We start from the raw sequence: 143,412 nt of genomic DNA on the forward strand, positions 1-143,412 counted from the left end.
AGCACTCTACCACTAAGCCACATTCCCAGCCCCTCAGTTCATGGGCTTCTGGCTCCAGGTTCCTGGACAGACACGAGTGTGGCAGGAGGCTTTTCATGGTAACCAGGATGCAGACAAGGCCAGGGACTGGAGAGCAGTTACGACCTTCACGCCGCACACCTCCCTCCCAGTGACCCAGGACTCCTAAATTTCCACTGCCTCCCAGAAGAGCACCACCAGCTGGATTCCAAGTATTCCGCGCGTGAGGACATTTCTCATTCCAGCCACCATCCCCCTCAGTCTTTCCCTGCCTTCTATTCTAGATTCCGTCTCTGCATCTGTGTCCCTGACTATATCCCTCTCCGGAAGCCGTATGCACAGGTTCAGAGGGACAGGTGTGGACAGGTGAGAGACAAGGAGAAACTGGTCATATAAAAAATTTTAAGTTGTTTGCCATACCAGATAATAGCATTCCATTTCCCCGGACATTAAAGAACAGGAATCATGTCCATTTAATTTTTTCCTAGTAAACTGGCAGACTAGAGACAGCTTCAATGTCACCTTTGTGCTTTGGCATAGATTCTGATTCTTTCCCTATTTGACAGTCTCAAGAAGAAACCACAGTGTTGAGTTCAGAAGAGGAAGGGATGACAGCAGGAGGCACTGGAAGAGAGAGATATGGATATATGGCCATTTTATAATATACAGTATATCATATGTATTATCTATGGTATAAGATTATACATGTGCACTTTCTCAAGACTGATTAATATTGGGGCTTGGTATAGCTCAGTGCTATAGCTCAGCCTCCTTCCCAAGCACGTTGAAAGTCCTGGATTAAATACTCAGCACTGGCTATTAATAATAAGTGACAAGCCCAAGCTAGGTGCTGGTGGCTCATGCCTATAAATCTAGCTACTCCGGAGGCTAACATCTGAAGATCACGACTTAAAGCCAGCTCAGGCAGAAAAGACTGAGACTCCTATCTCCAATAAATTACCCAGAAACAGCCAGATGTGACGCTGTGGCTCAAGTAGAGTGCTAGCTTTGAGCACAAAGAAGCTCAGGGACAGTACCCAGGCACTGAGTTCAAGTTTCAGGACCGGCAAAAAAAAAAAAAGATCAGGCCCATGCATCTAATTTTGCCACTTGAAAAACAGGCAGAAAGATGAGTTTCAGACCAGCCCAAGATACATAGTAAGTTCTAGTCCAGTCTGGGCTATAGCAAAATCTTGTTCCAAACAAAACAGAAGGAAAAGAAAGGAAGGAAGGAAGAAAAATAAAAAGCTTGCCAGTTTTGGGTCATACCTGTAATTCTAACTACACAAGAAGCTAGGCGATCATAGCTCAAAGCCAGCCAGGGCAGAAAAGTCTGTCAAACTCCATCGCCACCACAGCAACAGAACAAGAACAAAGCCCTGAGTTAAGACCCTAGGGCCAGTGTGGGGGGTGGGGGGAATAGAGAAATGAAAACAGAGTGGCTAATGACTTCAGTGACATGAACAGTATTTGTGAGGACTATGATAACATTTAAAAAACAAGGCAGTATGAGGGAGACCTATACATGAGTCCAAATGAAAACAAAACTGGTTGTCAGGTCAGGCATAATTCAGAAAAATAAACAATGATGTGACAATACTATTAGTAGTAGCCATACAACAGTGGTATTGGCAAGGACATACACACCACCTGATGGAACCTGTTTAAATTGGCAGGCCCCCTGTAGCTGGAAACAAATAGCCCTTAAAAATACACACACACACACACACACACACACACACACACACACACACCACACACACACATCTGCCAGTCCCAGCCTTGAACTCAGGGCCTAGACACTGTCCCTGAGCTTCGTTTGCTCAAGGCTAGCGCTCTACCACTTGAGCCACAGCGCCACTTCCGGCCTTTTCTGTTTATGTGGTGCTGAGGATTCAAAACCAGGGCTTCACGCATGCTAGGCAAGCACTCTGCTGCTAAGCCACATTCCCAGCCCCATGAGAACACTTCTTTTTGAACAGTATCACCTCTTCCCTTGGTTAGGGCATTGGTTTTATTTTAAAGCATTTATATTCGGATACTAGTTTACTTCTCATGGATTTGGACAGGCAGCATTTATTACTTATGTTATTCATTTAATTTATAGTGCTGAGACCTGAACCTAGCTAGGGCCTTGTACATACTAAGCATGAGCACTACCAGGAAGCCATACCCCAAGTCCTTTATTTAAAATGCAGTACTCATTTTTGTTTTTTTTTTGTTTTTTTGTGTTTTTTTTTTTTTGCCAGTCCTGGGGCTTGAACTCAGGGCCTGAGCACTGTCCCTGGCTTCCTTTTGTTCAAGGATAGCACTCTACCACTTGAGCCACAACTCCACTTCTGGTTTTCTGGTGGTGAATCGGAGATAAGAGTTTCAAGGACTTTCCTGCTTCTGCTGGCTTGGAACCGCAGTCTGAGTAGCTAGGATTTACAGGTGTGAGCCACAGTGCCCTGCAAAAAGCAGTATTAAAGCTTTTAACATCTCCTGTTTCCCTGTTAGCATAATGGCAAGTCAACTACTTTGGCCATCCTCATCTGTAGTCACCTTCTGTGTTTTGCTGTCCCTTCCTCCCTGGTACCCGTCCCACCAACTGAGCCTGTTCAGTGTCATGTTTTTCATCTTTTTTGAGTGTGTAGTAATTGTACCAAGTGGTTTCGCCATATGATTCAGTTAACTTTTAACCTCACTAAATTATATGTTGTGTGGCAGACAGAAAAGAACGCTGGAATGGCAATGTGTAGCACCCTCCTCTTGCCACACACATTAGCAGCTCTTGCACAATTACCCGTGGAATATTCCCATCTTGGACTTTCTCCACACTCTAAATTTAGCAAGCTAGAATTATCTTTTAAGCACCACTTTAAGCAGCCATTTTTGAAAGGAAGAATGCCAACCAGAGGGAAATCTTCATTTCCTCATGGCTGAGTGTAAAAGCCCGGACTTCATCCTACAGCCAAGACCCCGTCTTATTTCGTGCTGTTGATGGTGCAGCCAAGACTAGAATCCAGCAATTCGCTTCAGATATGTAAGAGGAAAAACTTGTACACGTAGCTTGAGAAACATGAGAAATACGGTTGCCACGGCCAGGCAGTAAATTACAGACATTCCTGCTTTGTGTGTTCTCAAAATTGTGCACATTGAGTTGAATAATTGCCTTCAGTTGGCCAGGGAGATTTCATTAGTGACAGGAATTCTTTTGGGGAGACCGTAAGGGAGGTGCTGAGTTTGAGCTCAGCAGGTATTATACCTGCTGAGCTACATCCGCAACCCTTTTATTTGAAGAAATTCTGTTTCAGTCTTTTAATCCTAAAAGCAAGCACTCTACCACTGAGCTACACCCTCAGCCCAGGGAAACTGACCTGTTTATTGACCTGAAAAATCAGGATTAGAGAGATAATCGCCAAATTTCCCAAACTAGCCAGTTTAAATTGGCCTGATAATGACATTCCCACTGCTTTCATGGGTACACAAAAGAAAGTAACCTAAAGTAACCTGACGTTAACCAATCGGCTCTTTCTGTTGTTCTGATTCCACATTTCCAGGAAAGTAACTTTGAAATGGGCAATACACTTTTTGTTCTTTTGCTTCTTCCTCCAACCTGCCTCTGTCCATGTCATTAATCTCTTCTGCTCAGCCCAGGAAAGTGCCCTTCTCTTTTATAAAATGTTGCTTGACTCCAAAGTGTATGAAGCCAAGCAATATAACTAAAAGGGGAAGGTACAAGGAGAAGGCTGTGTGCAGGCATGAATAATGATCAAAAGTACTTCATATACACATGTGCAAATAGAGTAAACATATTTAAAGAATTGTTCCAGAAAGCTGGGCAGGGGGTTGGGAATGTGGCTTGCCTAGCATGCATGAAGCCCTGGGTTCGATTCCTCAGTACCACAGACACAGAAAAAACCAGAAGTGGTGCTGTGGCTCAAGTGGTAGAGTGCTAGCCTTAAACAAAAAAAAGTTCAGGATCAGTGCTTAGGCCCCCAGTTCAAACCCCCAGGACTGGCAATCAACCAATCAATCGTCAATCAAAAAAATATTTATGGAAATGAACTCCAGGAAATGGAAATTAGGCTTTTTTCTTCATTGCTGTTTTTGTTTTCTTTTCTTTTTGTCTTGTCTACCCGTCTTTAGGAGGATAAGGCCGGGCATGGAAATGGGAGGGCAAAGGATGAACCAACGTAGCAGTGGTACTGATAGACACTATGTGGAAAAGAACTGTACAGCTTGTGAGTGGGGATGGGAGGGGAAAAGTGGGCAAGAGCAAGGAAGGGGAGACATTGTCCAAAAAGAAATGTACTTTTTACCTGACTGTGATTCCTCTGTACATCATATTTATAACAATCAACATATAAAAAGTGTAAAAAAGATATGAGGGGATTTTTTTTTTTTTTGCCAGTCCTGGGGCTTGAACTCAGGGCCTGAGCACTGTCCCTGGTTTCCTCTTGATCAAGGCTAGTGCTCAACCACTTGAGCCACAGCACCTCGTCTGGCTTTTTCTATATGTGTGGTGCTGAGGAATCGAACCCAGGGCAAGTACTCTACCACTTAGGCCATATTCCCAGCCCAAGAGGGGATTTTTATTATTAGAATTGGCTTACATACTTATCGAAGCTGAGAAATGCTTATGATTGTGGCCTGGAAGCTGGCTATCCCTGGAACTAGGCAGTCTAATTCAGCCGTAAGTGCAGGTCCCACTGAAAGGCTTAGAAATCAGTTCCGATATCCAAGAACAGGCAGGAGAGGACAAGTATCTCAGTTCCAGAAAATTCCCCTTTCCTCTACCTTGATGTTCTGTTCTACGTCTGGATTAATTAGGCAGTGCCTTCTCACACTATGATCCAGATGCCAATCTATTCCAGATGTTCGTAGAAAAAATTACTTTACCAGCTGTCTGGGGATACCGGAACCTAATCAAGTGGACACCTGGACACCAAAAATTAACCATCACTGACATCGCAAACAAAAATTACTTCACATGACTTGAGACATAGTGTTTGTCACTCATGACTGCATATATCTTCCTTAAGACAAAAATGAGCAGAAAAGAAATATTAAATGATGGGACTCAGTGTAAGGTGTATTAAAGTAGGTAGCTGATGAACGAGAGCACCACGAGGTATTCAGGCAGCAGAGAAAAGCTTATTCCCGAACTGTCAGCCTCTGGCTGAGCTCAAACACTTCCTGGAACAGAGAGGGGGGTGGGGGGGAAGGGGGGCATGCCTTATACAGGGCAGAGGCGGGAGGTGTGGCCAGGTGGATTCCAACGTGGCCTCAGAGAAAGCAGAGGTAACTATCTCCAGGTGGGCCAGTTATGTAGGCAACACAGGTACTGAGCAGAGCCTTAAACAGGGCGGGGGGGGGGGGGTGGAATCTGCATGAAGCCCTCCCAGGGGGGACCTTACACTGAGGGATACAGGGGTACAATTCTGTGGCAGCGCGGTATGGGTAAGATCAGTACTGCAACCAAGAAATCCTAAATTCTGATTGATAATTGTATTTTTACTAATAACACTGTTGCAATGTTTAGTAATAACATTGTATATTTAGGGTAAAGAAAATAAGGAATTTTGTGAGTGTTTAATAAGACCCAAGATTTTTAAGGCAGGCACCCATGGGAACTCAGGGCCTGAGCACTGCCCCTGGCTTCTTCCCGCTCAAGGCTAGCACTCTGCCACCTGAGCCACAGCGCCCCTTCTGGCCGTTTTCCATATATGTGGTGCTGGGGAATCAAACCTAGAGCTTCAAGTGTAGGAGGCAAGCACTCTTGCCACTAGGCCATATTCCCAGCCCCTTTGTTTCAATGTTTTATTGGTGTGGATCATGATTTTCTAATGCTACCAGTCCTGCTGCATTTACCAACCCACACACTATGTAGGTGCCCTGAAATATGTAGCAGAACAAATGCTTAGTTTCTCTATTTGAATTCACCAATTTTCAAGGCAAGCACTCTTGCCACTAGGCCATATCCCCAGCCCAATAAATAAGATCCCATGTTTCTTTTTTTTTTTTTTTTTTGGCCAGTCCTGGGGCTTGGACTCAGGGCCTGAGCACTGTCCCTGGCCTCTTTTTGCTCAAGGCTAGCACTCTGCTACTTGAGCCACAGCGCCACCTCTCGCTTTTTCTATATATGTGGTACTGAAGAATCGAACCCAGGGCTTCATGTATATGAGACAAGCACTTTTACCACTAGGCCATATTCCCAGCCCTGAATTCACCAATTTTCAAAATAAGAAATGATTCCTTAGGCGACTGGAATGATGAGGTATATTTCTCTTTAGTATCACTGAATTCACTGTTTTGCACGTAATTATGTTTCCATTGTGACAGGTAATAGTCCTTTCGTGCTCTGATTGTCTTTGGCCAGTGGGTCCATCTTCATAATGGCTCTTGGGTCTTTTCCAACATAGCCACAGCAGTATTTGACAGCAATCCAAATGCCACAGGCAATCCTCTACACTGCTAGCCTCAGTTCAGAAATCAGTCACTCTCTCGGTGATTACTGGCCCTTTTTAGTGAAAAAGAACATTTAGATTGTAGATGGGATCTTAGTGTGTTTGTTTGTTTTCCAGGCCTGGGGCTTGGACTCAGGGCCTGAGCACTCTCCCTGGCTTCTTTTTGCTCAAGGCTAGCGCTCTACCACTTGAGCCACAGCGCCACTTCTGGCTGTTTTTTATCTATGTGGTGCTGAGGAATCGAACCCAGGGCTTCATGTACAGGAGGCGAGCACTCTTGCCACTAGGTCATATTCCCAGATGTGATGTTCCTTGCAAGCAAGGCAACAACTGTGCTTCGTGGCTGAGGTTGTGCTCTTTTTTCACTTAAGCCTATATCCTGGAGTCCACAGAATGGCCCTTCACAGAGCTGCACTGTGTGAATGGACGGTGTTTTACACAGCCATCCTCTGTGGATGGGCACGTGTGAATTCAGTAAGCATCCATTGCACGACTACATGGTGCCAGGCACTAAGGATAAAGACACGGTGGGTGGCTTCAGGAGACACAGTGCAGAGGAGAGGGTGTCTACAACACAAGTACTTTCTTCCCCTGGAAGCAGAGCTGGAATCCATGCAGCACCAGGAATACACGGAAGAAGCCCTCACCCACAGGACAGATGCAATAAGCGCGTATTATTGCTTGGTGTCTGGTTTCACTTGAGCCTTGGGAGAAAATGGTCATCAGTAGTTGGGATTGCTAGGAGAATCGTGAGTGCCACCAATCGGTCAAGGGAGGGAAGGCTGAATGAAAGAGGAATAGATGGGGACCCGAGGACAAAACTCCCCAGGACAGAGGAGATAAAACTGAGCTCCGGGGGCTGGGAATGTGGCCTAGCGGTACAGTGCTCGCCTACCAAGCACGAAGCCCTGGGTTCGAGTCCTCAGCACCACATAGGCACGAAAAGCTGCAAGGGGAGCCGTGGCTCAAGAGCAAAAAAAAAAAAACCTGAAGCCTCAGGACCGGCAAAAACAAAAGCAACACAGTGAACTTCAACAATTTCACGCTTTAATAATTCTAACAGGTGTGCGGATTTTTGTTGTTCTTTTCTGTTCTTCTCCAGTCCCGGGCCTTGGACTCAGGGCCTAAGCACTGTCCCTGGCTTCTTTTTGCTCAAGGCTAGCACTCTGCCACTTGAGCCACAGCGCCGCTTCTGGCTTTTTCTTCTGTGTATGTGGTGCTGGGGAATCGAACCCAGGGCTTCATGCCTGCTAGGCAAGCACTCTGATGGGGGATTGAGGGGGGAAGGAGAGAGAGAGACGAGAGACAGGAAGGCTCGCAGACAGGCATCCTGGACAGGCAGCTTGCTAGGCACCCCCAATAAGAGCACCATGCTCTTTGGGACGGGGACCACGCCTCCCTCCCCCGCGGCGGCCACCGCCCCCCGTGCAGAGCTCCGAGGTCTCCAGCGCACGGGGCGCCGCTCGCAGACCCCAAACCCGGCCTAAAGCCACAACTGACACTGAACAGCACAACACACCAAGGGACCCCCAGTTCACGTCAGAAGGGTAATGTGCCCAGAGCGTAACAAGGTGTGGAGGGAGGCACATGTCACGCAAGCGCATGAGAACCCAATCATCACGCTCATGAACCGAAAAGGATCAGCGCGCGCGCAGTGCGGAGGAGCCCTAGGTAAGTGTCACTCATTTTTCAGAAAGGGTGAGTAAGAGAGTCCAGATGGACACACTATTCATTCATAATTTACCATAGCCCTTAAACCACACTCCTGATATTTTGTGACCATTCATTTCTTTCTACTCTAACGAATGAAAATTGAAACCAAGTCAGCGGGGGGGGGGGGGGGGGGGGAAATGGGTCTCTATGCAAATTACCCGCCGTAGCTCCACCTTTCTTGCGCTTCTTGCCCTCAGCCCAGCTCATAACTGCTTTACGACCACTAGTCGTGCAGCGGAGCGTCGCGGCGGTGCCGGCGGAAGTTAGCTTTGTGCTTTCCGGTAACCGCGCGCTAGCCGGGACTGGCTGCTGCTAAAGGTGGTGTTTGGTGTGCGGGATATACAGGTAGAGAGTGTGGGGGGGGCGGGGGGGTGTCTGTCTGTCTGTCGAGCATGTGGGTGATCCATGGTTGGTAACAGTCTCGGGGACTTTGCTGCTTGGGACAGCTTCGAACCTCAGTCCGGAGGACCGGGGCCTCCCGAGCAGCCGCGAACGCGGGCACCGACCCGGCTCCGGTCCCCGGTCCCCCGACCCCGCCCCCCGGACCCCGCCCCCGCCCCCCGGACCCCGCCCCCGCCGATGTCTGGAGCTCACTCTCCTTGCCTTTGAGTCCGCAGGAGCAGTTCCTCCGCTCGCTCCGCGTCCTCCCGCCGCCGCCGCGCGTGGGTTCGGTTCTCCACCTGGGGCGGATCGCCGCTCCCCGCCCCCCGCCACCTCCTCGTCCCGTCGGGGGCCCAGCCCCGCCTCGCTGCGGGCGGGGGGGCGAGCCATGGAGCCGCCGGGCGCCCTGGGGCCGGCCTGGGCCTCGCTGGCGCGCCGCCTCTCCGGCCCGGAGCCTCGGCGGCCCGCGGCGGGCGCGGCCGCCCTCGAGGACCTCGGCGCCCTCGTGGACGCCGCGGAGTGGGGCCGCCTGTGGGCGGGGAGCGGCGCGTCGGTCCGCGGCACGCTCGAGATGCTGGCGCCGGTGGCCCAGGCCCTGGAGAAGCACGCGGCCCCACCCGAGGAGGAGGCGGCGGCGGCGGCGGCCGGGGGCGCGGGCCGCGGGCCCCCCGAGGTGGCCGAGAAGGCGGAGCAGGTGGGATCGCTGTACCTGAAGCTGCTGGGCAAAGTGGCGGCTGCCAAGAGCTGCGCCGACCGCGCCGCCTGGAAGACGGACGTCAGTCACCTAGCGGGACCCGTCTACATCTTCGCCGTCTCGCACCGCGTGAAGCAACCCTGGACCAGCCCGAGATCGCGGGACGTGGCGGGGAGAGTGCTCGCCTCCCTCCTGGACGTTACCGAATGCAGCTCGGTGGCAGGATTCCTGCGTGGAGAAAATGAGGAAGAGAGAGGGAGATTCCCTGTGGTCCTTGGACTTCTCAAGCCTGATTTGAATAAGTGAGTGCGGATCTTTTATTAACGTTTTGTCACAACTCAAAATAACACAGGTTTCTCCATCGGATAAAGAAAGGTGGTGAAATAGGTCTGTTAAAGCACTGGACGGTGTGGCTGTCAACGGTGTAACAAACTTGAGTGTGGAATTGAGGTCTTCACCCTCCAGCTTAGTCCGGTGCTTCTTTTCTTCCGGCCTTGGGAAATTATGAATTCTGACAGCTAACTTGTGAAAATGGGAATTCTGCTCCACTTATCTGCAGTTAGAATAAATAAAGACATGGGAAGGATTTTATCTTAACAGTTTTAAAATTTAGGATTGTGTGTGTGTGCATGCCGGCGCACGTGTGTGTGTGTGTGTGCTTGCGTGCATGCGTGTTTGGGGGTGTGTGTTGGGGGCTTGAACTTAGGGCTTGTTTGGCCTTTTTGTTTGCAGCTAGTGCTGTGCCACAAGAGCCATCCCTCCAGATCCTAAATCTGGGGATCTTTAATTTAGAGAGCACGCTTTGGGATGGAAAAGTAGAAAACTTTAGATTACTATTAGCTGAAGTGTTTTCTGTGAAAGTTTCCACTTTATACTTTGTTAGTATTTGTAGGGCTAGAGTGAGGAGAAAAGAAGTCCATGATGTCATTTTACAACAGAACTTGGGAGTTAAAAGGTTTAGTTTTGAAGCTAGTGTCTGTTTTTATTTCTCTTACTAGGACCAGGTAGGTAGGTCCTACTAAGAATCTGTTTCATTATTTGTAATATAAAGATAATATTGGGCCTGGCACTGGTGGCTCATGCCTGTAATCCTAGCTACCCAGGAGGCTAAGATCTGAGGATCAAGGTTCAAAGTCAGCCCAGCTAAAAAGTCCCTGTGAAACTTTTGTCTCCAATTAACCACCAGAAAACCAGAAGTAGACCTGCGGCTCAAAGTGGTAGAGTGCTGGTCTTGAGCCAAAGAGCCAGGGACAGTGCCCAGGCCCTGAGTGCACCCCCCACCCCCAGCTGACCAAAAAAATATATATATGTGTACACGTATATATATATATGTGTGTGTGTGTGTGTGTGTATATATGATGGTTATTGGTGCTATCTCTGAGCTTCATTTGCTCAAAGCTAGCACTCTACCACTTGAGCCACGTCCAGCTTTTTGGGTTGTTAATAAGAGATAAGCATCTCAAGGACTTTCTTGCCTGAGCTGGCTTTGAACTGCAATCATCACATCTCAGCCTCTTGAGTAGTTGGATTATAGGTGTGAGCCCCTGGTGCCTGGCCTAGATAAGCTTTAGCTAATGGTTAGATATATGTATTTAGGGTCTCTGGTATAAGTTGTTTTAATTCAAATCATTAAATGTATGTTATGAAATTAATTTATCCGGAAAGCACTATTTTTCCCCTATGAACAAGAAAATACTCTAACCCACACTAGTTACTTTTCTTTGCTAATAATTAGCACCATGCCACTTTACCCCTTTGGTTTCATCTGTCCTTTTAGGGAATCCTGGAAGAAGAACCCTGCAGTCAAACATGTTTTTTCATGGACTTTGCAACAGATCACCCGGCCCTGGCTGAGCCAACATCTGGAAAGGGTACTTCCTCCGTCTTTGCTCATTTCAGATGATTACCAAACTGAGAACAAGGTCCTGGGCGTGCAGTGCCTTCATCACATTGTGCTCAACGTGGTAAGCTCCCCGGGCAGTCACCTGTTACTCACTCACCGTCTGTGTTTCCTTCCATTTATATATTTTACTGAACTAGCTTCCTAGTACCATAAAGTCATTAAGTTCACTTATTTGTATTTTTCTCCATACATTGGTAGAAATTGTATTTCATCCGTAATATAACAACTGAAAGGGTAATCTTAGAAGAAACGGAAAGATAACTCATTATTAATCAATACCCACACCTTCAGTGATTAACAGGTGACTTTCAAAAAGAAAGAAAAAACCACAGCCTGAAAGGAACCTTATTTGTTTGTTTGTTTGTTTATTTATTTATTGCCAATCCTGGGGGTTGGGACTCAGGGCCTGAGCACTGTCCCTGGCTTCTTTTGCTCAAAGCTAGCACTCTATCTCTTGAGCCACAGCACCACTTCTGGCTTTTTCTGTTTATGTGGTATTGAGGAATTGAACCCAGGGTTTTGTGCATGCTAGGCAAGCACTAAGCCACATTCCTATCCTAGGAACCATGTTTAAATATGCAGATTATTACTAAAGGAACCTTTTTATGTTTTACCTTTGTATTATGGAGCTTTTAGGATATATCCAGAAGTAAAGATGCTAGTATAATGAATCACCATGTACGCATAGTCCAATTTCAGAAACTATCCACTCGATGTTGTGGGTGAGGTTTTGGGTTAGATCCCTAGCACTAGGGGAGAAATATTTTTTCATCCTTGGGAAATTTTCCTCTTAATTGTGTAATTTGTCTGATTGCAGCCAGCTGCTGATTTGCTCCAGTACAACAGGGCCCAGGTCCTCTACCACGCCATTTTCAATCACTTGTACATACCAGAGCACCACCTTGTGCAGGTAATTGTCAAGTTCATTCACAGATCTCTGGGTTCTTGAGAAGAGAGAGTAGGCCAGAAAGAGTTGAGAGGCATTTTCCCGCCTTGAGAAATGAAGATGCAAACTAAAAGCACTTGCCAAGCTGAAAGTATCGCACCATCAAGCGGCCCTACGTTCCTGAGTCTCTGCAGAAAAGCCAGTTTTACCTTCATGTGGCTCAGCATTGTGTCCAAAGTTGTACTTCCATTCATTTTAATGTTTTTGTCCTGCTTTATATCAACACTTGCACTTTACATGCTGTGTATGTAGATATTTTGGTGTCAGTTCATTCAATGAAGACTACACTTTTGAAACATTGCAATTATTGCAACTTATTCCAAGAATTAAGTGAATTAAACAGGGTTTGTTGCTTTAAGAATAGCTTAATAATAGGATAGGTATTTCAGTGTGACTATGTACACTTATATCCAAAACTGTGTACAGCAGTACTAAGAATGCTAAGAGGTTTGCATAAAGTGCAGTAGGTAGCCACCAATAAGCAGCTTGCTACCAGCCAGGTTTGGGTGGTGTTGAGGTGGTTTTAGAAGGCATTGGGAATGAAGTGATAATTAGGAAGGGTGTGTTCACTTCTCTTAAGAGTTGCTTGGGAAGGAAGAGAACATTCTAAAGACTGAAGAAGCAAATTGAATAAAATGCAAAGCATAAATAACCTTTTCTTTCTGTTTTTGAAGTAGAGGTGCTGGGATTAAACCCAGGCCCTTGAAAATGATAGGCTAGTGCTCTACCACCAAGGTGAACCCCACTCTCTTCTTTTTTTATGCCTTCTCTGCTATCCTCTCACTGCTATCTTGTTTCTTTTCACGTTTTTGTCCCCCTTTCCTTTTAAATAGTATTTTGGTAGTAGGAATGTAGTTACTAACAAGTGCAACATTTATTTCTGTTTGTTTATTTATTTTTGGCCAGTCCTGGGAACTTAGACTCAGGGCCTGAGCACTGTCCCTGGCTTCTTTTTGCTCAAGGCTAGCACTCTGCCACTTGAGCCACAGCGCCACTTCTGGCTTTTTCTGTACGTGTGTTGCTGAGGAATCAAACCCAGGGCTTCATGTATATGAGGCAAGCACTCTACCACTAGGCCATATTCCCAGCCCATTTATATCTTTTTAATGTGGTGAAAAAGGATTTTTTAATGCTAGTACAGGGGCTTATACTTGGTCTCATGCTCTCATGTGGCTGTTTTGCTTAGAGCTGATGGTCTGTCATTTGAGCCATAGCTCTCTGTCTGGCTTTTGCTGGTTAGTTGGAGATGAGTCTCATGAAATCTTCTTTTTTTCCTCCCAGTGCTGGGGCTTGAACTCAGAGCCTGGGCACTGTCTTTGAGTCTCTGGGCTCAAGGCTAGCACTCTACCACTTGAGCCACAGTACCACTTCTAGCCTTTTCTGTTTATGTGGTAATGACTTGCATGGTAGGCAAGTACTCTACCAAGTCCCATTGCCAGGCATCCAGTCACTCTTATTCTAAAAAATTAGTATGCAAGTCTTAAAGAGGAAGTACTAATTTGTGATTGTCAGGTGGAGATATTGTGAGGAGTTTTGCATGGTGGCTCACGCCTGTAATCACAGCTACTTCAGAAGCTGGGATTTTTTTCCAGTCCAGGAACGAAGTTAGCAAACTTAGAAACACTCCCGGTGAGTCAATAAGCTGGCCATGGTGGCTCACACCTGTCATCCCGTCTCTGGGTGGCACAAATAGTATTGTCCTTTAGGCTAGCCCAGCAAAAACTTGAGGTGTTATCTTTTTTTTTTTTTTTTGCCAGTCCTGGGCCTTGGGCTCAGGGCCTGAGCACTGTCCCTGGCTTCTTTTTGCTCAAGGCTAGCACTCTACCACTTGAGCCCCAGCGCCACTTCCGGCTTTTTCTGTGTATGTGGTGCTGAGGAATTGAACCCAGGGCTTCATGCAAACTAGGCGAGCACTGTACCACTAAGCCACATTCCTGGCCCCTATTATTGGTATTTTTTAGGATTCTATGACATATTCCCACAGTCAACAAAGGCCTTAGAAAACTTGGAGTGGGCGTGCGGTCCCAGCTCCCGAGTCTGGGCTGCGGCCCTGGCTGGCCAGCCTGCTTTTTACGGTTGCGGTCCCAGCTCCCGAGTCTGGGCTGCGACCTGGGTCGGTCAGTATACTTTTTACTTCCCCAATAAATCCATCTTTGTGCTTGGGAAAAAAAAATAGAAAACTTGGGAGTGGTGTGAGTGCAAATAGGTGAACTATGGTTCCTTTCCTCTTCTCCCAGGCTGTGCTCCTGTGTTTGTTGGACTTGTTTCCCATTCTGGAGAAATCCCTGCACTGGAAGGGAGGTGCAGCTCGTCCCACCACGCACTGCGACGAGGTCCTGCAGCTGATCCTCACTCACATGGAGCCCGAGCACCGCCTTCCCTTACGCAGAACCTATGCCAGACACCTACCAGCTTTTGTCGGGAGGCAAGGACTTGGGCTGCTCGTCAGGCCATCTGTCCTCAGTCTAGGACGCGCGTGCGTGTGTGCGTGTGTCCTGGAGCTTGAACTGAGGCTCAAGGTGCTGTCCCTGAGCAATTTTGCTCAAGGTTGGCGCTCTTTCACTTGAGCCTCAGCACTACTTCTGGCTTTATTTTTCTGGTTGCGGGTCTTGAACTCAGGGCCTGGACGCTGTCTCTGAAGTTTTTCAGTCAAGGCTGGTGCTCTACCACTTTGAGCCATAGCACCACTGCTGGTTTTCTAGTGGTTAATTGAACAGTCTCATGGAGCCAGGCGTTGGTGGCTCACGCCTGTCATCCTAGCTATTCAGGAGGCTGAGATCTGAGGGTCATGGTTCAAAGTCAGCCTGGGCAGGAGAGTCCATGAGTCTCATATCTCCAATTAACCACCAGAAAACTGGAAGTGGCACTGTGGCTCAAAATGGTAGAGTGCTAGCCTTGAGCTGAGGAGCTCAGGAACAGCACCTAGGCCCTGAGTTCCAACCCCACCACCACCACCACCACCACCACCAACAACAAAAAAGTCCCATGGACTTTCCTGCCTGGACTGGCTTCAAACCTTGATCCTCAGATCTCAGCCTCCTGAGCAGCGAGGATTACAGGTGTCAGCTACCAGTACCCAGCTTACTTCTGGGTTATTTTTGTTGGTTAACTGTAAATAATCTCATAGACTTTCTGCTCGGGATTGAACTGCATTCCTAAAATGTCGGCCTCCTGAGTAGCTAGGATGATGGGCATGAGCCGCCAGCGCCCAGCCTAGTCCACCTCTGTCATCACAGTCCCTTTCCACTTTCAGATTGGGGATCCTAACTGTCCGGCACATGAAGAGGCTGGAACGAGTCATCATTGCTTATCTGGAAGTTTATGATGGACCACAAGAGGAGGCTAGGTTGAAGATACTGGAAACGCTGAAACTTCTCATACAGTATACTTGGCCTAGGTCTGTAGCACCCAGACACATAATAGGCGTGCTAAAAGGGGTACACCTCAACTTTCTCTTTAGAACATGCCAAGATAAGTGTGCTCAGTACAAAGGATTCAGGACATGTGATGTATGTGCATTTTTCATTTGCACCCACCTAGTAGCATTTAATTGAGGAAATACTATTAGAAGCTATATTGAGTCAGCAAAAGGCTTTCTTACACAAACTAATTAAAAGTTGAAAGACCACCAGCTAAGGGCTGGGAATGTGGCCTAGTAGTAGAGTACTTGCCTCGCATACATGAAGCTCTGGCTTCGATTCCTCAGCACTACATATATAGAAAAAAGCCAGATGTGGCACTGTGGTTCAAATAGTGGAGTGCCAGCCTTGAGCAAAAAGAAGCCAGGGATAGTGCTCGGGCCCAAAGAAGACCACCAGCTAAGTAGTCTTAACTCTTTTAACTTACTATGCCAATTTAGACTATGACCATTTTTCTTCCCAATTCCAGAATTTCCTGCAGACTTGTGGTCCTATTGAAGGCTCTTTTGAAACTGGTATGTGATGTAGCAAGGGATACAAACCTTACACCCGAGCCTGTTAAGGATGCCTTACTCCAAGAGGCCACAGACTGCCTCATCCTCCTGGACCGCTGCTCCCAAGGGCAGGTAAAGGTAAGGCAGTCTGCATCTCCGTTTCTGTGCATCTCATTGTCCTTAGGTAATCTTGATTGTAATTTCAATTTCAGTATTTATGTGCCCAGTCAAGTCTGGAAATCAACATGGAGTGTTTTAGATCCTCAGAATTTGAACAACCGGTGGTTGAACCTGGGACCTGGCACATGGTTAAATGTAAATACTGACATTGAGCTATACTCTGCCCCTCCTATTCTTTAAAGCTATTCAGACCATTTAGAGCAGAGGGGTTCAGATGGTAGGGATTAAGGATAAAAAGATGGGCAAAAGCCTTACAAGCATGTGAGATTTAAATTCTGTTCTAGCCTTTTGAGTTAGAAAGAATTCTCGCTGGTTGACAGTGGCTCATGTCTCTAGTCCTAGATATTTTGTAGGCTGAGATGTTCAAAACCAGTACAGGGAGGAAAGTCTGAGACTAATCTCCAGTTAACTACCAGAAAACCGGAAGTGGCACTGTGGCTCAAGTGGTGGAGTACTAGCCTTGAGCTGACGAGCTCTGGGACAGCACTCAGGCTCAGAGTTCAAGCTCCAAGATCAACCACAAAAGAATACTCAAAACAAGCCATGACTATTGACATGCTTACATGTGTTCAATAATGTCTCATTTCTTGCTTCATTTAGAAATCTGACAGAATGAAGGAAGCATGACAAGAAATTCCAATCCTAAAAATATTTAGTGACAATGCCTTTTGTTTCATTCAGACCATTTTGTTTTAGCTCTTTAATATTGGGGAGTTATTGCGACTTAGTTCTAATGCTATTTGCCAAGGCTAGAAATAAGCAGCTGTTTGGCAGGCCAGCAGGACACTTGCAAGCATTCTAACAGTTGATTACCTGTTCTGACCAGTAAACTCTCCCTTGAGGTCACCCATTTTGTCTTTTGAGTATAGTAGGAATAAAGGTTAAAAAACAGCTGAGTGTTGGTGGCTCACACCTATAATCCCAACTGTGCAGAAGGCTGAGATCTGACAATCACAGTTCAGAAGCTAGCCCTAGCAGGGAAGTCCATGACTCTTACCTCCAGTTAACCAGCAAAAAGCTAGAAGCGGATGGGCAGCAATGGCTCTCGCCTGTCATCCTAGCTACTCTGAGAGCTGAGACCTGACGATCCTGGTTCAAAACTAGCCTGGGAAGGAAAGTCCTTGAGACTCTTATCTCCAGTTAACCACCAGAAACTGGAAGTAGCACTGTGGCTCAAAGTGGTACAGTGCTAGGGACAGCACCCAGGCCCTAAATTCAAGCTCCATGTCTGACCCCAAAACAACAAAAAGGCACAAGTGGAGTTGGGGCTCAAGTTGTGACTCAAAAAACGTCATGGACAATACTCAGAGGCCCTAAGTACAAGCCCAGTCTTCTCACCACCTTCCCACCCAAATAAAAAACAAAACCAAAAATCGCGTTTTGTTCATTGTTTCAGGGTCTTCTAGCCAGAGTTGTCTTAAACTGCAAAGACAGCACAGTGGTGAGCTGGATTAGAAAAGTGCAGCAGAACTCTGTGGACACTTCCATCCTTGGAACTTAAGATTACTTCCCAAGAAGAACTGTATGAATGGAGCTATAACAAAAGGTATTTTTACACTAAACATTGGAAGTTCGAGTTTCATTATCTTTTATTCTTTCCTTTTGCTCTCATAGAAGTAGGGAAAGAAATACAACAATAAAATAAAAACTTGGAAGTTTCACCAGTTGGAGGAGAAAAGAAAAAAATATCAAGGAATTTGCTGCTTGAAATTGAGAAGTATTTACACCCTCAGTCTCATTCCAGCTTCAGGAACACATCTTCAGCTCCTTGGCTTTCAGCTGGCACTTAAAAAACATGTTATAAAAATAGTCTTCACATTAAGGCTCTCTCCATTCACTCCAGACTTCTTGCTCCTCTAAAGTTACATAAAATTATGAACACAAATATTGTGTGAAATACAGCTCAGAGCCAAAACTGGAGGGGGAGATGTGTCTGAGAAGTTCATTCATGTTTAGTCTTGATAGTAAATGAAGGAGATCACGTGGTTGTGGTTTTGGCCTTGGCCATGGGCTCTGTCTCCTGTTCATACTCTATTTCTACATAGGCTCGTTTTCGCCGCAATGGTCCTTTCACGGGTGCTTTGCCTTTGTGTTTCACACCAACAGCCTTTTCTTTCTCCTCCTCCTCACTGGAGGATTCCTCATCTTGGTCTTCGTCCTCACTGGCATCTAGTTTATCCATATCCTAAGAAGTGGAGAAAAAAAGTCAAATAGGGAAAGGGCTACATTTTTCCAACCCCCCTTTGCTGTTCTCTCAAGTATAGAGCAAACTAGAGAATTCATTTTCTTGTGTGTACGTTTAGAAGTCCCCATACAGTGCTTCAGACCAAAGGTCAATTCTTTTTTAATTATTTTTTTCTTTTGTTAGTCCTGGGGCTTGAACTCAGCCTAGGCACTGTCCCTGAACTTCTTTTGCTCAACACCATTTCCAGCCTTTTCTGTTAATGTAGTACTGAGCAATCAAAACCAGGGCTTCATGCATGCTAGACAAGCACTCTACCACTCAACCACATTCCCAGCCCTGGGACAATTCTTTTTTACCCACAGCTCACCTCAAAATCACTTAGGTCACTCTCATCTACCTCGTCATCTTCCACAAATTCTCTCTTTCCCATACCCTAAAATAAGACAATTATTAAGTTGCAAATACATAATGAAAATACAGTTCAGACTTCATAAATAAGTTCATAAGAATCAGAATCAATATATTAAGCAACTGAAATTTACTCATTTCTAAATTTAATGTGGACATTAGATAACATGCCTAGTTTAAATTAATAAGGGGCACATCTTCAAAAGGAGCAGATTGTTAATTTATAAAACAGTTCATTGGCTGAAAACAAAAGTATCTACTGCTAAACCAAAATTAATCTCATAGTAGGTAAATGATTAATGGTTCTGTTTAGGGTGCTAGAGATTATTTGTGTATCATAAACAATTCTGTAGGTTATTAAAACTTACTTCTTCCTCCTCTTCCTCATCATCTTTCTCCTCAACATCTGAAGAGTCACTTTCTGCCTCCTGTTGTTCCAGAGCCTTGTCGAAGGCATGGATGGGGAAGTTGTAGATGTCGCCATACTGGAGAACAAAAGGACTGCCTTTAACAACTACATTTGGGTATTACACTTGAAGTTCTACTGTCCTACGAGCATAATAGTGCCCTAGGAAGCAATTAATGAAGATATTTTAACTTTAATGAGAAGATGAGTTTTCAACGCTGGAGCCAGAAGTATAACCTAGTTTTGCTTTTTTTTTTTTTGGTCAGTTGTGGGGCTTGAACTCAGGGCCTGGGCTTCTTTTTGTTCATGGCTTGTGCTCTACCACTTGAGCCACAGAGTCACTTCCAGGTTTTTAGTGGTTTATTAGAGATAGGAGTCTCACAGGAACTTTTCTGCTTCAAAATGCAAAATGGGATCCTATCAGACTCCTGAGTAGCTAGGATTACAGGCACGAGCCACAAGTGCCCAGCTATAGCCCAGTTTGCCATTTAAATAATCAATGGTTAATGTCAAATAGGTAGCTTCTGTGAAGGACCGAACCCGGTCACTTGAAAGTATGAAACCCTTGCATTGGGATAAAAGTAATTTTGCTGAAAGGGAAACAAAAAAAGTATTCATGTTGACTACGTAAATGTTAACCTTAAAAGAAATGTTGAAACTCATGTCAAACTCATCCTAAAATCTGACTACACTCTAGTATCTGGAATTGCTGAGTATGAGAATCGGAATTGGAAATAACAGAATACAAAGGAAAGTCTTTGGTAGATTATTAAAGGTCAGCAAAGTATTCTATGTGCTTACATAAATTAACAAAAAGGAAGGATAAAAATTTAAATTCCAAGGATAAAATCAGGATAGGGCATCTTTCTAGCACTTTATTTGGTGGTATGATACTACCCCACTTACAATGTATGCTCCAAAGATATTTCCTTACCGTGTCTTGTTTCAGTCTCTCCAGCAATTCCTTTTCAATGGCATTATCTAGCTGAGCAGCAATTAATGCTTTTTCCTATAAGAGAAAGACACTAATTCACTTCATTAGTACTTTTTTTCAGCCTACAGAAGTGGAAATTGTCTAATTTTATTTTTTAATTTGTTTTGTTTTTGTTGCCAGTCCTGGGGTGTGGACTCAGGGCCTGAGCACTGTCCCTGGCTTCTTTTTGCTCAAGGCTAGCACTCTACCTCTTGAGCTACAGTGCCACTTCCGACTTTTTTCTATACATGTGGTGCTGAGGAATCGAACTCAGGGCTTTATGTATATGAGGCGAGCACTTTACCACTAGGCCATATTCCCAGCCCTCTAATTTTATTTTTGTCTATCTGTTATTTATTTTCTGTGCCTGTCCTGGGGTGTAAACTCCAAGCCTGAGCTACCTTAAGCCTTTATGCTTAACATTCTACCACTTAAACAGCTTCACTGCCAGCTTTTTTGGGCGGTTAACTGGAGTTTCATGAACTTGCCTACCCTAACTGGCTTCAAACTGTCATCCTCAGATCTTAGCCTCCTGAGTAGCTAGGATCATAAGCATGAGCTTCCCAGCTTTATTGCTATTTTTAAGGAGTTGTACAAAGGGTTTATAATTCCATAAGTGAGGTTGCAAGTACAACGCATTTGGGTCAATGTCACCCCTTCCTTTGTAACAAAGGAAGATCTCATGGCTTTAGAAATAGCACTTCTTGATACATTCATAAGGTGAGCCAAACTGTAAATGCCACTAAAGTAAAGTTTGTGGGATAAATTACAAGGTGGGGCGTTTGGGCATGTGTAGTTAAGAGGGTGCATTACACATTAGTGTTCATGTTCTCTGAAGCGAGGTACTCACACCCCAAGGGTGACCCATTGATAAACGTACAAAAATTTCTGTAATTTTTTTCTTTAAAGCCTTACGCATCATTAGTACTTTTCACATATACTAACATTGGGGCATTGATTACATCATTCTATTATATGACAGTGAGCAACTAATCTCCAGGGAAGAATGAAACACACACGGACTCTGGAAGTGGTAGCTTCACTGATTCAGATTTACTGATTGTTTCTTTGGCTGGCTAAGTGGACTTATTTATAGATCCCATTGAACATTTTACAAAAGATACAGAGTAATTCAAATGGCTGTCAGTAGTAAGAGCTTAGCAGAACTTGAGCACACTTAACAGGAAACTTTCTTTTTTGGTGCTCATCTTAGTTTGAACTCAGGGCCTGGGTGCTGTCTCTGAACTTCGGCTGGTGCTCTACCACCTGAGCCAGAGCTCCACTTACAGCTTTTTGGTGGTTAATTGGAGTGTAACAGACTCATGATGCTTACTGACTTCCTTATGCACCCTATGCATAGCCCTTTCCCTATGAAAACAAGCGAGCTATCAAAGTATCAGGTAAGTTACCTCTCTTCGTTTTTCCCTTCGTTCCACCTTCTTACTCAAAGGAACAAGTTTTTTCCTAGGGAAATAGAATACATTATTTAAAAATTCAAGTTTGTATCCTGTGTGCACTTCTTGAAAAACAGGATTGGAATTCGTTTTGTAAGGCTCAGCTCAATACAGCAAGAAATACTTCATAAAAGTAGTATTAAAAATACTGCTAGTGGCTGGGAATGTGGCCTAGTGGTAGAGTGCTTGCCTTGCATACATGAAGTCCTGGGTTCAATTCCTTAGCACCACATATATAGAAAAAGCCAGAAGTGGCGCTGTGGCTCAAGTGGTAGAATGTTAGCTTTGAGCAAAAAGAAGTCAGGGACAGGGGCACTGGCCCACTGCCAATGACATTACTGTCATTGTCCTTTCCCTCCTGCCCAGGGGTACAGATGGAGCAGCTCTCCATCCCTACTCCTAGGCTTGCTGGACAAGGAAGAGATCCAGGCCCTATGCAAAACTCACCAACCACTTGGTACAGTTGAGTGCTGCCAAGATGCTATTCATGCAATATTAGTGCACAGTCCAATTATAGAAGAACTTCTGAAGCATAAAAAAGTTCATTGAGGAGTCACTTTTCAGTACTTTGCAACACAGGAGCTTGTTATGCCTGCAAAGGATTACTGGGAAAGGCAGTCAAAACTGAACTGAAGGGGCTAGGCATACGGCCTAGTGGCAAGAATGCTTGCCTCATATACATGAAGCCCTGGGTTTGATTCCTCAGCAACACATATGTGGCAGAGTGCTAGCCTTGAGCAAAAAGAAACCAGGGACAGTGCTCAGGACCTGAGTCCAAGGCCCAGGACTGGCAAAACACAAAAACAACAAAACTGAACTGAAGGGAAATACCAGAGCAAGTTATAAAGAGCAAGAATGTCCAACTCTTTCAACAGACAAAAGAAGATAGCTAAGCCAGTTGATTTTCATGACCTTGGAGAATTCTGTCACTGATTCTTTCAAACTTAATTTTGGAATCCTTTTCTCGAACCACCTCAAGATGAATGGGGTCATAACATTTCTGGTATGATCTAATACTTAGGTCTTATTATAATACTTTAAAACAAAATGTGATAAGACTACTATGTGAGCCTTCGTTGGCTGTCACTTTACTGTAAGAAGAACTTCTTCTCAGCTACAACCTAGATTCCCACAGACTGAAGTGTGCTTCTCCCTGTGTGGTAAGTTTTGGTTGGAGTTGCAGGGACTGTCCAATGAGAATATGGCTGTGTGGGCATTTCTGAACAAATGTTTGAACTTATTCAGTGCCATTTTGTGGCTCATGCCTATAATCCTAACTACTCAGGAGGATGAGATCTGAAGATCACAGTTCAAAGCCAATCAAAACCTGCTCAGGAAGGCAACAGTCCATGAGACTCCTTTCTCCAATTAACCACAAGTATACTGGAAGTGGAGCTGTGGCTCAAAAGTGGTACAGCATTAATCTTGAGTGAGAAAGCTCAAAGAGAGTGCCCAGACCCTGAGTTCAAGCCCCATGACTGACAAGAAAAAAAAAAGTTTCAAGGACTTTGCTGCTTGGGCTGGCTTTTTTTGTTTGTTTTGCCAGTCCTGGGCCTTGGACTCAGGGCCTGAGCACTGTCCCTGGCTTCTTTTTGCTCAAGGCTAGCACTCTGCCACTTGAGCCACAGCGCTACTTCTGCCCATTTTCTATATATGTGGCACTGGGGAATCGAACCCAGGGCTGCATGTATACAAGGCAAGCACTCTTGCCAGTAGGCCATATTCCAAGCCCCCTTGGGCTGGCTTTGAACTGTGATCTTTTCATCTCAGCCTTCTGAGCAGCTAGAATTACAAGGTCTGAGCCACTGGCACCTAGCTGTTTCATCAAAAATTATTATTATACTAGAAAAAGGAAATATTGAAAATTTAAAGGAATGCCCAATTTCCACTTTCATTCTTCCCCTTGACTGATTTGGCAGATCATTCTCCCATTCGCAAAAACAAAACCCCATAAATATGGTGTACATACAGTATATTCTTTGTATTTATATACCCCACACTAACAAAACTTTCACTTCTAATTTGTATTATGAAGATTTCGATACAAAACTGAGTTGCCAAATTAATTACATAGTAGTTTTGAAGTTTAATTTTTTTTTTTTTGCCAGTCCTGGGGCTTGGACTCAGGGCCTGAGCACTGTCCCTGGCTTCTTAAAAGGCTAGCACTCTGCCATTTGAGCCACAGCGCCACTTCTGGCCATTTTCTGTATATGTGGTGCTGGGGAATCGAACCCAGGGCCTCATGTATACGAGGCAAGCACTCTTGCCACTAGGCCATATCCCCAGCCCTGAAGTTTAAATTTATTGCAACTAGCAACAATTTGCTGATTCTGGGTCTAATTAGGATTTTTAATTTATAAAAATACCACTTGGACAAAAAAAAGCATTAAAACTTAACACTCCCAAAGCTACTGTATAATATATCTTGATTGCTGTCACCCCTCCATCATTTGTTTTGTGCCCTTATTGGAGCTTGAATTCAGGGACTCCTGCTCTCACTTGGCTTTCACTTTGCTCAAAGCTGGCACTTTACCACCTGAGCCACACTTCTACTTCTCATCCTTTATTTTGCTAGTCCTGGGGCTTGCCTGGGCACTGTCTGTTCTCAAGGTGAGCACTCTACCACTTGAGCCACAGCACCACTTCTGGCTCTTTCTCTTCATGTGATACTGAGGAATCAAATCCAGGCTTCATGGATGCTAGGCAAGTACACTACTACTAAGCCACATTCTCAGCCCTGTATTTTGTTTTTTGATTCCAGCACTACTTCTCATACTTTTAAAAGTAGTGTTCAATGCTTCCAGAGTAAACTTTTTCTTTTTCCTTTTTTGCCAATCTTGGAGCCTGAATTCAGGGCCTGAGCACAGTCCCTAGCTTTTTTTTGCTCAAGACCACTTGAGCCACAGCGCCACTTCTGGCCATTTTCTATAAATGTGGTGCTGAGGAATCGAAATCAGGGCTTCATGTATAGGAGGCAAGCACTCTACCACTATGCTATATTCCCAACCCCCCCCCCTCCGAGTAAACTTCTTAACAGTTAATGGTTACATTTTTTACATAATTTCCAAATTGCTCGTGTTAAGATTCTTTCAGGCAACAATAAAGAAAATGTTATGAATGAGATGCTTTGATAAAGAGGGAGAGACAATTACTAGACATCCTGCAAAATCAGAGTACACTTCTGAAGTTTCTTCTCCAAATAAGGAAGGTAAGACATTTCAAAGATGAATTTGTCAAAAGTTTTACAACCTCAGCTTCATAACATGATCCATGGAAAGAAAGATTTTAAAATAAATGATTCAAATACTTACTGTCGCTTTAGTGTAAGCTTCCGGATGCGTATTAGGTACTGGGTTATCTTGGTAAACCTCTGCTTACATTTGTGTCGAATGAAACGGGGCCAGTAAATTAGGTTTTCATCGATTTGTTCTAGTGCCTTCTCATAGTTTTTATTAAGCCGGACCTACCAAACATAATGAGAACTTGAGGAGTAGGGAAAATAGTAAATCTTCACTGTCAATAACTATGGGTCCTAAGGAGAAAGCCTTTAAAAGTCTATAGATGATTAAGGGAGAAGGGAAATGCATGCTATTTTTGCTCTTTATCTGTGTTCATTAAAGTTTTGTCATTAAGTCTTACCCGTTCCCAGAGACGCCTAGGAAAAGCTGCTCGTTCTATAACCTTCATATACAGATAGCACTGTCCTGAAGGATGAAGTAAAACAAATTTAAAATTATTTAGACAAACTGAAGAACATCTTGCTAATAAGGCTGTTGAGTAGTTCTCATGGAAGGTGAACTTGGGGAGTTACCTTTCTCTTCTTTAATAGTAGCATACTGACTATTTGCCAGGGGACAGGATGACCGATTACACAGTCCAGTAAGGCTGTATTCATTTCTGCAAAAGCCCTGAGTCTTGGTCCTTAAATGAGGGAAAGTAAACAAAAATTATATGATGATTAATTACCAGGAAGGCAATTAGAAGAATTTTATTTCAGGTTACAAATCTAGGCTCACCTTATTTTGAAGGAACAAAACTGCTTGTTTCCTAGTGTATCCCAGATAACCTGTGACACAAAATGAAATTAAGAAAAAATTATTGTGCCCTAAGTGGTACCTTGTTGATTAAAACAGACAACATCACAAGGGCTAGGGATGTAGTTCAAGGGTAGGATGCTTTCTTAGCATGAGGAAGGCCTCGGGTTGGGTTCAGTGTTATTTATTTATTGATTGATTGATTGCCAGTCCTGGGGCTTGGACTCAGGGCCTGAGCACTGTCCCTGGCTTCTATTTGCTCAAGGCTAGCACCACTAGCGCCACTTCTGGCTTTTTCTATATATATGGTGCTGAGGAATCGAACCCAGGGCTTCATGTATACAAGATGAGCACTTTACCACTAGGCCATATTCCCAGTCCCAGGTTCAATCTTATTCCTAATACGGCTCCCACAACTGCAAACCAACAAAACAAACCAACAAAAAACCCTCACAACATGAGGCATCAGAACTTATTATATAAGACAGGATCTGCTTTACTGTGGTTTTTGTTTTGTTTTTTAAATGTCTTGTTTTCCCCTAGGAATCTTAAAGGAAAAAAAAATTCAAAACCTGGTATTACATTAAGCAGGTGATAGATTCTTATGAGAAAAAAAACAAACAACTAGATAAAATTGCATTAATCTGTAGATATTTTTCCAAACTGTTTTTATGTGTATATTCAACAGTGTGTGTGTTTTGCTGGTGTTGGGATGTGAACTACAGCACCTCAAGCTTGATGTTTCTTTGCTCATGGCTGGCACTCTACCACTTCAGCCACACTTCTAGCCCAGCTTTTTTTTTGGCCAGTCCTGGGCCTTGGACTCAGGGCCTGAGCACTGTCCCTGGCCTCTTCTTGCTCAAGGCTAGCACTCTGCCACTTGAGCTACAGCGCCCCCTCTGGCCGTTTTCCATATATGTGGTGCTGGGGAATCGAACTGAGAGCTTCATGTGTAGGAGGCAAACACTCTTGCCACTAGGCCACCCAGCTTTTTGCTGGTTCATTGGAGATGGAGACTCACTAACTTTCTGTCCAGACTGGCTTTGAGCCACGATCCTCCAGGCCTCAGCTAGGATTACAGGCTGGAACCACTGGCAGCTCATGGCATATATGGTGATGAGTACATTTCTTTTTGAACAGCGTCGCTTCTTTCCCAGGTTCCCCCCCCCCGCCCCGTTTTTTTCCTCATGACCCTCCTACCCCTCATCGGTATATTTTCAATAAAAAGATTGTATTATATACACTTTGTCACATTCTTATTTTATACCTGTTCATTATCAGTGTTAAATGCACATTAGACAGGCACTGTGATCCAGCTACTCTGGAGGCTGAGATCTGAGGACCATTGTTTGAAGCAAGCCAGGGCAGCAGAGTCTGAGTCTCTTATCTCCAATTAATGACCAAAAAGCCAGAAGTGGACCAGTGACTCAAGTGGTAGAATACTAGCCTTGAGCACAAAAACTCAGAGACCATGCACAGCAGAGTTCAAGATTCAGGACAGGATCACACTCACACACACACACGCACACACGCACGCACACACACAGCACTAAATTTTTAGGTTTATGTACCAGCTCAGCTCATCATGTACTCATCATTTACTTTTTTAAAAATTGGTTGTGGGGCTTGAACTCAGGGCCTGGGTGCTGTCTCTGTGCTCAAGACTACCACTTGAGTCACAGCTGGACTTCTGTTTTTTCTAGTGGTTAATTGGAGACAAGAGTCTAAAAAATTTCCTGCCCAAACTATCCAACACCATCTTCAAATCTCAATCTCCAGAATAGCTACGATTACAGGTCTGAGCCACAGGTGTGCAGTCCACCTCTGCTCTTGAATCCTCGAATCACAAGTGTGCACCATAACACTTGGATATGAATGTTCTTCATTTGTTACATACCTAACATGTAAAGGCATTGATAGACTGGGAATGTGGCTTAGTGGTAGTGCTTGCCTAGCAAGCATGAAGCTCTGAGTTCAATTCCTCAGTACCACATAAAGCCAGAAGTGGCATTGTGGCTCAAATAGTAGAGTGCTAGCCTTGAGGACAGAGCAACTTAGAGACAGTGCCCAGGCTCTTAGTTCAAGCCACAGGACCAGCAAAAAAATAAATAAAAATAAATAAAGGTGTTGACATCTCTATGTCCTGATACACTGTAGTCACTTAAGAAAACAGTCTTTAAAATGTTTTATCTAGTTAGGGGTGCAAAATCTATAAAAAAGTGTATCGTGAGAAAAATGAGGAAGGGGTAACAAGTATGACAAGAAATGTATATGTATTCACTACCTTAAGTACATAAAACTGTAACCCCACTGTACATCATCTTGTCAACAATAAAAAAAAAAAGAAAATGTATTGCAAAGTGTACCAATCAGTCTAGGAGCCACAAGATGTATAAGAGGTACTGGGAAAAAGCTTTAAAGCAGTTAGATAAACCATTATAAAAGGCCAAATAGAAGACATTTGGGTATGTTTATCAGTGTGTCTGATGGGGATAGGAAAGAGGTAAGAGAAAATGAAGCTGGAATGTAAGGAAATGAATGATTCATGTTTAGGGCTTTTGGCTTTCATTGTCACCTCCTGGTCAGACTTCTTTCCTAAGTACGGGACTTCTCTATGCATCTAGCTGCCCACTTGAACACATCATCACTATTAACATACCCACGTGGAACTCCGCATTCTACACGTTTCTAAAGACGTAGTCTTTCAAAAACAAAAGCAGCCTCACAGCTCACGCCTGAGATCTGAGGATTAGATGTGAGGCCAGCAGGGCCAGGAAGGTCCTTAAGACTTTTTTTATTGGTCAGTCATGGGGCTTGAACTCCGGGTCTGGGTGCTGTCCCTGAGCACTTCGAGCCACTTCAGGTTTCGGATGGTTAATTGGAGTCATTAGAGTTTCAGGGGGCATTCCTCCCCGGCTGGCATTGCTCAGCCTCCTGAGTTGCCAACCTAGGAATTGTGCCCAGCCCAGGAAATTACCAGAGGGCAGAAGTGAAGACACAGCTCAAATGGTGGTACAGCTAAAAAGCTCAGGAACAGCATAAGCCCCAGGATCAGCATCTCCTCTCCCCATCCCCCCAAAATGTAGCTTTCCCTTTTGACTGTTTCCCATCTCAATAAATTGACTGCAATGATTTGTCAATTGCCATCCCCTTAAAAGCTTCAATCGCGCTCTCTCTCTCTCTCTCTCTCTCCCTATAGGATTTGACCTGGCAAGCATATCCAACTTCATTACCTTTCCCTCATATTCGTGATTCCTGTTACCAGTCACCTAGTGCCCTCTATATTACTGCTTCTCTGTCATCTCCAGATCTTCATGCCCTCTCCCCTCAGTGGCTGGCTCATTCTTAACCTACATCTCAGCTCAAACACCTATTCCTAGACATCTCTGACCAGCACTATTTGTTTGGTTTGGGTTTTTTTTGCCAACCCTGGGCCTTGAACTCAGGGCCAGGCCACTGTCCCTGGCCTCTTTTTGCTCAAGGCTAGCACTCTGCCACTTGAGCCACAGCCCCACTTCTGGCCATTTTCTATATATGTGGTGCTGGGGAATCGAACCCAGGGCTTCATGTATACGAGGCAAGCGCTCTTGCCACTAGGCCATATTCCCAGCCCCTGACCAGCACTATACGACTTCACTACTACTGATCTTTCTTGCATACTACTATTTCACAATGCAACGGTGTCATCTGTCCGCCTGTTGGCGGATTTTCTGACCAGACTGCCCTGGATAGCAGAGACCTGTGTCTGGTTTGTTACCCAGACAGCGATGATCACGAAGCCAGGCACGCACTTGGTGAATACCCAAACACCGAGAGGCGATGGATCGAGGGTTGCTTCTGAAGTGATGGCTCGGATGGACACTAGGGGGACGTTAGGGGGGACACCGAACACGGGAAGCCGGCTGAACAGGAACGTGCAGGCGGGGGAGGATGGCCGCGCCCTCCCACCCGGCCCACAGCGCCGCGCAGCGTCCCCGACTGCGGGGCACCGAGGGCCCAGGAGGCCGGCCCGGGGGACACACGTGCGAGCCCGCCCCGAGACTCGGGGTTCGGAGGGCCGCGCGTGCCCCAGACACGAGGCAGACGGGCCCGTGCGCAAGAGCCGCCGCGTCCCGAACACGCGGCCAGGCCTGCGCGGACCCGGGACCCGGGACCGGGGACGCCGGCGGGGAGACTCACATCATCCGACTGCATGGCGGCGGCGGCGGCGGCGGCGGCGGCTCGGCACGCGGCGGGGAGGCCGACTCGCTGCTCCCTGCGAGCCACTTCCGGGAGAGCCCGGCTTCAGTCTCGCGAGAGCCGCCGCGGCTCGCGGAAGGAAGTGCGTCACGTCCCTGGCGGACTGGCTTCCGGCCGCCCGGGGGCGGGCTGCGCGCGGCTTCGCCGGGCTGCCCGCGGGAGAGAGAGCGCGCTGGCGGGGCGCCCTGGGCCTGGAGGCCTTGGGGGGCGCACGGGGGAGCCCTGGGGCGCGGCCCGGACGGAACGAGATCTTGGCGCTTGATGAGGTTCGCAGATTCAAACTCAAGAAATTAGAAATGGACCGCCACTTTTTTGTTTTTGCCAGTCCTGGGTCTTGAACTCGGGGCCTGAGCACTGTCCCTGCCTTCTTTTTGCTCAAGGCTGGCACTCTACCTCTTGAGCCACAGCGCCACTTCTGGCTTGTTCTGTGTCTGTGGTGCTGGGGAATCGAACCCGGGGAGGGCTTCCTGTGTACGAGGCCCGCACTCCACTACTCGTGGAGGGAGTTGAGTTTTGTGAGACCTTGGCCCGGTCGCTGAGACATTCGAGGCCTGGGGGGGCCTGTCTCCCAAGAAACTGACGCTTCAGATGCTTTACCAAACTAATCTGGAGTATTAGCAATTCTTTTTAGCTTTTTATTCCTCCAAGGGAAAATGAATACCGTTGCCAGTTCGAATGTTACCAAGAGAAAGGTCTTTATTTATTTATTTTTAAACGATAAGTGGGTCAATAGCAGGATTTTCGCGCCCCAGCCGGCTTGGAACTGCCATCGCCAGATCTCTAAGTAGCCAGGGTTACAGGTGTGAGCCGCAAGCGCCTGGCACTCATTATACTATTTTCTTTACCTGTACATACAGTGAGAAAAAATACGTGCTCAAGCATATATAACAGTGCTATTAGTAGTAATACAGTAGTGGTATTGACAATGATACACATCCCCTGGTGGAAGCTGTGTAAATTGGCCGACCCACTCTAGATGGAAACTTAGAAACAGCCCTTAAAAATTATTTTTACGTCCTTATGATCCAGATACATACTCTACAATAATTTTCACATATGTACAAAATGTGCATGGGAGTCTAAAGTAGAAATATTTATACAAAAATAAGCAACCTAAATGTTCAATAGAGAAAAAAATGGATGTCCATTGTACAATCAGCATACAATAGAAAACTATATCAGAGTAAATAGGAATTAAAGAGCTATTGTGTTAACATGGATAAATTTCAAAACTGACTGCGAGAAAATAATTATACATGGAAATTTCTAACTTATTGCTGATGTGTAACAAATTAGCCCACAAATTTGGTAGCTTAGAACATTTATTATGAGATTCTGGGCCCTTGGTAAGTCCTTTGCTCAGGGGTTTTCAGGGTTGCTCTTACGTCTTGGCAACACTGTATTGTCTTTTTTCTTTTTCCAATCTTGGGGCTTGAACTCAAGGCCTGGGCACTGCCCCTGAGCTTTTGCTCAAGGCTAGCACTCTACCACTTGAGCCACAGCGCCATTTCCAGCCTTTTCTGTTTATGTGGTACTAAGGAGTTGAACCCAGGGCTTCATGCATGCTAGGCAAGCACTCTTCCCACTGAGCCACATTCCCAGCCCCTTATGTGAATTAAAAAATGTATTTTGTTATTATAGAGTGATGTACAGAGGGGTTGCAATTACATTAAGTCTGAGAATGGGTACATTTTTAAAGTCACCCCTTCCCAGGCTCTCTCCCAGTTTTTCCCTCCTGTCCCCACCCACAAGTTGTGTAACTCCTGATCAACAGCGTGTCTAGCAACACGTGAGTTTTAGCGGGACACAAACGTTCAGACTATGGCAGCCAGTAGAACCCCGACCGCAGGGTTCAGCCTGCCAGACCTCGGAGGAAGCTGATGCTGGACACGTTTCCTAAGAATGGTTGACTTCGCGCCCAGTCCCAGTAGAATGTAGGAAGCAGCTTCCCGTCCCTTAGGGAAGGGGGACGGGGCGCCTTCCTTTCAAAGGGAGGTTTTCATTAAGAAAACGTCGCCTAGGCCGGGTCAGGCCTTGGCACCAGTGGGGGGCCCGCCGCCCAAAGTGGTTCCCAGCCCAGCCCCCTGGCTTGTGCACAGGGCATCCGGGAAAGCCTGGGTCCGGATCCCTCGGCCTGGACGGGGGACCTCGGGAGCTGCTTCTGCCAGTCCAGGATTATTCTTCCGAGTCTTCCCGAGAGCCGGGGGCCCCGTGGGGGCGCCGCCCCCGGAAAGTGAGGGGCCTGGGGCCCCGGGTTCCCGCGCCCGCCCGGCTCGGCGGGGCTCTGCCGGGGGCCAGCCCGGGACCCGCGCGGTGGCCAGGTGAGGGTGAAGCTCGGGTCTCCCGCCCTGCGTGATGGGGGCGGAGCCTTGAGCCTGAGCAGCCGGGTGCGGGGGGGAAGGCGGGGCGCGCCGGCGGCTTCCAGCCCCAGCCCTCCCGCCTGGCGGGGGGGAGACGGAGGGGCGCACGGGACACCCCAGTCCGTTCGCAGAGAGTAGGCCCCGCAGGCAGTACCTGGCAGAGCTGTGGCGAGCGCTTTCCCCCAGTGATCGCGAGACGGCACTGCAGGGGTGCGGCGGGGGCGGCCGGGTAGCCCCGGGGCGCAGGGGAGGCGTGGGGGGCGCGCGCGCGCGCAAGCGGCCCCTCCGCAGAGCGGGCCCCGGGCCGCCGCAAAGGGAGGGTCTCCATCTCCCCCTCCCCACCCGCGCCCCGATCCCCCCTCTCCCGACCCGCGCCCCGATCCCCCCTCTCCCCGCCCGCGCCCCGATGCCCCCTCTCCCCACCCGCGCCCCGATCCCCCCTCTCCCCACCCGCGCCCCGATCCCCCCCTCTCCCCGCCCGCGCCCCATCCCCCCTCTCCCCGCCCGCGCCCCGATCCCCCCCTCTCCCCGCCCGCGCCCCATCCCCCCTCTCCCCGCCCGCGCCCCGATCCCCCCCTCTCCCCGCCCGCGCCCCGATGCCCCCTCTCCCCGACCTCCCCCTCTCCCCGACCTCCCCCTCTCCCCTCCCGCGCCCCATCCCCCCTCTCCCCGATCCCCCCTCTCCCCTCCCGCGCCCCATCCCCCCCTCTCCCCGATCCCCCCTCTCCCCCCCTCCCCGCCCGCGCCTCCACTCTCGCCGCCGGGACGGTCTTGAGGACCCTGCGGTGAGGAACGCTGGCCTTCGTGGGGAGTTCTGCAGGCCACCGTTTCTCCCGCGCGTTTCCACTCAGCTCCGACACGAACTCTGTGTTTTGTGAAAGACGCGGCCTAGTGCTGTGATGGAAGACGTTCTCTTGGAACCTCCACGTGGTCCCTTAGCCCCTGTCAGGTGCCACCCAGAATATCTGTCACGTATTTTGAAGGAGGAGGGGTGGGGGGGGGGTGATGGGGGTCTCCCGGGCTTGAACTGGAGCTGAGCTTGCCCAGGGCTGGCTTTTCCCGCCCATAACTGCTGCCCTCCCACTTGAGCCACGGCTCTAGCCCACGCTTTTGCTGGGTGATCGCAAGCTTGTGTGTCCCCGCCGGCTTCCCATCACGCTCCTCCAGGCAGACCTCTACTCGCTGTGCCTTACAATGGTCGGGTGGAATGTTCCATGAACCAACACAGTGTTGATGTCATTTGTGGGATGTGTACCCTAGGTTGGGTACGGTTTTGAATAAGGCAAGGTGGTCTAAAGGGGTCTACAGGAATTTAATGCCTTCATGTATTCTTCCTGTTTTTATCTATTTAAATTAATTATTAGTTATTATTATTGCCAGTCCTGGGACTTGAACTCAGGGCCTGGACACTGTCTCTGAGCTTCTTTTGCTCAGGGCTAGCACTCTACCTCTTGAGCCACAGCGCCACTTCCAGCTTTTTCTGTGTATGTGGTGCTGAGGAATTGAACCAGGGCTTCATGCATACTAGGTAAGCACTCTGCCACTAAGCCACATTCCCAGCACCCCTACCCCCTTTTTTTTTCTTTTGGTGTCCATCCTCGGGGTTGAATTCAGTAGACACTGTCCTTGAGCTTGTGCAGTCAAGGCTAGTGGCATACTGTGTGAGCAGCAGGCTCCATGTCTGGCTTTATGGTAGTTAATTTGAGATAAGAGTCTCATAGCCTTTCCTGCTGGGACTGGCCTCCAACCATGACCCTCAGATTTCATCATCCTGAGATTACAGGTGTGACCCCCCCCACCCCTTTCCCATTAGTTCTGAGGCTTGAACTCAGAACCTAGGCACTGTCCTTGAGCATTTTTGCTGAAGGCTAACTCTCTACCACTTTGAGCCACAGTTCTATGAATTCCATGTATGATTTTCTGGTGGTTAATTGGAGATAAGAGGCTCAGGGACTTTCCTACCTAGGCTGGCTTTGATCTGTGATCTTCGGTCTCAACCTCCTGACAGCTAGGATTACAGGCGTGAGCCATCAGTGCTGGGTGCCCTCCATACTTAACAGGATGATTATTAGTTCATCAGAACTGGTCCCCAACATTTCTAGCTTGGTTAATATTACCTAGGTTGAGATTTTGTGTATACAAGAGACTTCTTTTCTGCTGTAGTTGATAAATCCAAGCATAGTTTTTGTTTCTTTAAAGATTGCATCTTTTGTTTTGTTTTGTTTTTGGCCAGTCCTGGGGCTTGAACTCAGGGCCTGAGCATTGTCCCTGGTTTCTTTTTTGCTCAAGGCTAACACTCTACCACTTGAGCCACAGCGCCACTTCTGGCCTTTTCTGTATATGTGGTGCAGAGGAATCGAACCCAGGGCTTCATGTATACAAGGTGAGCACTTTACCACTAAGCCATACTCCCAGCCCTAAAGATTGCATCTTATACTGGCCTTGCTGCCAAGAAGTACCTCATGATTTTTCTGCCTCAGCCTCCCACAGTGCTGCTGTGCCTGGCCATATAAAAATCTTAATTTTAAAAGACCATACTACTCATATCAGCCATGTACAAATATTCTTGACTCTGTCCTCAAATTATCTTTCCATCCTTTGTTTTCCTTTATACCTGATTCTTTTTGTATTCTCAGCAAGCAGTCATGGTTTCTTCCATTTCTTTCCAACGGTCTTAGAGCCAAGTGACCTGATTTCTCGACACACTTCTAAAAAGATGGTCCTAGGCCAATCACTTAAACTTGCTGTGGAGGTTCAGCGCCCTTCTTTGTGACAAGTAGGAATAACACTAACTTCCTTGCCTCGTTTACAGAGTGGATATAAATAAGATGCAGTGCCGTGATAGATTAAAACTCTTTAGGAGAAAAATGATCGATTCTATTCCCCTTTAAAGGTGGTGTTATTTTACTACCTAATCTGGAGTATGTGAATTACAATTATAATCCATTGCTTCTTCATATAAAATGAAAATGTGATAATCTTTCTGTCCTGCTGGAAGGAATGGCAGCTAACATTTTCTGTGAATAAACAGGCTTAGGAAAAAAAAAATCTCTCATGTGGCTAAAGTTATTATATTGTGTGATAGAATGAGAATTGGAACTCAAAATACTAGCTCCGTATTTCATGTGGCTCATATCTATTAGCAGAATAGGAAAGCTACATTTCATGTTCCTATAGATTTTTGCTCTTTTTTTTCCCTCTGATAGCTAGCTGATGATTATGAGATTCCCCACAGCTGTTCTTGGAGCTGAACTCATGGCCTGGGCATTGTCCCTAAGCTTTTTCCATCAAGGCTAGCACTCTACATTTAAGTCAGAGCTCCAGATTTTTTTTTTTTGGGGGGGGGGTACGGGTTGGTGGTAAATTGGAGACGAGAGTCGAATGGACTTAATCTGTGTCCTGCGTAATTGGAATTCTAGGTGTGAGCCACCACGTCACCATTACTCTGCTGTGGGTTCTTTTTTGGGGGGTTGGGGTGGGGTGGTATTGCTATGGAATTTGGGTGGTATTTCTGGTGATACTGGATTGTAAACACAGGGCGTTGAGCTTGATAGATGTTCTATTACTTGAGCCACTGCTTCAGTCCTTTTTGCTTTTTTTTTTTTTTTAATATGGTCTCACTTTTCCCCCCACAGGCTAACCTGAACCCCCACCCACCTGATTATACTTCCCAAATAGGTAGCATGAGAGATATGTGCCACCATATCCAGATGTTTATTAGTTGAGGTAGACAGAATCTCATGACATTTTTGCACAGGCTAAGCCTTGACTCATCATCCCTCTAACCCCCACCTCCCGAATAGCTAGGATTGTGGGTATGGGCTCATGTGCCCTGCTTAAACCCAGGTTTTTAAACAGAGCTCGATGCCACGTTCTAATTTTATCCTACATTCTGTATTCTAGAGAATGAGGCTGAAATGAGGAATCTGTCCTCTGGGGCCCTGTGATGCTGTTGCCCTTTCTTCCTTCTGACCCCCATGGGCCAGTGGAGCAAGACACCAGACTCTTGGAATCTTGAGAATAAACTACTTTTTGCGGGACCTTTTTTTTTTTTGGTGCCAGTCCTGGGTTGAACTCAAGGCCTGAGCACTGTCCTTGGCTTCTTTCTGCTCAAGGCTAGCACTCTACCACTAGAGCCACAGCGCCACTTCTGACTTTTTCTGTTTTTGTGGTCCTGAGGAATTGAACCCCAGGGCTTCATGCGTGCTACGCAAGCACTTAACCACTAAGCCACATTCCCAGCCCTGTGGGACCATTTTGTGTCTTTTAAAGTCTTAAAATGTTGCTTAAAATTTTTAGAGAGAATTATAGTTCCCAAACAACTCTTTTGCTGTACTTGCCAGAAAAGAGAACTTCTTATGTTGTGCTGAACTTGGTGTCCTTGCTTGATCATTATCTGTTTTTTGTTCTTTGGGTTTTGGTGGGGTTTTTTTGGTCAGTCACGGGGCTTGGGCTCAGGGCCTGGGAGCTGTCCCTGAGCTTTTCTGCTTGAGGCTAGCACTCTACCACTTGGAGCCACAGGTCCATTTCTGCTTGTTGGGTGGTTAATTAGAGATGAGTCTCTTGGACTTTACTGCCAAGGCTGGCTTTGAACCTCAATCCTCAGATCTCAGCCTTCCGAGTAGTTAGGATTACAGATGTGACTGGTTGCGCCAGTTAAAAAAAATTAATATTTTACTTTATTCAGTGAACAATATGCCACATTTACCACTTGAACAATTCATGAGTGAAAAATTGTGGTATTCTCACTATAGATATTCTGTAATTCTATAATTCTGCATTATATATCTGCACTTCTTTTTCCACTACAGGACACCTTCATTTGTTCCGTTAATACTGTTTTTCCCCAAAATTATGAGGCGTAATAACCTTTTTTTTTCTTCACGGTTTGTACTGTTTTGTCACCTCGATGTAGAACCATTATAATATATTAACATACAAGGAAGAAAATTCAGTGCTGCTGATAATACAATTTTATTTTTTATTTTTTTTTTATTATATTTTTTTTTTTTGTTTTTGTTTTTGGCCAGTCGTGGGCCTTGGACTCAGGGCCTGAGCACTGTCCCTGGCTTCTTCCCGCTCAAGGCTAGCACTCTGCCACTTGAGCCACAGCGCCGCTTCTGGCCATTTTCTGTATATGTGGTGCTGGGGAATCGAACCTAGGGCCTCATGTATCCGAGGCAGGCACTCTTGCCACTAGGCTATATCCCCAGCCCCTGATAATACAATTTTAAAAAATGCACAAATGCACCAACATATGATGCTAAGTAAGGAAATCATTCTAGGAAATAACATACAATTTTCCTTTAAAAATCTGAGGAATTATGCAAACAACTCCACAAATCAGCATAAGAATATATCTGAAAATAATGAGCATGCCGATATGGAAGTAATTTACAAAATAACATCATTAATACAATGTGCTAATAGAAATGTGCTAATGCCAAATGGCTCTCCATCTTCCTTTGTAAAAAAAAAGTACTCTTTGTAATTCATGACTTTTGATCTTTCTGTCAGCTTTCTGGGTCAGAAGTAGTTCCAGTCTGTTACGCCAGTGTTCTCTTCCTCTAGGTCATCCTAGCTTCTGTGTTGTTGTTTTGTTGGTTTGGTTTCTGGAGCTGCAGCTTCACATTATCCAGGTCTTTAATGAGCCCTAGGTTGTTCTTGTAGATCTCATTCTGCATGATGGAGCCTTCAGACAATGTCATCTCTAGGTCTGTGAAGCTACTGTGAAGCCTGCAGGCGGCTGGCAGCTAGCTGCCCACTTCCAGAGTCTTCAGGTCTTCACTCCATGCAGAATGAGCTCTATTGTTCTGACCGTATTTGCTGACACTGATCAGGGAGCCACTGAGGTTCATAGTGGCCCTCATGTAACCTGCTCTTCCAGTTGCCCTGGGGCTGGAGGGTTCAGAGACATCACTGGCCCAGGGCTCCTCTCCATGAGTATTTGCCATGCTGCACAGCTACACCACATGTTACAAATATTTCCTAGACTAAAGAGAATTTGAGGCAGTGCAAATCTGTCTTCATTTCAATGAAATCTTGTGCATTTAAATGAAATCTCACTCTAGGACACGCTCCACACACTTTGGTTGGTGATCTCAGAGAATTCGGAAACAATCATGGGAGGAATGAGTGTCAGAATTCCATGCTACTGCTGTTCAGGAGTATGTGAAATGTGGGCCAGCACAGAAAGCAGAATGATAACTGTCAGATGATGAAAACCAATCTACGAATGACTAGTCGACTAACCAGCCACATCCAAATGATGTCCAGTGTGCCTGGAATCTAGGTTCTGGGGCAGCCCTCTGCCATTGCAGAACCGTGGGTCATCGGCTTCAGCACTGAGGTGATTGATTGTTCTCCAGTGATTGAGGAGTTCATTTTGTATGGCCAGATTTCCCTTCTAATGAAAGTTCATGCTGGTACGCACCTGTAGTCTCAGCAGAATCAGTCATGGGTTCAGAACAAGCCTGAGTTACACCTCAAGTCCAAGGCCAGCCTGAGCTACAGACCTCTCATGGCAGGAGTCCAGGTGTGACCAAAGCCCGTTGCTGGGCCATAACCATGCTGTGGGTCGAGACTAGATTCTCTTAGAAGGCTGGACTGGGGAAGGCTCAGCCTCCACGCTCTCAAGATAGGCAGCGGTCAGTTTCTGACAGGCTGCTGGACTGAGGGCCTCCGTTGGCTATTGGTTTTGGCCACATGACCCTCTCCACAGGGAAGTTCACCACACAGAATCTAGATTATTCAAAGCTCAGTCCGGGCATTGGTGGCAAAGCCCAGGCATTTTTGCTGTATCACTATTTGCTGGCTACATTCGCCACCCCACCTCGCTCCCCATGTACCGCATGCACCACTCTACCCTGGTTTTTAAGATAGAGTCTTATTTTTGCTCAGGTTATCCTGAACTATGATTTTCCTATATATACTTTCAATCATAGCTTGGGTGACTTGTGCATGCCAACACTCCGGCTACTTCTGCTAACTAGCAAACTTTTTTTTTTTTTTTTTTTTGGTCTGTACTAGCCTTGAACTACAGTCTTCCTGATCTCTACCTCTTGAGTAAGTAGTGTTACAGATGTGAGCCAGATGTATTACAGTTGTATACCCAGCTTATTACCCCCCCTTTTTGTTGCCAGTCTTGGGGCTTGAACTCAGGGCCTGAGCACTACTCCTGAGCCTCTTTGTGTTCAAGGCTAGCACTCTACCACTTCAGCCACAGCCCTACCTCTGGCCTTTTCTGAGTAGTTTATTGGAGGTTAAAGTCTCATGGACTTTTCTGCCTGGACTGGCTTCAAACTGAGCTACTGGTGCCTGGCTCTAATTCTATTTTTGTTCAAAGCCTGAACCTTTATCTAGTTTTTATAGAAATCTTTCTTTTTTTGGTTCTAGAGTTGGGGCTTGAACTCAGGACCTGGGTGCTGTCTTTGAGATCTTTTGCACAAGGCTAGCATGCTGTCACTTTAGTCACAGCTCCCCTTCTGGCTTTTTTGATAGTTAATTGGAGATAAGTCTCTCATAGACTTTCTATCCCAAGCTGGCTTCGAACCTCATTCCTTAGATTTCAGCCTCCTGAGCTAGGATTACCAGGCCTGAGCCACTGGTACACAGCTAAACTCCTTAAATTAAAAAAAAAATGTTGTTGCAGAGGGGCTGTACAGAAGGGTTACAGTTAACATAAGCCAGGTAAAGAGTACATTAACTTTTTGAACAATATCACCTTTTCCCTTGCTTTCTCCCAGTTTTTCCCTGTAAAATCCTCCTTTTAGAGTCTTCTCCTTTGAAACCTGGATAGAAAGAAGTGATTTCATATATAAATGACTTCTGTTATTTAATATTCCAGTGGCAGAGAAATTAAATGGAAAGGAAAGTTTAGATTTGTGACCTGACTGTACAATAGGTCCTGTCCTCTAATGGACTCTGTGGCCTTCAGTGGTCCCCTTTGCAATCTGTCTTGATTGCTGTATCAATGAATGATACATTAGGACTACACAAGCTGAGAGGTTCTTTTTACTTTTAAAACTATTGTGCCTTTACATGTCACCTTGCAAGACTACATTTATTAAATCTCCTGCTCTGTGGCTGAAAGGTGATCTGCTCATTTGTTGCAGCATTTGTGATGTCCTCTTGGCTGAAGAATCTCCAGCTGCTTTGCTGATAGCTTAAGACGACTGCATGCTGTTCCCAGTTGATGTCCAGCCAGGCCTACTCAGCAGCTCGGATCTCAGTCCTTCATGGAGATCAGCTCACAGCAGGAATGGCAGCACTGGAAGTTGGCATCCAGATGGTTCCTCCATGTGAAAGGGTCTCAGGCTATGGACTGACGTGAGAACCAGGCTTGCCCTCTGTCAGTCCCCCTGGGCAGGGCAGCATGGTGCGGGTTCACAGGAGGAAGCTTCTGGCATCTTGCCTGTGCATGACATCTACTGCCTTTCTGCTGGTCACACTCCAGGTACCAAAGATTTGGGTTGTGTGATGTAGACTCTTTCTTGGGCTCTTGCCACCTTTTTTCGTCCCCAATTCCAAACACTTTACTTTTTCCTTAGTTCTTCAGCTCAGGGGTTTTCTACTTTCCAAAGCAGGAAGAATGCTTTTGAACAAGTGAACCCGAGGTTCAAAGGATGGGTGTGAATGGGTATGGTGACTGATGTGTGGCATAGTAGCAAAGTCATCAATGCAGACGTCAGTTTGTGATTCTTCCCTGGCTCCGGTACTGAAGAGAGGTAGTAAATCTCAGTTGGTCCCATTGATGGATTCTGAAAGACACCATTCTTTTCTTTTTCTTTTTTTTAAAAGTTTTATGTCAGTCCTTGGGCTTGAACTCAGGGCCTTAGTACTGTCCCTGAATTTTTGTGCACAGGGCTAGTGCTCTACCACTTTAATTGGAGATAAGAGTCTCATGCATTTTCTTGCCTGGGATCAGATTGAACCATGTTCCTCAAATCACAGCCTATTGAGTAGCTAGTATTACTGGTGTATGGCTTGAAAGAGACCATTCTTTAAAAAAACTTTTTTATTGGTATTATAAAGATAGTATATACAGGGGCTATATAAGCTGGGTAATGAGTACATTTCTTTTTACAAAATTAGCGTATTGTTGTTATAGCGGTGATATATAGGGAGGGATTACATGAATCTGGTATAAAGAACATTTCCTTTTGTATAGTGTCTTCCCTCATTCTCTCCACGGTGTCTTCTGTTCCTTCTTTCTCTCCCAGTCCCTCGCTCCTGTCTCCACCTGCAAGTTGTATAGTGAACTGCACTGCACACTTTTTCACCCTTTTCCCTCTCCCAACCCCTCCTGAAGATGAATACATTGCCTTTTGGACAGTGTCACCCCTTCCCTTGCTCTCTCCCACGTTGTCCCTCCTGCCCCCACCCACAAGTTGTATAGTTCATTTTCAACATAGTGCCTACTGAGTCATACTGCTGCATTTGTTCACCCTTTGTCCCTCCATTTCTTTGCCCTTTCTTACCCTCTCAAAGACAGATAAATGAACAAACACGACATAAAGAAAAGAAAGGGAAAACAACAAAGAAAAAAACACCTTGTTTCCATTTCCTGCAGTTCATTTGGATGTTTCTTTATATGATCAGATGCACATAATCATTGTATCTTCGTGTTCCTCCACTGAGGGTAACCTCCTTTGGTCTTAGTATATGTGAGAATGCCTAGAATCCTATATAATTTATCATGTCCCGGTTTTAGATCTAACTTCCACATATGGGAGAATACATGCACTGTTTAGAAAGACACCATTCTTTTTTTTTGTAATTTATTTATTAATTAAACAAAATTTTTTTGACAAGGTGTTGTGCAAAAAGGGTACAATTACATAGTAGGGCAGTGTGTACGAAAGACACCATTCTTGAAGAAGCAAAAGAATGCAGAATACAAACAACTATATTGACAAATTTCTTGACATACGCTGTAACCCAAGCGCTGTGTTAGTGTCAGTGAACTGAGGGCCTCCCTTGTACTTCGGCGGTCAGTTGTTCTGACTTTGGTTGATTTTAAGTTAGAATGAAAACTGTTCAGTGATGTAAATGTTTGGCTGTGTGCTCAGATATGTTTTTCTCTACTGACATGTTTCCACTAGGACTTGTTTGTAGATGTGAGTGAATACTTCAGGTGTGGGGGCCACGGTGTCCTCTGGTCTTCGGACCCTAGGATGTTCCTTCTGGCTAGGATGGAATGAGACAAGGCCTAGAGTACTTTGGTGGATGCTCTGGGGCTGCACTTCCCACCTCCTTCTGCCACCTCATTGGGATTCTAGGCGAGGATACATTAGACTACCTCCTGGTGTGTCTGCTGTGCAGGAGCTGGAGTCTTTTGCATCTCTCTGTGGAAGAGTAACAGCTGAAGTCTTCTGCCCTTTTCTCTGTGGGATGTTAACAGGGATCTTTGATTTGCTATAGCACTTTTAAAAAAATTTTGCAGTCATGAAGAATGCCCGAATCTAAGCCAAGAGCTTTCCTTTTGATGTCAGAATAAATTGTCGTGTTTTTGACATGAATCTCATCTTGGTTTCATCTTGGATTGAGGAGCGATGTGAGTGGTGAGGCTAAACCTTTGTCTGACTCAATTTTGGTTTTGCTAGCCATGGTGGTGGTGGTGGTGGCGTGTGATGAAACTCCGGGGCTAGCCACTGTCTCTGAACGTTGTTGTTTAACTCAAAGTTAGCACTCTACCATCGGAACCACAGCTCCTCTTCTGACTTTTTGGTGATTAGTTAGAGATAAGAGTCTCATGGACTTTCCCACCAGGGCTGGGTGTGATCTGCAATCTTCAGAGCTCAGCTTCCTGATTAGCTAGGATGACAGGTGTGAGCCACCACACCTCACCTTGGGTGATTCAATGATCAGCATCGTGGCAATATTATTTAAAAACTCATGTTTGAAATATACTTATCGATGGAAAAGATAAAATGCTTATGCATTCAGAACCACTTTTGTTTTTACTGGTTTTCAGGGTAGGCAGATCCAATAATCTGCAGTATAAGTAGGAGAAGGATAAATTAAAATGTATTTCATGGATTCTTTGTGAGTTTGCTCAGGTAAACTGGTGAGTAGGTGACTTAACTACAGATATCTTATTACCTCATAGACACAGAGGAATCCCAAGGTCCAGTCGTTGGCTACATTGTTTGTTAGGCCTTCCTGCATGACTTAGAGATGGCTACCTTCTCTCTGAGTCTTACTGTCTTTTTTCTGTACCGTGTTAGAAATAGCTCAGGATGCTAAAGTGTCACATAGGATACCAACTCGAAATGAACTTGACAAGGCAAAGTTTACTTCTGCAGAAGGATGTGCCATCAGTCCAAAATCTGGCAAGGGAACACCCAAAGCAAACAGGCTGCTCCCTTTTTATCCCTGACCATGCATCCCTTTCCCCTCTGCTCACATTTGGGGGAGCTAGGGTTCATAATCTGCAAAAGGATACAGTTTAATTAATAAGATGCAACAAATTCAAGGACCTTCTAATAGGATGTCTTAATTAAAGTGCTCAGATAAAGGAAGTATGTAACTATAATGTAATTAACAAGGGTCAAGCCTCCTAGCCAAAACAGAACCTTTCAGAAAATTCTCTCAAGATTAGCTGGAAGCAAACTATTTTTTTTTTTGATAGGAAAGATACTTTTTCTCACATCAGTGCTCTCATTTCCCCTTTAATGACCGAATTTATTTATTTTTGTGCTGCTAAGGGCTTTTCTCAGCGTTTTTTTTTGCTCAAGGCTAGTGCTTTACCACTTGAGACACATCTTTGCATCTGGCTTTTTCAAACTGGAGATAAAAGAGTCTCATGGGGGCTGGGAATGTGGCCTAGTGGTAGAGTGCTTGCCTCCCATTCATGAAGCCCTGGGTTCGATTCCTCAACATCATATAAACAGAAAAAGCCAGAAGTGGCACTGTGGCCTAAGTGGTAGAGTGCTAGCCTTCAGCAAAAAAGAAGTCAACTTGGTTATATAGGCCAGGTTGGCCTGGAACTTACTGTGTAGTCTAGGCTGATCTTGAACTCATAATCCTCCCAACTCAGTTTCCTGGCATGCATGGAATTACCATGTCTGGCTTTTAAAGGTTATTATTATACTTTTATTATTTTTGTTTTGTTTTGTTTTTTGCCAGTCCTGGGGCTTGAACTCAGGGCCTGAGCACTGTTCCTGGCTTCTTTTTGTTCAAGGCTAGCACTCTTCCACTTGAGCCACAGCGCCACTTCTGGCTTTTTCTATATATGTGGTGCTGAGGAATTGAACCCAGGGCTTTATGTATACGAGGCGAGCACTTTACCACTCGGCCATATTCCCAGCCCCCTTTTATTATTTTTGAATAATTCGACAGAGGAATTGTCAGTCAATAAAGCAGTTTGTGAATGTGATGCATCTTGATTGATGTCGCCTCCTTTCATTTTCTGCAATCCTCTTGACCCTACCCCCCTAACATCTGGCTTCTGTCTATGTTAAATCACCTTTAGACTATTTATAATACAGTGAAATTAGTTGTGGTACTGTATTGTTTAGAGAATAATGAAGTAGAAAAGTCTGTATAGGTTAAGCAGAGATGCAGTTTGAATGTTTTTAATGTATGGTTGGTGGATTCGTGAATGCAGAGCTTGTGAATACTGAGGGTTTACTACATCAGAATGTAAATGTGCTTTCCTTCAACTACTTTATTTGTCTAAAGGAAACTACCAAAGTTTCAGTAAAGTGAAATAAGGTGAGTCCTTTCTCTACCATACTGTTATAATAGCATATCAATATTAAATCTTACAATGTGAGGAAAAGGCAGTACTCTGGGACAACAGCTGCCCCTCAGCTGACCTGCCCCCCCCTACCGGGCCCTTTCGGTCACTGTTTAGTGACCCAGACTTAGGCTATCTTGAAATAGGCAAAATATAGAGTTTTAAGTGGAAGCCCAGAACTCAGTGGTCTGTGTGATAACTACACACTGGGAATTGAACCTAGGGCCTTGTGCCCATGAAGCAAGTGCTTTACTGTATGAATTCCCCTTCCTCCCAATAGATAATCCTTTCACTATAAATGCTATATTGGGTGTCATTGCAAATGTAAGACCCATGGATTTAAATAAAAAGAAATCAGTAAATTTTAAGTCATTTCCCTAGAGTATAATCTTTAGGAGTGGACAGGAAACAACCTTATCATAGTTTTCTAGGGACAAAGCCTTTTGTGTGTATATGGTATTTGCTTATGAAGTAAAGGGACAATGTAGCCAAATGTTGGATAGAATTATTCAGCAGCCTTGCCGAGAAATACTTTGGAGGCAATGCCCATGATTAGTGGGCATGATTAATGATTAGAGGCAGGGAATTTTTTTTTTCTGCCAAGGACCACTTGGATTAAAAAAAAATCCTTTGAGGTTCACATAAAATGATCAGTATGGGCAAACTGTACAGATATCCAGCCACAGGCAGTTGAAGAAAAGCATGTAAATGTGTCCCATTATGTACCAAATGTTTACATTCCCCACCCTGCACTCCTGGTCCGTATGTCACTTCACGTGGAAAAGGAGACTGCGGATGAGGTAAATGGGGAAAGCCTTGTAGTGAATGTGTCCCTCAGAGTTTATGTGGTAGAAATGCAGTTCCAGTAGCCACAGTGTTGAGAGATAGGGCTGTTAAGAAGTGATTGGACCAAGAGGACAGATTAATACCACCATCAGGGGTGGTTCCTGATAAATGGATGAGTTCAGTTCCCTTCCCTTGGTTTCCCTCACCTTGGACTTCCCAATCTCCAGAACTATAAGATATCAGCCTTGGTTCTTTATAAATTACTCAGTCTCAGATATTCCATTAAAGCAGCACAAAATAGGCAAAGACAGGAGATTATCCTGGATTATCATTAGGAGCCAAGATCAATCTCAAGTCATTAAGAGATGTAGAAAAATAATACTAAGTGAAGTAAACCAGACCCAAAGAAACAGGCTGCAAGGTTTCCCTCATTTGTAATAAGTAGAATGTGCTTATAAATCTACAAGTAAAACCAATAGGTAGTAAAAGACAAATAATTACACCTAGACATGATACAGCTCTCTAAACATTCACACAGTGAGAACAAAGGAGGATATTTACAGGAGAGAATTGCAAGGTATCAGTAGCTATGTGCATATGATCATATAAAATGATGTTCATCGAAATGAACTCCAAGAAATGGAAGCAAGGGTTTTTTTAATTGTACTGTTGGTGGTTATTTTTTTTCCTTTTTTCTTCTTTCTTTTTTCTTTGTTTTATTCCCTCTGGTCACTGTTTTTAATTTCTGTACCCTTTGTCTTATATATGTTTATCTGATTTGGGAAGGGGAAAGAAGCACAGAACCGAATCAGTTCAGCAGTGAAACCAACTAGATACTAGGTGGAAATGAACTATACAACTTGGGGAGGAGGGAAGTCGGGAGGGGAAAAATCTGGGAGAGAATGAGGGAGGGGGTGACATTGTTCAAAAGGAAATGTATTCATTACTTGACTTAAGTAACGGTAACTCCTCTGTACATCACCTTCACAATAAAATAAAAAAAGAAAAAAGACTCTCCCAGATTAAAAAAAAAAAAAGAGTATAGAGATGGTCAGGCATGGCACAGAGTGGGACATGCCTGCAGTACCAGCAGGTGGGAAGCAGAGGCAGGAAGATTGAGAGTTGGAGATCAGCCTGGGTTTCACAGCAAGTTCGAGCCAGCTTGTACTACATAGGAAGACCCTGCTTCAAAAAACTCCAAGGTTTTCATAGTAGAGCACTTGACCAGCGTGCACGAGGGCCTGGCTTTGGTCCCCAGTGCAGCAGAATAAACATAAATAAATGCAAAATAAAATAGAAGTAGAGATTCTTTTTTTTTTTTTTTTTTTTTTGCTAGTCCTGGGGCTTGGACTCAGGGCTTGAGCACTGTCCCTGGCTTCTTTTTGCTGAAGGCTAACACTCTGCCACTTGAGCCACAGCGCCAATTCTGGCTTTTTCTGTATATGTGGTGCTGGGGAATCAAACCCAGGGCTTCATGTATAGGAGGCAAGCACTCTACCACTAGGCCATATTCCCAGCCCCAGAGATTCTTTCTTGATTGATTTCTTTCTTGATTGAGATCAAGGTAATGTCAGAGAGCCACAGAGATGCAGGGAAAGGGAAGAAGGGAATAGAGGACGGGGCCAGGAGCTAAGCATAGAAAAGGCAGGAAACTAGGGTCTCTCATGGAATATCTAGGACAGAGTCCTTCTGTCTTCTAAGGACTGATCACCCTTGATTTTAGTCACTGAGTTCCATTGTACACTTTTGATTTCCAGAGCTGTGTAATAATGGACATGTGTTGTCTTAAACAAGTACATTTGTTACAGCAGTATTAGAAATGTAATTGGTGGCTAGGTCACCGAGGAATGGGGGGTGGGGCAAAGACAAATCGCTGGACTGGTAATGCTTGTCTTCACATTTAGGTGGTGGTTGAGCTGGGAAAATTTGAAAGGAAGAAGTTAAAAAGTTTCAGTTTTCAAGATGAGCGTAAACATTTGGAAGAAGAGTCTGAACATGTTGATCCATTTGCTAAGAAAGAAGCACTGAGCATGGATAAGAAGGACATGTTGGAAGTCAAGAGCTACCCCATCATGCTCTGGTGGTCCCCCCTGACTGGGGAGACTGGAAGGCTTGGCCAGTGTGGTGCAGATAAGTGCTTCTTCACCATCAACCGTACCTCCCAGCATCACCCCATGACCAAGGCTTTCCTCTTCTATGGTAAGTGGGGCTTTTGCCTTTCTCCTTTTCCTCTCTCATGGCTTATCTTCCCGGTAGAATACATACCCGTGTGAAAGACCACAGAGAAACCTCTTTGTACAGAGTAGAGCTCACCTGAAAACACAGGCACACCTGTGTTTAGTCCAACAAAGGCCTGAGCATTTGGCAAAATCCCAAATCAAACAAGCCAGACAACATAAACACGGTAGGCTGGGTCACTTGGTCCTTCTGGAGGGCAAGCTGTGTCATCTTTTCTCAGTTGTTGCGTTGGCTGACTTTAATACTCAAGCAGCTGAGTCTTACTTACTTACTTACTGCTGGCATCCATTCAGCATGGCACTTGGAATAGAGGCAGGAGGTTATTGCTGTGACAGATGCTTCAGTGGACATTGGCCAGGCCTAATGTTTTTTACTTTGATGTCAGGTTAATCTGAAGTAAAGATAACAAGATTGTTCAGCATCAGGTCTCATGAGCGGGTTGCCATTTATGAATTTTGAGTCTGAACTCAAGTCCTATCCCTTGAGCCATATCTCCAGAATTTTTTGTTCTAGTTTATCTTTGAGATAATGGCTGGTCTCAGAGTGTGGTCCTGCTCTTATCTGCTCCTGAGTAGCTGAGACTGTAGAAGTATTTTATTTTATGAGTATATTTCCTTATGGACAGTGTCACTCCTTTCCTCACTCTCTCCTAATTTTCCCCTCCCATCCCCACCCACAAGTTGTATAGTTAATTTTCCACAGAGTGTCTAGGAGTATCAACTTATTTTTCAGATGATAGTCTTGCTGTTATTCACATTGACATTTTAAAAATTCACATTGGGCTGGGAATATGGCCTAGTGGCAAGAGTGTTTGCCTCATATATGAAGCTCTGGGTTCGATTCCCCAGCAGCACCTATATAGAAAACGGCCAGAGGTGGCACTGTGGCTCAAGTGGCAGAGTGCTAGCCTTGAGCAAAAAGAAGCCAGGGACAGTGCTCAGGCCCTGAGTCCAAGGCCCAGGATTGGCCCCCCCCCCCAAAAAAAAAAATCACATTGGCTTTGTTCTTCTATACTCCTCTCTTTACCTCCCAACACAGCTGTGATTACAGGCATGTACCATTTTAAGTTCTTTTTTTCAAAAAACCAGAACTCAGGGCCTGGGCACTGTCTCTGAGCTTCTTTTGCTTAAGGCTCGTACTCTACCACTTGAACCACAGCACCACTTCCAGTGTTTTCTGTTTATGTAGTAGTGAGGGCTTTCATGTATGCTAGGCAAGCACTCTACTACTAAGCCACATTCCTAGCCCTTTAAAATTTATTTTACATATTATAAGGGAGTTTCATTGTATGTCTATATATGCATACAGTCTGATAGGATACTCTCACTCTTTTTCACTCTCCTTCCTCCCTTAAGACAATTTCAATTTCAACAGGTTTCATGGTTGTGTTTTCATATATATATATAATACTTCTACCATATTCATCCTCTTCATTCACCGTCCTCTCCATACCCATCACCCATCAGCAGAATCGGTTTTGTGCTGGTACTGGTACTTGAACTCAGGCCCTTAACACTGTTACTTGGCTTTTTTGCTCAAGAGCTACTGTTCTATACTTCAGCAATACCACCATTTCTGACTTTTTGCTGGTTAACTGGAGATAAAAGTCTCATAGATTTTTCTGCCTGACTAATTTTGAACTGTGATCCTCATATTTCAGCCTCCTGAGTAGCTAAGTCATTTTAATTTGCTTTTTCTATATGGCCAGGAATTTTGAACATTTCTTTTTGCATTTATTGGCCATTTGGATTTCTTTAGGATTATCTCTCTGTTCATTGGCCTATTTATTAACTTGGTTGTTGATTCTTTGGAGCTTAGTTTTTACTGCTCTCTGTATATTTCGGTTATTAATCCTTTGTCAGCTATGCATCTGGAAACGATTTTGTCTCATTCTGTAGGCTGCCTCTTCAGTCTATGGATTACTTTTGCTGTGCAGAGGCCTTTTAGTTTGATGCGGTCACACTTGTCCTTGCTGAGCTAGTGGAGTTCTATTAAGGAAGTCAGTTGCCTATGTCTATATCTTCTAATGTTTTCAAACTTTGCGGTCTTTTGTTAATGTTTTGATCCATTTTGAATGGATTTTAGTACAGAGCAAGAGCCAGGGGATCTGGTTTCAGTCTTCTGCAAGTAGATCTCCAGTTTTCCCAGCACTATTTGTGAAGAGGCTATCTTTCTCTCCAATATATATTTATGGCATCTTTATAAAAAATGAACCATGCCGGGCACCGGCGGCTCATGCCTGTAATCCTAGCTACTCAGAAGGCTGAGATCTGAGGATCATGGTTCAAAGCCAGCCTGGTCAGAAAAGTCCTTGTGAGACTTATCTCTAATTAACCACTAGAAAACTAGAAGTGGCACAGTGGCTCAAGTGGTAGAGCACTAGCTTTGAGCACAGAGAGGCTCAGGAACAGTACCAGGCCCTGAGTTCAAGCCCCACCAACCACCAACAAAAAAACAGAACTGCCTGTAGCTATGTGGGCTTATTCTGGGTCTTTTCTTCCATTGGTCTATGGAGCTGTTTTTGTGCCACTGCCAAGCCATTTTTGTTACCCTAAAGCTGAAAAGTCAGGTATTATGATAATTTTAGTGTAAATATTTTTGCTCAGGATTACGTCAGCTATTAAAGATCTTCTGTGCTTTTGTACTTTCCTTTCTCATTTTTCTTTTTGCCAATCCTGGGGCTTGAACTCAGGGCCTGGGCACTGTCTCTGAGCTTCTTTTGCTCAAAGCTAGCACTCTACCACTTGAGCCGCAACACTACTTCCAGCTTTTTCTGTTTATGTGGTACTGAGGAATCGAACCCAGGGTTTCATGCATGCTAGGCAAGCACTCTACCACTAAGCCACATCCCCAGCCCTGGATTTACAATTTTCATTGTAGGGATTCTTTACTTCCTCAGTAAAATTTATTTCCTGGTACTTTTATTTTAGTCCTGGTTCTGGGTGCTGTCCCTTAGCTTTTTCACTCTACAAGTTGAGCTACAGAGCCACCTCCAGCTCTTTGGTCATTAATTTGTGATAAAGGTCTAGTGGATTGTCCTGTCCAGGCTGCCTTTGAATCATGATCCTCCGATCTCAGCTTCTAAAGTAGCTATGATTAGAGGCATGAGCCACTGAAGCCTGGCTATTTATTTTGAGGCTGTTGTGAATAGGATTGTTTTCCTGGTTTCTTTCCAAGTCTGTTCATTGTTGGTATACATGGAAAATCTATGTATATTGATTTTTGTATATTGATTTTGTATCCTGCTATTTTACTTAGAGTTCTCGAGGCTGATAATCTGTCACCAGGCCTAGTTAGGTATAGCGGCTGAGTGTCCCTTACTAGAATGCTTGCCACTAGAAGTTTTTCATTCACATAATTACCATTGTACAGCTCATGTTATCATGATGATGCTAATTATTATTGCTATGTCAGTATTATTTTTTTCTTTGGGTTGGTTAGATTTCCCAGCAAGAATCCTTTCAGTTTTTTACCTGGGGAGTAACATGAGAATGCTGACTTCTGGGAGTTGAGGAGGGAACACCTGCACCTCGTCTTGATACCTCCTCTGTAAACTGTGACGGAATTCTTCCTTGTTTAGTGTCATACCTCTGACCTTGATTAGATAGTGTTCCTTTGGCATAAAGACTTCCCGCCTTGGTTTTTTTGTCTCCTAAAATTAAAGCCTCCAGGACTCTGACAGGGTAGAAAAGGGAACATCGCTCACCTACTGGGAAATAAAAGATTTCCTTTCCTGTTTTCTCTTAAGATGAGCTTTTTTGTCCTTTTAGAACATTAACTACTTAAAGAAATTAAGTAGTTGTACAGAGGGGTTTCGATTCAGCTTGTCAGTTTATGAGTCCAATGAATTGTAATCAATGCCACCCCTTTTGTCATTTTCCCTCATCTCTCCCAACCCCACTTTACTCATTCCATTTTTACACACACACAACACACACATACACACACACATCATGATTATGTTTGCCTACTCTTCCTCTTTGGAACAATCCACAATTTGAGCCACACCTTCTTTCTTCCTTCCTTCCTTCCTTCCTTCCTTCCTTCCTTCCTTCCTTCCTTCCTTCCTTCCTTCCTTCCTTCCTTCCTTCCTTCCTTCCTTCCTTCCTTCCTTCCTTCCTTTCTTTCTTTCTTTCTTTCTTTCTTTCTTTCTTTCTTTCACCAGTCCTGGGCCTTGGACTCAGGGCCTGAGCACTGTCCCTGGCCTCTTCTTGCTCAAGGCTAGCACTCTGCCACCTGAGCCACAGCGCCCCCTCTGGCCGTTTTCCATATATGTGGTGCTGGGGAATGGAACTGAGAGCTTCATGTGTAGGAGGCAAGTACTCTTGCCACTAGGCCATACTCCCAGCCCTACTTCTTGATTTTTGATGGTTAATTAATAAGAGTCTCATGGACTTTCCTTCCTGGCTGGCTTTGAACTGTGTTCCTCAGATCTCAACCTCAGGAGTAGCTAGGATTTCAAGTGTGAGCCACCAGTCCCTAGCTAATGATTAAATTTTAATAGTACTTGATTTTTAACTTTCTCACTAAAAACGAAAACAAGGAAATATTTGGAATCTTGCTAATTTTAACTTGGTATAGAGGCAAAAGCGTTAGTGAGCCTAGTGCTGATTAGTTTGAAAGGGGGTTGTCTTAGCCTTGTTTCTGGCTTAGTATTTCTTTTTTTAAGCCATCTCTGTTCCACAGCTTTAGCTGATGTGTTGTTTTTTAAAAAAAAAAGCCACGTGTCTGTGGCTCATGCCTGTAATCCTAGCTATTCAAGATGGAGGATGGAGTTTTAAAGCCAGCCTGCGCAAGAAAATCCATGCGATCCTCATCTCCAATTAAACTACCAAAAAAGCTGGAAGTGGAGCTGTGGCTCAAGTGGTAGAGTGCTGTTCTTAAGCAAAAAAGTTCAAGGATAGTGCCCAGCCATGAGTTCAAGCCTTAGGACACACACTCACAAACACAAAGCAGGGCTTGAGGCATAGCTGAAGCAGTAGAATGCCATCTGAGCAAGCAAGCTAAGCAGACATAAAGTCCCGAGTTCAAGCCTTGGTACTGGCAAAAAATTCATTATATTATGTTATCTTTAATTTCTGTATTTATTTTTGGTACCAGTTTGGGGCTTGAACTGAAGGTCTGGGCAGTGTCCCTGAGCTTTTGTGCTCAAGGCTAGTGTGCTGCCAGCCACTTGAACCACAAACCCACTTTCACCTTTTTTGGTAGTTACTTGCAGAAAAAATTTCATGGACTTTCTTATCCTGGCTGGCTTCAAGACTCCATCCTCAGATCCCTTCTGAGTTTCTAGGATTGCAGGCATGAGCGATTGGTACCCAGCTACCTGAGGGATTTTTTGATACATACATCAAAACCAAATAAGTAAAATAAGAATCAGGTCATCATACCCCTCCCTAATACTGACTTTAGAATGCATCAAACTTCTTAGAGAGGTATGTAGCTCAGTGGTAGAGACTTGCCTGGCATGCACAAGGCTCTAGGTTTGGTCCTACTCAAATCTCACCCCACTTTCCTTCTCTCATCTCCCCTCCATCTTCACAGGTCTGAGCTCTGGGTTTGATCATATTCTGTCTCAGTTTTTATTTTATTTTATTTTATTTTTTATTTATTTATTTTTTTTTGGCCAGTCCTGGGCCTTGGACTCAGGGTCTGAGCACTGTCCCTGGCTTCTTCCCGCTCAAGGCTAGCACTCTGCCACTTGAGCCACAGTGCCGCTTCTGGCCGTTTTCTGTATATGTGGTGCTGGGGAATCGAACCTAGGGCCTCGTGTATCCGAGGCAGGCACTCTTGCCACTAGGCTATATCCCCAGCCCAGTTTTTATTTTTTTATTGTTGTTATAAAGGTGATCTACAGTGGGGTTACAGTTACATAAGCCAGATAGTGAGTGTATCCCTCCCTCGTTCTTTCTTCCTCCCATCCTTGTCCTTTGGCTTCTAGTTCATAGTACTATCAGCCTAAGTGCCTACTTCTTACAACAATTTGCAATTTAAAAAGTACATAATGCAGCTGAGTATCAGGGGCTCATACCTGTGATTTTACCTACTAAGGAGGCTGAGATCTGAGGTTCACTGCTTGAAGCCAGACTGCGCATGAAAAAATCCTAAGACCATTATCTCCAGTTAACCACTAAAAATCCAGAAGTGGAGCTGTGGCTCAAGTGATAGAGCACTAACCTTGAGTGACAGGGACAGCACTCATATGGAGTTCAAGCCCCAGAACTGGCACATAAATACAAAAAGTACATAGTGCCCTGCCTATAATATAAAGGGCAATACATAGATACACACACCCATATATATATATACATATATACATACACACTATATATATACTATATATATATATTTCAGTATAAATGTGGTTGGGCATGTAGAAGGCACCTCTATGGAACCATTGGTGGTATGTACATCTGTTCTTTACTGGAGCCCACATTGCACTGCTGAGGTAAGCTGTGGTGGCGTTCTGTGCCCATGAGCAGTGATGAGCTCTCCTGAGTTTCTGAGTAGCTCTGGAGAAATACTGAGCAATAGTCCACCCTTCTTTTTACATAATTCTTTATATAACTTAGACAGTTCTTTCTCTAATTTTAATTTTTAATTGTTATTATCAAAGTGATGTTACATAAGAGTTATAGTTACATGAGCCAGGTAATGAATACATTTCTTTTTGGACACTGACTCTTCTATTCAAGCTCTCTCCCAATTTTCCCCTCCATGATTCTTTGCATTTCTAGAAAGTCCAATGGAAATTGAAACCAAAGGGGCTGGGAATGTGGCTTAGTGGTAGAGTGCTTGCCTAGCATGCATGAAGCCCTGGGTTCGATTCCTCAGTACCACATAAACAGAAAAAGCTGGAAGTAGTGTTGCGGCTCAAGTGGTAGAGTGCTAGCTTTGAGCAAAAGAAGCTCAGGGACAGAGCCCAGGCCCTGAGTTCAAGCCTCAGGACTGGAGAGAGAGAGTCAGAGAGACAGAGAGACAGAGACAGAGACAGAGAAACTAATCAAGGAATATAAGATTTGCCTTTATGTATGAGTTTAGATTCAGAACTTGGGTAAGTAAAAATGAGACTGTGATTTTTTTACTTTTCTGACATTTGGAACACGTGATGGTCATTCTTTGAGTTGCTTGAGCCTCCCTGGAGCTTTCTACTGTTTCGAAGTGACAGTCCCAAGTCACTCTAAAGCACCTGCGTCCCCTCCTCAGTGTGAAAAAGTTCCGGGAAGCTTCCCTAGAGGTCCCAAAGTAACCACAGGGTCTGCCGTGATTTTTGATGTGCTTCTAAAAGCTCATGTTTCAGAAACTTCGTTCCCAGTGCCACAGTGATGGAGGTCATGAGGGCTCTGCCCTTATGGTTGAATGCATGGCCTCACAGGAATTGGGCTAGTTACATTGGGAGTGGATTTGTTACGAAGGTGAGTTAGGTACTTCCTGCTCTACTTTCTCCTCCAGAATGATGCCCTGTGTCAGTCATACAACGACTAAGCAAGAAGGCCCTTACCGGTTGTGGCCTCTCTGTCTTGTACTTTCTGGATTCCTGAACTGTGAGCCAAATAAATTTCTCCTTAAATTACACAGTTGGTGGTATTCTGTGACAATAGGGCAATAGACTAATTGAGACATGGTCCTGCTCAGTGTTGAGATTCTTGTCCTAAGAGGTCTCCTGCGGGGCTGGGAATGTGGCTTAGTGGTAGAGTGCTTGAGCAAAAGAAGCTCAGGGACAGTGCCCTAATTCAAGCCCCAGGACTGGGGGAAAAGAAGGAGAGAGAGAGAGATTGGGGGGGGGCGTGTCTCCTACAGGAAACCAGGCCGGCAGCTCACATGCAGGTAATGCACACACACACTTCCCTGCACTCCGGACTTCTGAGCTTCAGGTCCAGATAGCTCATTGTGTGCTTGCTACCCGTTTAAAAGTCACACAGTCACCTCCAAAAGTCAGGTCATAGCTCTGACGTCCGCCTGTTAGGCAAATCCAGAAATGAAAGCACTCCCAGACCTGCAAGCTTCTTTTGATTCTACAGGATTTCCTTTTTGGAAGGAGGCAGCATTTAGGTTTGAACTCAGGCCTTGGCATTTGCTAGGTACTCGTCCTGCTGATCCCTGATTTTTGCTGGTTTTTGAGGTATGGTCCCCCTTCCTTCCTGGGCACAACCTGGGCACAGTTCAGCTGTCTTAGCCCTCCTGTGCAGCTAGGGTCGTGAGTATGCACCCGTCGGCTCCTACTTTTCATTCTGAAGGTCTTTCATGAACTTTTCTGCCCAGCTGGCCTTAAGCCATGATTCTTCCAGTCTCAGCCTCCCAAGTAGCAAAGATTTAAAATGGCAGCCTTGAGACCCCAGTGCCTAGATTCCCTCTGCCCCTGTGCCACGGGTGGAACCCAGGGCCTTAAGAAGGCTAGAAAAGTGTTCTGACCCTGAGCTCGGTCCCTGGTCCTCTACAGGGTTTCCTAAATACAGAAAAGACTTCTACTTGTTTTATTTCAAATCACTAAACTTGCCATAGTCTTTTATCTGGACCCACAAGGTAGCATCAAGCTTCAGCTTACCCACCGCTAGCCATTCAGCCTGTTCTACCCCTCTTTCTTTAGCTATACTGCCTCCTGAGTGCTAGGATTACAGGCATGTGCCACAAAGCATAGCTTTTGGTTGTATTTCTAGTATTGAGCATAGTACCTGGCTTACAGAAAGCCCTGAGTAAATACTGTGTACCACTAAAACAAGACTTGGTACATGATTCGTATTCAGAGCTGTGAATCAGTTCTACTTAGTAACAAGAGGGGGCAGCAGAGAGCTGCCAGAGTACAGGCCTTTATGAGTGCAGCAATTGTCAGGCTGTTTAATCACAGACGGAAGAATGAGAGCGGAGGGAGACATGTCACACAGGAAACTGAGAAGCAAAAGAAGTTTATCTTGAAGAAAAATGGAGTGAGAGTGAGGAGCTTCTAGTGGGTACTGGGAAGGATGCTGGAAAAGTCTCAGATGTAAGCGTTTCTGTAGCTTGTAGCCAGGCTGCGGGGCTGGGACGAATCCTGGCCCAGTACACCTGGTACTGGAATGATGCAGATGGGGTCGTAGAGCAAGGTCAGTGGCTCTGACTTCCCACAACAGCTCCCAGGAGCTTTTGGAAGCTCCTGGAAGGGGGTGGCAGTTCCGGCTCCCAGTGAGTTATGGGCTAGATTGTGGGTTACAAGGAAGACAAGGGAAGATAGAAACTCTACATTTCCCAAATACCTTCTGGGCAGCAGGCACAAAATACACTGGTAGGTTAATTTTTCCTTCATTTGAAAGATGGAGGAGGCCCAGAGAGCTAGGGTAATGCGTATTCATGTTCATATTCATTCGTAGGCTTTTTTATATGGCTGAACTGAATTTTTAGCCCTATCTCCCTTGATTCAGAAAGCCTTGGTCTTTCTCATGTACTCTGGAGACTTCTTTTTTTTTTTTTTTTTTTTTTTTTTTTTGCCAGTCCTGGGCCTGAGCACTGTCCCTGGCTTCTTTTTGCTCAAGGCTAGCACTCTGCCACTTGAGTCACAGCGCCACTTCTGGCCATTTTCTGTATATGTGGTGCTGGGGAATCGAACCCAGGGCTTCAAGTATACGAGGCAAGCGCTCTTGCCAATAGGCCATATCCCCAGCCCCATCTCTCTGGAGACTGCTTAAAGATTTTGCGAATGACTTTAGTTTGTTTTTTAGTTTTTCATTGTTATTATAAAGATGATGCACACACACACAAAAAAAATTTTTAAAGGGCTGGGAATATGGCCTAGTGGCAAGAGTGCTTGCCTCGTATACTTGAAGCCCTGGGTTCGATTCCCCAGCACCACATATACAGAAAATGGCCAGAGGTGGAGCTGTGGCTCAGGTGGCAGAGTGCTAGCCTTGAGCAAAAAAAGAAGCCAGGGACAGTGCTCAGGCCCTGAGTCCAAGGCCCAGGACTGGAAGAAAAAAAAAAATTATAAAGATGGTGCACAGAGTGTTGCAGTTATATAACTCAGGTTATTATGAGTACATTTCTTTTTGAAAAATGTCACCTCTTCACTTGCTTTCTCCCAGTTTTTTCTCCTGTTCCAAACCACAAATTGTATAGTTAATTTTCTAGCTAGGGTCTAGTGAGTACCACTGCTGCATTTTTTCATCCTTTGTCTTTCCATTTCTGTGCCCCTACTTACTCTCCCAAAGGCAGATTTAAACAAACAACAAACTTGCAGTGCCTGAAGAGAAAGATGCCCTCTTCAACTATGTTATATTGGTAGGTTGAGGATTCGTATTAGAGGGGTTGAGGGTATATATAACTCACTGGTAGAAGACTTTCTTAGAATGTTTGAGGCTTTGGCTTTGATCCTTCATCACTACAGAAAATAATTACACTAAAAATGATGATTCCTATTTATTTGCTTGTTGGCTCCTAGGAATTTGGGCAAACCCTAAGTATGAAATACTCTGTTAGGCTGATAGTTTCTCATCTCTGATTGTCAACAAATACTCATATTTTGAAGTGTCCGAGCTGTATATGACATGCCTGTGAGGAGACCACTTACACAATTGTCCTCTTGCTTTTATAGTGAAGGACATAAATGGTCCCTCAGACAGTGTCAAGTGGTTACCAATGTAGGGAACAGCAGCTTTTCTCACAGACCATGAACCAGCACAGAATAACTTCGTTGCTAAGTTAAAGAAGTTCTGACCTTGAACATAGCTGCCAGAAAAGGTAGTTTTATATGAGAAGCTCTTGGACACACTCACCCTCCCCGAAGGCAACTATTTGCTTGGAGCACCAGAGCCCAAGGCCTTCTTTCTGATTAGCAAAGCATGGGGCCAGCGGGCTTTGTGTATCTAAAAACTGGTGATATCAAGGAAAGTGGAGGACATGCTCTCCATTACCTATCAGCGGAGGAAGACATCTTGAAACTGAATTGTATCACTTTTTTTTTTTAACCAGTCCAGGGCTTGAACTCAGGGCCTGAGCACTGTCCTTGGCTTCTTTTTGCTCAAGGCTAGCACTCTGCCACCTGAGTCACAGCACCACCTCTGGCTTTTTCCATATATGTGGTGCTGAGGAATCGAACCCAGGGCTTCATGTATACAAGGCGAACGCTCTACCACTAAGCTACACTCCCAGCCCTGTATCAGATTTTGACAGGGAGAAATATGTGGTTTTATAAAACCTAAAAAGATCATTCTTCTCATTGCAATGAAGAGTGTGGTGAAAGAAAGTGATGGTGATGGTTGTTTTAGTTGTTTTTTTTCCCTCCCCCTTTCTGGATTAGTTGGGAAGCATTCAGTGGATCTGTTGTCATCTACGGACTCCATTTCCATTTGATGGTGTCATCTGCCCACATTCCCGTGGTAATTCGCCTTGTGCCGTGGTTAATGGTCACTGTTCCACTAAGGGGATACTTTGACAGCCAACAGATGACAGAGTGGGGTCTGAAGCTGCCATTGCCAGGTGGCCCTTCCTGCTCTTTGAGAGTCAGACTTGGGGCCAGCACTGGGTTGTCCTGGAGGAGTGTCTTCAAGTGACTGTGGGCACAAACAGAATTTCCTTCCGCCAGCAGTTAGCTTGAAGCTCATAGCTTATTTCTCAATGAGCCATTAACTAGGATCCTGTCCTCAAATCCTTCTGAGCCCACAGTGACGCCATACTATAAAACAAATAGTCCCAAGTTGAGTTCTGTGCTGTCTGAGAAGATTGACCATGTGGAAACAATGAACGATCTACAAGTGAGAATGTGCAACTCGACAGTTACGTGGAAAATTCAGGGTGCTTTCCCATGGATGACACTAGAGTGCAGTATGCACAGTGAAATCCTAAAAGCGGGCCACAGACTTTTTACCAGTTCCAATACTCAGGCATCACACCTTAATTTTTTTCAACTCATTACATAAAGCAGACACTGAGGTTGTAGACCAAAATGACAAAAGAACATCTGAAAGGAATGAAATACTTTACTCATGCCATCAAAGGGAATGCTAAAGGTAAAGCTAAAGAAACATTATGTTAGGATTTTTGTTTTTATTTTGGCTCTACCGAAGGTTAAACTCAGGGCTGTGAACATGCTAGGCAAGTGCTCTGCCACTTGAGCTACATGTTTAAAATTTTATTTTAAAAATAAACATTTTAATTAAAAAAGTAATTTTCATGACATGATGACACAGGTATAACCCCATCACTCTCAGGCTGAGGCAGGAGTGTATAAATTAGAGGTTGGCCTGGGCTATGCAATCAGGCAGCATCTCAAAAATAAATAATACACACAAGGGCAGCTCTTCTTTTTTATACTTCTGTATTCTGTAGTATTTCTTTTTTCTTTTTTTTTGCCAGTCGTGGAGCTTGAACTCAGGGCTTGAGCACTGTCCCTGGCTTCTTTTTGCTCAAGGCTAGCACGCTACCACATGAGCCACAGCGCTACTTCTGGCTTTTTCCATATATGTGGTGCTGAGGAATCGAACCCAGGGCTTCATGTATATGAGGCAAACACTCTACCATTAGGCCATATTCCCAGCCTTGTAGCATTTCTTCTATAGTTGATGTTCATATATATACTTTGATTTCCCCAAACAAGTGGTTATTTTGTTTGCTTTTAATAAACTTTTCTAGTCATGTATATTTCTGTAACCCTCCAATCCCATATAGCCATATCACATTATGTCAGAAATAATTTATTTCAGTATAATTGTTGTAATGTTAACTTTTTTTTGTTTTTTTTTTTTGTTTTGGCCAGTCCTGGGCCTTGAACCCAGGGCCTGAGCACTGTCCCTGGCTTCTTTTTGCTCAAGGCTAGCACTCTGCCACTTGAGCCACAGCGCCACTTCTGGCCGTTTTCTGTATATGTGGTGCTGGGGAACTGAACCCAGGGCCTCATGTATACGAGGCAAGCACTCTTTCCACTAGGCCATATCCCCAGCCCCATAATGTTAACTTTTTGTCATGGAAATTTTCATATGCAAATAGGAGCAGATGAGCTGAGAAATGCTTACGCGCTCTTCACCCAGCTTCAGCAACACTCAGTTTCTTCTTGCTTGGGGTTGATTATCATGGATGTATCTTCCCTTTTCATTTCCTTAAATCAACTTCAAACATTGCCATCTTTAACTTATAATTACTCAGAAAATGTCACTGACTTACACCTGTGGTTGCATTTCTTCCTGTGTATATTTCCCATCTTTCCCTGCTTTTTTTAATCTGTCTTCTCTGGGTCCTGAGTTTTCTCCTTTCTTGCCTGGTGAGGCTGTGCCCAGTGAAGGACTCCCATGTTTCTTGGTTCTTGCAGTCTTGCAGGATCTGTAATGGAACCCTGAACCCAGTGGATCGATGATAAATTCTACTTGTGTAGTCACTGCTGAAGGTCATTGTTTGAGGCCTTTTCACGTGGTTGGCCCTTGACTTACTCTTTTTTTTTTTTTTTGGCCAGTCCTGGGCCTTGAACTCAGGGCCTGAGCACTGTCCCTGGCTTCTTCCCACTCAAGGCTAGCACTCTGCCACCTGAGCCACAGCGCCCCTTCTGGCCGTTTTCCATATATGTGGTGCTGGGGAACTGAACCGAGAGCTTCATGTGTAGGAGGCAAGCACTCTTGCCACTAGGCCATATTCCCAGCCCCTTGACTTACTCTTAATTCACTATGTGTCACTCTCATTTTCCCTGGCCTTATATCTAAAGTCTTTGAAGTTATTTTAAGGCCTCTTTCAAAATACTAACTTCGTAATGCTGATTTCAAAGGCATCAGACTTCACGGATATCGAGGAATTTATCGACCCCCTTCTTTAGTCTAAAGAGGAGTGTTTGCACCCAGGAAGGAGGGGCTTTCAGTGCGGCCTTGCATCGCGCAGTGTGTGTTCATAGGTGGACGCAGCTGCACGGGGAGTGTGGAGAGACTCGACTCTCCCTGTGCATTCTGGGAGTCAGCATTCGGGAGCTGTGGCATGCCCCTTCGATGCCCCTGCTCAAGCAGCTTCTACAAAGCCCCTTTGCGTTCCAGAGCTTGCTGTTGCCCCAGTGAACTCTGGGTAGCGTTGACTCTAAGATGGTGTTCTCAATTATTTCCTCTTAGTTGGCATATTGTTGATTTAAATCCCAAATGAAGATGGTTTGTGTGAGTGTGTATGTCTGTGTATACTAGTAATGGGGCTTTAACTCACGACCTGATGCTGTTGTGTGGCTTTTTTGCTCAAATCCAATGCTCTACCACTTGAGCCATGCCTCCAGCAAAAAAGCTATTTTGCTGGTTAATTGAAGATAAGAATCTGTTTTAGCTGGTGGAACTTTTATCCTCAGATTTGAGGCTCCTGAGTAGCTAGGATTGTCAGTATGACCCACCAGTGCCTTGAAGGCTTTTTTTCTTTCAATGTTACAACCTATGTTAAAAAAAAATAAGACTGTAGGACTGGGAATATGGCTTAGTGGTGCTTACCTCGTATACATGAACCCCTGGGTTCGATTCCCCAGCACCACATATATAGCAAAAGCTAGAAGTGGTGCTGTGGCTCAAGTGATAGAGTGCTAGCCTTGAGCAAAAAGAAGCCAGGGACAGTGCTCAGGCTCTGAGTTCAAGCTCCAGAACTGGCAAAACACACACACACACACACACACACACACACACACACACACACACGCCAGACCATATAATTTTGTTTTTTTTTTTTAGATAAAGCTGTTTAGTAAAGTTGAACCTATCAGACTTGCTTCCATCTTCTATCCCATGAATTTGATTAATAAAATGTGCAAATATGTCTCCGCTGCATTTTGGCCCACCTCTAGCTGTGCCGTGCATTACAACCGCATCAGCATTTCCTTGTCTCCCCCCTTCATCCTGGTTTTGTGTTATTCTATCTTCGTTTTCCTAGCCTGGATCGGTGAATGTGGTACTTTTCTCATAACGTCACTCACAGGTTCTAATCCTCTAATTCCTCTCATGAATGCTCAGTGATGTCTCAGCAGTGTCATTATTTTTCCTAAGTACTAGCTCTGTTACTGAGGGAGGATTTGTTTCCAAGGTTTGTCGTCTGCCTGGCCCAGACCATAACACCAGTGGCTCTCCGCTGCTCATTACCAGGCAGACGGGACCTGCCGCTGTGGGGGAAACCTGAGCACTGTGGCTCGTGAGGTGGTCACCGGGAGTGGTGGCTTGCTTGGAGAATCTGGCCTGAACAGATGGTGCTGCATTGGGGCCCCGCATGCCAGCTGACTCTCAGGTTGTGGAGGGTAGAATCGACTCTGATGTTTTATTGGGCCAAAGTCTCTTACATCCCATTGGATGGAAGACTCAATCCAATAACTTTCCATTTCCCAATCGGGAAATAATTCCGAGAAGACGTTTTGGCTCTATTGGTACAGTGCACAATGCTGCTTTGCTGGCTAACGGGAGCAAGCAGACGTATGGCCTGTGGAAATGCATGTGCACGCACTCAGCCAAAGGCTCATGAGCCAAATAGGTATCAAGTGAGAGCCTTCTGGCTTTTCCACTTGAGAAGTCTTCAGGGCAAGTTCATAGAAGGTTCCCCACGGGCTGCTTAAAGGTTTGGCTTTGGCTACAACTCCCACCAGCAAGCTTTACTTCCTCTGCTTGGTGCCATACTGTGTCTTGGGGCTGCTTAGCGGCCCAGCAGATTCCGTCAGCGCATCTGCACGTGCTAGCCAATTACAGGGCATCTCAGTCATCCGAGCAGCCTGAGTCAGGGCAGAGGCAGAGAGCTAAGAAGTGAAGGTGGTGTCTTGGGTCAGACAGGGCAACTTACCCTGAAAGTCAAATTCTCAAAGACTATTTCCTTTTTGTGTATTTGTTTGTTTGTTTTTGTTGTTGTTATTTTGCCAGCCGTAGGGCTTGAACTCAGGGCCTGAGCACTGTCCCTAAGCTTCTTTTGCTCCAGGCTAGCACTCCACCACTTGAGCCACAGCACCACTTTGGCCTTTTCTGTTTATGTGGTACTGAGGAATCGAACCTGGGGCTTCATGCATGCTAGGCAAGCACTCTACCATTAAGCCACATTCCCAGCCGACTGAACAGTGACTGTGAATCCTCTGGTCTCTGAGATGCAGAGGTTTTCATCTTTCTATCCTGGCCGTTTTTCTGTACCTTCGTTTCTCGTATCTAGCAAATGCTCAAACATTTGCTTGAAGTACCAAGATCAGGATAAGGCATCCAGATCACATGAGAGACCACTGCCACACCTATATTATGTTTATAAAGGTCTGCCATCTCTTTATGTATTAGGCTTCTCTCTGCTGATTTTGTAGGTTCAGTTCTATATCCAAAGGTGCTGAAATCCATACCATCTCCTGGCTGTCACACCAGTTCTTCTAATCTTCATGAGTTTATACACAAAACAACAATCAAATAGCTTGAAAAATGTGGCTATGCTTTTCTTTGGATATTTCCAGAGAAGGCATCCTTACAGCTTCCTGTGTTGAAGGACTGCATGTATTAGGAGTGAACTTTGAACTGATTTTAGATGAAGGTTGCCGTCCTCTTAGAATCCTTTAAACATGGACTTGAAAGCCACTGTAGTGTTTTTTTGTATGCTCAAGCTTCTGTTGCCTCTGTCGGATTCAGAATTCTCTCCAGGAGCATCTCTAAGTGGTACTGCTACAGTTCTTAAAAAAATCATACTAAAAAAAACAAACAAACTCCCAACTGATACCTAAAAATGTAAACATTAAGCCAGGCATGGTGGCACAGGGTTACAATCCTAGCACTCGGCAGCCGAGGCAGGAAGATTACAGAGTTCCTGGCTAGCCTGGGCCATATAGTAGGACCTTGTCTCAAAAGAAAAGCAAAATCATCTCCCTCAAAACAACAACAAATATCTCCCGAAAAATCAAAACCCAAAGATTGAACATTCTGCGATGTGTATATACCTGTATGTATCAGGTTGTTTCAATCAAGTTAAATATGTCTTTCACTTCATTTATCATTTCTTTTTTTCTTTTTTACTTCAGTTTTTTGCCAGTCCTGGGGCCTGAACTCAGGGCCTGAGCACTGTCCCTGGCTTCTTTTTTGCTCAAGGCTAGCACTCTACCACTTGAGCCACAGCTCCACTTCTGCCTTTTTCTATATATGTGGTGCTGAGGAATTGAACCCAGGGCTTCATGTATATGAGGCAAGCACTCTACCACCAAGCCATGTTCCCAGCCTGGTGTCTCACTTTTTGCTGAATCAGAGTCCTGCTTCCTGTACTTACCATACAACTAACGGGTGTATGCCATCATACCTCGCCTCTTTGGTGAGATGAGAATCAGTAACTTTCTGGGCTGACCTTGAACTGTCATCCTATTGAACTGTGATCCCCAGTGGCTGGGATTACAGGTATGAGCCAGCATGCCCATCTACATTGTCTTTCTGTGACTAACCTACCATAATTTCTTCTAGTTCCATTGGTACATATGTTGGGATTTTGTTTTCTTTATATATATTACATTTACCCCATTTTCTTTCTCCATTAATCTGTTGGTGGACATATTTTCGCTTGTAAAGAGTGGGCAATAAACATGGGCACTATGTATGTCTCTGGTTAAAATGAGTTCTCTAACAGCGAAGTTGACACCTAGTAAGTCCATACTACTAAAATCTGCAACTGGAAAGTTTGGACAAATGTATCTTGTAACCACTAGTCCAAAAAACACAGAACATGTCTTCTACTCTAGAAAGTTCCCTCGTAGCCAAGTTTTACCACACCTTCCTCCCACCGTCTAGATGCCCATTGATCTGATTCCTATCACTGGAGGTTAGTTGGAGCAGTTTAAAGACTTCTTATATATGGGATTGTATACTTTGTTCTCCCTCTCTCTTTTTTGGGGGAAGGGGTTCTGGCATCTTTTTTGCTCAGCATGTTTTTGAGGTCCCTGTATTTTCCAACCAACTCTAATTTCTAGCCTATTGGGTGAAGTTCTGTGACAAAGAATAAGACTCAGTAATCACAATTGCATTCTCTTCTGTCCAAGATGAGCCTATCAAAGGGCTTTGGAGTTTGGGCTGGGGGGCTAGGAATCTGGCCCAGGTACAGTCTTCACTGTCCTGAATTGCTGAGGACTCAGGGAGCTCCTTGGATATGGAATTTTCACTGGTAAGATTCAATGAGCTCTGGGCATATTGTGATGAGTTAGCCCTGTTTGAGAAATACTCTTAAGAAAAATTAGAGCACCAGGTTGGGAGCTTTTAACTAGTAAGGAGAGGGCAATAGAAACAGACATTTCATTTCTTTCTCAGCCACAAGGGACCTACTCAGGGAGATCCTTCTGGAAGCCAAATTCAGCTACAGTATTTGCTGAGGGATTATGCATCACTTCTCTGATTTCAGCTGGTTTAAAAATTACATCCATGGGCTGGGAATATGGCCTTGTGGCAAAGAGTGCTTGCCTCGTATACATGAAGCCCTGGATTCATTTCCCCAGCACCACATATATAGAAAATGGCTAGAAGTGGCGCTGTGGCTCAAGTGGCAGAGTGCTAGCCTTGAGCAAAAAGAAGCCAAGGACAGTGCTCAGGCCCTGAGTCCAAGGCCCAGGACTGGCAAAAAAAAAAAAAATGCATCCACTATAGCTTACTTTCCTTATTTATTACAGACATATTATGTTTTATTACTTTTCTGTCTTCTGGTATAATATTTTAAGAGCTCCAATACTGCCAACATTTAGTTCTTATATATAATGAAGATTGAGAAGTATGTATTTGAAAGTACTGAGATTAATATGTTAAATCATTGTGTTGTTTTTTTCAAGGTGTGTGGTTTGATGAAGTCCAGCTTGATTATGTTGATGTCAGTTTAATTTTTAAATCCAAGTGGACTTCTAAGCGGAATTACAGGTTCTTGTTTTAACAGGGCTCTCAGAAGGGTATGTGCAAATCTCTTATTACAGCCAAAATAATTCATTAGTTACACATTGGCAGAACACATTCACCTGCTGATGTTCAAGTAAACTCTAATCTCCCCTTTTCCTTTTGGGGTAGATGAAATCCCTGGCAGTTTACTGTGCCATGTAATTTTCCACATAAATTCTGAAATATGACACTCCTATAAGCAGGCAAGATTCCAAAGGTAATATTTCCTAAGTACCACAGGGAATGGTGTGGCAGTTTTAAGAGGATATTTGTGAGCTTTTACATATTTTATTAAGTATGTGAGGCTTTTTATGCTTCTCTTTAAAGAGATTTCTCTGCCTTTTTAACTTTTGATTGTAAAAGTTAGTAGATAATGCAGGAATATATCATTTATGGAAAAATTAAAACATAACAACAACAAAAAAAGAAATTTCTCCTTTGCTTCCACAAGCCCTGTTTCAGTTAGAGTAATGGCTAGCCTTTCTAGTTTTTATGTGTAGTTGAATTCAGCCTGTAGTTTTGCCTACCCTGTCCACTTTAGAGAAGTGAACCACAATATAGATATATTTTGTAGAAAGCAAGTAGAAAAAGCATTTCAAGATTTTTGGTTATGTGTTAGATTATTTCAATTTACTTTATTATTTTGAAATCTATGTTGGTTCTGTGTTGTGGCCATTTCCTTCTCATTTTGGTGGAGGGATGGCTAGGTTATTTCCAGTATATGTTTTTTGTCTTGTTATGTTACTCTTGTTTGTCAGTTTTCTATCCCTTTGACAAAATAACTGAGACCAACAACTTACAGGAGCCCCGTCTCAGTAGTCTCAGCCCGGGGATGGTTGGCCCCTTAGCTTTTGGGCGTCTGGTGAGGCAGCACGTCAGCCTGTGTGTATTTGGTAAAGCAAAATTGCTTACCTCATGGCTGCCAGGAATCAGAAGAGGGGCCAGGCTCCCAATATATTCCTGCCTAGGGAACACAGGTAACTTCTTCCCGCTAGGCCCCACCTCTGAGAGGTTTCGTCACTTCCCAATAGTGCCACAGACCCATGAAGAAGCCTTCAACACATGCACCTTTGTGACACATCTCAGATGTCAGCTTATAACAGTTATTATGAACAGACTTGTTTGTCTCCGATCATCTATGCCAGTGTGTCTCTAAATATCTGAATTGCTATGTCAATGGAAAATGTTGTTTGTTGTTTATTTATAAGTTTGATTCATGTAAAGCTTCTTAGACCAGCCTAGGACATTTGGCATATTGATTTACTTGCCATTTATTTCATGGGCTTTACTTGAGCTCAGAATTTGAATGAATCTTAGTATTCCCCCATGGTTAACTGCTAAGATGTTTCCATGTAATAAACACTAATGAAATTGTCCAGCATGGAATATCAAGAAATTACCTTCAACTAAAAGGTTTTCCATACCACAGCTTAAGATAAGAGCCTAGTTCTTTAGCTAGGTGTGGTGGCTCAAGCCTATAATCCTAGCTATTTGGAGTGTGTGTGTGTTTCCAGGCTATGTCAGGCTAAAAGGTCACGAGTCTCCAGTCCATCATCCCTAGTGACGTGAGAAAGCACAAGTAAGAGGATTTGAAGCCCAGGCCGTCTGGGCAAAAAGCAAGACCCAACCTTGAATATAACCAATGGAAAATAGGCTCAAGACATTGCTCAAGTGATAGAGCGTGTGCCTAATAAACCTAAGTCCCCGAATTCACTGCCCAGTACTGCCAGAAGAGTAGTTCTTTAGTGCCTTCATAATAATCTCATTTTATCTTTTTATAATTCATTAATTCTTTCTTAACTCATGGACTATAACCTTTTTTTTTGCAAAAAATTAATAATAGGATAGCAAAGTATGGCTTATATTTTATTGCTATTTTAAATGAGGTGATACCACTTACTAATTTACCATGAAATATTTTCATAAGTAATTAAAATAAAACTGTTATGCTTGTCTAGGTAAATGAAGAAGGATAAAGCTCATAAGATGGGGTGGTTATTTTCTTACTAGTTAATTTCACCAGCTTTCCCCTCACTTAATACATCTGCTTATGGTCACAGAAACTGTTGACTTCCCTGGAGATACAAGTCACAAAATCTAACAACTAGAATTGTGAGATGAATATATTTTTCAGATAATATTTGCATGGAAGACTGTCTGGCATCTCAATGTTTAAACTTAATTTTTAAGATTTTTCTTTGCAATTCCTAACGGGTTCATATATGAGCTCTGACCCCTTAACCAGACATTTGCTGTTAGTATGTAATTTCTGCTTTCACTTCTTTCTTATTCTCTTCTGTCTTATTGCCAGACTTGGGGCTTTTTGACTGTTGGGGAGCTAGACAGAAGCACATACACTTGCAGTTGAGGATCTTCTAATCTATAAAAAAGAAAAAAAACTGAAATAACTGAACAAGAGAACAGGCAGCATGAAGACTTGAACAAATGAGGAAATTCTTCCTGCTAAGGTGTTAGCTTCCCAACATCCCACGGACAGGGATAATTTAGACTGTTCTGGAACAAAGCAGGGAAGGTTTTTATCAGCTACACTCCTATGTAAAGCCTCCGGGGACATTAGACCACGGTGGATGTCATTGTCATTCACATGCATTGGGCTGCACGAGTAGCTGTAAACATTCAGTAAATTACTCAGAAGTCTAGGGCAAGCAGGATGTGATGGTCAGTTGTTGGTATCCCAATGAAGACGCCCTACCCTGCCAATTCTCCACATGTGGGTGAGGCCTTTCCACAGATAAGATGATGGGGGTAGTTGCTGAAAGCTCTGTGATCTTTCTTAGCTGAAACCATCCTGAAAACCCCACCGTTTGTATAATGAGGTCCTTCTCTGAGTCCCTGCTCGTCTCCATGTGCCTGCTGACGGGCACTGTAGTGCAGGCACTGCCCATGTACATCCCACGTACATCCCATGTACATGCCATGTCACTGGTGCGGCGGCCTTGGGAGACAGCAAGGAAGGGCGTCCTGAAGCAGGAGCCTTGTCTGTCTGTGAGGCATGCTCATCACGGCCAGAGTAGACGGGCATGCTGTTAGTTCTTACGTTGGTTTCCATGCTTTTCTTTCTTTGAGTTATGGTTTTTATAGGATTGAAGTTGGGGGACAAATCTCAGTTATATCTTCAGATATAATTAATATAAACTAAGGTACAAATGTAGACTATAGTAACAGAAAATTAGTAAAATAAAGTAAAACTGTGGACTATTTCTAGCAATTTGTTTTCACACTAGTGACTCTGTTGGCAGGTCAACAGCATGTTTGGTCTCAGGAAGTTCTCTTTGCTGTATGCACATATGCACACTTTCATAACACGCATACATGTATGCATGGTTTTCCATGTACACGTACACACACACTCACTGTCCCTCTCTCTCTCTCACACACACACACAAACACACACACGTATATATGTACAACATGGGAAAAAGCCCCAAACTTTGGGGAGAGGGGTGATTTGGCTCCTCTTTTCTTGTTTTCTTTTTTGTTGTTGTTCTTTGTCTGTTTGTTTTTTGATGCCAGTTCTGGGCTGGTCTCTTTGCTTTGAGATTCTGTGCTCAAGGCTAGCATTCTACCACTTAAGCTACAGTTCCATTCTAGCGTTTGGTGGTTAATTGGAGATAAAAGTCTCATAAACATTCCTATCCTGATGGCTTCCAACCTATCAGATCTTAGCCTCCTGAGTAGCTAGGATTACAGATGTGAATCACTGGTGCCCAGTTCTTCCTATTCTCCTCTCTCCTTTCTCTTCTCCTCCTCTCTCCCCCTTTTTCTTTCTCTTTCCTCCTCACTCTTTGTGCTGATGCTGGGGGCTTGAACTCAGGGTCTGGACACTGTCCTTGAGATTCTTTGTTCAAGGCTAGTACTTTACCACATGAGCCACAGCTTCACTTTGGGCTTATTTATTTATTTTTCTGTGGGTTGTGGGACTTCAGTTCAGGCCTGGGTGCTGTTCCTGAGCTCTCTGCTCAAGGCTAGCATTCTACCACATTGAACCACAACTCTGCTTACAGTTTTCTAGTGGTTGATTGGAGATAATAAGAGTCTCATGGGCTGTCCTGCTCACGCAGGCTACTAACTGTTATTCTCAGATCTCAGCCTCCTGAGTAGCTAGGATTACAGGTGTAAGCTATTAGCATTTGGCAATGTCTGGGCTCTGGTGATTAATTGAAGATAATGGAGTTTCCTGTATAGGCTGGCTTTGAACCAGGATCTTCAGATCTCAGTCTCCTGAGTAGCTAAAATTACAGGTATGAGTCACTAGAACCTGGCTCTTTATTTTTTTTTTTCTTTTTACCTTCCATCTTGAGTTCAGTAAAATTTCTTGTATCAAACAGGTATTCTAGAAATCTGATGAGGATAATTTAAATAAAATAAATATCATTGGAAAATGTTTATGTCCTTTGCTTTACATCTTGGTTTTGGGGTTTTGGGTTTTTTTTGGCTGCAATAGGAGAAGTGGATATTAGTTGTTTACAGTATTGGATTGGGCCTGCAAGATATAATGAATGCTTTTTTGGGGTCTTGGGGCATTGGCTCAGGGTCTAGACTCTATCACTGTGCCTTTGTGTTCAAAGCTAGTCGTCTACCACTTGAGCCACAGCGCCACTTCTGGCATTTTGGTGGTTAATTGGAGATGAGCCCTATGGACTTTCCAACCCAGGCGGGACATGAACCCAGATCCTCAGACCTCAGCCTCCTGAGTGGCTAGGATCACAGGCCTGAGCCACAAGTACCTTATATTGAGAACATTTTCTTTAATCCTAAAGTTGTTGTTGTTGTTTTTTTTCCAAATTTTAATATCTTTGAAACCAGATGAGTGTGCAATTGATGGTGTGCGCCAGTATTGCCAATAAGGCAGTAGTGATGATGTACCCATGCATTCCTAAGCAGACACAATTGGGAGGTTTTTCCATCTGATTCAGTGGGACAGTGACAGCCCAGATGTCTCTGTTGGCAGATCGTTGAAGCTATTTGCTGCTGGAAAGTTTCTTTGACAATTTCTGGTTATACCAATAAAGTATCACCATCAAAACTTTGAGAGAATTTCAAAGCCATCGTAATAAAAACAGCTTGGTATTGGCGTATTGGCATAAGAACAGGCCTGAGGACCAATGGAATAGAACTGAAGACCCAGAAATGAACCCACAGACCTATGGTCACCTAATCTGTGATAAGGGAGCCAAAAACAAAAAAAAAAAAATAGGTTGGAAGAAAGACAGCCTCTTCAACAAATGGTGCTAGCAAAATTGGCTCAACATCTGTAAAAAACACTGAAGCTAGACTCATATATCACCCTGCACCAGAATAAATTCTAACTGGAACAAGGACCTCGAGGTAAAAGCAGATACCTTGAAAACATTGCAGGAAGGAGTAGGAGAAACACTTGGGCTCCTTGGCACAGGTTGAAACTTTCTTAATAAAGGCCCAGAAACACAACAAATCAAAGAAAGGTTGGACAAATGGGATTGTATTAAACTGTAGAGCTTCTGCATGGCTAAGGACATAGCTTGCAAGATAAACAGAAAGCCCACAGATAGGGAGATCTTCACCGGCCATAGAAAGGCCTCATATCTAAAATATCTGTAGAACTCAAAAAATGAAATTCCTCCAAAACAAATCCTCAAAGAAGCAACTGTCCCCTCAACAAAAGGGCTAAAGACCTAAAAAGAGACTTCTCTGAAGAGGAAATGAGAATGGCCAAGAGTCACGTGAAGAAGTATTCAACATCACTGGCCATAACAGAAATGCAAATCCAAACAACATTGAGATTCCACCTCACCCCAGTGAGAATGACCATTATCAAGAAAACTAACAACAGTTGCTGGTGGGGATGTGGCCAAAAGGGAACCCTACTACACTGTTGGTGGGAGTGTAAACTTGTTCAACCACTCTGGAAAGCAGTGTGGAGGTTCCTCAAAAGGCTAAACATAAAGAATGACCTACCAACCCCACTTCTGGGCATTTACCCAAAGGATCATAAACAAGTCCAAACTTAAACTACCAGCACAACCTTGTTCATAGTAGCATTATTTACCATAGTTAAAACATGGAACCAATCCAGATGCCCTTCAGTAGGTGAATGGATCAAGAAATTATGGCATATATACATATATATACATATATATATGTATACACACAGTGGAATTCTATGCTTCTATCAAAAAGAATGACATTTCCCCATTCATAAGAAAATGGAAAGACTTAGAAAAAAATCATACTAAGTGAAGTAGCCAGACCCAAAGAAACAAACTTCATAGTCTCCTTTTTTGGTAATAATTAGTATATGTCTAGGATAGTCCTAGCAGATGATCACAATAGCTCAGTAGCTATATGATCACAAGATGACGCTAAGAGAAATGACCTTCAAAATATGGAAGCGAGTGGTTTGTCATTGAGGTTAGTATTTTCAACATAGTATGTGAAATTATTTCTTTTTTTCTCTGTTCATCTTTCCTAGGATTTAGCCCCTGTTGTCATTGTGTTTGATTCTGGTGCCCTGGAAAGGGGCATCTGATGGTTGTCAGAGGACATCCTAGAGATGGTCTCAGAACACCCTTTGGAGCTTAATGCTGTTGTATAGAAAAATACAGATGTCAGATTCGAAAAAGTGATTTAGATGAATCAGACTGCAGCAGTGTTGAGACTTTAAACATTTAAACTCATAATGTCAAACATTCACAAAAGTAACAAGTTGTTGAAAAAGCAAAACAAAACAAAAAACCCATGCCATAACCAAAAAATGAAATACATCTAAAAGAATTCTTGAAGTGGGAGGTTGAAATCAGGAGGATTGCAATTCCAGGCCATCTTGGGCAAAATGTTTTTTGTTTTTTTTTTGGCCAGTCCTGGGCCTTGGACTCAGGGCCTGAGCACTGTCCCTGCCTGGCTTCTTCCCGCTCAAGGCTAGCACTCTGCCACCTGAACCACAGCGCCCCTTCTGGCCGTCTTCCATATATGTGGTGCTGGGGAATCGAACCCAGGGCTTCATATACACAAGGCAAGCACTCTTGCCACTAGGCCATATTCCCAGCCCCTGGGAAAAATGTTTTTGAGACTCCTCTTAACAGAACAATCTGGGTTTACTGGCACATGCCTATCAACCCTATCAGTTCCCTAGATTGTGGCCCAGGCATACCTGGGGGATAAAACCCCCCTCCTCCCCCAAAATACACCTCCCACAATGCCCTATCTTAAAATATCCAGAGCAAAAAGGGCTGATTCAGTACATCCCTAGCCAGCTGAACTACTGAATTCTTGCTAGTCCCTCTTTACAACATTATCTATGCAAATGATATTCTAATGAGCCAATGAATACAACTGTTATTGCCCTGAGTTAATAATGGAACCTTATTTATTGATTTATGCTTCACTGCTGGGTTTTCTCTGTATTTAATGGTAATTCAGTGTGCAACTCTGACTCATCAGGAATAATTACCCCTTTCTTCCTAGGAGCATAGGTGTTACTGTAGTCTGAGTTTCAGCCAACAATTTAACATTTACACTCTTCCATGTGAGATCCTCTGCAGCTAACTGTGTTCATCTTTGAAACTCCAGTCCCCGGCTGACTGTTTTCCAAATGGGCTCAATAAAGCATGCTTTCTGGGGCTGGCTGGGCTTCCCTGATTTGGTAGTGCTGTGTCCTAGCCCCCATAGGGGGGCTGCAGTAGTATGACCGGATTGTGATTCATTCATGGAAGCCCTTCCACTGGGCTTTTAATCGGATGCCCTTGGGGCGGCTCCAGGCTCTGCACTGGGATGAGCAGCCTTGTCAAGAAGGTCTGGTTGCCCTTCAGCAGATCAGGGCGGGGCTCTTGGATTTGCTTTGCCAAATCCCTGTGGCACCTCAGCCTTTACCCCCCGCGTCAGGGAGCGTCCTGGAAGCTAGTAACTCCTGCTCTGTTCTACTGGTTCAACTCTTCTGACAGAGTCTCACTTTTTCTAATTACTGGGAGAAACTGAATTGATTTTGTGTTGGGCGTTAGGAGCTATCTTCAATACTTCAGTTTGATTTCAGCTTACTGCAGACAGCTGTACCAGAGAGGGAGCACTTTTAATAGTTATTGCAAACATTAGAAGTTGTTTGAGCTTTGTGAAAGGATTGATTTAATCCAAGGCAGGAAGTGTGGGGGGGGGGGGACTCAGAGGTAGTTCAGTTACATCTGAAGTGACTTACAACTGCCATTTATAAACTACTTCTGTCTCCTACAATAGCCATATTTTGCCAGCTGTTTCATAAGTGTTAACATCTTGTGTCCATAAGAATTTTAATTTCAGTTGGGTGAAAGGATTTGTTTAAGAATGCTTTAGCCGCTGGGCAGCAGTGGCTTATGCCTATAATCCTGGCCACTCAGGTTGCTGCGATCTGAGGATGAAGGATCAAAGCCAGCCTGCGCAGGAAAGTCCATGAGACTCTTAGCTCCAATAAACCACACAGAACAAAACAGAAGTGGTGCTGTGGCTCAAGTAGTAGAACACTAGCCTTGAGCTGGAACAGAGCCTCAGCCCAGAGTTCAAGCCCCACAACAGGCAAAAATACAAACAAAACAAAACAAAATGTGTGTGTCTGTATTTTTTTTTTTTTTTACAAGAAGAGGGTTCTGAAGTTTCTTTTTTACATTGTCTGGAGACATATTGGAAAGGATTTATCATTGGTGGTAAAGCTTAGAGTATGGCCAAATATGGTTTTAATGAGACCATCACCACCAGCCTATTATTATCAATTGGGTTCTAGTTCTGCATGTTCTAAGTTGTAATTTACAGAAGGACTTTACAAAAAAGGAAAAAAAGCTCAGGTGTCTGTAGCTCCTGCCTGTCATCCTAGCTACTCAGGAGGCTGCGATCTGAGGATTGCCGTTTGAAGCCAGCCCAGGCAAGAGTCTGTGAGACTCGCATCTCTAATTAACAACGCCCAGAGCAGCGACTGTGGTTCAAGCAGTAGAGTACTTGTCTTGAGCAAAAAGGCTCAGGGATAGTGCCAGGCCCCGATTTCAAGTTCCATGGCTGGCTGTGTACGTGTGTGTGCACATGCACACACGTGTGCACACACATAGATTTGCTTTTTGATTCAAGTAATTTGATAGTTTCTTAAAGAAAGTTTCATTTTTATGATTTTATATTTTCCTTTCTTAAATAGGAAGCATGTGTTTTTCTGCTTCTATGTTCTTACCAGATGGCCTGAGACAAATAAATAGAGAGGTGATTCTGTGAGGGGAAATTTCTGGAGGAAACCAGGAACAAAAGTCACAAAGGAGGGCTGGCAATGTGGCTTAGTGGTAGAGTGCTTGCCTAGCATGCATGAAGCCCTGGGTTTGATTCCTTCGCACCACATATATGTAGATAAACCCAGAAGGGGCGCTGTGGCTCAAGTGGAAGAGTGCTAGCCTTGAGCAAAAAGAAGCCAGAGACAGTGCTCAGGCCCTGAGTTCAAGCCCCAGGACTGGCCAAAAGAAAAAAAATCACAAAGGAAAAAGTCCTAGTACTTTTGGAAAACCAAGGAACAGAAAGCAAGGAAAAACTTAGAACTTGTAATAGTAAATTACAAATTAGAAGTATCACACTTTGGAAATTGGCCTCTGTATTCCTCAGATTGGAATGAGAAAACAGAATTATTCTAGACAACAAGAATTGGGGGGGGGCTGGGGATATAGCCTAGTGGTAAGAGTGCCTGCCTCGGATACACGAGGCTCTAGGTTCGGTTCCCCAGCACCACATATACAGAAAACGGCCAGAAGCGGCGCTGTGGCTCAAGTGGCAGAGTGCTAGCCTTGAGCGGGAAGAAGCCAGGGGCAGTGCTCAGGCCCTGAGTCCAAGGCCCAGGACTGGCCAAAAAAAAAAAAAAAAAAAAAAGAATTGGGGGAACTGTTTGACAAGAAATGTACTCATTACTTATGTAACTGTAACTCTTCTGATATCACCCTTAAACCAAAATAAAACTGAATTAAAATAAAAAAGAATTTGTGGCAGAAGTTGGTTGCACAGGGATTAAGTTCTGGTGGAGCAAAAGAAGGGAGGATGAGGACAGGCTCAAGAACTGACTGCCGCTGGGCGCGTCTCCCAGGGCTGTGCACACCGTGGGGGAATCTTTCGCTTTTCCTTCCACTTTCCACAGTGTTGCCCCCGGCAGGATCTAACTGCAAGCCAGTTGTCCAGGGAGCTGAAGAAATGAACTTTTCTGAGTCTCTGCCCCAGAAATACAAAGTCCAGCACAGAAGGACCAAAATGGAGCGGTGAGCAGACAAGCTGGTCATAAATGAGGCTTCTTGTGCCCTCTATGAACCCAGGCTTACTGGAAAGCACTGTAATGTTGGGGTACCAGAGTTGAAATATAGCCCAAGGTGAGTGCTCTGCCACTTTGAGCCACAGCTCCACTTTCAGTGTTTGACTAGTTAATTGGAGATAATAGTCTCATGGAGACTTTTCTGCTTGAGCTGGCTTTGAATGTCCATCCTCAGACCTCCGCCTCCTGAGCAGCTAGGATTACAAGTGTGAGCCACGGGTGCCTGGCTGGAAAGAGGGTCTTGCTTTGAATTCTTTGCATAATTGGTGAACTAAATGAATGATAGAAATCATTGATTCAGGGCTGAGGATATGGCCTAGTGGCAAGAGAGCTTGCCTCGTATACATGAGGCCCTGGGTTCGATTCCCCAGCACCACATATACAGAAAACAGCCAGAAGTGGCGCTGTGGCTCAAGTGGCAGAGTGCTAGCCTTGAGCAAAAAGAAGCCAGGGACAGTGCTCAGGCCCTGAGTCCAAGGCCCAGGACTGGCCCAAAAAAAAAACCCAAAAAAAAAACCTGCTAGAAAGGGCTGGGGATATGGCCTAGTGGCAAGAGTGCTTGCCTCGTGTACATGAGGCCCTGGGTTCAATTCCTCAGCACCACATATACAGAAAATGGCCAGAAGTGGCGCTGTGACTCAAGTGGCAGAGTGCTAGCCTTGAGCAAAAAAGAAGCCAGGGACAGTGCTCAGGCCCTGAGTCCAAGGCCCAGGACTGGCCAAAAAAAAAAAAAAAAAAAAAAAAAAAAGAAATCATTGATTCACTGATACATTTTGATGGGACCATTATTGTTATTTGGGGTGGGATTTTTTTGATAGCAAAATCTTCCCTGTACATGGTGTTTTAGAACATTTCAAATTGTTGAAAAATATGCACGTTCCCCCCCGCCCCCGATTGCACCTAGCATTAATGCTTCAAGGACTGTGCACTGTGCAGATCTCTGGGAGGGCATCCTCACGGCAGCTCCTCCATATTCTCTGGAGTTCAGAACAGGTGCTGGGGATTATGAAGACCCCAATTCCTTGTACCTGGGAAAAGAGAAAAGAAAGGAGAGGTGCTCACAGGTGAGCACTAAGCTTATGCGAAGAGATTCAAATCAACGTTGGTATTGGTAAAGGAAGTGAAGACAGGAATAGGGGGAGGTTTGCCAGGAAGAGGACAAGTGTAGTCCTGGTGATGGCTTGTGCTTGCCGGCGGGATGTCCAGGTGGTGAACGCTTTAGATGACTAGTGCAATCTGACTTTAGGACATGGCCAGAGGTGCACGCGGGTGCTTGTGGAGGAGGTAGACATTGTGGGAGAACGTAGCTTTCAACCGTGGGGGTCTTGACTGCACGGGCAGGAAGGGGAAGGGGCGAGGTGAGGAAGCCCTTCTCTCTTCACCTGATGCCAATCCAGCCCTAAAGAGAAGAGAACCATCATCTCCAGTAAAAATGATGGCAATTTTTAGTTATTCATAATCAACGTGAACCATGGCTACACATACACACGTACACATTTTGCTTTGTGCTAGTACTGGTTTTTGAACCAGTATTGGTTTTTGCTCGACCTCTTGAGCCAAAACTCTGGTCCAACTTACACATGTTAAATCATGGCATAAATACAAAGGTGAAAGGATAAAACACTTCCTTGTGTTTTGTTTTGTTTTTGCCAGTCATGGAGCTTGAACTCAGGGCCTGAGCACTGTCCCTGGCTTCTTTTTGCTCAAGGCCAGCTCTCTACCACTTGAGCCACAGTGCCCCTTCTAGGTTTTTCTATGTATGTGGTGCTGAGAAACCGAACCCAGGGCTTCATGTATACGAGGCAAGCACTCTACCACTAGGCCATATTCCCAGCCCCAGGCTAAAACACTTAACAGTTTGTTAAGTTGATTCATAGCTCTTAGATATTTAGGCTTATGGTACAGAGGGCTTTGTGCCATTTGTACTTTTGCCTCAGGCCCTGTATGTCAGGAATGAGATGGCAAAGTTATTGACTAGCCTACAGGCCATGCAGGCTTAAGAAATTTCCATGGCCCAGGGTAGAACAGATATGCCTAATGAACATGGGTACTTGAGAGAGGGTTGCTTAATGTGAAATTGATTAGGGGCAGGCAGAAGGACTCTTGAAGAGAAGTTAATTGGAGAAGTTAATTGGAGAAGAGGGAGGAATGTGAGTCCCAGAAAGAGCTTTCTGAGTCAAGTAGCCAGTCACAGTTCCCTGAATTAGCTAGAGCCAGGATATTGCAGGAGCATATGTGGGTAGCTCCTTTGTTCAAAGTGTGGCTTTCACTATTATCAGCAACATTCTTTCAGGAAAAACGAAATGATGGAGCTGTGTGGATAAGCTGAGAAAATTCCCGTGAAAGACCTTTGAAAGTGGCAGTTAGGTGTCGATGGCTTGCACCTGCAGTCCTGGCTACATTGGGAGCATTGTGACTTGAGGCCTGCTCAGGCCGAAAAGTGGATGAGATCCCTTCTCTGTCTATAGCTGAGTGGGTGACATGTGCCTGTCACCATAGCGAAGGCTAGGCTATGTGCCTAGCATCATAGCGAAGCTGAAAATGGGAGGATCTTATTTCCAGGCTAAGCCAGGCAGAAAAGTCCGTAGACGAATCTTAGAGGAAGAATCTGGATATATTGGCATACACCTAGTATCCCAGCTACCACAGGAAGAATAAAATGGGCAGATTTAAGTCCAGATACAAGCCCACACAGCAAGAGAGACCCTATCTCAAAAATCACCAGTGCAAAAACAGGGTGGGAGGTATGATTCAGTGTTAGGTCATCTACCAGACAAACGTAGGTACTCGAGTTTATACTCCAGTGCCACTAAAAGATAAGGCAGTGAAACAGCAGAGATAGTTAATGCGGTGCACAAGGCATTCCTTGGGGCTACATTACACTTCCTTGAATGTTTTAATCCTACTTGTTGGGTATTTTCTCTGGAACCAAATTTGATAGGAATGTAGTTTTACGGTAGTGTTACGTGGAAATTCAGTTGCGAGATGCAGAGAAGCCATTTGAGAGGTTGACTGAGGAGTCTTTCTTAGAAAGCCAGCGACTTTGTGTGGACACATGTTCCTCCAACATTTGCAGCCTCAGATACACTGAACACTGTTAGAAAACTGAGCCCTGAAAGTAGAGCAAAGAGCAGAAAAGCAATCGCAACAAACCAGATCTACTCCAATGGAGAGCCGAAGTGGGAGGCCCTGGTGACCGGAGGAGAGAGGAGACTCTAGGCAGGGCGCACAATGGCGGCTGAGCCGCTTGGGGCCTCAACTAGGTCATGGTCAGGAGGCAGGGTCGCTACCAGGTCTAGCATCTTGTGAGTTCATGGTGTGGGGGCGGCAGGTCCAGGAACCCGCTGTCCAAGTCCCTGCCTCCGTGTCTAGGAATTCAGGATGCCCATCACCTGGGGGTGGAACCTGGCCTTCATCCACCAGGAAGACAAGGTGGTACCACGTAGACCCAGTTCCCCCTTGTCCACCGCACTGACGGCGATGCCAGCTAGACCCAGGGTCCTTAGTTCAGTAGGAGAATTTTCCCTTAAAAAAATTATTATAAACGTGATGTACAGGCATGCAAGTCAGGGAATGAGGACAATGACACTCCTTCCCTTACTCCTTCCACGTCTGCACTCCCCCTTAACTTCTCAGAGACAGATAAACAAGCAAGACATAAAGAAAAGAAAAGAAAAGAAAGCAACAACAAAGAAAAAACCCTCTTATTTTCATTTCCTGGAGTTCATTTTGCTTTTTTTTTTTTTTTGCCAGTCCTGGGGCCTGAGCACTGTCCCTGGCTTCTTTTTGCTCAAGGCTAGCAACTCTGCCACTTGAGCCACAGTGCCACTTCTGGCTTTTTCTATATATGTGGTGCTGGGGAATCTAGCCCAGGGCTTCATGTATACAAGGCAAGCACTTTTTATCACTAGGCCATATTCCCAGCCCTCGTGGAGTTGATTTTGATAAATATTATTTTATATGGTCAGATGCACATAGGCATTGTACCACTGGATTCCTTTCCTAAGAATATCCTCCTTTGGTCTCGCTGTGTTTGAATGTCCAGAGTTCTGTATAATTTACCACACTCTAGTGCATATTAGGTCTAGCTTCCACACATGAGAGGAAGCATGTGCTGTTTGTCTTTCTGAACTTGGGTGGGAAGTTTTTTAAAGGTAGTAATTACCTTCGGCAAACACCTAGAGGAGGGGCGCTTTCTCTTTCAGACTCAAGGCATTGCTGTGCCATGGTACAAGCACACTGGGGTTTCTACATCACTATTATGCCAAAGCTGGAAAATATGCTAGGGATCATCCATTCATTGGTTCCATGGATTCAACATGATAGCAGAATCAGCGATGCCTCTGGTCCTTTGCTATTGTCCAGTCTGGAATTCTGGTCCCTAACGGGGGTTTCCATCTCTGCATAGTTGATCCAGCCACTGTAAGGAAGGTATGGGGAGGAACACAGGCCGCCTTCTGTGTTCTGCAGTGTGTGTGGGAAAACTGGAGGAAGCATGTGTGCCCCTGAAGAGGAGGGGGGCCCCGAACACCCCCACAAAACATGCCACTCCTTTGCTTATTGCTACGTTGCATTCTGCTTCTGTAGTTAGCAATCTGGCAGCCTTTGCTGGCATTAGTTTTACTCCATTAGTATTCCAAGTTGTAGCTCCCTTTATAGTGTACGGCAGCACTTAAGTTCTGTTCCTCAGCTGTTGTTTAAAGGGACAAATGTATTTAGTAAACACAAAATAACCCACGGAGATCAGTGTTTGAAACTGACATTCGACGTAAGAAGGAATGTAAGAAAAACAAACAAAAAAAACCCAGACAACAAAAAGAGGCAGTGCAGATGACTGTATAAACTAGTAGTAAACTTGCACACAAAACCACTGCCTTTTAATGGATTGGCCATGTTAATTGATTTCTTTAAACACCTTCGTCTCAGCTCTTACTATAAAGGCCTGGCCCTGCGTGGAGGTGAGCTCAGTGCCTTTGAGAAGCTAGCCAACCCTGACGAGCCACATCACAGGCCACGAGGTCTCCGTGGTGGATGTTGCTCTGATTTCAGCATTCCTGTTTCCCATGTGAAGCTCTAGGTCTAGGAGAGAAGCTAGTTGACTTGGTTTTTTTTTTTTTTTTTTTTTTTTTTCCAGTTATGGGGCTTGAACTCTGGGCCTGGGCGCTGTCCCTGGCTCTTCAGCTCAAGGCTAGCACTCTACCACTTGAGTCACAGCACCTCTTCTGGTTTTCTGGTGGTTACTTAGAGATGAGAGTCTCATGGACTTTTCTGTCCCAGCTGGCTTTGAACCATGATCGTCTGATCTCAACCTCCTGAGTAGCTAGGATGACAGGTGTGAGCCTAGTTGATATATTTTAAATGTCCTCCAGGGAATTGTAGCTTGGAAGAGCCTAACAGAAGCTTTTATTTTTAATTAGCACACACTGGTTGTATATGGGGGTCTACTTTTCTACACATGCAAACAGTGTAGGCTGATCAATCTCATCCTGTCTGTTACCATCCTCATCCCCCTCTCCCACGCTAAAATAATCTCAGCAACAACCTCACTGTTCTATTTTCATACATGCAGGAAAACGACTTCAACCACATTCATCCTCATTCTTCACCTTCCCCTTCCTACTTCTGTCTGTCCCTTTATCTGAGCCCATTTTGTTTTCTTGTCATTCATTTTTGTTTATTTAGTGTGAATTAATTGTTCCAAGGAGTTTTACTATGGTATTTCAGACTGCATTTATTATATATTCCTTGGAACAACCTTTTTTTGTTGTTGTTCAGAAAGCTTATTTTAATACCACAGTGTGTGTGTGTGTGTGTGTGTGTGTGTGCAAATGTGTATATGTGCACAGGTTGTAGGGATTTTGGTATGAGTGTGTGTGTTTGTGTCAGTTCTGGGTATGAACTCAGGGCACTGTCATTGAGCTTTTCTTTGCTTAAGGCTAATGCTATACCCCTTGAGCCAAAGCTTCATGTTTGGCTTTTTGCTAGTTAATTGGCAATAACAGTCTCATGGACTTTTCTCCCTGGACTGGACTTGAGCCATGACCTTCAGATCTCAGCCTTTTGAATAGCTAGGACTATAGGAATGAGCTACAGCAGACCCTTGGTATCCACATATGTATGGTTCTAAGGAGACCACCCTTGAGGAAAAATCCACAAATGCTCAGGATACATAGACTTCAGCACTCTGAGATTACTTAAATTTATCCATTTTGTATGTACAGTAAGTCTGAGAATCCATAAATTGAAGTCATATTGAGTAGGCTACATTATTGTCACAAAATTCATGTTGCACACATCCATGCTGCTCACAAACCCTAGATCTTGTTTATGCTCTTCAGTACTGCTAAGGCATGAGTCATTTTTTCCTACAATGCTGTCTCGCTTCCAAGAAAGACGAGCCTCCTTGCAATGAATCTGAAACTTTCACTTTAACACTTTAATTATGCTTTGTCACCTTCAGTTAAACTTGGTTCATATGCATCATTTTGGGGAGGAATCTATCACAATCTTAAGGGACGTGTTCAGCAGTTTGCATGGTGATAAACACAACTGATGATAACACAGCGCTGACAGAGCTTCCTCACATCAATGGCACCGTGAGATCATACGGAAGAATTAAAGTGTTCTCAAAACTTCTTTTGGTCTTTCTTTTCATTTAATTTTTGATTGTGCTTGGTCAAGTTCGCTGCATATCTCTGGAAGACACCAGGAAATGCTTTGTAACATAACAAATGGGGTGTGTGTGTGTGTGTGTGTGTGTGTGTATTCATCGTGAGCCTGCGTGCTGCCCCTGAGCTCTTCAGCTCAAGGCTAGCTAGCTCATGTTCCAGCTCAGTTTTGTAGGTCCCAGTTGCCATCACCTGGCCGTGGACCAACCTGGACACTTTGTGAACAGCAGTGGCTTTCGTGCAGTGGCCTGCCTTTCTTCCATTCTTTTCCATGGCCATCTGCTTTTCTGTGTTAATGATTATTACCCTTTTCTATCCATCAGCCCAGTCTGTCACTACATTTTAGGTACACGAATGACTCTTCTTTTGTATGCAGAAGATCATATTAACATAAAGACTGCCATTTTCTGCCAGGCACTCATTGCTGATGATTGAGAATAAAAGCCTGTTCTCAGACAGGAGCTTCTTGACAGCATTTTCTCTGTGTTTTGGTTGTGTCCTCTGACACAGCCTTATCTGGTATGTAATTGTTTAAAAGCCTTTTTCTATTAATTGATTTGTCTTTGGTGTGCTGTTGGCACCAAAGAATTTGTATTTATTTGAGAGATTGTGTACTTGCATTAAATAATGAATTCCTATGAGCCCTACCAGAGCATATGTCTTATTCTACTGTTAAGAATTTATTTGGCTTATTTTAATCTCCTAGTGATTGATGAATGGTGGATTCCCCCCTCCCCCACTATTTCTTTACATTTACAAATCAGGCTTCACAAAATCATTAGTGTCAGGAACATTCAAGAGTTCCATATTGTGAGAATGTCTTAATCCTTCCTCTTTGGTTGCAGAAATAAATTCTACCTGACTAGATCTCCACCCAGGCAGGCAGGAAACAATTGCTTAGCACATCCATCACTTCTGTCTGCACATTATCATGTTTCAAAGGTTTTCCAATTAATCCTGTGGAAACTAGACTCACTCCTAATTAGAATCCTGTTTTGCCTCTTTATCTCGGGATGTGCTTGTTAATTCATGTCCATCCTGGAGTGGTCTGTACACGGTGCTATAATCAACCCTTTTGTCTTTAAAAGCTTCTTGTCTGCTATTTTGACTAAGATTGATTAACTGCACTTGGTTGAAATCGATAATTTTGGATAAAAAAATCTATTATGTGTATTTCTTCTGGCTACTCAGCCATGGTTTTACTTTTTTCCCCTCATTTAATCAATCTGCCAACCCGAGTACTTCTCCTTTCTGGCTTGCTTTCTCTTGCTCTTTCCTTTGTAAAGAATTGTTGATCTTGATCTCTGTATTGCTCTGCCCGTCTTGTAGAGTACACCCCTGAGATGGAAAGCCCAGCTGCAGAAGGCAGGGAATAAATTCTCCTTTCACATCTGGCCAGACACGACTCCCCTTTTTACAAAATGAGAAATAATAATCCCCCTACTCAGTGATCTCTTCCTTGAAGGTTTTGGCGTGGAAGCCTCGTGATTGGCTGCTTGGCACTCTGCACCCGTCACTGTGCCATTCTTCTTCTTATAGTCTCGACTCCTGTGTTTTCTAATCCTAGATACTAACCTGCTTATGTGTTTTAGTTTTAAGCTCTTGGAGGGTAGAGCGACAGCCTGGTGTGAGGCAAGCACTTTTACTACTGAGCTACATTCTGAATACCTAATTATATGCTGGGCATATAAATTAATATTTTTTTTTCTCCTTCTAGGTACTGACTTTAACGTAGATAGCTTACCTCTGCCTCGGGAAGCTCACCATGACTGGGCCCTCTTCCACGAGGAGTCCCCGAAAAACAACTATAAGCTCTTCCATAAGCCAGTCATCACCTTGTTCAACTACACAGCTACGTTCAGCAGGCATTCCCATCTGCCGCTGACTACCCAATACTTGGAGGGTGTAGAAGTCCTGAAGTCACTGAAATACCTTGTTCCATTGCAGTCCAAAAACAAGCTAAGGAAAAGACTTGCTCCCCTGGTGTATGTACAGTCAGACTGTGACCCACCATCCGACAGGGACAGCTACGTTCGAGAGCTGATGACTTACATCCAGGTGGATTCCTATGGCGAGTGTTTACGAAACAAAGAACTCCCTCAGGAGCTGAGAAGTCCAGCCTCTCTGGATGCCGAGGGCTTCTATCGGATCCTTGCCCAGTATAAGTTTATCCTGGCTTTTGAGAATGCAGTTTGTGATGACTACATCACTGAGAAGTTGTGGAGGCCACTGAAACTGGGAGTGGTCCCTGTGTATTACGGCTCCCCCAGCATCGCAGACTGGCTTCCCAGTAACCGAAGCGCTATTCTCGTATCCGAATTTGCTCACCCCAGAGAACTAGCAAGTTATATCAGACGACTGGATTATGATGACAGATTGTATGAGGCCTATGTAGAATGGAAGCTCAAGGGGGAGATCTCCAATGAGCGACTTCTGACAGCTCTCAGGGACCGGAAATGGGGAGTACAAGACATCAACCAGGACAATTACATCGATGCATTTGAGTGTATGGTGTGCAGCAATGTGTGGGATAACATTAGGCTGCAAGAAAAGGTAGGTGACTCGAGTGTGACAGAGGGGTGCAGGCTAGCCTTCTCATAGCCCTTTGCACTTCACACCTATGGCTGCTGCCCATCCTTGCTCCTTATTCTGGCAGAGGCAGGCTCTGCGAGAAGTCTGAACATTTCCTCACTGTCTTTGGGGGAATACATTAAATTTAAAAAGAGATTCTTCTTCCCAAAGATCTCTTTTCTTCTGGAGGGTTCATGTGCTGCATGTCCTGGGCAGTAACACAGAGGGGTGCAAGGGAAGAAAGGAGACACCAAGTTCTGCATATGATCCACGTGGTTAATTCTTCAACAGTGGGGCAGAGACCTGGGGCAATTTCTTTCACTAATGCTCCACCACCAGTTAACTTGAATTTCATCTTTATTCCACATATACAATCAGCTACACTCGGCCCCTTCTTGATCTTCCCTTGCTCTTGCTGGCAGAAACACAGGCCTTCTATGCTTGGGACCATAGTATTCAAAATTTTAGAGTTTTTCAAAGTTTGACATAATATAGCCTTCACCAGTTGAACATTTGTAATCCAAAGAACTCAAAATCTGAACCCTTTTTTTTTTTTTTGCCAGCCCTGGGGCTTGGACTCAGGGCCTGAGCACTGTCCCTGGCTTCTTTTTGCTTAAGGCTAGCACTCTACCACTTGAGCCACAGCACCACTTCTGATTATTTCTGTATATATGGTGCCAAGGAATCGAACCCAGTGTTTCATGTATGCTGGGCAAGCTCTGCCACGAGGCCACATTCCCAGCCCAAAATCTGAAACTTTTTGAGCATCACAAGGGTGTTCAAAAAGTTTTGGACTTTGGAGCATTTTGGCTGTAGATTTTCAGATTTTATGTTTAGAGCTCGGGGATTGTTTAAATAATGGTGGATATACTTTAAAATATTTATAAATTCAGGTGGGTGCTGGTAGTGCATACCTGTAATCCTAGCTACTCCAGTGGCTGTGATCTTTGGATCGTGGTTTGAAGCCAGCCTGGGTAGGAAAGTGTGTCAGATTTTTATCTCAAATTAACCAGCAAAATGCCAGAAATGGAGCTGTGCTTCAGTAGTAGAATGCCAGCCTTGAGCAAAAAAAATCTCAGCAACAGTACCCAGTCCTCCTGAGTTTAAGCCCCAGGACTAGTAATAAATAAATAAATAAAAATTAAAAAAATATATATATATAGTCTTTCTTTCATTTAAATTATTATACAGTTCTTAGCTATATCTTCACAGTTCTATACTCTTTGTTTCTGGTGCTGGTACTGGTGCTTGAACTCAGAACCTTGGACGCTATCCCTTACATGGGCTGGCACTCCACCACTTGAGTCACAGCTCTACTTCCGGTTGCTTCCTCTTTCTTTGGTTGTTAATTTGTGATAAGAGTCTCACAGACTTGCTTGGGCTGGCTTTGAACCAGGATTTGAGGTCTTTGCTTCCTAGGATTAGATTATAGGGCCAAGGCACCTGGCCCTGTAGATTGCTTTTGACATTGAGTTATTTACAATGAAAACAGTCTTGTGCCATAGTAACTAAATTTGTTAAGATGATATTTATTGAAACTAATTACTTTTAACTTTCTGTAGATCAGAAAGAAATTCAGTGTTTTCCATCCATACCGCTTGTCTATCACCCATCAGACCACTGGCTGCTTGCCATGTGTATGTAACATTTCATCTAAGCTCTCTGAAAGCAAACAATTTCCGTTTTTAGCAATAGTGAGATTTCAGCTCAGGGATTTGTGCCCACCAGGGTGCCATAAATGAGCCATATCCTCAGTCCTGAAGGTAAATAGTTTTTGTTAAGTATTTAAGTGTTTATTTTGGCTCCTATATTAATTTCAGATCAAATGTATACCTAGTATGAGAAATTATTTTCATGTAGTATGTTGATACTATATAGGAATTAAATTAAATATATCTATACATACATTTATTTAGATGTATGTATATGCACAATGCACATTTTAACACTTGAAATATTTGAAATATATTCCTAATTTAAGTAGTTGTGAAATTTTAGACTCTTTTATCTGATCTTGTACTAAATCTCACCTTATAAAATTATCTGAGTATCTTGGTCAGCAACAGAAACACTAATAATTACATCATTCTCAGAGAATGCATCCTGGTTTCTGAGATAACTTCCTTTATGATGTAATTTATAGGGCTACATCAGAGGAAAAGTTAAGGTATACCACACACACAAACACACTCACACTCACACAGAACTACAAAAATACATGAGCAACTTCATCAAGTGCCCATGCTTTGCCAATTATTCTAAAAATATATCAAGGCAGAAAACAGCATTTCCAATAGTGATGACTTGCTTGGGTGACTTTTCAGTATCCTTTCCAGGCTCGTGGATTATACTTACAGAAATCTGAAAGAACTGCATAAAATTCTGTTCACTCTTGTTTTTCCCAGGATCAACTGGAATGATGATTGGGTACTAGAAGAGGGGATATAATGATATTGGTAAATAAATCGCTTTTAAAAAGCTAGAAAAGAATATGTACTGCCTTCTCAACGGAATCATCAGATTGTGGTATTTCTGAGTGGCTGAAGGTAGCATAATTTAACATCTTTCTTCTTGAACGCATTGAGGAAAAATAATGTAGGCTATCCTTCATCAAACTCTTCTTCCTAGAGAAGTGACCAATGAAAATCTCTTGAAGGGTTTGCCTGCTAATTCTAATTCTAAAGGAATTCTGCAATGGAGTGTCTTTATTATTAAAAATCGGAACAAAAATGTGCCATTTAAGTTTTCATTTACCTTTCTTTTATAAAGTTTGTTATGGCTGGGTGCTAGTGTCTCACTCCTGCAATCCTAGTTACTCAGGAGGCTGAGATCTGAGGACTGCGGTTCAAGTCCAGCCTGTGCAGGAAAGTCCATGAGACTCTTATCTCCAGTTAACCACCAGAAAACTGGAAGTGGCTCTGTGGTTCAAAGTGGTAGATCAATAGCCTTGAGTTGAAGAGCTCAGGAACAGCACCTGGGTACAGAGTTCAAGCCCCATGACTGACCAAAAGAAAAAAAAATTTTTTTGTTATGGCGTATATGTGGCACAACTTGAAGTAAGCTATTTTTAACACCTTTTTTCCTGTCAAAGAAGAGCTGAAATAATTTTATTTAAACAGACTCTTGATTATTTTGCTCTTTCAGTTGGTAATCGTTTAAATTGTTGCATTTGGAGATAGAAAATATTGTTGTAATATGAATTTCCTCTTTCTAAATTCTGCTTCTCCTCTCCCTGTCATAAATGGCTTGTTCTGTAGGACTTGTCTACTGCTATGGAATGATAGTGTCACCACCTTAGTAGCTGAACACAAGTCATCTCCCAGTTCATATGAGTCGGGATTCTGCTCATGGCTTAGCTCGGTCCTCTGCGAGGCCGCAGTCAACGTGTTTGTCAGGGCCACGTCTCATCTTAAGGCTCGACTCGGGGAAGAAAGGTTTGCTTTGAAATTCATGCTTCGTGGCAAATCTAGTTTAGACGGAGAGTTTAGTTCCTTACTGACCAGAGGCTGAGGCTTCCGTCTGCTCAAATAGGCCGTGCATACTTCCCTGTAAGGTGCATTTCCCTCACAGTCTTATATACATAATCACACGGTCACCATGCTGTATTTTGTTGGCTAGAAGGAGGTGAGAAGTGAATGCATTCCCTCAAAATTCCTGTGTTGAAAGCCCGTCCTAGTGGGATGGTATTTGGGGGTGGGGTTTTGGGAGGTATTTGGGTCACGAGAGCAGAGAGCAGAGCCTTTACGAACGTGATGAATGCTTTTGGAAAAGAGACCCACAATAGCTCCTTGTTTTGTTTTGTTTTTCTGTGATGTGAGGACATGGCAAAAAATGGCCCATGTTCATTAAACCAAGAGGCAGGTCCTCACTAGGCACCAGCTTTTCTGAGGCCTTGATCTGTTTTGTTTCTTCCTTTTTTTTTGGGGGGGGGGGTCTTTTTCTTTTTTGGTACTGGGGATCGAACCCAGGATGTTGCACTTGCTAGGCAAGCACTTTGCCACTGAGCTACACCCCAGCCCTGAGGCCTTGATCTTATGCTTGATCTTAGACTTCTTTGTGTTCTGTGATAGCAGCCTAAAACTAGGACACCGTGCGAGGAGATGAGAATCATGGTAATCAGTCCTTTTCTGAAGGTTAGTCACCTATTTGTTGATAGATAGCTCAAGTTATTTCTGGTCTATTTCTGGGGACTATTGTAAGGAAAGATGCTCATATAGCCGTGCTTTGAGCTTGCTTCTGGAAATATCTAAAGAGGATGGGAGAGAGGGAGGAAAGGAGTGACACCCAAAAAGAATTGTACTCAGTACTGGGTAACTGCTCTGTATTCACTTTTTTTTTTTTGTCCAGTCCTGGGGCTTGAACTCAGGGCCTGAGCATTGTCCCTGGATTCTTTTTGCTCAAGGCTAGCACTCTGCCACTTGAGCCACAGCTCCACTTCCAGCTTTTTCTGTTTATGTGGTGCTAAGGAATCGAACCCAGGGCTTCCTGCATGCTAGGCAAGCACTCTACCGCTAAGCCACATTCCCAGCCCCATATGCTCTATAATTTTTTTTTTACGATTTTTAATTGTTATTATAAAAGTGAATACAGGGATGGGAATGTGGCTTAGCGGTAGAATGCTTGCCTTGCATGCATGAAGCCCTGGGTTCGATAACTCAGTATCACATACACAGAAAAGCTGGAAGTGGCGCTGTGGTTCAAGTGGCAGAGTGCTAGCCTTGAGCAAAAAGAAGCCAGGGACAGTGCTCAGGTCCTGAGTTCAAGCCCCAGGACTGTCAAAACAAAAAAAGAAAAGAAAAGAAAGAAATGTAGTCATTACCTAATATATGAAACTGTAACTCCTCTGTGTATTACCATCATAATAACAAAAAATTAAAAGAAGGACAATGTACTAGAAGCGCCTAGTGGATTATCTTGTACACAAAATAGTGTCATACTTTCTGTACCTTAAAAGTTCTCCAGCAGAGCAGTTTGAGATCATGGAGGGAAGATATTTGCTTTAGAAAAGTGTTTGCTGGGTTTCAGGTGGTAAGGTGAACACATGGGAATTGTGCTTCCTTATCATGTTTTTATCCCCCCCCCCCCCGTGTGTGTGTGTGCACGCGTGTGTGCGCGCACGGAAGGCTAGTGCTCTAACACGTGGGCCACAGCTTCTACTTCTAGCCTTTGGGTGGTTAAACGGAGATGAGCGTCTCACAGACTCTGCTGCCTCTGCTTGCTTTGAGTCTCAGTGCTCTGATCTCAGCCTGCTGAGGAGGTAGGATTATAGGAAGGAGCCACCCGTGCCCTACTTCTTGTCATTACCTTACGTTCTTTCTTTCTTTCTTTCTCTCCATGCAGGGCTTACCACCCAAAAAGTGGAAGGCAGAAGTTTCCCACTTGACCTGCCCGGAGCCCGCCCTGTTTGCGTTCTCATCTCCTGCTCCTCCTCCTCTGCGCGTGCGCTCCTTGCGAGAGATGTGGATACCGAGTTTCCAGCAAGCCAAGGAGGAAGCCCAGGCACTCAGATGGCTCGTTGATAGGAATCAAAATTTTTCCTCTCAAGAGTTTTGGGCCCTAGTGTTCAAAAATTGATTTTTAGACGCATCAGATAGACACAGCCTAGAGTCATCTTGAGGTTTATTTTCTACTTTGCCTTAATATTTGGATGTAATAGCCATATCTTTATTATCTTTTCGGATAATAATGAATTGTTGTAGTTTTTAAAATAAGCCCTATCAAATAATAGCTATGAATTATCCGCAGAGGGTACCTCTATTTTTTTATGCTAAAAATAAATATTTTGTATGCACACTTGTCATCTGCAGTTTACTTTTGTACTTCTGTAGAAATTCATATAATAAAGAGTATTTTCCTTGGTACAATGGAGACAGAGGATCTATCTGTGGATTTTTAATATTTACTACATTAGTAGCTATTTACTTGTGTTTGGCACTCTCAGTGTCTGAATGCTGAATATGAACATGAAGCACATTACAACTTGGCAATGAGAGATGCCATCTGTTGGTTTCTAGGAATTTAAGTAAAAAAATACTGTCTTAAGCTACTTTTTGAAGTCAAAAGGATATATGAATGTCTACCTTTCTCTCTATACCCATCGCCACCTCTCTAACCAGTTTTATACTTGCCATATCTAATGGCCTCCTCCTGTTTCCCTTCCAAAGTGAAATGTCTTGTAAAAGGCAACTTCCTATATTGATTTGATCAGTGAAGTGTCACCAATTGTTCCTTATAAGTGCTGAGAATAATAAATAAGAAGAATTACCTAGTTCATGTTAGAGAGCTCGACTTTACCCCTGTGTAGCATTCAATGCACTTAGATCATTTTCCTCCCCTCTGTTGCTTTTCCTTCTTCCCTTCCCTGACCCCTTTCTCTCTACCTTTTCTTCCCTTTTTTTTTCTTGGTGGACTTGAATTCAGGGCTTGAGAGCTATCCCTGAGCTTTTGTTCTCAAGGTCAGTGCTCTCACACTTAAGTCACAACTCTACTTCTGGCTTTTGGGGGGGCAGTTAATTGCCTGGGATGGCTTCCAACTGACACCCTCAGATCTCAGCCTCCTGAGTAGCCACAAGTACAGGAGTGAGCCAAGCACACTTAACATTTAACTTTACATTTTTATTCCATGTACTAGTTGTGTACAAGTTTCACTGTGGTATTTCCATACATGTATACAATATAGTTTGATCGTCTTCATCCTTTTTTAATCCTCCCTTTAACAAAGCCATTTTAGTGGACTGCATTATTCATTCTCGCTCGCTCGCTCTCTTTCTCTCCTGAAATTTGAACTCAGGGCCTCATACTTCCTTAGCTGGCACTCTACCATTTGAGCCATACCTCAAGCCCTGATTTTTGGTGGTTATTTTGGAGATGAATCTTCCCAGCTTTTTCTGCCCAGGCTGACTTTGAACTGTGATCTTCTGATTTTGGCCTCATGAGTAGCTAGGATCACAGCCTTGAGCCATTGTATTTTCATAAATGAATATAATGTATTTCAAGCATATTCATCCCCCATCCTACTCTATTTTTTTTTTTACCTCCCCTCCCTTCCATTTGTCTCCCACTCCAAACACTTCACTTTTAGGTTCATGCCATTTGTTTTCTAAGTCTAGATTTCACACATGAGAGGAAACATGTAATGTTTGTTTTTCTACATCTGTCTTATTTTGACTTAACATGCTGATATTCAGTATCGTTCATTTTTCTGCAAACTACTTTTGTTTCATTCCTTTTTTTTTTTTTTTTTTAATGTTTTGGTCTTGGGGCTCAACTACAGGGTTTCAGCACTGTCCCTGAGCCTTCGTGCTCAAGGCTCTATCCCTTGAGTCATTGCTCTACTTTCGGCTTTTGTGGTGTTTATGTAGAGACAGCAAGGATTCTCATAGAATTTCCTACCTGGGCTGGCTCTGAACCACCATTCTCAGCCTCCTAAGTAGCTAGGATTACAGACTTGAGCCACTGAAGCTCACACATAGTTTCATTCTTTTTTTGAGGGGGGGGGGGCAGTCCTGGGGCTTGGACTCAGGGCCTGAGCACTGTCCCCTGCTTCTTTTTGCTCAAGGCTAGCACTCTGCCACTTGAGCCACAGCGCCACTTCTGGCCATTTTCTGTATATGTGGTGCTGGGGAATCGAACCCAGGGCTATGTATATGAGGCAGGCACTCTTGCCACTAGGCCATATCCCCAGCCCTAATAGTTTCATTCTTTATGACTGAATAATATTACATTATCTCTATGTACCATATTTTCTTTACCTGCTCATCAGTTGGTGGCCTCTCAGACTCATTCTGTGTTTTGGCTATTGTGAATATTGCTGCTATAAACATGAATATGCTGACTTAATATTCATTTGGTTATATATCCAGGAGTAATATAGAGCCTTCATGTAGTAGTTCTGTTTTTAGTTTTTTGAGGAGCATCTGTCCTGATTTCCAGAGAAGCTGCACATAAGCAGACTAGAAGGGTTCCCAACCCCATCCTCCACAACATTTGTTGTTCTCTTCATTTCGATCCATCTGAGAGCGTAAGTGAACACTCTGAGCATGATATCATAGTAGCTTCTGTTTTTCTCATAAAAGATTGAGACACATTTTCTGTGCTTATTTGTGCATATAGGTCTTAAGCAACTCAATACTTTATGAAATCTTATTCTATCCTTGTTCTTTTTTAGGAGTTCATAAATTAAAAACGTTCAGAACTTTGATACACATCCACCCCAATTTACTAAAACAAAATTCTTGGTTACTTAATGCAGCATATAAATTTTGTGGAGGAGAGAAAGTGTATTTCAAAGAAAATAAATTAGGTGTTCTGAGTACCTTTTTTTTTTACTTAGTATATGCTTTTTCTGTCATTGAGTTTTCATTAATAAACCAGTGGTAGAGTGCTTGCCTTTCACACATGAAGCCCTGGGTTCAATTCCTCAGCACCACATATATAGAAAAAGACAGAAGTGGCGCTGTGGTTCAAGTGGCAGAGTGCTAGCCTTGAGCAAAAAGAAGCCAGGGACAGTGCTCAGGCCCTGAGTTTAGGCCCCAGGACTGGCCAAAAACAAAACAAAAGGCAGTGTCTTCTTGTCTCTGACAATGGTTGTTACAGAAGTAGAAGTGGGTCTCTGTCATAACAGGATTCTTGTCTACAAATGAGAAGCACACTCTCTGCCTTAGTATGTTTGCCTGTGTTGATCCCATCATGCTACACGTTCTCTTTACTTCACCATCTCCATTTGTGAAATACTGTTAATTCAGGGACCAGCCTCACAGGACTGAGCAGTTTTGCACAGCACAACATCCTGCTTAGTGCCTCGGTGTGTTTCATGTCGGTTATTTGTAAGGACAGATATTTTTAAAGCAGTGTGACAATGTGGACAAACCCTTCCAGAAATGTGGGAAGACAGAGTGCTCATCAGCCATCTTCATTCCATCACCAGAAAGTGGAGGTAACCAATAATTTAATAATGATACTAGAACGTGACTATTTTTGATAAATGATTGTTTTATTTTCATTGTCCTTGGGGACTACTTTCTAGTAGTTTGAATATTGCTGGGTGTAATTATCATTATACTATACTATTCTCTTTTTTTTGTGTTTTGTTTTTTTTTGCAAGTCCTGGGCCATGAACTCGGCCTGAGCACTGTCCCTGGCTTCTTTTTGCTCAAGGCTAGCACTCTTACCACTTGAGCCACAGCGCCACTTCTGGCCATTTTCTGTATATGTGGTGATGGGGAATTGAACCCAGGGCCTCATGTGTACGAGGCAAGCACTCTTGCCACTAGGCCATATCCCCAGCCCTGTAATTATTGTAAATGATGGAGTGGATACATATGGTATGATGTTGGGGTCCATCTTTCTCCCCTGGATGGAAGGGGCCTGATGCACCTCCCCCAGCTGGGGAATGCGGCCCTTCCATCCTCTCTACATTGGAATCCGGAGAAACCGGTTGGGCAAATAGACCCCCGACTTAGCTGGCAGCCAGCCCAGCGCCTACCAGCCCCGCCCTGGTTTGGCGCGCTCAGAGTGACATAGCCCCTTGGAGGTCAAGTGACAGCTCATGGCCTATGGGAATCCTGGCCAACCCCCTCCTTCGGGATCATCTCCCCTTGTCCCTCTCTCAATAAAGTTAGTTCGCTCTCAGAAGCCTACTCCGTGGTCTATGTACGTTAGCTCCCAGGGTAGGATAGCGGTCACATTGCCACGCGGGTCGCGCGCACGCCAGGCCGGAGCCGCCCCTATGTCTCACCCTGACAGACCTGCAGGCCGAGGGTTAGGGGAGAGGACGATACGAGGGTAATAAGAGAGAAAATAAGCATTTGAGCCAGAGCAGAGAAAGCAGACCCAACACTGGGCCATGAACTCGGCCTGAGCACTGTCCCTGGCTTCTTTTTGCTCAAGGCTAGCACTCTTACCACTTGAGCCACAGCGCCACTTCTGGCCATTTTCTGTATATGTGGTGCTGGGGAATCAAACCCAGGGCTTCATGTATACAAGTCAAGCACTCTTGCCACTAGGCCATATCCCCAGCCCTGTAATTATTGTAAATGATGGAGTGGATACATATGGTATGATGTGTACTGCTCAGAAATAAAAGACACAAGCAGAAGTGAGTATCCTTTCAGTCACTCATCACACATTACATATTACACATAGGAGAACCGGTTCAACATCTGTAGGACACTGCATGAATCTAAGCATTGATCTAGACTTGAAATGCCTGATAGCATAGGGAATATTTAAGAGAGTCATTTCTTAGTTGTAATTCCCACTAAAGATAAACTTTTTTAATATTATGTTTTTACTGTTATTATGAAGGTGATAGGTAGAGGGGTTACAGTTACATAAGTCTGGTAATGAGTACATTTGTTTTTGGACAATGTGACCCCTTCCAGGATGAAATTCGTTAGGAGAAATCTGTTGTCTTTGTCTGTACTGAGGTAATGCAATAGACTACTGTGAAATGGGTTGCTTAGAAATAGGAATTTATTTCTCATAGTCCACAAAGTTGGAGAGTCTTAAGCTGTCAGTAGATTCAGTGTTTGGTGAAGTCCAACTTTGTGTTTCATGTATGGCCATCTGTGTCTTCATATGGTGGAAGAGGAGAGGGAACTCTGGGGTCTCTTATACTAGTCTAACTTGTGATGGCTCTGCAAAAATGACCTTTTATTTATTCTTCAAAGGCTTCACCTCTTCAAGCTGTCATGTTGGGATTTGGATTTCAGTGTCTGGATTTGGGAGACACAAATACTCAGTTCCTGATCCCTCCAGATTCTTATCCTTCACACATGCAAAATTTATTCATATACCCAAACAGCCTCAAAAGCTTAACTTACTTCAGCATAAACTCAAGAGCATAAGATCCAGAGTCTCGTCTAGGTTTCATTTAAATTAGATATGAATGAGAATCAAGATGTGTTTTATCCTGAGGCAAACGTCCCTCAATATGTAAAGCTACATTATGGGCATGCAAACCCTAATGGTGGACTAGACAGTCCCCATCCCAAAGGGCGTATTGGGAAGGAAAAACATCACAAGTCTAAAGCCTAACGGGGAAACTTGCATTAGAACGGAAGGCTGGAGGAGAATCCCATTTGACTCCCCATCTTGTCTCTTTCAGGACCACCGCAGCTTGGTGAACAGCTTCCCGGCAACTTACACTCACCTCCTCCAGGTTGCAGCTCTCTCAGCTGTCATGACCGACTCCTGGGCCTGGGTACCTGTGTCCTTGGGAACGCAGACCCAGAGCGTATGTTCTCCAGCACGATGCCCTCTGTGTGGAGACTGCACGCATGGAGACCATAGAAGGTTGCTGCCTGCTCCTTCTTGAGGAGCAGCTGCTGTGGCCTGTACTGCTCCCGGGCCCTTGGGGTGGCTGCGGAGTACGGTAATGAGTGCAGGGAGGGATGCCTGTGATCACAGGCAGCTGTGATCACAGGCAGCCGTGCTCCCGTTGGAGCTGCGGTGCTCCTGCCCCCTTCTTCTTGGGCTCTGGGTCTGTGGTGCGAGTAGCAGCTCTGACCTCTCACTTTTAGGGTCCTTTCCCCAGTGATTTAGAGACTAGCCCCTAGCTTCTGTTGAGATGGCTGATTCATTCTCATCTTACCAAAAAGTCATTTTGGCACACTCTTAAGAGTTCTCATTAAAAAAAATACAGATAAATTAAAATTTTAAACTGTTCCCTTCGCTTATTGGTTCTGTCTTCATTCTCAGATTTTACAACAAGTAGTTAGGGGGAGACAAGCTGCTACTTCAACACTTTACTTAGAAACAACTTTATCGGATGATCTAATTTCATTATTCACAAGTTCTGCCTTCGATAAAACACAGAATACAAATATTATCCAAACAACTCCTTTGTGACTTTATGGCAGGTACTGTGTCTCTCCCCCACTTTCCAATGTTATGTTCTTCATTGGCATGTGGGACTTCAGCATAATCGCTTTATCATGCATATTCTGACCAGGGAGTTCTGGTCAGGAGAACCAGGACAATCGAGGCTTTGTGCATGGATTTTCCATTTTCTTCTTATATGGCAATGTAGACTTTTGGTAGCACGGACCTCAAAACCCTTCCAGCTTCTTCACGTTAGTTCCAAAGCCACTTCCACATTTGCAGCTATTTGTATAGCAGTACCCCACTCCAATACCAATTTCTGCCTTAGGCCACTTAGCTTGCCATAACAGAACACCATAGACTTGGAAGACTATAAACAAATAATGTATTTCTCACAATTCTTGAATCTGGAAGATTTGGAGATTTGATGTCTGCTGACAATCTTTTCCCTACGTTATAGATGGCTGTCCCCACGGGACACTAACTTCAGAGGGCACTAACTTCAATTAATGAGAGCTTCACCCTTATGACATAGTCATCTTCCAAAGGCCTAATTCCTAATGCTACCACATTTTGGGTTAGCATTTAAAGTGTGTGTGTGTGTGTGTGTGTGTGTGTGTGTGTGTGTGTGTGCGCGCGCGCGCAGGTGTGTAGGAGACAAACATCTGGTCTATGGCAACAGTTGGAGTGAATGATGTCAATTACTCTAAAGCAAGATAGGTAGAATTCTGTGTAAGTGATGACTTGTATCTTTCTTGGAATCTCCGAAGCGTACAGTGTAGAAGTTCACAGGCCAAAAATAAGGGCAGTTAGTTTGTATTTCAAGTAATTTTGCAATCTTGAATATTTCATAAAAACATTCCTAACTCCTTCATTAGGATTTTTTCATTTAATTTTTGTTAGTGATAGACAGCATCTTCCCTACATAAAATTCTATTATCAATATATGTCTTTCTTTTGGCTAGAGAAATGTTTAAATGCTTGAAAAACTCAGAGGAAACACAGAATTATGAACTATGACTCTAAAGTAATGAAGACCTAGTCTTAGTTGCTACTTCACAACACATAGGCATTATTACCTCAGTCAAGTTATTTTGCCTAAGGGGGTTTGAGCTCAGGGCCTGGGCACTGTTCCTGAGCTTATTTTGCTAGCCCTCTACCACTTGAGCCACAGTTCCACTTCTGACTTTTTCTGTTTGTCCTGGGTTCAATTCCTCGGTACCACATGCATGCACTCTACCATGAAGCCTCATGCCCATCCTAGGGGCCTTTCTGAATTTTACTTTGCTCATATGTGTAGTAAGACCTCTACCACCTATTATGATAGCCAACCTCCCTTGGAGATTATTGTGATGATTGATACTTAGCTTAATAAATATTGGCTGTAGTCGTTGAAACAGTCCTAATCACTACCTGTCAGTTTTTGAAAACCTTGAGAAAAGTCCAGAAAAAGAATGATTAATGGTAATACCAGAGGGAATACTCTTGTTATTACATACATAATTAGGCTTTATGCTAGTTACCTTAGTTGATATGAATAAGACATGAGAAAGAGGGGGGTGAAGGGTTGTAGGTAGGGTTTTGTGAGTGGGTGTTGGTGTTAAAACCAGGGATAGGTCAGAGTATTCTTTGACTCATTTCCTTTTTATGGGATTTGTTTCTTTTCTTTTCTTTCTTTCTTTTTTTTAAATCAGGGATCAGGACTTGAACTTGGTACCTGCCACTCATTTTAGCTAGCACTCAACCCATTGAGCCACTCTTCCAAACCCAACTTCTATGGGTTTTCTGATGGAGTTTTGCACATTGCTGCAAGTAATATAATCACAACTAGCTCTTCAAACCTGAATGAATCCAATAAAATTGATAAAATTATGACTTGAGCATATAATTCAGACCTTTCTATTTCCCAGTTTTGAATCTTGGGACCATCCCATTCAGTGTGCCTATATCAAGAAAAAGAGAAAGATGTCCATGTGGTGATGCTGTTTACTCAATCACTGGAGATCAACAAAGAAGAAAGGAAATAAGAGAAATCCAATGCCACAGACCAGCCCTCTCTTGCTCGCCATATGGTTGGGATGTAAGACTACATAGAGGACAAGAGCTAACTTTTAGGTCATAGTGAGCCTTTTGACTACAAAATGTCCCATCAATTATGTGGGTTCCAGCACATTCAACAACACCAGCGGTGCTGGTGACGGGGGCCAGGGACAGAAGTAGTTCTGTAGGATTCTGGTCCTCTCAATTGATTGGGCAGGGATGATGACATGTAGCATTTTTATTTATTTATTTATGTATGACTATTTTAAGGAAGGGAGAAATAGCAGTGTATATTAGAAAGAGAACAATTTAGCTGGATATCAGTGGCTCATGTCTGTAATCCAAGCCATTCAGAGGCCATTTTGTAGGATGTTGGTTTGAAGGCAGCTCATCAGAAAAGTCCTCAAGACACCATTTCTAGTTAACTAAAAATGGACCTGCAGATGTGGCTCAAGAGGTAGAGTGCCTAGCCTTGAGCAAACAAGCCAAGCAAGTGTGGGGCTCTAAGTTCAAGCCTCAGTACTGTTAAATAAACAGGGATAATAATTAAACTCTTAGAGCTGAAGCACTTCAAATGTGAGGTTTCTAAACAATACTGATCATTTGAAAATTAGGGTAAGTGATCATCAGAGAATCAACAAAAGATAAGAAGTACTGTGGCTTTATAATTGATAAATAAGAAAATCATGAGTTAAGGAATAGGAAAAATATTTATGTATTAAAACTGTAGGATGCAGAGTACCGGTGGCTCACGCCTATAGTCCTAGCTTCTCAAGAGCCTGAGATCTGAGGATAACGGTTTGAATCTATAGCCTGGACATGAAAGTCCATGAGACTCAACTCTACGTTTAACCACCAGAAAGCCAGAAGTACAGTTCAGCTCAAATGCTAGAGTGCTAGCTTTGAGGGGGAAAAAAAAAAGAAGCTCAGGTACAGTGCCAGGGCCTTGGATTCAAGCCCCAGGACTGGGACTAAAAAAACGCTAAGAAATCATTATGGATCAAGTAGTCTAGAATTTATTAATATATTTAATACATTTCTTACTGATTGTTTACTAGAGTTCAGAAATGATTTTTGTTTACAGAAATGCAGTAGTCAATGGAACTGGCAAAAATGGTGAATAAAGCTTTTAATTCTAGTAGGGGATAAAAATTAAAATGTCCTAGTAAAACATAAAACACTAGGAGGAATTTTTTTGTGTGTGCCAATTCTGGGGCCTGAACTCAGGGCCTGAGCACTGTCCCTGGCTTCTTTTTGCTCCAGGCTAGCACTCTACCACTTGAGCCACAGCGCCATTTCTGGCTTTTTCTGTTTATGTGGTGCTGAGGAATCGAACCCAGGGCTCCATGCATGCTAGGCAGGCACTCTACCACTAAGCCACATTCCCAGGCCCCTTTGAGGAAGTTTTAATTTCAGTATTTAGCACTTGCCCCATGAGATGGACTTTATTTTTCAGTCTCCACCATTCCCATTTGGAGCATGAAATGTGATATGAAGAATCTATATTTACAGAGTTTATTAACTGGGCTAAACTAAAACAAGATGTGTTCAAAGTAAAGTTCAAATGTGAAGCAAGTTGGTAAATCTAGAAACAAATACTTTCTCTGTTTTCTTTACTCCAGTGTTTACTCCTGTTACCTGGGAGAAGGGGCATTTCTCCATCAACAATGGGTGATTTGACAAGAACTCTGGCTCCAGGATGGAAATATCAGTGCTAAACCGACAGGGGCAAGCCGGTTTCTGTTCAATCCATATCTGTTCCCCTGAAGTAGAGATGCCAGAGTGAGTCAATATTTACTTAGTCACAGAACCTCAAAAAGGGTGAAGAGATTTATCTTACAGGATGCATTCAGCCACTATCTGAACAGTTCACACACTATTAATTTCTCCAGTGCAATCATCCACTAGTTGGACAGAGTGTGGATCATTTACACAAACATCTTAAAATATCAAAGTTAATCATAGATATTGTCTGCTTCCTATTTTCAGATCTTCGGCTGATGGTGAGCCAGGAAGATACACAGTTGAACAGAAACAATGAAATGAATGTCCTTTTCTGCATTACCCTACTCACAGTCCTTGCTTATTTTTACAGTCGCTCCGGGGAGGCGATAATCAAACTGACCAAATTGGGACAGTGTGGGTGAAAGGGATGAGGTTTTAGAAACAGTCTCTGAAGATGGGGTACTTGGATAAGGAGCAGGTGACTGAAAGCCAATTAAGTGCCATGTGCCAGGTGCAAGGCTAAATTCTGTCCTGTATAATGACAATCATCACAATAATTAGAGATAGGTAGTTTGGGTTTATGTTTGCATTTGTAATACAAAACAAAATGCAAATAACAACTATAGTTAGATGACATTTTAACTTACTTCTTTGTGTGTGTGTGTTTGTGTGCGTGTGTGTGCACACATGTGCGTGCACACCAGTCCTGGGGCTTGAACCCAGGGCCTGGGCACTGTCCCTGCTCTTTTGTACTCAAGGTTAGCACTCTACCACTTGAGCCACAGCGCCACTTTTGGCTTTCTGGTAGTTAATTGGAGAGACGAATCTCACAGGCTTTCCTTCGTGGGCAAACCACAATTCTCAGATGCCACTCAGCCTCCTGAGTAGCTAGTATGAAAGCTACGAACCTCTGGCACCTGGCTTAATTTACTGGCTTTTCAATTGAGCGATGTCGTTTTGGTAGGTTATTCAGGAGGTGCTTCTTTTAGGGGTCTCCGCTAAAAGGAGCTCAGGAGTCAGAGCTGGCAATGATCTGTGCTCCATCTAGAGCCTTGGGAGCCATTGTGTTACTTGTGGTGGTTGGAGGCCCTAGGGCTGGCTCTGTTTATTCTGGAGAGTAATTTTTTTGTACTTGGAAAGGATAGTGCTTTTGCTAAACATCTGCCTTATGAAAAGGTTGTACACGTCTGTTTTCTGTTGCTAACAACATGATACCACAAACAGAAAGTTTTCAGGAAACGAGGAATATGTTGGCTCCCAGTTCTGGCCCAGAGTTGAGGGGCTGCATTTGGTGATGGCCTTCTTGCTGGCAGAGTCTCCAGTGACCAGGGCATCACATGTGAGTAACAGAGAATCTAAGTGTGCCCTCTGCTCTATCTCCTTCTTCTTCTTCTTCTTCTTCTTCTTCTTCTTCTTCTTCTTCTTCTTCTTCTTCTTCTTCTTCTTTTTTTGGCCATTCCTGGGGCTTGGACTCAAGGCCTGAGCGCTGTCCCTGGCTTCCTTTTGCTCAAGGCTAGCACTCTTACCACTTGAGCCACAGCGCCACTTCTGGCCATTTTCTATATATGTGATGCTGGGGAATCGAACCCAGGGCTTCATGTATATGAGGCAAGCGCTCTTGCCACTAAGCCATATCCCCAGCCCACCTCCCTCTTCTTCTAAAGCCACAAGTGTTCAATCTTTGGGCTCCACACAAGCACAGTAATCTAATCCTGATCGCCTCTCATAAGGCCCCGTGTTTTAACACCATAAAGTTTCTACCCTCTCAGTATCGCACAATAGGAATTTCATTTCAGTATGTTTTCTGAAGAGACAAACCATATTTATACTAATTACATGGAAGAGTGGAAATTTGAGTAGTGTGGGTATTGAGTTCTCTCGGGAGGAATATGACTGGGATGTAGAGCTTCTTCCTATTACAGAACGTTTTATTCTTCACATACTGCTTTATTTATTTTGAAATAATCTTAGAACTATAAATAATATGTAATGAAGGAATATTCTGGATACTGGCCTACGAAATTCCATTTTGTTTCCTCTGAGTCCCTCTCCTGTCCCCGACACTCACATTGGAACTTCAGAAAGAACTGGATCAGAGGGAAAATGCCTTGTGACAATCGCCAAGACCAACCCTCAGACAAACAACACTACTGTGACCTGACCTCACCTAGATTGTCTTGGGATTACAACCTGATGGAGCACTCCATTGACTAGGATCTAAACCTGTTATGGGGGAGTTATTTGTGTGTGTGTGTGTGTGTGTGTGTGTGTGTGTGTGTGTGTGTGTGTGTATGGAAGAGGTGGAGGGGTGGTAGAGGGGGAAATTGAGAGGTAGGTCTTAAACTGAATGGGTGTATTCTGTCTCTGTGACAATATGCCTGCAACAATCAACTTCAAAGGAGGAAAGGTTTGTTTTGGCTTATGGTTTTGGTCTATGGTAGCCTGGGCCCCTGGTGGCAGGGAGCACAGGGTGAAACAAAATTCTGCACCTCTTGGCAAGATCCTAATATCTTCTTCCAAGACAGGCCCTCAGTCCCAATAAGACTCACTCCCAAACCTTTATCACAACCACCACCTCCCAGTCATGCCACCGCTTGGAGACTGGAGTTTTTCACATATGGCCTTTTAGGAACAGTTCAGCCTCATCCCGTAACATAAAAGAACTTGGAGAAAAAAGAATCACGAAGAAAGCAAACTAAACAGGAATGCACAAAGACAAATACATGATTTATGTCCAATTTTCTCTGTCATGCAATGGTAACCAAGAACTAATAGCCTCCTACGTGGAGGAAAGTTCCCTTTTAAGGAGGTGTGATGGGAAGAAAATACTAAATGCCAAGTTAAAACGAGGAGTGATGGCCAAATGTGGGAAATGATCTTGCAGCACATAAAATTCAAGCCATGGAATTAGTAAATAGGAACTGAACACAACAAGCAAGGAAGTCAAACCACAGCCCGAGAAAGGAACAACCAATCAAAAAGGCCTCTGAAAAGAGAACTAGCCAATCAAATAATTCCAAATAGCCCAAGCCAAAAAAGGTGTAACAGTCCCAGCAATCCTGCTCAGGGCATCTGCACTCCCTTACCTAGCTGCTCTGTTTCCCTTAATAGCGTTCTAATAAACCTTTGCTTCTCCAAAATTGGTGATATAGCTGTATCTACCTCTCTCTCTCTCTCTCTCTCTATATATATATATATATATATGTATGTATATATATATATACATACATATATATATTATATAGTCACACCTCTAGTTTCTAGACCTTGTTTTAAGATTCCCCTTGATTTAGGATATGGTCGAATAACCCCATCATAATTTGGAAATACTGTATGTTGAAAATGCATGTAATACATCTATCCTACTAAATCTCCCATTGGCCATCAGAGCCTACTGCAGAGTCTCGGTTGGTTGTCTTTCCTGCCACCGCCCGAGAGTATCATAGTGAGTATCTCTAATACGGGGAGAAATCACAACTCAAACCTTCACACTTATTAACTGTTTGTTGAGTAGTAACCCTTTTTTTGTACATTTAATTATATAAAACCATCATACACATTGTAAATGGAACCGTCTGTCCTGTGAGAAGAGGCTTTCAGTTTCTCAGAAACTGTATGGTAAGGGCATTGTGAGCCCCGCAGGGGTGGTTAATGAAGCAGAGGTTAACTAGCACGTCGGGAGGAGCTACATTGATTGTGATGGGAGGCAGATCGTGCAGGGAAGCTGGCACCTACCACAGGCTCCTAGGAAAGAAAAAGGCTTTCTACGGATTTCTTTACAGAGGCCAAAGTCTGTGTTTCAGTTTCAGGAAATCCCCAAACAGGAAATAAGATGCTGCAGGCATTGGGCTTTGGGGATAGACTCAGGAGAGATATATTTCAGCAACCTAAACATGAACTCAGTGACTTTTTTGGCTTCTGGAAACGTGTGGCAGAGCCAAGGTGAAGCCACCCTTCGTCCCCGTATCTGGAGCTGGCTCCCGGGCCCTCAGCCTCTCCACCCATCCTTCTAGAACAGCTGTGTGGTCCACATCCCCCTCCTCCCCCACCCCAGGCCCCTGCTGAAGTTGCACTGGAGCGCCCTTTGTGGAGGGTATGGAAACCAAAGAACAATCCTTCATCCTGTTCCGACTAGAAACAATCCGTTTTGGCCACGGCACAACTGCAGAACTGGGGTTTCAATGGTGATCTCAGCTCTGGCAGCCGCTGGGATGACCTTGGAAAAGACTTTTAGTCTGTGTCAACTTGATCAGAGCCTCCAGACAAAACATTCCAGTTCAGCCCAACGATGTTTCCAACATTTGCCTGCTTGACATCATTTCGGTGCCACATCTTCACAGAGTGAGGCTTGAATATTACTTAAAAAAACAACACAAAACAGCACAGCTTCTGAAGGGACCTCTCGCTCCTCTCACCCTTGCTTTCTGAACACTATCCAAACAAACTGTAGGGAAACACTTGACAGTGCAGATGCGTCAAGCTATTGTAATATTCACGTATTACCTGGAATGTGGTGGTTTGGATGAATTTGGAGAGGACTGGAAAGCGTTACTGAGTCTGAGAGCCTGCCTCGTACTGACTACCAAGATTTACAAATCGTTTTAAATGCCCTGATGTGGGCTTACTGCTTCCCAGTGGAACAGCAAACGTGGTCTCCGGTTATAACCACCTCTGTCCATGTTTACACGTGTCCCAGATTTCCTCTAGGCATTGCCTACTGGTTACTTGATTAATCTGAAATGGCCAGTGATCCTTGGATGTCTGTTACATAGAAACATTGGACAAACCTAATTTGAGAATAGCCGGTGACAGTATGTACTCGCTCATCTCCCACTGCTTCTAGTCATCCAAAGAAACTTAGATCCAAAGCAATTATCTAAGAAAGAAAGGAGCAGCTGTAGTATCTTGGGCACTCAGGGCGCGCACCCAAGACAAGAAAGTCAGTCCATGGGGCGAGGAGTCTGTGCACAGTGTCTGCTCTCCACCTTTGGGATGGTAAAGAACAGCAATGAGCCACCGCAGGGCTGGGTTGTTAAAGGTAGAAGCTATGCATTCTCCAGCAGGTGGTCACGTAGCACTGACGCAGGGGGTCAACGCAGGGGGTAGAGCAAGTCACAAATGGGTTAAGCAAGCCATTTACAGAAGCAGAATTTGGCGGTCAGGCTGACCTAATAACTGTATTTTAACAATTGTTACCATGTTCCCCTAATATCAACTGAGCAAGCATGAGCGGGCTAAAACAATCCAATATTCAATCGTAAGTGAACCAGTCTGACAGTCACCATGGCATTTCTGTAACTACTACTATGGTTATTTCTATGATCTATTACTATGATCATTTTACAATCCATCACTTTGGTTGCTACGTAGATACAGAGAGGAACAAGGGCTACATATATTTTTAAATGTCCAACTAGGAGGAACTAGTCTCACGAGTGGTGGTACAGCCCTCTAGTGTGGAGTCACCAAAATGGAGTTATAGAAGCTAAGAGTAAACTTGAAGACAGTGAAATTTTGTAAGCCTTATTGTTTCTAGCTCAGGGGGCTACACTCTTCCTTGGTTTTCACACAGCATGTGGCTTTTCCACAGAGGGATTTCATTGTCCAGTTGGGTCCCCATGTTTACTGCATCTCAAAGAAAACCATGACAACCATATTTTTCTGTTTCCTCTTCTTAGATGTTTGCCCCATGTGTTAGATATTCATGGACGAAGTCAACATTTAGTTCTCCTTTCACACTTCTATAGTTTGTTTAAAAATTTACTGTGATTCGTAGCTTGGTAAATTATTAGCTTGTAAGTTTCATTGGTATGTGAACCTGTTCACTTATTTGATTTGTCAGAAAGTTTCTGTGCAATATGCAGAGAACTACCAAAGGGGGAAAAGGCCCTACTCTGTGGGTATTTGTTTATGTGACAGGAAAGTGCACTGTTCCTCCATTCTCAAGTCATTCTCGGGCCTAGCAATGCTGATCTTGTTTCATTCAAACTTCAGAATCTCAGATAATTGAAGCTGGACATACCTCCCTCTTTTCTTCTAAGATAGTTGTGCATCTTAACACCTTTTTTTTTTTTTTTTGGCCAGTCCTGGGCCTTGGACTCAGGGCCTGAGCACTGTCCCTGGCTTCCTTTTGCTCAAGGCTAGCACTCTGCCACTTGAGCCACAGCGCCACTTCTGGCCGTTTTCTGTATATGTGGTGCTGGGGAATCGAACCCAGGGCTTCATGTATACGAGGCAAGCTCTCTTGCCACTAGGCCATATCCCCAGCCCCATCTTAACACCTTTTTATAAGCTTATAGTGTCATATGGCTATTTTATAAGCACTGTGTACAGAAGACAATAACTAATACATATGGCTTAATGTCAGTAGTCACAAATGCATCTTCTTTTTCAGATATAGAGTATGATTTACATGGAATTCCATGGATGGGAACCATCCCAGGTCTAGGAGTCCTGGCTTGTATCTGTAATTCTTTTGTCACCGACTACATTCATGAGTGTAAAACATCCTACCTCATTATGAACCCCAGTTTTTCATATTTAAAATAAGCTGGAACTACACACACACACACACACACACACACACACACACACACACACATTGTCCCCAAAGAGCTTTGAAATAATGTAGGTCTATCACGACTGAACGCTGGTTAGTGAATTGCCTAGTTTTCATCTCCTGCCCAGTATATACAGTTCTACCACTCCCCTCTGATCTCATTGTATAACTATTCTCACCCAGCTTGCTTGTTTTACACTTTTGACTCTCATCAGTATGTTGTGGGTTGAAACATTTAAAAATTGAAATTCACTGCATTACAATTACACGAAACACTACTCATTCGTTTCAGATTCAGTGAGTTTCAAATGTATGCAGATGTTTATCTGTCACTACAATCAGGATTTAGGACATTTATTCCCATTAGTAAATCCTTTGGTTCCCCCTTTATAATGAATATTCTGAGTTACTGGCCCCTGGCAATATCTGACACCAAACATGTTTTCTCCTTAAGCTATGCTTTCAGTCTTGATTCTTGCAGCTATCTACTGGGAACCTGATTTACATATATCACAGGGTCCTTGAATTTAGCAAAATAGAAATTACAGCCATTGTCTATAAACATGCCTAATCCCAACATTGCGCATCTTTGTTTCATGCCATAGTTCTTCCTTACCCCCTTTTCCCATGAATCTATTCCAGTTGGAATCTACTTCCCAGAAAATAGAACACACAGAGCTTTGGAGAGGTAGAGGAGAAGGGGGGATGGAGAGAGTGGCTACGAGTGCAAGGTGTTCTACACTGCCCTCTAATTCCTGAAGCAAGTAAAGGCTCTGACTTAGGAATCCGTAAGCTCTGTTTTTCACTGTGTTACTATGTGTACACGTTACTATCAAATATTGAGGTAGTCTTAGGCTATGCAAATTTCAATCAAAGAAGAGTATAGACACTCCACTTCAGGCTTCTCATTAGTTAATTGGAGCTAAGAGTCTTATATACTTTCCTGCTCTGGCTGGCCTTGAACCATGATTCTCAAATCTCAGCCTCCTGAATAGGATTACAGGCATGAACCTCTGGCATACCCCCCCCCCCCCCGCTTAGACCTGTCTTTTAAATAACATAAATCCAATCTATTGCCTCTTTCCAACTTCTTTCAATTTAAATGTCTCAGTCACCCAACGGTAATATTGCTCTTCAGGGTAATTTGATAAAAAGATGAAATTACTCCATGTGAATTTTTAATTGCATCTCTGTAGATAAAAACAGGTTGATGTAATGAAAGCCTGCTCTCCTGAATCAAGTGCAAATGTGCTTTTAATACAAACTCTATTACTCTGTAAGAAATCTACTGGAGCAACAGAATTCTCATAAAAAATTATGTCCTGTTGGCTGTACAGTGTATTCCAATTGTATTAGACAATTTCATATTAGATCTTTACTTTGATGACTCTTATTATTCTGCTCTATTTATTTCTGAGACTCACATAGAGAATTACAGTTATGAAAATTTCATAAATGAAATAATCTTTAGGTACAAAGTAATTTATCTATTTGTGGAGGAAAAATGCATTGCTACCTTATACTGAGCAAGGGATTTGCTGCTGTCTCTTGGGTAATTTGGCAGCTTCTGTCTTGAGTTGTTTTCTGTTCTTTCATTATGTGTCTAAGTCTCCAAGACACCTTATGCTGTAGCGGAACACGCACAGCTCATAGCCCTAGAGCGAGCTAATTGACTTTTCTGCATCACAGCCTTCATCTGTGTTTTTGTTTTGCTCTTGAAAGTGAAGGGGGGAAATCCAGGCATTAATCTCTCACTCCATTAGGAAGATGCATTTCCGTTTTTATCCAGTTAGCTGTTGTAATTTGAAGCTTTTGGTGCCTGCTGATAAGGTAGGAGCTAGCAGCGGCGAAAGGCCCCTGAAAGCTTTCAGAGGGCACGCGGGGAGCTGTTAGCCGGAGCTTCACGGCCCAGATCAAGTGTCAGGCCTGCTCACACAGTCTGGTTTTCAAACCTTGAGTATTCATTAGCCACTGATAAGCAGTGACCGAGGGCCGCACAGAAAGGCTTCAGATGGTCAGGGCTCAAGGCACGCGAGACCAGAGTTGTCAGGGATGATTTCAAATCCCTGCGTGCAGCTTGTTTTCTGTGATGAAGAATTTAAGAAGCTGGCTTCTTTCCTTCTTTTGAAAACGTCAGCACATCAAGAACTGTATGTTTTAATTTGACTCCATTTACGCATTCTAAGTGATCGCTTTGATATTAATAGAGCAAAGGAATCTTAGAGGGAAAAAATGAGTCTGTTAATTCTGGCATCCCAGAAAGACATCTTTAATTCACAGTCTATTAGGGTGGTGATTTGCATAGGCGACAGAGTGATTACTACTTTGTACACTATAAAAGATCATGAGCACTTGCAGATGTAGGGTAAGGTATCTTCAGAATACTTTGGCCTGAATGATGAATGTGAAAGGATTTCTGCTTCAAAGGTCGGAGTTGGGCGTGACAATCACTTTTCTAGGACATGCTCAGCATCAATAAGCTTGTGAAGAATAAGTGCACAAGAAAAAAAAGAATCCTCTCATCCAAAAGAAAAACTCACTGACTTGAAATATGTGGTGCATTACATCTGAGAGCAAGGGTAGACTAGATAAAATGGAGAAATCAGATGGTAAACTCAGGGTCTGGCTTGCTCTTCTTTTACTTCTTTGGTTTACTCATTAGTATAGTAAAGGGTGATTACTGGTACCTGTTTTGAGAATAGTCATGATTAGTAAGGCATTATGTAGACAAACCCTAAAGATACTGTGGGTTTGGCCCTAGATCAAAGCAATAAAGCAAATATTGCAATAGAGTGACTCATACAACATTTCTGGTTTTCCAGTACATGTAAAAGTTATGTTTATGTAATACTGTAATCTAGTAAGTATGAAAGAGTGGATATACTTTAATTTAAAAATCCTTTATTGCTAATGTGCACAATTACGTGAGTCTTCAGTAAGTCATCACTGAAGTCTGACCTCAATGCTGATGGTTGCTAATTGATAAGCGTTCTCTGGTTGCTGAAGATCAAAGTGGCTGTCAAGTTTGCCCCACTGACTAATCGATTCTTCCTTTCATAAACATTTCTCTGCACCATGCAATGCTACATGATAGCATTTTTCCTACAGTAGAATCTCTTTCAAAATGAATCGATCCTCATTTTATGTGACAATCCTAAATCCTTGGTGTTCTTCAATAAAGTCTGTAGCTTATTCACTAGGAGTAGATTCTATCTCAAGAAACCACTTTATTTTCTCATTTGTAGGAAATACGCTTCTGTGAAAGTTTCCTAATCAGACATATCTTCAGGTTCTACTATGAATTCCAGCTCGCTTGCTGTTTCTACCACATCTGCAGTTACTGAAGCCACTGAAGTCTTTGCCTCTCCAAGTCACTTTAAAAGGTTGGAATATGTTTTCGTTTCTGCCTCCTGTTTGTGTTGGATTTTTTGGCCTCCCCATGAATCGTGATTCTTGGGGGGTGTCTGGTTGCTGTCCCTGAGTTTTTTGCTGGCTAGTGCTCTATTACTTGGAGCTACAGCTCTACATCTGGCTGTTGGGTGGTCAGTTGGATATAAGTCTCATGGACTTTCCTGCCTGGGCTGGCTTTGAACTGAGATCCTCAGAGCTTAGCCTCCTGAGTAGCTAGAATCATAGGTTTAAGCCACCAGCACCCAGATGAATCATAAATATTTTTAATGGCATCTGGAATGGTGAATCCTTTCTAGGTTTTCATTTTACCCAAATCTACCAGAGAAATCATGATGGCAGCTATAGCATTGCAAATTATATTTACTAAATAATAGAATGTGCACAATGCAGGACTAAAAGCACTAATTTCATTGTGTATCTTCACTAGAGCTCTTGGGTGACTATATTGTCAGTGAACAGCGATATTTTGAAAAGGATCTTTTTTTTTTTTGTCTGAGAAATAAATCTCAAGAGTGGGCTTACAATATTTAGTAAACCATGTTGTAAACAGATGTGCTGTCATCAAAAACACATTTCTTTAAGCACAGGCAGAGTACTTTTAGCGTAATTCCTTGCGATATCCAGAATGACAGATAAGCACTGGCTTCAGCTTAATGTCACCTTATCCACTAATAAGAGAGTTGTCAGGCTGGGAATGTGGCTTAGTGGTAAGGTGCTTGCCTAGCATGTATAAAGCCCTGGGTTCGATTCCTCAGTGCCACATAAACAGAAAAAGCCGGAAGTGGTACTGTGGCTCAAGTGGTAGAGTGGTAGCCTTGAGCAAAATGAAGCCCAGGACAGTGCTTAGGGCTAGCAAAAAAAAAAGACTTAGGGGAGAGAGAGAGAGAGACAGAGAGAGAGAGAGAGACAGAGAGAGAGAGAGAGAGAGAGAGAGAGAGAGAGAGAGAGAGAGAGAGAGAGAGAGAGAAAGAGAGCGCTAGTTGTCCAGGCACTATCACTATGAAAGTGCCCTGGCATCTTCTTCCAATTGATAGTGACTTCATCTATGAAAGATGGGCGGGATGACCCAATTCAAGGTACACTGTACTCATAAATTGACATATTGTACACCTACTTAAGGGTAATAACATTGTATACAGGTGAGCTCTTTAGAGGACTAGCCTAAGTTACCTTAGCTAGGTCTTGGGAATAACAGCACAGCTTCCCCAGCAGCACTTGAAGCGTTGCCTGCATTTTTATGTTGCAGAGACAGTCTTTGCTTAACCCTCACAAACCAACCTCTGCGGGCTTCAGACTCGTCCTGTGCAGCTTCCTCCTACCCCGGCCTTCCTACCCTTAGGCCTTTGGTTTAAGAGGATGGTTCTGTCTGGCATGATATTCTGCTCAAATCAGTGAGACTTGGGGCTGGGGATATAGCCTAGTGGCAAGAGTGCCTGCCTCGGATACACGAGGCCCTAGGTTCGATTCCCCAGCACCACATATACGGAAAACGGCCAGAAGCGGCGCTGTGGCTCAAGTGGCAGAGTGCTAGCCTTGAGCGGGAAGAAGCCAGGGACAGTGCTCAGGCCCTGAGTCCAAGGCCCAGGACTGGCCAAAAAACAAAACAAAACAAAACAAAAAATCAGTGAGACTTCCCCTGTCTTGTGACAATGCTGCTTGGGTTTCCCCTCTGTGTTCCCTGGCTCACCCCTTGTGCTTAAACATAAAACACAGAATAATTATAGAAACATTTGAAATATTTCAAGAATATCACTAAAATAGGACACAAAGGCTCTTTTCCCCCTAAAGGTATTTAGTTTTATACTTGACCTATAAGTTCATAGTATATTTTGAGTTCATTTTTATATAAAGTATGAGGTTTGGATTAAAGTACATTTCTTTTTTATTTTATTTCATTTTTTGCCAGTCCCGGGGCTTGAACTCAAGGTCTGGGCACTTGTCCCTGAGCTGCTTCTGCTCAAGGCTAGCACTCTACCACTTGAGTTACAGCACACTTCCAGCCTTTTCTGTGAATGTGCTACTAAGGAATTGAACCCAGGGCTTCATGCATGCTAGGCAAGCACTCTACCACTAGGCCACATTCCCAGCCTCTAAAGAACATTTCTTCTTGCCTAGGTATCTATTATTTGTTGAAAATATAATCTTCCTCTGTTGCAATGCGTTTTTGTTTTTGCCACAACTTTGCTAGGCCATGCTCTGGGAGTTCATATCTAATCCTGGCTACTCAGGAAGCTGAGGCCTGAGGGGTGTGGCTTGAGGTCTGCCTGGTCAGGAAGTCTGTGAGACTTTTATTTTCATTAAACCACCACAAAGGCTACCCCCCCCCCCAAAAAAAAGTGCCAGAAATGGAGCTGTGCGTCAAGTGATAGGGTGCTAGCCCTGGAAAGAAGCTCAGAGGGGCAGCTCACAGGCCCTGAGTTCAAGACCCAGGACTGCACCCCCCCTCCCCGCCCCTGGGACAAAAGACACTACAAACCAACTTAGCTGGGCAGGTTGGGAGCAAACCCAGTGGTAGGCGGGGGCAGCTGAGATCTCTGCAGCCATGTGCCTTCCATCTGTCCATCTGTCCATCTGTCCATCTGCCAGGCTGGTGGCCTCTGGCCGGGAGCTGCTTCTTTGCGAAGGATTAGCTTCTCCAGGAGTCTATCTATCCGTGAAGGGGAAATGCTCGTTCTCACGGCCGGCCTTGAACGCTGGGCTTCACAAAGCTCCCGCCGTGGGGTTCCGCACGGAGGGTGCAGAGTGCCAGAATATCCGCGTGATCACAGGACCAGCACGTGGCCCGGCTACCACCGCCGCCAGCACCCCCGGGGCTGCAGCTCTGAAGGCCAGCAGTGACCCCGCGCACGTGCAGCTTGGAGGATGCTGGTGCAGGGAGCTTCCCGTGCCGGCCTCCTGCTTGTTTGTCAGCAAGCAGAACTCCCTCCCCCAGGAGCTCGCTGCCTTCCCACCCGGCTTTCACTCATCCAAAACACGCCACGTTTCTACTGAGGCCGCTTCTGCCATTGCCAGGCGACATCACTCAGCATTTTGTTGCTGTTTTTATTGTAAAAGGAGCACCATTCAAAATTCAGTCCTGAAAAGTGGATTTAGGATTGCAGGCACGGGTGGCTCACGCCTGTAATCTCAGCTACTCAGTGGGCTGAGATCTGAGGATCTCAGTTCAAAGCCAGCCTAGGCAGCAGAGTCTGTGAAGCTCTTGTCTCCACTTAACCACCAGACATCCAGAAGCGGCGCTGTGGCTCAAAGCGGTAGAGTCGCTCGCCTTGAGTAAAAAGATCAGGGGCAGCACGCAGGCCCAGGGTTCAGGCCCCCCAAATTTGGCACCAAAAAGGGAGTGGGGGGGGGCTTAAGAGTGGGCTACCTGTTGTCCAAACCTCGGGTATTGAGATGGATAGGAAGATGCAGTTGATGGTTGGGTTTGAACCCACACTCAGTATATTTTCAAAACTAGTTGCAAACCCAGGAGAAAGAATACTTGAACACACAGAAGGGAGGCTCTGCCCACTGGAGGTTCTGCCTGACTACCACAGGCCGCTCCCCCTGCGAAGCCGACGGGTGACAAGCACGCAACCACTCTCTACTTCTGGTCACGGCACGCACTCCCGTGAGTGTTTGTTGGCCACCTACTTTCCAGAGCTCATGCTGTGCCTCCTGGGCTCACGCGGGCTGGGGTCCTCTGCCTAGGGCTCAGGGCTGATCCTTGCCCTGCTAAGTCCCCGAGGAGGAGGCCCCTGGGGGTTCCGGTGTGGGTGGCTCTTGCAGTGAGCAGTCTGGTCCTCACCCAAAGCAGTACGTGTGAGGGGGTTCATCCATCCCAGAGCCAGCCCCCCGGGAGGACCTCCGTCTCCACAGGGCCCCATCGGCTCTGGAAAAGGCCGCCTTTGTCTTTTGTATTTTGATGAACATTAAAGAAGATGCCGGGGGTACTTTAATAGTTTTATCTTTCGGAAATCTGTTTGTTCCCTTTGTGTGTGCACTGTTTTCAGTTTTCATTTAGACAAAGAAGTACTATAATTACAACTACTAGTCTTTTGCTTATTAAAATCAGTTGGGCATATTTGTGTGAATCTAATTTTTGGGTTCCCTATTTTTTTTTTTTTTATATCAGTTTGTATGTCTGTCCTTCACCCGTCTAACATAGTTTGTGTAGCTGTGGCTACACAAGTCTTAAAATGAATAGATGGGTTCTTTTGGGGGAGCTGGTCCCGGGGATTGAATTCAGGGCTGGGCGCTGTCCCTGAGCTTTTGTGCTCAAGGCTAGCCCTCTACCACTTGCGACACAGCCGCACTTCGGGCTTTTTTGTGTTTAATTAGAAATAAGAGGTGGACTTCACTCCCTGGGCCGCCTTCAAACTGTGATCCGCAGATCTCAGCTCCTGAGTAGCTAGGACTATAGGTGTGAGCCACCAGGCCTCAGCTATCGTTATGATTTTTTTTTTTATAAGGCATCACAAAGAATTTCATGGTAACTTTGGAGAGTTTTGACATCCTCACAATGTCAAGTCATTCAGACCATAAACACAGCATTTATTTCCATTTCTTCAAGTCTTAATTTCTTTAGCAACTTTCTATAGTATGGTTTATACAAATATTTTACTTTTTTGGCTAAATTTCTTACTAAATGTTATATTTTTTATTGTAAGTGAAATTGTTTTATTAATGAATGCAGCTAGGTTTTGGGTGTTGGTATTATGCATTGTTTTCATTTGTTTGTTTTTGTCAGTCATGGGGCTTGAACTCAGGGCCTGAGCACTGTCCCTGGTATCCTTTTTTGCTAGCACTCTACCACTTGAGCCACAGTACCACTTTCAGCTTTTTCTGTTTATGTGGGTGGTGAGGAATCGAACCCAGGGCTTCATGCAAGCACTCTACTGCTAAGCTACATTCCCAGCCATATATGTATATTTTTTGTAGGCCATGAGGCTTGAACTCTGGGCCTGGGTGCTGTCCCTGAGCTCTTCAGCTCAAGGCTAGTGCTCTACCACTTGAGCCACAGCACCACTTCTGGTTTTCTGGTAGTTAATTGGTGATAGAGTCTCGTGGACTTTCCTGCACGGGCAGGCTTTGAACAGTGGTTCTCAGAGTTCAGCCTCCTGAGTAGCTAGGATTATAGTCATGAGCCACCAGCTCCCAGCTCCATGTTGTATTTTATGACTTTTAACTGGATTCATTGAATAGTTTTAACACACACACACACACTCGTGTGTCTATGTATGTGTTGTATATATAAGAGACAGAGTGAAAGAAAGAGAACAAAGTATTTCAAGTGTTTTACATATAAGATCATGCCACTTTGAGCAGAGATACTTTGACTTCTTTCTTTTAAATTTGGAATTTTCCTACCTAATTCCTCTGAAACAAACCAAGAAACCCCCAACCAGGCTAGAAGTTTCCATACTGTGTTATGTAAGGGAACGTGAGCCTCTTCTGTTGTTCCTCGGCATAGAAGTAAAGCCTTCAGTCTTCTGTCATGGCTGTCTATGGTGTTTGCTGTGTGTTTTCCTGTTTGGAAATTTTGCTACTGATGTACCTTACTTTTATGCTTAATTTGTTGGGGAATTTTTTTTACATAAAAGGAAGTTGTATTTTGTCATGTGTTTTTCCTGCATCTGTTGAGATGACCATATTGATGTAATATATTCTGGTTGATTTTCTTATGTTGAACCATCCTTGCAGGTCGGGAATCAATACCCATTAGTCATGGTGTATAATCACTTTAATGGGCTGTTGAATTCTATTTGCTAGTATTTTGTTGAGCATTTTTGCTTCAGCACCCATTAGGAATAGTGGCCTATACTTTTCTCATAGCATCTTTGGCTTAGGACAAAGGCTGCTCTCACAGAATGAGCTTGACAGTATTCTTTGCTCTTCAGTATTTTGAAAGAGTTTGAAGATTTGGTGTTAGTTTTTTTTTTTTAAAGGAGTTTGGTAGAATTCATCAGTGAAGCCATTTTATTTGGGGCACAATAGGATGCCCTAATCTCATCTAGCATCTGTTCTGACCCAGACAGGAAATAATCCATTTCTCCAAGGAGCCCTAATACCTTTTAATGGGCAGTACTTAGAGACTCCAATCTGCACAAGGTAACTGGTAGAGCTAAGGTTTTTGACCGAGTCATCTGACTTCTAAGCTAATGCGATTAACCTCTATGCCCCTTGGCTAACAGTGCCTGTTACTGAGAAGAGCAGTAATAATGATAACTCTCCTCCATTGCTACAGGCAGCACTCACAGTGTGTCAGGGTCTCTGTTAGGTGCTCAGTTACACCCCTTGCTTCAAATCCTAACTCAATAAACTAAGTCCCTCTTTCCTTCAGGTTTGGGAGGAAATAGATTAAGACTCATTCACTTGCACTGAGTCAAAGGCAGAGGCTCCATTATCTTACCGTTTCTTTGGAGGAGTTCTCGGTTGGAGGCGGAGGTCAGAGTCAATATCCCTCCCTGTCTTGTTTGACCGCTGCTGAACATGCACTGAGAAACTTCGTTGTCTTGGATTCTAGCATGCTTCTTACCCTATTGCCAAGTAGAAGCCCAATGAGCGGCTTGGGAGGTTTAGAAAAGAGTTCGTGCCCTTACCTTTCTGTCCACTTTTGGCAAGTTTACCATTGCCTCTGCCCCTTGGTCTTTCCCCTCAATGTCCCTCAAAAGTTCACTCTTCACCCAGACAACTTTAGTTGTGTTCTCATCTTGTTCTCCATAGGAGAAGAACTTCCTCTGTCTTCCATGTGATCCCAAGATGTTGTCTGTATTTTTTTTCCCCCAACCTTGGTCAACCGTCCTGGCATGAGAGTCCCTGGGTGTCCGCTCAGGCTTCCAGAATCCTCTTCTGTCAAAACCTCCCCATCCGACCCCCTCTACTCTGTGTTGGAGATGGTTCCTACTGGCTCCCAAGAGCCAAATGCTACAATGTTTGCACTTTGTGAAATAGTTGCTTTTTAAAAATGAAGTAATATAAGCTTAAAATTAGGTATGTTTAAAAACAAAGGTTAACATACACAAAGTTGATCACTTCTCAATTATTTTGCCACAATTTTGGAGGCAGCATCTTATTATGCAGCCCAGGAAGGCCTGAACTTGCAATACCCCTGCTTCAGCCTCCCAAGTGCTGGAATTACAGGCATGAACCACTGTGCTTGGCCTATATATTTTTTACTTGTACTTTTGAGACCCTTCCTTCCTTCCTTCCTTCCTTCCTTCCTTCCTTCCTTCCTTCCTTCCTTCCTTCCTTCCTTCTTTCCTTCTTCCTCTCTTTTTTTTTTTTTTGGCTGGTCCTGGGGCTTGAACTTGGGTCCTGGCTCTGTCCCTGAGCTCTTTCGCTGAATGCTGTCACTCTACCACTTGAGCCACACCTCCACTTCCAGTTTTCTGGTGGTTAATTGGAGATAAGAGTCTTAGAGACTTTCCTGCCTGGGCTGGTTCGAACCATGATCCTCAGATCTCAGCTTCCTGAGTTGCTAGGATTACAGGCATGAGCCACCAGTGCCTGGAAAGGCTATTTGTATTGAAGTTGGGTGGTGGAAATACTATGGTACAGTATGTTACACATCTTTTTATTTAACATTCAGTGTTTTCCTATGTCTAGTTTGAAGGTAGGAGTGCTTAGGGCAAGGAAATAGGAAAATACAGCAAACCTCAGCTGGATTTATTGATTTCATTGACTAGATTCAAAACAAAGGTGGAGAAGTTATCATGAATTAAATTTAAAATTGTTTCATGTCTGTAGTCATTAAATTATGAATAGTTTCATAGTTGAAGATAAACTTTTCCAGTAATCAAAACCATCCAACCTGGCAAAGAAGTTGCGCTCATGTATCGATGGATGAATGGCATTCTTTTTTTAAAAAAAATAATTGCCTATTTATTATCAAAGGGGTTACAGTTGGACAAGTGACATTCTAACACACATGTCTTTGTTTCACTGTAGTTCTTTTGCTGTAAAACAAAAATATCAACTGGCTTGAACATTTTACTTGCTGAATTGTATGTAAATCAGGCATTTGTTTATGGTCTGGTTTTTTTTTTGCCAGTCCTGGGGCTTGAACTCAGGGCCTGAGCACTGTCCCTGGCTTCTTTTTGCTCAAGGCTAGCACTCTGCCACTTGAGACACAGTGCTCCTTCTGGCTTTTTCTATATATGTGGTGCTAAGGAATTGAACCCAGGGCTTCATGTATACGAGGCGAGCACTCATATTCCCAGCCCTGTAGTCTGTTTCTATCAAGTCATGGTTGAATTGAAATTACAGGTTAACAACAGATAAAAAAAATGGTAAATATGAAGTAAAGCATGTTATGGGGTTTGAACTCATATCCTAAGTGCTGTCCTTGACCTTTTTTGCTCAGGAGTAGTGCTTTACCATTTGAGTCACTGCTCCACTTTCAGCATTTTGGTGGTTAATGGGATGTAAGAGTCTCAGGGACTTTCTTGCCCGGGCTTGCTTTGAACCTCGATCCACAGACCTTAGCCTCCCGAGAATCTGGGGTTACAGGAACAAGCCACCAGTGCCTGCTTAGAATTAGTTCTTCTGTGGAATGCACAACACAATGTGTTGTTGCACATTGTGTCAGAGAATGATATATATTTTCTTCTGCTGGGGAGTTGGTTGTTAACGCATTTATGGATATACTGCTAACTATAATCATACAAGATATCATAAGCCTATGAAAGGCTTTGTAGATGCTTCATTTTATAAGGGTCCTTTCACAAGAAAGCAGGTGATGCACTTCCGGCCCAGGCTGTGTGAGGAAGTTTCCTCAGTTTTTCCTCAAAGCCTCCAGAGTAAGCTTAAGATGCAATTCACTAGTTTACCAGCAGGTGTCACTATAGTGTAGGGGCACAATCAGAAGGGCTGGAGCCTGGTCCTTCTGGGAACAACTTTGTTTTGGAGTTGAATTCCTTCCAGTTAAGTCACAGGCTAGATATCTTCAAAGTCTGGAAGGTGTGTCACACTTAGGTCTTCTCAACAAAAAACAGCAACAACATGACGGCTATAACCTGCTGACTTTGTTTGCTTGTTTTGTACTTTATTATTGTTATTTATTGTAAGGGTGTTGTTTTGTATTTTGTACCTCTGCTAATTATCTTCAGATAGCTTATTTTTAGTTCTAGAACTGTACATGGCTTTGAAGGTCAAAGCATGGCTATATAGCAGCGCTCTAGAAGTTCCACTTGCCAGGTCTAGCCACTTGCTCTCATATGCCAAATAAAGAGACAGGGTGAAGGGCAGGGAAAAGAGATTTATTACATGGCACGCGTGTGTAGACAGACCTTCAATCTATCTCCAGCCATCTCTGGGTTACAGACAGGGATGGGGAGAAGGAGAGAGATGTATATGAAGCAGTCCTGGTATCATTAAGTAGGCTTGATGAGCATGTGGCCTGGTTGATCATTATTCGAGTCCTTCTTTTAGACATCGTGGGGGAGAAGTTGTTACCATTGACATCACTGTCAGGATATTGTGTCTGGTGGGAGGTCTATTGATCCTTAGGGGTAGCTTCGGTCCCTTGTCATAAAGATGTTATTGATCAGCCTGTCCTTTCCATATTCAAGGTGATTTCAAATGACTGCAGAGCATGGCTTACCGCAGAAACACTACAAAATAGAGGTGGTTTTTTTTTTTCTTCTTCTTGATTTTAGTTAATTCATGAGCAGAAGTAAGTAGTCCTCAGCAAGGGCAGCTTTTGAGCACCTCTTACAAAATGTTGAATTTAAACCTCTTTGGGTAGCTATTTAAATATAATGAAATGATTTGTATAAAGCACCTCTTCCATTATGAACAAGGTTATCTGGCAGATCCTTGTGCACCATCAGCTGAGTGTGAGCAGTGAGAAACCTATGGCGGTGTTGTCACTGACTGATGTCTGGTGTCAACACGTCCTGGTGTGTGTGGGATCGCCTATCCTCCCTCCCTTCTTCCTTCTCTTCATTCCTCCCTCCCTTCTTCCTTCTCTTCATTCCTCCCTCCCTTCTTCCCTCTCTTCATTCCTCCCTCCCTTCTTCTTTCCTCCCTCCCTTTCTTCCTTTCTTTGGGGAGAACAAGCTTTCTAGATCTCTTCTCACACAGCTTGCCCAAGATGACTAGACCCCCACTCTGCAAGGGCTTCCCCTAGCTTTCAGGAGCGGGGTCCTGGGGCCTGCTAGGGCTCACAGGGCTTTCAGGAGGGGGGTCCTGGGGCCGGCCAGGGCTCACAGGGCTTTCAGGAGGGGGGTCCTGGGGCCGGCCAGGGCTCACAGGGCTCGGGCCGGGCTGCCCCGTCCTATCCCACGTCTCAGCTCCTCAGCCCGGGCCGCTGGCACGCAGGCACTCAGGGCTCAGCCCCGCCGGGCTTTCCTTTCCTGGTTCTCTAACCCTCTCCCTGGAATGCCGCCTGCAAATTGCTCAGCTCCAGGCGCAGCCTCCTTTTCTTTTTAAAGAGCGTAGGAAGCCTCCTCTTTATCCTTCCCTTCCCTTCCCTCTCCGCCCTGCCACTCTCCCTCTTCCCCATCGCTCCCTCCGACAGGCTCTTCCATGCTTGCCCGCTCCAGGCCTGGTGACACAGGGAAGGCAGCGCGCTCCTGCTTTGCTTGGACGCTTTGAAATGCTTTCCGGGTCTGAGGAGCAAACTCAGGGTCCTGTGATGACCTGGGAGGGAGGCAGCCCGCGGGGACCCCCCACCCCCCAACAGAGGACCAGGGCGCTTTATCAGTCCCTCTGCGTCCTGGGCCACCGGATGGGATGGAGGGGCAGCTGCAGCCTCCAAGGGGGACTTCATTCCTCCTCCCCCTCCCTCTCCTCCCCCTCCCCCTCCCCCTTTCCCCCTCCTACCCCTCTTCCTCCCTCCAGGGGGTGCCTCTTGCTGCCTTCTTTTCTCTCAGTCTCTCTTCTTTCCAGAACCCGTCCTCTTGTATCCCCCTCTCAGGGGGAGGGTGTGGTGGTGACCCTGGTGGGGGGGGGATCCCCTTTGACGCCCCCTCCCCTAGTGGGGGGTATGAGGGTGACCTCAGTGGGGGCGGGGTCCACTCTGACGCATGGCATGGCTTCCTTCCCCCCCCCCCTTGAGGACAGGTGCAGGGGAGCTGCATTTCACAGACCTTGGCAACTGGCACACTTGGCTATTGAATGTGCGTGCTCCTCTCTGCTGGTTCGTGATTTCCTTGGGTGATGGGAATCTTCTACAGGTATCTCTGTGCCCCCCTCCCCCCTCTTAGAAGGGTGTTTGGAATGGAGCAAGCTGTGTGTGTGTGTGTGTGTGTGTGTGCGCGCGCGCGCGTGTGTACGCCTGAGACTTGAATGTGGAGCCTCAAATTCTCCCTAGGCTTTCATGCATAAGGCTGGTGGATACTCTGCCACGCCAGCCATGCCTCTACTGCTGGCCTTTTGCTGGTTAACAGGAGACAAGAGTCTCTCAGATTTGCCAGGCTGGCTTTGAACCTCAGGTCTTAGCCTCATGAGTAGAGTTACAAGTGTGACCACCTGGGCTTAGCTCAAAGAAAACATTAAAAAAAAAAATGTGGCTTTTTCCCTTCTTACTGTGTCTTTCTTCGCAGCCTCCTCCTCTAATCCTAAACACCTGCAACTTCTCCTCGCCTCCATTTAGCGTCAAGTGTTTGGAAGCTGAGGTGAACTAGAAGGTCAAAGGGATTCTTATTCTTTCCTTCTTCTCTAGTTTATGCATTTGCTTAAGTGAATCTTTGGACAGAAAACAACTAAAAGGATCCTTGAAGAGGCAAAGGCCATTTGTAAGAACACCAACGGCCTAGTTTTATATTGATGGCAGCCTGGAAGCATTAAGCCGTACAAGAACACCTCATTATGAGTGCTCAGCATTCCTGGCTGCCCACACTTTAAGAGTGAAATGGAAATCAGGGGAGCAGCCTTTTCCTTCTCCGTGGCCTTGTATGCAGCACTAGGGACTCCAAGTCGCATTATGTAATGAACGGGGAAATTGGCCCAATTTTCCCTGTGTAGTGTTGAGTAACTGTGTCACATAAATAATGGTTCTGTGTCCAGTGTTATAAGAATAATAAAGAGAAGGATTAAAGGGAAAGAAAACTCCTAGCTTTCCATTTCTTATGTAAAGACAACAGCTTCTTTTTATTTTATTTATTAATTAATTGTATTTATTAATTGCACCCATTAATTAATTTAATCAAGTCCTGGGGGCCTTAACTCAGGGCCTGGGCACTGTCTCTGAGCTCCTGTGCTCAAGGCTTGTGCTGTACTACTTTGAGTCACGGCACCACTTCCGGTTTTCTGGTGGTTCATTGGGGATAAGAGTCTCTTGGACTTTCCTGGCTGGGCTGGCTCTGAACCAGGATCCTCAGATCTCAGTCTCCAGAGTTGCTAGGAATACACCAATGCCCAGCTTCAACAGCTTCTTTTAAAAATACACTTCATGAGAATTAGGTTTTGCCTCAAACTCCTGCTACTTATTTACTTTCTGCAAATGTGCTAAAGAATAATCTGTTGGTTTTATACTCTGTGTCTTAGATAATTTAAAATTTCCTATAAAAAGTACGATCAATCAGTAACAATAAATGGCTCCCATCCTTTCCACTCTGAAATACTTGTTGATTTAAAAAAATTTTTTCATATGACTTCTCAAGATGGGAATGGGAAGGAACTGGTTGAGAAATGTGATGTAGAGACCTGACACATGGTGCATTTCCAGGAACATAGAGAAGGCAGCCACAGTGCACAGATCCTAGGTATTAGATATATGGACTAATAATCTATCAAAGGGTAGGCTTTAACACTATGTCACATAGATTCACTAGGAATTACATAAGATGCTTAATGTCCTATGAAATACCCAATTTCTCTTCTGCAATATGTGAATGAGTTGTTTGTTTTGTTTTAGTTATTTTTGCCAGTCCTGGGGCTTGGACTCAGGGCCTGAGCACTGTCCCTGGCTTCTTTTTGCTCAAGGCTAGCACTCTGCCACTTGAGCCACAGGGCAACTTTGGGCTTTTTCTATATATGTGGTGCTGGGGAATCAAACCCAGGGCTTCATGTATACGAGGCGAGCACTCTACCACTAGGCCATATCCCCAGCCCCTGAATGAGTTTAGAATATAAATGGAGAGTATGTGGGTCTTTTTAAGTGGGCAGATGTGTGCCCAGTATCCAGGTGTCGGGGGAAATCCTCTTGCTTGCTCCCCATGTTTCTGTGGGTGCTCCCCTGCCGTCCACACAGTGCTCCTTTCTTCCTCACACCCTTGGACGTGCCAGTTCACACGGGCCAATCAGTGTTCTAGGCCTCTGTGGCTGTGAACATTGGCTCGTGGTGGAGCACAAGACTCACGGAGAGCAGAGGGCTGTGGCTTTCCTGCCGGTTCCTCTTAGTATTGGGAGCGGGATATTCCATTGGGACTGTGGGACCATTGAGAGCAGGTGAGCGACCCAGCCACGCGTGTGTGCACACACGGTGTGTGTGCTCTTAACCCAGGCACACTTCCCTCCAAAGACCCCACTCTGCACACCATGCTCCACTGCACATCGCCAGAGGCTGCTGGTAGAATCAGCAACGCATGCAGCCCTGAACACCTGTGCGTGAGTGCTCCCAGCCCTGTCCTCCCCTCGCTCCTGCTGGAGACTGTGGATCAGTGAGCTGCGGACAAAGCAAGAGAAAGAAAACTCTTCCAGGCTAGTCATCCCCGGCGACACTGGCGACACTCGGTCTGTGCTGTGACAGAGTTAAAGCATTGCCCCTGGGCCCGGGGGTGGGGGGGGAGGGACAGATGTCTCATTGGCCTGGAGTCCTCACCATCTCATTGGATGCTGTGGTTGGCGTTTCCCCTTTCAAGCAGCTGCCCTGGACATTGCATTTCGCCTAGAAATCGGTGCACTGCCTCTTGCAAGTGTAGCAGCCCTGGATGCACTCACGAGATAAGAGAACAAAGCCATTGCGTTTCCCGGGAAAGAATAAAAACCTGGATGGGAGGAGTTATTTATCCTCCTGGCTGTCACCTGCGGCAGGCGTTCCCCGCCCTGTTGGGTGGCCTCCGGGCATTAATAGAAGTGAAGGCAGACAAACGGAGCTAATGTTGCAATGAGACATGAGAGAACCTCTGGTTTCCAGGATTGGCCTGAAATGAATTAAAGCCAAATTATACCAACAAATCTGTCACGCTGCCCTGCAAACAGGAAGTCTGGCCTGGGCCAGCATTAGTCACGGCACACATTGGCAAAGCCTACCCGATCCGGGAACGAAAAATGTGCTTCATCTGCAAAAATGACCGTTTGGAATTTGCACAGTGTTTTCCATTACCCACTTTCTTCTCTCCAAAGGCTAGTCATCAAATATGCCTGGCTCACTTCTGCGTCTGCGGCCCCATTAAGTGTGTGAATTTGTATGAGAAATGGTATCCCAACTAGCTGTGTGCCCTTGCGAAATGACCTCATCTCTCTGGACCCCAGTTTGGTTTTTTTTTTTTCCCCTAAGAAATAAGGAGTCTGGCATCTTCACGTCGGTTTCCTTGGGAATTAGGAAATCGTGTAGTGGACATTGATTGCATGCCCACAAAATGCTCAGGACTAAGCTGAGAAATAGAGAAGGAAAAGGAAGATCGATTTCTGCCCAGGGCCTGCAGAGAGACCCAGACTTAGAAAAAGAGATGATAAAAACAGCAAGAAGGACCACCAGAAGCCCCACGGCTACAGTGCGTGGGATTTAGTATGGCAAGTTGGGGTGTTCTCTAGAACTCTAGCCCTAGAGCCAGGTGGGAGGCCTTCTGAGAGAACTAGTTATTTAAACAATGTTTTTATTAGCAGTATGGGACTTGAACTTGGGGCCTCCTGCTTGCTGGCTTGGTGCTACCCTGCTGAGTGGCAGCGCAGCGCTGGTTCTCAGCTTCTTTGTCTCATGGGCTTTTCTGCCCACGGTGACCTGGTGCCAGGGTCCTCCCGTGTACATTGGGATGGGGGCACGGCCCCGCACACAGCTGCAGTTGAGGAACAGTCTCACGAGCTTTCCTGCCCTAACTGGTCTTGAACTACAATCTCTGAAGTGGCCAGGGTTCCATACTTGGCTGGAGAGGATTTCTCAGGAGGGCTGGGAGCTGTGTTAGGATATGGACATGAGTGCTTTATTTCTGGACTGAGTGTGTGCTGAGTTCTCGGCCTTCCGGAATGACACGGATTCCCCTGGTAGGGAATGTGTAAGGGCAGCTGAAATCCCAGGGCAGTGGCTTTTTCTTTTTCATTGCTCTTTTTCTCCTCACCTGTTCTCTGGGGTTTGGACATACACTTGAGCCCAAGGACGTTAGAGGTAGAGAAGCCGTGAGCACCAAAGGTCCATTTGCATAGACGAATGCTAGCAAAGGTGAATAGACTGCAGTAGGGAACGGAAGGGGGAAAGCTGGGCCACCCTGGGGCTCGTCGCAGCTTGTCAGGGCCAGGCATGGAAAGTATGGGAAAGTTGGCAGAAAAAGCCAGAAGCGGCGCTGTGGCTCAAGAGGTAGAGTGCCAGCCTTGAGCAAAAAGAAGCCAGGGACAGCGCTCAGGCCCTGAGTTCAAGCCCCAGGACTGGCAAAAAATAGTCCAAACTTATTTCATTTGCAGAAAAGTAAAATAAAACATTGGGATGTGGTGGGGCAGTTTGTTTTGGTATGTCATGCAGACTAATCTGGAACGCATAATCTTCCTGCTTCATTCTCGTGAGTACTGGGATTACAGGCCCGCGCCACCACTCCCAGCAAAATATTATTATATAAATCAAAAGCTTCAAGAGTCGTGGCAAGCTCTTCCTTTAGCTGAGTGATAAAACAAATGTGAATGGGCCTTCTTAGTTATTTAAAGTCCACTAGTGTTGTATATATCATACATGAAACTTGTTATTTGTTTACATATTGCAAAGTCAGTATTATGTGAAGAACTAAAAAGAGTAGCATTTGACATAATGTGTGAAGTTAATGAATCAAAAAGAAAGACTACTATGCCAGGCACAATGGTGTGTGCTTGTTATCCAAGCACTCCGGAGGCTGAAGGAGGAGGATTATACGTCCAAGATCACAATATAGCCAGCTTAAAAAATAAACTGAAAGAGCTTCAATTTTTACGCTTGTTTATATGCTTGGAGGCATCCGCATTGAGGAAATGGGAACGCAGTCCAGGCAGAGCCTGCTGCTGAGGTTTGGTGGTTTGTCCCCTTCCAGAACGTTTAGGTTTGGGAAGCTTGAGCCTCACTGTGGAGCTCCTGTCGCCTGGTCTTTCGAGAGATGGGGCCGAGCGGGAGGCCGGCAGGTCCTCGGCGGAGCTGTCTCGCGATGCCGTTTCTTGTGGACTCTGCTCAGTTCCTGGGAAAGCAGGTTAGTGGGAGAAGAACGAGACTGGCCGGTTTCTTGCTGTCTGTCTTCTGGTCTTGCTGTGTGCTCTTCTCCTCACAAACCCTCACTGCCGCGTTGTGGGGCATTGGAAGGAGCCCTCACCCGAGGGAAGATGGAGTCAGCCCCCCCCCCCCCCGTGACTGTCTACATCGCAGAATAACAGCTGTACACATCTCTTTTCTGAGTGCTCAGTCTCAAGCATGGGTTTTTTGTTGTTGTTTGTCTGTGTCAGTCATGGGATTTGAACTCAGGGCCTAGGCATTATCCCTAATTGAGCTCTCCTTGAGCCGTAGCTCCACTTCCAGCATTTTTGGTAGTTAACTGGACATAAGAGGCTCAAGAACTTTCCTGGTCAGTCTGGATTTGAACCATGATCCTCAGATCTCAGCCTTTTGAGCAGCTAGGATTACAAGACTGAGCTACAGATGCCCGGCTCAGGCTTTTTGTTTTAGCCATGAAAAGCCATGGGGAGAGTTTCTGCCTCGATTATCCCCTTTCCTTCTCACATTTAAGGAATATACTATTAGGAAAAGAAAGAGTGGATATCTTAGATCCAGATCATAGAACTTTCTAGCATCAAAGAGATACTGGAAATTTATTAAATCTGCTATGATTTTTTAAATTTAAATTTTATTGTAAAAGTGCTGTACAGAAGGGTTACAGTTTTATAAGTCAAGTAATGAGTGCATTCCTTTGTGAACAGTGTTACCCCTGTCACCATTTTCTCCCTCTTGTGCTATGATGTTTTTTAGGGAGCCTCTGCTTAATAGAAATGAAGAAATTACTGTAGCCTAGTTAAAGATAATTACTGAGGCAGAAATAAGATAGTTCTGTGTTTGTGCATCAGTGAACTGAGAAACACAAAAAACAAACTAAATGACATTTGATGCTATCTGCTTGGCAATCCTCAGGATTCATAATCTAATAGAACAGAGTCTCATAACCAGCGATCCTAGGATAAATGGTAACTGGTAAGTGATGGAGGTTTGAGTCACGTGTTAGAGGCAGGCAGGTCTGCTGTGACTGTATTGTCTACTGTCTGTAGACAGCACTCTGATATTTGAGCAGGGGATGAAGAATTTAAAAGAGAAGAAGGATGGGCAGAGGGGAAAGTGGGACTCGTCAGCCGTGGTTGCAGTGGCAAAGCAAATCAGAGCTTTGCAGTCTGGCTTGCTTTGGCTTTTCAGCTTTAAGGAGTGGATTTTATACAGAAGAAAAGCCATTACAGCATCTGTCTCTCCCTCTCTCTCCCCCCCCCCTCTTTCTCCCTCCCTCCCTCCCTCCCTCCCCCCCTTTCTTTTTTGATGCTGGTACTGGGGCTTGAGCTCAGGGTCTGGATGCTGTCTCGTAGCTTTTTCACTCAAGGTTGGTGCTCTGCCACTTAAACCAAAGCTTTACTTCCAGTTGTTTGATGGTTAATTGGAGATGTGTCTTGTGGATTTTTCTCCTTGGGCTGGCTTTGAACTATGGTCCTCAGATCTTAGCCTCTTGAGTAGCTAGGATTATAGACAGGAGACATAGGAGCCTGACTTCACCTTTGGAGTGTTAGACAACATACTTTGGAATACTTCAAAAATATATATAATGTATTGTTATTTTAAAGTGTTGTAAAGAGGATTACTATTTCACAGTTCAGGTAATGTGTACATTTCTCTTTTGGACAACATTACCACTCCCTTTGTACTAGAAGAAACAAGAGGAAGGGTGACCATATAAATGTTATACAAGGGCAAGGCATCAGTAGCTCACACCTGTAATCCTAGCTACCCAGGAGGCTGAGATTTGGGCATCTTGGTTCAAAGCTAGCCTGAGCAGGAAAGTTGTGATACTCTCCAATTAACCACCAGAAAACCAGAAGGGGCGCTGTGGCTTATGTGGTAGAGTACTAGCCTTGAGTATAAGAGCTCAGGGACAGCGCCCAGAGTTCAAGTTATACATGGAAGTGGATATGTGGCTTGGTAGAGCATTAGCCTTAAGTGAAGAAGCTAAGGGACAGCCCCGAGATCAAGCCCACGTACATACACACATACATACACACACACACACACACACACACACACACACATAGAAAGACTCAAGCCCATATACATACATACATACACACACACACACAGAAAGACACACAATCACTAGACAACATGCTGAGTACAGGTGGCTCACACCTGTAATCCTAGCAACTTATGAGGCTAACATCTGAGGATTGTGATTTGAAGCCAGTCCAGGCAAGAATATCCCTGAGCTTCTTAAATCTAAAATTAACCACCCAAGAGCCAGAAGTAGAGCTGTGGCTCAAGTGGTAAAGAACTAGCCTTCAGTAAGCCAGACCCAAAGAAACGTAAGTTCCATGGTTTCCCTCATTTGTAATAATTAGTGTATGTCTAGGATAGTCCTACCAGAGGATCACAATAGCCTGATAGCTATGTACATATGAACCTGTAAGATGATGCTAAGTGAAATGAACTCCAAGATATGGACATGAGACAGGAGTTTTTTTTTTTTTTTTTCAGTCGTGGGACTTGAATTCTGGGGCCTAGGCTCAAGGCTAGCACTCCACCGCTTGAGCCACAGTGCTACTTCCGGTTAATTTGAGACAAGAGTCTCATGGACTTTCCTGCCCTGGCTGGCTTTGGACCACGATCTTCAGATCTCAGCCTCCTGAGTAGCTAGTATTAAAGGCGTGAGCCACTGGCACCTGACATCATAAAAAAAAAAACAAATGTACTCCAGGTTTAGGCAAGTTAAGCAGAGGATCACAAGAGCCCATTAGCTATACCCTTATGAACACATAAGATGATGCTAAGTGAAATGAACTTCATGTTATGGAAATGATTGTTATATCACAGTTGTAATTACTTTCAACGTACCGTGTGTATCTGTAGCATCTATTATAGATGATGTTCTTGTATCACTTTCCTGTGGTTGTACCTACACTATCTCTGTAACATTATCTGAGTATATTGGAAACCATGTATACTGGTATTAGAACTAGGAAATTAAAAGGGAATACCAAAATTGAGAGACTCAGGGTAAAAAAAGAAAAACAATCAGGAAAGCAATACTTGCAAAACTGTTTGGTCTAAATGAATGGAACACCTCATGGGGGGAAAGGGAGAGGGGGTGGGGGGAGGGGGGTATGAGGGACGAGGTAACAAATAGTACAAGTAATGTATCCAATGCCTAATGTATGAAACTGTAACTTCTCTGTACATCAGTTTGATAATAAAAATTTGAAAAAAAAATGTACTCTGTGAAGTTACTTCTTTTCTCTTTCTTTTTTTCCCTTTGGTTTATCCCCTGTTGTCACTGTTTTTGATTTTTGGTACTCTGTGTCTTGTATATACATTTATCTGACTTGGGGAATATCAAAATGGTGAGACAAAGGACAAAGGGTGAACCAATGAAACAGCAATGCTCACAGACACTATGTTAGAAATGAACTTTACAACTTGGGGAAGAGGGGAGTTGTGGGGGAGGGAAGGTGGGAGGAGACGAGGGAGGAGGGAACAATGTTCAACAAGAAATGTACTCATTACCCTACATTAGTGTAATATGGAGGTCAGATCTGGCCAGCAAAAGAGGGCAGAAACTGACTCCATCTCCACTATCTCCCCAGCCCCTGAGCTTCAGAGTTGAGGGCCCCATCCCATCTGCTCAGAAGCCCAGGAAGATTTCCTCTCCCTGTAAACAATAGTGCCCCCCCCCCCCCAATTGATGCACCAATTCTTGATGGCTGTGCCTGGATTCCTACAGGAAGGGAAGTCCCACCCCCAGGTAATGGGAGTTCCTGAACCCCAAGAGACAGGGGCAGGCACATGGCCTATGGGTGAGTGAACCTGTCAGTCAAGTGCTTGGGGCTGGGAGCTTCCTGTGACCCAGCCCCCCGACCTGACCCTATTTAGGGGAAGGCCAGTGCAGGTGCCATGACGCCATGCCACATGTTCGAGTCTGGTGTCTCGTTCCCATGGCGTCCCAAGTCAGCTCTCCATCTGAGCTGATTTACATACTCTGATTTACATACATCTGATTTACATACTCGGGGGCATTTTTTTTTAAAAAGCTATTTCCCCAAATTCCTCCCCCAACTTGTAATCTGGCTCACGGGAATGGATTGTAGAATCGGGAGTGGGTCTGGAGGGAAGCCTCCCACCCTACACGGCGGGCAGGCTCATCGCCTCGTGAGGCCCCTGACGCACCCTGCCAGGCTTGCTCCTCTCAGCAAGAGCGGCACAAAGGGAAGGCCAGCAGCACACAGCCGCGGGGACGGCAAGGCACTGACGGCAGGCTTCATTCCCCCTTGACTGCTACCCAGTACCCACCGAGGCATCCGAAGAAGGAAGGCCGACGCTTAACGTGCCTCGAAGACTTCCGACACAGGGCCCTCCACCGTCAGGGCTGCGGAGGGCGGACGAGAACTGTAGTCGGAAATGAAGCCCCTTTCCGATGGCATTTTGCACAGAATAACTGTCATGGCGTGTGCAGGCACTGCCTATGCTGCCCAAATCACCAGGACACATTTTAGATGGTTTCTGGGACCAGCTGCGAAGTCATGGTGCAGACACATGCCCTCATGTAAATTCCAGATCAAGCCACCTGCCGCTTTCTGTCTCTCTATGTCTCTCTCTTCTTCCTCCCTCCCTCCGTCCCTTCCTCCCTCTCTCCCCAGCTCTTATAAGTGTTTGCTCCCTGCAAGCCAGAGAGCCATAGAGTAGATGGAAATAAAATGCTCCAAAGAGTCATTAAGTTAACCTCACTCACTTGCAAAACGGGCATCATCAGCACGACGATAAGTTTGGGAGGTAAAAAAAATTTAAGTGATCATGAAAACGAATGAACTCATATATTAGGAAAACTCACCTAATTCATGGTAATCTATCTCTAAAGAACAAAAAGGAAATTAAACATACCTCCCCTCACTGAGCGTATCTGAGAGACAACCAGTCTCGTAAATTTTACACCAACTTAGTTTGGCCTCTAAACCAAATCTACCTTAATGCTATTTGTAGATATAGATTGCTGTCTTTTTCATTACCATTATGAAATGATTCATCGGTGGCTTAATGTCTAGCTCCTTGACCCATTAAGTGGATTAGATTGCTTGTTGCTTTTGTCCTGGCTTTTGCTTTGTCCTCAAATATTCTCTCCTTTGATGCTGTGGGTATAATCTATGTGCATTATCATACATGCCATTCACAGGCCTGCAATGCCAATTAGGCTGACAACCCCAGCTCTTCTGTTTTAGAGGAGGACTGTGTTCAAATCTCTAATCGGAGTCATCAGTCCTTGCCTGTAGCGGCAGCAGCCCTAGCTGAAATCCTCGGAGAAATGATGACATGTCACAGCTCAGCCCAGGGCAGCGGGTAGAGCTATACTCAGCAAATTGAAGATCATGCTCCCTATTAAGCTCCTGGCTTGTGCATCATGGTGGATTCATTTCCAAGAGCAGCTCAGGCCCCTCCTCCTTCGGCCTTGTGCATAATAATCACTCCCCCAGCCCACAGGAGCTTGGGGAAGAGTTAGAGGAGGAACAGAAAGTAACACTGGAAAGCAAAGACCCTGCCTTTGAAAGTGAAAGAAAGCTCCAGAGCTTTGAGCAGCCACTAGTTAAGGAGACATAAACATGCAGTGTTCATGATGGAGTAGGGATTGCTTATTATCCGAACATGGAAAGCACACACGAGTGTTGTGGGGGGAATCAAGGACAGTTGCCTTAGGAAGTGATATTTCGCTTGAGTGTTGGCAGGTAATGGCTTACCTAGAAGAGCTGCACAATTTTGGGAGGCAGTAAAGGCACCGAGCAGCTTGTTTCCAAGATGGCCAACGTAGAAGCTAGAACCTTTTCTGTCAAAGCACTGCCATGTTCAGGGTAGCTGCCATGGTAAAATGAAGCTATTTTCGTCGCGCCTCCTCTTGTTCTAAGAGTCGCTTTGCCAGGGGCTGGAGGTGTGCTTCACACGGTAGAGCTCCAGCTGAGTAAGAATTGTTTTTCTGACAACCTCTCGCATTGGTCTCCTGGTTTCGGTTGATTGCTTGGATGAACTTTGAACCCCTTTCAAACTAGCCAATCGCACAAGATTGTAAATCTAAGTTCCGGCCAATCACAATAAAGGTAACATGGTGTTAGGGACAGAACCTGGGCTGACTCCCACCCGTTGACATTTGCTTTCTGGCGTCCTATCTGTTGTAGGGAGTAGAGCTGACTCCATCTGGATTAGGGAAACATGGTAGTAATTGTTAAACTGAAGTTAAATATTAGGTCAACCCGACTGTAAAATTCTGCTTCTGTAAATGGCTTGCTTAACTCGTTGGTTGCTTGCTCTACCCCTGCGTCAACCCCCTACACCTGTGCTACGCTTTTACCTTGATAAACCCAGCTCGAGGACTGTTAGGGGTCGCAGTTTCAGCTTCCGAGTCTGTGCTGCATCCCTGGCCGGTCAGTTTGTTTTTTGCTTGAGACTGTCTCTGCATGGTGGACTCTGGAGGGATCTGGGTTTGAGTCCCACTTGGGGTACCTCCCCCGGACCCCATAGCACTGTCCATCGCAAGGTCTTCTGCACAAGCAAAATCTTGCCTTGCTGAATTCCTTTTGAGTTGGTGTCCATATTCCTGTGCGACACCCCAATATCTTGAGACATTTCTAACACCAACATCAGCCTCTTTCCTGCCGTGTACCTTTTTGGCTATTTGATGTGGAAGAAGTGATGGTCTGGGACTTTCAAGAACATTTCTCAGGAAAGCCAGTGACAAGGTAAGACTTCCAGCTATCCCGAGATTCCCGTGCTGAGTGAAGCCGAGGTCTTGGAAGGTGGGTTAGAGGTTGAAATGCCATGGAGATGGGAAGGGACAAGAGAGAGAATGGGGGTAGAGGTGGGGAAGGAGAGGGAATGGGAAAAACAGCAGCAGGGGAGGGTGAGGGAGTGAGGAGAATGGGTGTGCATATCAGCTATGGAATGGAAGCCGGACGCCGTGGTAGCGGCCCACCAGCTGCGGTCACTTTAATGGATGCTCTGCAACAAGCCGCCCAACTGAGTCTTCCTGACTCCGAATGTGAAGTGCTGGTGACAGCTAACTGGCAGAATGTAGCTCTTGAGAAATGGCACTGGAGGAAATGTACTCAAGGGATACTCCTTGGTACCCAGACTTGGTTAAGGTGATGAGATCGTTGAAGCATCGCCCTGGCACCATAATGGATGAGACTTGGATGTGGTAAGAGGGGTGAGTGGATTTTGCATGTGGGAGGCCTATGAATCTTCAGTGGGCAGAGGTAAACTGTGGTTACAACTCTCCTAGCTATCCCGTGATGCAAGAAGGCTCCTAGAATCTGTGCCCCTTATATAAACCTCTCCTTGTAGATATTACTGGCCAACAAATGTAGTAGAAATGTTTACTTCTGGGCTGGGAATATGGCCTTGCGGCAAGAGCACCTGCCTTATGTACATGAAGCCCTGGGTTCGATTCCCCAGCACCACATATACAGAAAATGGCCAGAAGTGGCGCTGTGGCTCAAGTGGCAGAGTGCTAGCCTTGAGCAAAAAGAAGCCAGGGACAGTGCTCAGGCCCTGAGTCCAAGGCCCAGGACTGGCAAAAAAAAAAAAAAAAAAAGAAAAAAGAAATGTTTATTTCCAAGCTATAAGCTTTGTAGTTTTTGCCTGAGCCTCTTGGAATTCTTGATTTTTTTTCCTGATGTACCTCTTGAAACTTAGATGTTATGAATTCCAGCAGCTTTCAGTCCTGCAGAGTCATTTAAAAGAAATAATCATCATTAAGTCATTGTACAGAGAGGTTGTAAGTCAGCTTGTGAGTAGAACGCTTCTTGGTCAATGTCACCCCATCCCTTGGTCTCTCCCATTTCCCCCTCCCTTACCTACCTTAAGTTACAAAATTCAATTTTTACATAGTCTAACATTGAATATAATGACTGCATTTGTTCACTCTTCCTCCTTATATTCGTGTGCTCCCTTATTTACTCGCCCCCCTCCCCCCTGGCAGTCCTGGGGCTTGAACTTGGGCCCTTAGCTCTGTCCCTAAGCTTTTTTTGCTCAAGGCTGGCACTTTAGCTCTTGGGCCACAGTTCCATTTCTGGGGTTTTGGTGTGTACGTGGCGATAGTCTCATGGACTTTCCTGTCCAGGCTGGCTTCAGACATTGATCCTCAGATTTCAGCCTCAGGAATAGCTAGGATTGCAGGTCCAGGCTACTGGCACCCAGCTTGGAAGGATCCATCTTTGTTGTTCAGCCCAGCCAAGCCCTGCTTGATGGCATCTGACACTGGGGATCCCTGGTGAGAGCCATTTATCAAGATGCTTGCCTATTCCCCGAGAGCCAGGAAAGGCAAAGTATTCATGACTTAAACCACTACATTTCGGAATGCTTTATTGTGCAACAATAGATAACTAGAAGGATTTATTTGAAATAATTCACCATAAAACCTGGACTTAAAAGGATTTAGGCCCAATTTAAAAAATGAAATATTAAAATATAATATCCTGAATGTTAAAAAACGTTTTTTATGGGTGGAAATCATTATCCTGTTGATCATGATTTTTGTTTTTCAATATTTGATATACCTTTCCCTAGCTCATTTAAAGAGAAAAAACACAAATGGCTATCAAATGCCTCTCCTATATGTGTTAGCAATTAAACACCAGTAAAGCACCTGCAAGTTAAAGTTTAATGATCTTGTAACGATGGCGTGGCCCTAGTTTGTAGGTATTCTATGTATTTCCTACAAGGCTATTGGAGATGTTTTGGAAAACGCCTCTTGTTCTGGGCAGAAGGAGATGGTTCCACCAACCACAATGTCCGGAATGGAGCAAACCCCACCCCTCATTAGTCTCTATTGAACGAGGCCTATGGGGACTTAGTGTCGAGTCCCTGCAGGTTGCTTTTCATTTGTTACAATCCCTTTCTCCCTTTTCCTTCTTCAGATCGGCTTTCTCTGTGTCTCCTGAAGTCCAGGCAGGAGATAGGCATGGAATGTTTTGACTTTTAAAGTATGTGCAACGGAAGGATGACAACTTAAAACTCTGGCCTCAAGTCTAGAACTGGGAAGAACAGGTTCTGGATTAAGCTCAGCTGGGATGAACCAGTCAACCGAGATTGGGGACCGGAGTCCCGAGGTGTGGAATGGCTTCTTCCAAGGTAACTAAACCAACAAGGGCTACAGGAGAGGGAATGAAGGGGTGGGTCACTCCTTCCAGAAAACAAAGAAACTTAGAGAGCTGGGAAGACAATGTCAACATACAAGGCCAGACCCAGTGATGATGGGCATGGCTTAGAACAGACCCCTGAGACTTTCCTGAAGAACGGAGTGCTCCCAGCCCTATTTAAGTAACTTTTTTTTGTTTTGTTTGTTTGATCGGGCCAGTCCCGGGGCTTGAACTCAGGGCCTAAGCCCTGTCCCTGGCTTCTTTTTGCTGAAGGCTAGCACTCTGCAACTTGAGCCACAGTGCTACTTCTGGCCTTTTCTATATATGTGGTGCTGAGGAATGGAACCCAGGGCCTCATGGATACGAGGCAAGCACTCTTGCCACTAGGCCATATTCCCAGCCCCTTAAGTATCTTTTTATTTAAAGCTTCTCCACAAAGATGTTTGTTTGGTCACTGGGACGTGAGCTAAATTCTCACTGACACTGAAGTGTGCTCCCGTGACAACTGTCCTTTGCGCAGGCCCACGCTTTGCAGTTTCCCTGGCTCACGATGACATTCGGGAATGTTCCTCTCTCAGCCCCCGGTGTGACCTGCACTGTGCTCTGGGCTTCTTCCTCCCAGCTCTGGAGCTGAATAGCACGCCGCTGTCACGCCTGCTTTCAGCGGGTGCTGCGCTCCAGCCCCGGTGTTCAATCACCCATGGAAACCATTTGTTTAAGCAATTAAGAATCCGAGGATAGGACATTGCCAGGGAATAATGGCCAGGTGGTAAAAGCAGCCTTGTCAAGGGCTGTTTATCAGCAGGAAATGACCTGCTTCAAGGTGGCTGGTGATATTTACCTGGAAAGTCAGACAAAAGCCAGGGCACCAATGCATTGTGAGTGATTTCAGGATGACAGTGTGGAGAAAGCACATCCTCTCTGTCAGGTGCTGGAATGTTCTGTGCATGTTTTTGTGGGGTCTTTTTGGACGGTCTTGGGGATTGAACTCTGGGCCTGGGCACTGTCCCTGAGCTCTTCAGGCTCAAGGCTAGCGCTCTACCACTTGAGCCACAGTGCCACTTCTGGTTTTCTGGTGGTTAATTGGAGATCAGAGTCTCACGAGCGTTCCTGGCTGGGCTGGCTTTGAACCTCAACCCTCAGGTCTCAGCCTGAGTAGCTAGGATTATAGGCGTGAGCCACTGGCATCCAGCTATCTGTGCACAGTTTTAAATATGGAGATCCTCTCTAATTTTGTTTTCAGGTCATGGGGTTAGAACTCAGGGCCTGGGCACTATGCCTAAAGTCTAGGGCTCTAACATTTGAGCCACAGCTTCATTTCTGGATTTTTTTGGAGATTAGAGTTTCATGGATTTTCTTGCCTGGCCTAGTTTTGAACATTGATCCTCAGATCTTAGCCTCCTGAGTAGCTAGGATTACAGGCGTGAGCCACCAGTGCCTGGCTTAAAAAAATGAAAAAAAAAATTAGTTTATTATCAAGAGTTGAAATCATAAAATGGAAAGAGAAGTTTTCGTTACAGAAATGCATTGCAGTTGGGCAAATCTCTGAGGTTCAATAGGAATAGTGGTATAATATGGTGGAGAGAGTGATCGATTGAACTAAAATTGGGATCCCAGTTCTAGGCCTGACCTTCCTGACCTTTGCAGTCATGAATAAGTCATTTCTCAGTTTATTCATGTACAAGATGAGGGCTTTGGAAGAAACAATCCTAAATTGGTTCTGGCTCTGCTATTTTACAAGAGGAGCTGTAGCCAATGATCACTGAGGCATCGAGACAGAAATGGATGCAGTGGGGAGTGTAATGATGTATTGGCATATGCGCTATTTCTCTGCACACACGGTCGTGCAGGCCACTTGGCAGCTTATTCCGCTGTCTGAGTCGTTGCCTGTGGGACGCCACGCTTCCCACTCTAGCCAACCCTGCCGTAGTGCCTGACTTGCCCTTCTTCTTGCTACTTTTCATTTGGCCTGGTTCAAGGAAAGCCTTGACCATTAGCAAACCAGGTAGTGATGTACAAACCCATCATCACTGGGAAAGTTGTATTTTTAGCTTGTCATTTTTGGAGTCATATTTAGAAGATTATTCTGAATAATGGATGAGCTGTTTGGCAAAGGGAGTGGACTGGGTGATGATAGCATATACCAGGAGATTGCTGGGGAACTGCTGAACTGGAAGGAAAAACATCCAGGAGAGGGTACTGAGGACTCTTTTTTGTTTTGTTTTTGGCCAGTCCTGGGGCGTGAACACCGTCCCTGGCTTCTTTTTGCTCAAGGCTAGCACTCTGTCACTTGAGCCACAGCACCACAGTGCCACTTCTGGCCGTTTTCTGTATGTGTGGTGCTGGGAATCGAACCCAGGGCTTCATGTATAGGAGGAGAGCACTCTTGCCACTAGGCCATATCCCCAGCCCCGCACTGAGGCCTCTTAGCCCGTCTGTCCAGGGCGCATTGGCAACCTGGGCTGCAGGAACGGGAGATGCGTCTGCAAATCAGGAACTGGGGCTTCTTTCTGGAACTCTGGGAGGACTGAGTTCCCGCCCACCCCCTCCAAGGAGAGTTCCCCACCCGAGGACTCCCCCATGTGGTGCACCCAAAGTCAAACACCCCCCCTGCCCTGGAACCCAGCCCTTCCCTCACCTGCTTGGCACAGGGTGCTGGGCAGGACGTGCGGTCATCACTGGGGTGACAGCCGTCCCCGCGGAGCCCACGCCACCCAGCTCAGCTTCTGTTCCTCGTCTCTTGTCGTCGGAGCCTGTAACATAGCGCACAGCTCCTGCTGGGGACAGCACAGCGTCTGGCCTGCCTCCAAGTGACTGAGTAAACGATGACTTTATGTATTGGACGCTAACCCCTCAAGGAGGCGAACGCTGACATGCTGTTTGCTCTGTGCCAGTTATGGCCCCAAGGGATCTGCATATGCGAATCCACTTAATGCTTCCTATATGCCCTGAAAAAAGCTACGTTTACAAACTCCATTTTCCACACAGAAATGGGCACAGGGTGGCTCCGGGTCCTGATCTACATCCCAATCTTGAAGGCAGATTGCAATGTGCTCTCTCCATGCTTTTCTTTGTCCCAAGCCTGGAGCTTGAACTTGGGACCTGGGAGCTGTCCCCAAGCTTTTGTGCTCAAACTAACTGCTTCTTGAGCCACAGTGCCACTTGTCACCTCTTGGTAGTTAATTGGTAATGGGTCTCACCAAGTTTCCTGCCTGGGCTGGAAACCCAAACTGGCATCCTCAGATTTCAGCCACCCAAAAAGTTAAGATGACAGCCACGAACTACCAGTGCCTGCTCTTGGTACATTTTTGATTTGTTTCCACTAGTTTTGGAAGGCAAAGAATAAAAATAAAAAATGAATAAATAAACGACACCTTGTGATCGAGTATAAGAAAGGTGTAATGTCTCTGCCATCTGGTTTTATTGCCCTGGGGTGGGGAGGGGCAGAGCAGTGACGGGGAAAATGGGGATTTGCTCACTGCAGGGCAGGCAGGCAGACTGAATTCACTCAGGAACAGCGCGATTCACCTCCGGAGGGAAGCAAAGGACAGAAACATGAGCCGCCACCAATTGATTTCTTTTTAAATATTAGAAGGGGGGAAAAAACCAGGGAGATGATAACTCAGCACTTTAGAGTTTTACAGATTGGGATGGTGTTAGTGGAATCTCTAGAATAAAGTAGGTGGGTTTATAAGGAGTAGAAAGGATGCCTAGAGGGCATCACAAGCCAAGTCCTGACTGCCACAGCAACTTCACTAACGCATTTCATTTTTCTACAGCTAATAAAATCGGGAGGGAGGGGACTCTGAAGTGGAAAAAGCCTGGGGTAGGGTTGGTGAGTTCGGAGACAGAAAAGTTTCTTAGCAATTTGAGTCTGGGTTCTATGTAAGTCAGCAGTGAAAAAAAAAAAAAAAAAAAGGACACGGTCATGTTTGCACCACTGGAAACAAAGTGTGCACAATGAAAGATGTCTGAGGGGCTGGGAATGTGACTTAGTGGTAGAGTGCTGGCCTTGCATGCATGAGCCCTGGGTTCGATTCCTCGGTACCTCATACGCAGAAAAAGCTGGAAGTGGCGCTGTGGCTCAAGAGGTAGAGTGCTACAGTGCTCAGGCCCTGAGTCCAAGCCCCAGGACTGGCAGAAAAAAAAAAAAAAAGATGTCTGAGGCGATGGTTCCTGTTTGTTCAGTGAATAGACCTGAGTTCTGTATTCAGGAAGAATACAGCTGGAGTGCTCCGACCATTAGCCCCAAAGGGAAGGGAGGATTGCGGCTGAGGAGGGGCTCTGGTTGGGGCTCCCCCTAGGAGCCAGGAGGGAAAGATCGGGGTCATTGAGTGATGACACTACCCAGAATGTCAAAAGGAAACCAAGTACTGGTGGGAGTTGTGTGTATTTACTATAATAATCAGAAGTTAGCCCACTGTCTGCCTTTTAAAATTGCACTCTCTATAAACTTTTATCTCCCTTTTCTGTACTTAATTTTCCTCTGTAGTCTCTATCAACGCTTGATTTGCTTTTTTTTTTTTAATAATTTTTACCTGTGAGAAATGACACTTATCTTCAAGGGAACTCGTGATCATTTTCATTTTGTTTTATCCTCGATGCTCAGAGTAGCCCCGGACAGAGTACTTCTCAGTAGACAGTAACAGAAGAATGGCCGAATTAGATGCAATTATCAACAGAAGAATGAATTAGTGAGACAATGGCGGAAGTGGGCAGAGTTGTGTCTCATGATGCCTGCTACATAGGAGGGCGCTGAGGACATAGAAGCAAATGAGGCGAGGAGAAGAAGAGGTTGGCTCACAGAGTCTGCCCTGAAAGCCAGTGCTTCTCTCCCGCTGAGTCTGCACGAGGACATAGCGTTTTCCTGGCTACTGAGAGTCTAAGAACAAACGAATGCTTTATTCAGAGAAGCAGAGAAAGGAAAACATTTTGCATCCTTGATGACTCATGCTGAGTAAATCAACAAAACCTTACGTCAGGATATTATTGGAAAAAGAAATTTGGAAACAAGCACTGAATTGGATTAGAGCTGAGCATTAATTTCTTGGTGCTAGAGGATTGGATACAGGCATCATGTCTTTGACAGTATAGTCTCCCCCTTGAACATGATTCTACATTCCATGATGTTAGTGGTCCACTCCAGTCTCAAAATATTAAATGGAAAGTTCCAGAAATAACTCATATAAGTTTTGGGCAACTTATACTACAGTTTACTGCTATTGTTGGCTCATTTTATCATTAGTCTTTGTTAATCTCTACTGTGCCTAATTTATAAACTAAATTTTATCATAGGTCTGTATGTTTTGGGAAAAATAATGTATGTATAGTCCTATCAGGGTTAAACCCTGATCTATGGAGCATTCTGGAAAGAAAGGCCCTACCCCTGCCTAAGGAATGACTACTGTGCTGAGCTCTGTCCAGTCTGAAAACCACTGGTACCACTCTGCTTGAAGGGGTTGTGTCTTTAGTGTGTGTTGTCATAGGGTTATAATTCTGATTTGAAAAAGACATTTTAGGACAAGGAAACAAAGCTGGGAGCTGCATTGTGTGTCCACGGGGATCGCTAGCTTCTCTTACTTTCCTGACACTTTTTCTGCATGGTGCAGAAACTTCTTGCTGCCTTGAGAGTAATCCTGTGTCAGCTACTTTCGATTTAGCATCACCTCAGTGGCCTTCAGGGGTGTGATGGAATCTGGTGGCACAGAAGAGAGCCATCAGTAGAAGTCTGTCACCCTGTCAAGGTAGAATAGCTTTGGATCCCAGTGGAAGTAGTGCTTTTCAACAGGTGGAATAATTCAAGTGTGGGTAGACACTTCTATTTTCAATCTACTCAGGCATAGAGAAGAAATGGTTCACGAGGGGAAAATCATATATACAGGATGGAGACTAATCATTAGGTAGGATATTGGGGTCTTGAAGACTTCTCTAGTCAGATTTTTGTGTGTAATTATGATCCTGTAAAAAAGGAAAGTTTGCCTTAGATAACTACTGAACATTCTCCTGCCAAATAGTTGGTTATTTTCATTCACTTCATTCAA

At 44.5% G+C, this 143,412-nt stretch overlaps 3 protein-coding genes and 1 non-coding gene across 6 annotated transcripts; 2 read left to right on the forward strand and 2 right to left on the reverse strand.

Annotated features, from left to right (window-relative positions):
- Positions 1-8,007: 8,007 nt before the first annotated feature.
- On the reverse strand, positions 8,008-8,111 carry LOC125339764. The gene has a single exon (XR_007208614.1). It is a non-coding gene; the product is annotated as a small nucleolar RNA U13 (small nucleolar RNA).
- Positions 8,112-8,952: 841 nt separating this feature from the next.
- On the forward strand, positions 8,953-19,346 carry Tti2 (TELO2 interacting protein 2). The gene is made up of 8 exons (XM_048330532.1): positions 8,953-9,560; positions 11,036-11,222; positions 11,979-12,071; positions 14,345-14,532; positions 15,361-15,504; positions 15,996-16,158; positions 17,597-17,746; positions 19,206-19,346. Exons 1-7 carry the CDS (start codon positions 8,953-8,955, stop codon positions 17,699-17,701), a joined length of 1,488 nt encoding a protein of 495 aa, XP_048186489.1. The 3' UTR covers positions 17,702-17,746; positions 19,206-19,346.
- Mak16 (MAK16 homolog) lies at positions 17,754-29,888 on the reverse strand. Its single transcript, XM_048330375.1, has 10 exons — positions 29,840-29,888; positions 25,643-25,692; positions 25,438-25,547; positions 25,266-25,330; positions 24,938-25,089; positions 21,582-21,636; positions 20,134-20,208; positions 19,162-19,278; positions 18,753-18,818; positions 17,754-18,385 (listed from the first exon to the last, which is right to left on the reverse strand). Exons 1-10 carry the CDS (start codon positions 29,852-29,854, stop codon positions 18,179-18,181), a joined length of 912 nt encoding a protein of 303 aa, XP_048186332.1. The 5' UTR covers positions 29,855-29,888; the 3' UTR covers positions 17,754-18,178.
- Positions 29,889-32,149: 2,261 nt separating this feature from the next.
- On the forward strand, positions 32,150-92,651 carry Fut10 (fucosyltransferase 10). 3 transcript variants are annotated; one of them, XM_048330372.1, is made up of 5 exons: positions 32,150-32,220; positions 40,374-40,714; positions 47,692-47,986; positions 85,511-86,346; positions 91,705-92,651. In XM_048330372.1, exons 2-5 carry the CDS (start codon positions 40,634-40,636, stop codon positions 91,936-91,938), a joined length of 1,446 nt encoding a protein of 481 aa, XP_048186329.1. In that variant the 5' UTR covers positions 32,150-32,220; positions 40,374-40,633; the 3' UTR covers positions 91,939-92,651. The 3 variants fall into 3 exon arrangements, with proteins under 3 accessions (XP_048186329.1, XP_048186330.1, XP_048186331.1); XM_048330373.1 differs by lacking the exon at positions 91,705-92,651 and adding an exon at positions 89,622-89,783; XM_048330374.1 differs by lacking the exons at positions 85,511-86,346; positions 91,705-92,651 and adding an exon at positions 69,146-69,431.
- The last annotated feature ends 50,761 nt before the right edge of the window (positions 92,652-143,412 follow it).

The sequence above is a fragment of the Perognathus longimembris genome, chromosome 21 (assembly GCF_023159225.1).
Source record: "Perognathus longimembris pacificus isolate PPM17 chromosome 21, ASM2315922v1, whole genome shotgun sequence".
In the NCBI taxonomy this organism is placed as follows: Eukaryota; Metazoa; Chordata; class Mammalia; order Rodentia; family Heteromyidae; genus Perognathus; species Perognathus longimembris.

Coding starts and splice junctions, on each gene's coding strand:
- Tti2 (XM_048330532.1), top strand. CDS start 8,953: ATGGAGCCGCCGGGCGCCCTGGGGCCGGCCTGGGCCTCGCTGGCGCGC. Junction 9,561..11,035: donor CTCAAGCCTGATTTGAATAA/GTGAGTGCGGAT, acceptor CTGTCCTTTTAG/GGAATCCTGGAAGAAGAACC. Junction 12,072..14,344: donor CAGAGCACCACCTTGTGCAG/GTAATTGTCAAG, acceptor CTCTTCTCCCAG/GCTGTGCTCCTGTGTTTGTT.
- Mak16 (XM_048330375.1), bottom strand. Junction 25,331..25,437: donor TACTATTAAAGAAGAGAAAG/GTAACTCCCCAA, acceptor TTCATCCTTCAG/GACAGTGCTATCTGTATATG. Junction 18,819..19,161: donor ATGAGGAAGAGGAGGAAGAA/GTAAGTTTTAAT, acceptor GTCTTATTTTAG/GGTATGGGAAAGAGAGAATT.
- Fut10 (XM_048330372.1), top strand. CDS start 40,634: ATGGTGCGGGTTCACAGGAGGAAGCTTCTGGCATCTTGCCTGTGCATG. Junction 40,715..47,691: donor TTCTGCTGGTCACACTCCAG/GTACCAAAGATT, acceptor CTTCACATTTAG/GTGGTGGTTGAGCTGGGAAA. Junction 47,987..85,510: donor CAAGGCTTTCCTCTTCTATG/GTAAGTGGGGCT, acceptor TTCTCCTTCTAG/GTACTGACTTTAACGTAGAT.